The sequence below is a fragment of the Desmodus rotundus genome, chromosome 12, assembly GCF_022682495.2.
Source record: "Desmodus rotundus isolate HL8 chromosome 12, HLdesRot8A.1, whole genome shotgun sequence".
NCBI lineage: Eukaryota > Metazoa > Chordata > Mammalia > Chiroptera > Phyllostomidae > Desmodus > Desmodus rotundus.
Window position 1 is genome coordinate 50,896,089 of NC_071398.1, and position 138,923 is coordinate 51,035,011.

The 138,923-nt window shown below is 44.1% G+C and overlaps 4 protein-coding genes, 1 non-coding gene and 2 pseudogenes across 9 annotated transcripts in view; 5 read left to right on the top strand and 2 right to left on the bottom strand.

Annotated features, from left to right (window-relative positions):
- Positions 1-29,739: 29,739 nt before the first annotated feature.
- LOC128779779 (uncharacterized) lies at positions 29,740-39,974 on the bottom strand. Of its 2 annotated transcripts, XR_011650659.1 has the most exons (4): positions 39,857-39,974; positions 34,310-34,418; positions 33,858-34,003; positions 29,740-30,498 (listed from the first exon to the last, which is right to left on the bottom strand). It is a non-coding gene; the product is annotated as an uncharacterized protein (transcript). The 2 variants fall into 2 exon arrangements; XR_011650660.1 differs by lacking the exon at positions 33,858-34,003.
- LOC123480739 (large ribosomal subunit protein eL32-like) lies at positions 36,168-38,657 on the top strand (annotated as a pseudogene).
- A 3,211-nt stretch (positions 39,975-43,185) lies between the features above and the next one.
- On the top strand, positions 43,186-62,846 carry LOC112313470 (zinc finger protein 264). 2 transcript variants are annotated; one of them, XM_024570024.4, is made up of 4 exons: positions 43,186-43,508; positions 44,947-45,073; positions 53,390-53,485; positions 58,052-62,846. In XM_024570024.4, the coding sequence occupies exons 1-4, from the start codon at positions 43,479-43,481 to the stop codon at positions 59,680-59,682; spliced, it is 1,884 nt and encodes a 627-aa protein (XP_024425792.2). In that variant the 5' UTR covers positions 43,186-43,478; the 3' UTR covers positions 59,683-62,846. The 2 variants fall into 2 exon arrangements, with proteins under 2 accessions (XP_024425792.2, XP_053771968.1); XM_053915993.2 differs by having other exon boundaries at positions 43,186-43,502.
- Positions 62,847-68,724: 5,878 nt separating this feature from the next.
- Positions 68,725-75,500, top strand: AURKC (aurora kinase C). 3 transcript variants are annotated; one of them, XM_045203844.2, is made up of 7 exons: positions 68,725-68,956; positions 69,070-69,109; positions 69,340-69,531; positions 70,329-70,467; positions 71,234-71,382; positions 74,848-75,022; positions 75,204-75,500. In XM_045203844.2, the coding sequence occupies exons 1-7, from the start codon at positions 68,908-68,910 to the stop codon at positions 75,372-75,374; spliced, it is 915 nt and encodes a 304-aa protein (XP_045059779.1). In that variant the 5' UTR covers positions 68,725-68,907; the 3' UTR covers positions 75,375-75,500. The 3 variants fall into 3 exon arrangements, with proteins under 3 accessions (XP_045059779.1, XP_045059780.1, XP_053771994.1); XM_045203845.2 differs by having other exon boundaries at positions 69,073-69,109; XM_053916019.1 differs by lacking the exon at positions 69,070-69,109 and having other exon boundaries at positions 68,725-68,990; positions 69,325-69,531.
- Positions 75,501-77,840: 2,340 nt separating this feature from the next.
- Positions 77,841-121,580, top strand: LOC112313485 (zinc finger protein 805). Its single transcript, XM_071219977.1, is given in 6 exon segments — positions 77,841-78,121; positions 79,750-79,876; positions 83,921-84,016; positions 89,158-90,605; positions 113,143-114,483; positions 114,485-121,580. Coding segments are annotated over 6 exon segments (3,138 nt in total). The 5' UTR covers positions 77,841-78,091; the 3' UTR covers positions 114,581-121,580.
- LOC112314100 (U6 spliceosomal RNA) lies at positions 105,100-105,197 on the bottom strand (annotated as a pseudogene).
- Positions 121,581-133,344: 11,764 nt separating the features above from the next.
- Positions 133,345-138,923, top strand: part of ZNF304 (zinc finger protein 304) — an 8,076-nt gene continuing 2,497 nt past the window's right edge. Inside the window, exons 1-3 of the mRNA XM_024570019.3 lie at positions 133,345-133,757; positions 135,959-136,085; positions 137,920-138,923. The exon at positions 137,920-138,923 is cut by the window's right edge and continues 2,497 nt beyond it. Of these exons, the coding sequence (XP_024425787.2) occupies positions 133,725-133,757; positions 135,959-136,085; positions 137,920-138,923 (1,164 nt within the window). The 5' untranslated portion in view covers positions 133,345-133,724. The remainder of the gene's footprint in view (positions 133,758-135,958; positions 136,086-137,919) is intronic.

The window sequence follows — 138,923 nt, forward strand, 5'->3', positions numbered from 1 at the left end:
CCCTACCCAAGCCGAGCTCATCTCTCTCTCTCTCTCTCTCTCAAGTCCTTTTTGGGCCCACTAGAGTCCTTAGGCCATCCTGTATCTGTAGAGATTTGGGCTAGATGTGTCACCCTCACCCAGAAACCACCTTGCACCGGCCCCAGCAACGGGGAGAAATGTTTCCTGATGCTGCGGGGCCTGAGGAAGGTGGTGGGGAACTCTCGGGACACCAGAATGGGCAGAGTGCATCCTGAACAGGAGAGATGGACCCTCTGCCCACACCCATCTTCCCCAGGTGAGTGTGCGCTGGGGGGAGGGCTGAGAGAGAGCAGCTCTGAGTCTCCCTGAATTTCCCCTTCAGTGAGCCTGAGAGTTCAGAGAGACCCCACCTGCCACCACCAGACTCAGAGCTCTGGGAAGCTCTCACTTCATTCATTCACTCATTCATTCATTCAACTGCTATTGACTGTGCTGGGTGGGCCCTGGGAATGCAGTGGTAAACACGGCAGGAAAAATTCCCCGTTTTCATGGGATTTATCTTCCTGTCATCGAGAAGTCAATCAGCCGAGAAGCCAATAAATAAACAAGGAATTTCATTTTTTAAATTTAAACCATTTTTCAATTATTTTGTATTAGTTTCAGGTGTACAGCATGTGGAACGTAAAGAACAATAGAAACAAACAAAATTGAAACAGACTCACAGACACACGGGAGAGGCAATCACACATCGCTCTTTCTCTCCCTTTCTCCCTCCCTTCCCCTCTCTCTAAAAACAAATAAACACAATCTTTTTTTAAAAAGTTTAAAAAATAAAAATAAAGATCTTTACAGCATAGAAAATATAGTCAATAAGGAACAACTATAAAGGACACATGGACAAAACCAAGGTGGGGTGGAAACGGAAGGGAGGTGGGGAAGGCTGGGGTGGTGGGGAGGGGTGGGAGAAAAGGCAGAAAACTGGACTTGAACAATAAAAATCAAAAGTATTTAAAAAAGAAAATATAGTCAATAATATTACTATTGTCATGGCTACGGACGGTGTCAGGTGAGTGCTGGAAATGTTGGGGGGTCACTTTGTACTGTACATGAGGTCTAGCCACCATGCTGTACACCTGAAACTAACACAAAATATTATTGAAGGTCAACTCTAATGGGAAAAAGTTTCAAGTTAGATTAAAAAATAAAAATCTTTCCCATAAGATTCTAATAGATAAAAGGGCTGTATTAATTTTCTAGGGCCACCATAGCAAATTGCAGCGCGACGCTGGGGGCTGGCGGTTTGAGACGAAGGTGTCAGCAGGACTGTCCCTCCTGAGGCATCCCTCCCTGTGTCCCCACATGGTTGTCCCTCTGTGTGAGTCTGTGTCCTGATCCCCTTTTCTTATAAGGACACCAGTCATACTGGATCAGGGCCCACCCCAGTGATCTCATTTTAATTTAGTCACCTCTTCAAAGGCCCCCATCTCCAAATTCATTTCTGTTCTGATGTCCTGGGAGTTAGGGCTTCAACCTATAATTTTTTTTTAATTTTTAAAAAGTAGATTTTAGAGCCCTGGCTGGTGTAGGTCAGTGGATTGAGTGCCGGCCTGTAAACCAAAAGGTCACTGGTTTGATTACCAGTCAGGGCACACGCCTGGGTTGTGGGCCAGGTCCCCAGTGGGGGGTGTGAGAGAGGCCACCACACATTGATATTTCTCTCCCTCTCTTTCTCCCACCCTTCCTCTCTGTCTAAAAATAAATAAATAAAATCTTTTAAACAAATAGATTTTAGAGAGAGGAAGGGGAAGGGGAGAGAGGAAAAGGAAGGGAAGGAGAGAGAGCCATGGAATGGCTGTTCCACTTATTTATGCATTTTTGGGGTTGATTCTTGTATGTGCCCTGACCTCGAGATCGAACCCGCAAACTTGGTGTATCCGGAGGACACTAACCGACTGAGCTGCCCAGCCAGGCTCTGCTATGAATTTTTGAGGACAACCAGTTGAACCTCTAACAAGGGCAGAGTGTGAATTCTAACCTTTGGCAGGGACCCACACACCCTTCTGCAGACGTGAGCTCCAGGGTGAGCTGGGAAGAGGTGTGTGGCCCTGGGTGGAGGCATGGTAGGCTCCGGTTGTGGGTCCATCTGCACTGCCTTCCCATACTCCCCTTCCATCCCTGCACCCCATCATCTCACAGGAGTCCCACCTGGCATGGACCACAGAGGCTGTCACCATGGAAACCACAGCAAGATGAGGAAGAGAACGGAGGGAACTAAGAACAGAGGGATCTTCGAAGGGTGGAACTTTCCAGAATCTGGGGTTCAACCCCTACCCCCGGCACACAGGAGATGCTTAATAAGTGCTTGTTGAAAAAAGCTGTGGGTGTCTCTGGAGAGGTTTCTGGTCCAGTGCATCTGGACTGAAACAATGAACTCAGATACAGGACAAGGGTGTCCTCACGGCTTCCAGCTCGCTGGAATTTATTGGCAAAATCAGGACTTGGACGTCTCAGGACTCGGCAGACTCAGCGCTGACTTGGAGCCAGGCAGCTGTTAGAGACCCACGGGGATGGGTGTGTTTCTTTCTCACCCCAGCCACGGGTGTGTTCTGGGGCACCGGATGGGAAGGTTCTGGAAACTGTAAGCAGGGATCAGTGGATTAAGAACGTGAGATCTGCCTTGGTCCGTGTGACTCGGTTGGAGCCTTGTCCCGTAGCCCAAGGGTTGTTTGTTCCGCTCCCCGCCAGGGCACCCGCATGCCGAGGTTACGGGCTCAGGCCCTGGTCTGGATGTGTGCAGGAGGCAACCGATTCATTTTTCTTTCTCTCTCTTCCTTCTTTATAAAAGCAATGAAAAAAATATCCTTGAGTGAGAATAAAAAAAAGTTTAATAATAATAATAAAGTATGGGAGGAAACGTTGAGAGGCGATGCAGAAATCTGTGGGGATGATGGTTTCACATATTCCCAAACTCACCAAGTTGTGCTCAGTAAGTACAGACAGCTTTTTACACGTCAAAGGAAAGAAAATAAGAACACAGGTGACAGGCAGCCCACCCTCCTGGAGCTGCCCCTCATTGGCCACCTCCTTCCCCTGACCGCACTTCTCCGAGCCTATTTCCACCACCACAACCCCCAACAAAGCCAAGTGTCTCATCAAACAGGTTGTCAGGGTGAGAAAATGCATTCCTGTGTGTGACGTGCTTCGGTGCTTCGAGTGGTGGCAGATGCACTCATTAGGGTGTTGTATCAGAAAGTTCCTACTGCATCAAGTTTACAAGAACATACACTCATGTTTTCCAAAGAAGGGTCCCAACCTGGAGGCAGTCTTCCCTCCCCCAGCTGCTCAGCTCCCTCTGCAGTGAGGGAGAGTCAGGCCTGACATTCTAAACTGTTACTGAAAAAATTTAAACAGTTACGCCCTGGCTGGTGGGGCTCAGTGGCCTGCAAACCGAAAGGTTGCCAGTTCAATTCCTGGTCAGAGCACATGCCTGGGTTGCGGGCCAGGTCGATGTATCTCTCACACATCAATGTTTCTCTCCCTCTCTTTCTCCCTCCCTTTCCCTCTCTCTAAAAATAAATGAATAAAATCTTTTAAAAAGTGTAAACAGTTAAAAAATAGAGATCTTTCCCATAAGATTCTAATAGATAAAAGAGCTGTATTAATTTTCTAGGGCCCCCTCTTCCTCCAGGCTGTCCTCCCAGCTGCCACTTGGCCCAGAGCAGGGGGAGGTGTCTCATGTCATGTGAATTCTGCTCTGTGCACACTGGGATCCTTTGTGACCAAATATCACTCTCTAAGACCTGAGATCAGTGTGACCAAGGATTGGGTCTAAATTCTCCCCAGTCTGGGCTCCTCAGCAGAATTCAGACGTAACCACAGTGCTGTTGTCGCTGGTGTGCTGGAGCACAAGAGCTGTTTGGTACATGCTCGGGAATTTTGCAAATTAAGCACATCCTTTGATAAACATTAAATGACATACACTTAAAATCAAATAAGTGTAAGAACAAAATTAATACTCAAATGTATCCTTTCCTAATTATTCCTGGTCTCTGTGCTCCTGAGGTTAGGAACACCTACCGTGTCTGTACTCGGTGAGGTCACACACGGGCGCCACGAGGCATCGGACTCCGACTCCTGCAATTGTCTAGGTCACGTCTCCTCTCTGCCTCTAAAACACAAAGGCAATGTTTCAATAACCCTGTATTTTACAGAAAAATAATTGGCTGGCTCCTGCACTAGATTGTCAACCATCTTGAACAATCAGGCTCCTATCTCCGTTTCTGACCAAATCGCCACCCATTTTCTTCCTCTGTCTCCGCTGCAGCCATCCAGCCTCAGGGCTTTTCAAAGTGTCAATTCCTCTTCTGGATTGTTCTTCTCCTTTATAGCCCATGACTTGATCCTTCCTTCCATTCAGGTTTACATATCACCACCTCCAAGAAGCCCTCCTTGACCACCCAATCTAAATATGCTCTCTATACCTTTCAATCCTGATTTAGTTTCTACTTATCTCCTGCCAGCTGAAATCTTACTTTATATTCAACATGTGACCTTCCCTCCTCCCCCCCCCCCCCCCAGAATACGAGCTGTAGTGGACCAGAGCTTTGTCTGTTGGCTCTCGGATGGATCACCGCACTAAGTTCGGTGTCTGCCACAAAGCACACTCTCAGTAAATACTGTCTGAAGGGAAGGATGGATGACCGCATAAGCGAGAGTATGGAAAGCTGTCTCTTGGCTCCAGGAGGGTAGACATGGGCCTGTCTTTGCTTATTATTTTATTCTCCGTGTCAAGAGCATCTTCTCGTACACCGAGCAGGCTCAATCAATATTTGCGGTCAATCAATATTTGAGAGCATGACACTGGTGCTTGCAAGACACTCAGGATTTCTACCCACGTCCACAGAGGCTCCTGATGCCCCTCTTCCCCTCTGCGGGGCTGCCGGAGACACATTTCAACACGCATAAAATATGCACATGAACCTCTCCATCTCTCCATCTCTCTCCCTATTTGGTCCCCTTCACAGGGCCTCCCACCTTCTCCTGAAGGATGTGGAAACTCTGGCTGTTGCCATGGAAACCTGGAGGCGAGGGGCTAAAAATGGTGCGGAGAGCTGCAGAGAGAGGAATTTTCCAGGCTCACAGTAAGACTGTGGGTTCAATCCTGGGACCTCGTCTACTTCTCTACTGACCTCAGGTTCCTCTCTCTCTCTCTCATCATCTGTCCAGTTTTCTGTCATGTGTATCTCTTATGTATCTATCTATATAAATGTATCACTTATCACGTCTATCTATTCAACTTCACTATCGTGGTCTCTCATCTATCATTTATTTATCTGTATTTATTAATATCTATTTAAGTATTATCTGTCTATGTATCCTCTCTCTTCATCTGTCATCTATTTATCTCATCTATCATCTTTCTATGTATCATCTGTCATCTATTTATCTCTCTATTCCCCCCCCCCCCCCGCACTCTTTAGGCAAAATATCAACCCTGGATAATTCCAGCTCCCACTCCCCAAGTCCCTCATTTTTTTCCAATTTTTTTTATTGTTGTAGAATAGGCAAAAGATAAATTTACCCTCTTAACCATTTTAAGTGGGTAGTTGCGTGGTAGTAAATGCATTCATGTTGTGCTACCGTCGCCAATGTCACCTCCAGAACTTTTCCATCTTGTAAAACTGACACTCTGTCCCCATGAACCAAACAGTGGCTCCCCACCCCTCCCCCAGCCCCTGGCACCCACCATTCTCCTTTCTGCCCCTACGATTTGGAGACCTCCTGTCGGTGGAATCATACAGTGTTTTCCTCTCTGCGACTGGCTTAGGTCTTTTAACATCACGTCCTCAAGGTTTCTCCACATTGTAGCACAAGTCAGAATTTCAGTCTTTTTTTTAAAGATTTTATTTATTTATTTTTAGAGAGGGGAAGGGAGGGAGAAAGAGAAAGAGAGAAACATCCTTGTGTGGCTGCCTTTCCTGTGCTCCCTACTGGGGACCTGGCCCGCAACCCAGGCATGTGCCCCGACTGGGAATCAAACCAGCAACCCTTTGGTTCACAGGCTGGTGCTCAATCCACTGAGCCACACCAATCAGGGCAAATAGATCATTTTAAAAGGTGAAATTTAAAAATAGAAATAAAGCATTCTAGACCTTTTCCCACAGTGCCCCATTTTGGACACCGTCAGTCTAGTCAAGAGACGGTGGTGGCTTAGAAGCAGGTGGTGGCTACAGAGACTGAGAAATGCAGGAGGGCTTGAAGGCTGTACTGGAGAGAAATGGCCTGGTGCAGACACATCTCGGGGAATCGACCTGTTGCTGGAGGGCTGGATTTATGGATAGTACAATAAGTTCTGGACTTTCACTCTTTGTACCGAATGTCATCCAACGGAACATCCCATCAATAGGTGGATATGTGTTTCTGGAGCTCAGGAGGGAGGTCTGGGGGGGGTCAGGGGGTGGAGATATGAAAACAGGAGCCGACCACACAGGTGTTTGCACGCAAAGAGGAGACCATCCTTCAATTATCCTTATTCTCTTGTAGATAGATAGCATCTTCACTAGACAAAAAGCAAGGGAGACTTCTGGGATTCAGAATTAACCCTTGGAGAACAAAAAGAAGTCTCTATTTTATTTGTAGCATCTATCCTTCCATCTCTCCATCCTCCATCTTCCAGCCTGCCATCCATCCATCTACCCACCCATCCAGCAGGCATGCCTCTATCCATCCATCATCCCTTCTTCCTGCCTTCCATCCATCCACGAAAGGAAATACATCTCTAAGAAAAAAATTGTGAACCTCTTAATGACAAATTTAATTATATACTTATTCACTAAACATCAGTTAAAAGACACGGCATGATCTCTCCCCAGCTCCCTCTCTGAATTCACCTCCACCCACTTTCCTCCTTGCTCATGCCCCATCGGATGCCCTGGCCTCCTTGCTGCCCTCCAAGCAGGACCAACATGCTCCTCTTCCAGATGCACCCAGTTGCTACTCTCTCCATCCAGAATGGCTATTTTCCTAATAATATGAAGGTGTGTGCCCTTTCTTCCTTCATGTCTGCTCAAATACCACCTCCAGGAAGACCTCCTTGATCAGCTGATATCAAAGAACCCTCCCCTTCATTCTTTCTCCATCTCCTCACCCTTCTTGCACTTTATAAACTTGTCACCATCTGCTATTTAAGTTATATTTATTGACTGATATCTTCACATCAATAAATGACCCATGGGTGGAGAATTTGTCGGAGCTGACTCATAGTGGAACCTCGATAAATATTTGCAGACTACACCCATAATTTGGGGGTAAAGGAATGAACAAATTACCTACTAGAGGCCAGAAACTGGGTGGTTTAATTTCCCAGGGCAGGGATAGAACACACAAGCCAAAGTGTCTCAACGAGTGCCCACAGGTGTATGTGTCCATCCAATTATGTGCATTCACGTACAACTTCAATGTCACTAAGTCGGTGAATGTGAGAACGTAAACTGCTATGTCTCCACTGCTTAGAATGGATTCATAATTTCTCTCTGAATTGGTGGAGGCTGCAGCGGCTGCTTCCCCATTCCCACCTCCACGTCCTCTCTCTGCCAAGATGGTCCAAATGACACATTTCAACATGTGCAAAACACGCAACGGCGTGCATCTGTGTCCCCAGGACTCCGGCTCAGGAGACCCCGCTGCTGCAGTGAGGCTCTGGCTCTGGTTGTTGCCATAGAAACCAGGAGGGACTAAAGAAGGGGAAGGAAGAGAACACAGGCAGGGAGACCCATCAGGTGGTGGCGGCTGAGGCCAGGAAGATTGCCGAGAAGAGGGTGGAAACGGTCAAGGGGCAGAACCAGAGGCTCTTCACTCGGCAATCGCCTGCTGCCTAAGGAGATGTGGAGTCTGACCTTGGCTCTAGGACCCCCTAAGCTGCCCAGGCAGCAGGCCCCTCAGCAGCTCCCTCGAGTGAGCCCCACGATGAGCTCAACACCCAGCTGGAGACTCAGCTAACCCACTAAACCACAGCAGCAGCAGTAGTCCGTGTGGCTGTGGGTTCCTTCTCGGGTTGTGCATTCTGTGGGTAGGGACATATGTAATATGTATTTACAATTTCTCCATGTCTGCCCTGGCTGGTGGGGCTCAGTGGATCAAGCGCTGGCCTGAGAACCAAAGGGTCACCAGTTCGATTTCCAGGCAGGGCACATGCCTGGGTTTTGGGCCAGGCCTGTGGTTGGGGGTTTGTGGGCGTCAGCTGCACACTGGTGTTTCTCTCCCTTTCTTTCTCCCTCTCTTCCCCCCTCTCTAAAAATAAATAAATAAAATCGTTTTTAAAACTTACAAAAAAATAAATACTTCAGTTTTTTAGAGCTCCTTGTAGGTTCACAGCGAAACTGAGAGCAGGGTACAGAGATTTCCCACAAACCCCATGGCCCCTCACATGCACAGCCTCCCCCATTATCAACATCCGCAACTGGATGGGACATTTGTTCAAACAGATGAGCCTACACTGACACAGTGTTGTCAGCCAAAGCCCACCGCTCACGGCAGGCTTCGCTTTCAGCGTGTGTTACGTGGCTGTGCGCAGCTGTGTAACGACAGGTGTCCCTCCTCACGCACGCAGAGCAGTTCCACTGCTCTAAAGATCCTCTTTGTGGTCTATTCACCCATTACTGCCTCCCACCCCTGGGAACCACACACACACCCAACACACACTCAACTCACACAGACACACACACTCATGCACCCAGTGACGCAGGTGCACACACTCACATACACACTCACGCTCACACTCATACATTCACAGTCACAACCACACACAGATACACACACAGTCTCATTCACACACACAAATAGACACATACATGCAGTCACACACAGACACTCACACAGAGACACACAGTCACACAGTTACACACGGAGGCACACAGACACACGCCAGTCACTCTCACACCTGGAGACCCACAGCTCTCAGCACCTCCTGTTCCTCATGTAACGCTGGGAGGTGGGACCATCTTGTCCCTGTCTGAGGCCAGGAAAGGTCAGGGAGCATGCTGTGCTGTGAAGGCCTCACACGTGTCTCCGGCGGGGCACAGAACACTCTGGACAGAGACAGGGCGTTCCTGTGAACGGCGACTGTGGCCAATGACTGGGGAGGCGCTGGAAGGACACACAGAAGGCCACAGCCTGTTCCTAAAGGCTCCACGAGCCATGCTTGCCTGGCCAGAGTCTGCGGACTTCGGATTTTGTTACAACACAGTCTTTGTCCCACAGGAAGGACAGCTAGAGGCTTCACTGATGTCCCACGTCCTCTGTTCAGAAAAAAACAGCTGAGCCGTGTCCCCGATTTTAGGGAAGCCTGGGTGGGTGCTGCGAATCTACCGTGGTGGGTGCTATCGTTTGCTGCGGGACACGTTATGGACAGGTGTCTGTGATCTCGCAAACGAATTCCCTGCCTTTGCACGGAGTGCCTTTCCAATTAGACGACAGAGTGCCTGGCGACCCCCCAGCCCCAGCGTGGCTGCAGCTGCTGGGATCAAGACAGGCACGTCCCCGGCACAGGATGGTCAGCTCGAGGTGCCCGAGGCCCACGCAGCTGTTGGGGGGATTAGCTGTAGGAAAGCTGATCCTGTGACAGATGGTTCAGGTTTCTCCACCCCTGGGATGCGGGAGCACCTTAGAGAACTTGTCAGAAAAGATGGAGAACACTCTTGTTTCGTGAGCTCTCAGAGACTCCCGGTATGGACGCGATGTCGAGGGCACCCAGAGAAGTGGACCAGGACATGCAGACGACATTTTGGGCAGAAGAAGCGGCTTGAGGGTTTCTGTGCGGAGAGTCCCTTCGCTGAGTGACTCTGGACATGTTCTGCTTCTTGCTCAATTTCAAAGAGCTCTGCAGCCAAATGATGGCCTGGGGTGAGGGGGGTTGTGCTCCCCATGGAACGACCAGAGATGTCTTCGTAGGCAGGAAGAACTGGGGTGCACAGAGCACTTACTACATCAAACACCAAGAACACAGAGCAGTGACATTAGAAGAAAATTCCTTGGTCTTTTCTAAGATGAATCTCTTCCTACCCCCCCACCCCCCCGCCACCCCCACTTTTGCAGCACGGAAATCAGGCTGTGTCTTAAGTGGATGGCAGTCAAAATTCAGATGGCAGCCTTTTCTCCTTCCTGGGGATAAACAAAGAAACTCTTATTAGCAAGAACATTCCAAGGGCTCAGAGCAGGGGTGTCAAACTCATTTTCACTGGGGGCCACATCAGGGGCGGAAATCATTTTAGGACCCTATCAATGTAACTACTCCTTAACTGTTAAGGAGCTGGCTTAGAGGTTATACCCAAGATCTAGGGACAAAGGGACAAATCTTTCTGTGGGAAAGGTTAACTCTTTACTGCTCAGCCCTATGCAGGTGATATCAACTGAGAGACACTGCTTGGTCATCTTGGGGAGCATGTGGCGGTACCCTACTCAGGATGCCAAAGTATCAGGATGCTTTTAAATACACGTAATACCCATGGGGATGGATGTAAAGTGCAGTATAGAAAATACAACCAGTAATCTTGTAATAACTAGTGGTGGTGCCAGTTGGGTACTGGAAATATCTGGGTATTCACCTCTTAAGTTACATAAATATCTGATCACTATGCCGTACACCTGAAACTAACATAATATCGAATGTCAACTCTCATTGAAAAAAATTAAAAATTAAAAAAATATATATGAAATGCCCAGAGTGTGAACACATCAACATTGAGCTGGGGAGCTTCTCTCTCCCAGGAACCTCATTGCACCCAGCCGTCTTCACGGTTATTGATGACGTCATCATTTTTACTTGTCCAAGGTTGGATACAACCTAGGTATACATCCATGAGAATAATAATAATAATATTTCTGGGGCTTTCGATGGGCGTTAGTCAGGGGAGGGGCATGGGCAGACTGGTGTCCCAGCAGCATGGCCCTGGCTGCCAGCAGGGCTCTGGGGCTGGGCTGGAGGTGGGAGGAGGAACTGGACACTGCTGGGGCCAGTTGGGTGGACGGGCCTGGGCACAGAGGAGTGGGATTTGGATCTCAGTAGTCAGGCTTGGAAGTCCTTGCTGTCAACGGCTTCCATCTCCCTAGCAAGATGAGACACAAGACATGAGACGCAAAATGGAGAAGGGGTGAAGTCTGTGGTCGCGAGCCGCCTTCTTTCTCAGGCTCTGGCAATTGGATACATTTCTTTCCGGTTGGATGGGGTTTAAAGGTACTGCCTGCTGTTGTTACGACGCCCTCTGCTGGCCATTTCTTTCAGCATGTGACTCCAATATGGCAGGCCCAGCCACACCTAGTGGTTGAGCCCCGGAAATTTGCGAACTGACCTTGTGCTGCGAAGTATAAAATGCGCACTGGATTTCGGAGACGTTGTATGAAGGAAAGAATGTGAAACGTCTCGTTAATAGTGTTTCATATTGATGACATGTTAGTTACAGGATAATATATTTAATGTATGGGGTTCAAGAAGATGAAGTCTTCAAATTAATTTCACCACTTGCTTTTTTTACTTTTTTAATGAGGATAATAGGAAGTTTTCAATCACATTTGTGGCTCACATTATACATGTCTTTATTTCTCACTGGTCTGTGTAGATCACTCTTTGCTGTGAGGGGCTGTCCTATGCATTACAGGGTGTGGAGCAGCATCCCTGGCCTCCACCCACTGGATGCCAATTGTGACAACCCAAAATGTCTCCAGACGTTGACAAATTGTCTCCGAAGGGGCAAAATCACCTGGAGTTGAAAACTATTGATATTATATATATGTATTTTATATAAATAGATTTTTTAAACCCTCACTGAGGATATGTTTATTGATTATAGAAAGAAAGGAATGGGGAGAGAGATACATCGATGTAAGAGAGAAATACTGATCGGTCGCCTTCGCCTTCCACCTATGCCCCAACCAGAGATCAAATTTGCAACCTAGGTTTGCACTCTGACCAGGAATCGAACCCACAAACTTTTGATGTATGGGACGACACTCCAAACCAACTGAGCCACCTGGCCAGGGCGTAACAGATCATATATATATATATATATATATTCATATATTTTCATATATGGATATATATGAATATATATATATATGAAATAAAGAAAACACATGAAATGTAACTCAGTAGGACACAGCCTGAGCTTCCATTACGTACAAGCTCTGTGTTAAGAGATTACACACATTTTCCCTTTCGATCTCCACAATGTCCCACAGAATGGGCATAATCATTATTGTCCTCATTTTGCACATGAAAAAACTGAGGCACAGAGAGGCTGAGTGATTGGTCCAGGAGTGCACAGCTAATTAACCCAGATTCAAATCCAGGCATACCACTGGCGGAAGGCAGGTGAAAGTGTGCCCCACACACATGGGCTGACCTTTGAGAACCCGGATCTCCCACTAATGTACAGTAATGGGTGATAATTAGCAATACTGTATTGTATACTTGGAATTTGCTAGGAGGGTAGATGTTTAGTGTTCTCACCAAACATGAAAGAATTAAAGAAAGGACTTGACTGAGTAGCTCAGCTGGTTGGAGTATCAGCCCGATAAACCAAGGTTGCAGGTTTGACCCCCAGTCAGGGTATCAACTAATGAACGTATGGATAAGCAGAAAAACAAATCTCTCTCTCTCTCTCAAATTAATCAATAATTTTTTTAGCCCTAGCTGGTGTGGCTCCGTGGATTGAGTGCCGCTCTGCTAAGATTGCCAGTCAGGACACATGCCTGGGTTGCAGGCCAGGTCCCTAACAGGGGGCACACGAGAGGCAACCACACATGGATGTTTCTCTCCCTCTCTTTCTCCCTCCTTTCCCCCTGTCTAAAAATAAATAAATAAAATCTTTTAAAAATATTTTTTTAAAAAACAAGAAGGTAGAATGGTAACTGTGAGATGATGAATATCTTAATTAACTTGCTAGTAACGGTTATTTCACAATATGTACATTTATCCGATCATCACGTTGTACACCTTAAATGTATACCCTTTTAATTTGTAATTATACCTCCGTAAAGCTGGAACACAAAAAAATACAAGCTCTTCATCAGGTGTAACTGTGCCCCATCCTTGTCCTGGAATCTGACTCCTCCTGTTGGAGAAGAGTATGAAACAGGTGGGAACCAGGATTATACCACTTACCATCCTTGGAGGCCAGAAGAATTCAGAATATGCTCCATGGCAATCAATTCCTATGAGATTATGGTATAACAGGACAGGACAAATTCATCCACCCATATATCCATTCACCCACCCACCCATCCATCCATCTATCCATCCATTCATCCATCTATCCACTGATCCATTTATGCATCCATCACCCATTAATTAGTCCATCCATCCATCCATCCATCCATCCACCCATTAATCCATCACCCCACAAATCTGCACTTTTAGCAGAGTTCACTTTAGCTGGTGACACTGCAGGAGGGGGGTTAAGGCCCCGTTTGGGTAACACTGGCTGGAACCAGCCAGTCATGGGGCTATCTGCTGGGCAGCCAGATGAGTTCATTGTCACCAGGGCCCCATGAACTCTGACACTTCTCTGCATGCGGTGAGGGGTTCAGAGTAGGAGTAGGGGGAGAAGCCTCCTGCCACGGCCAGTGTCGCCAGTAATCCCCTCCACAAACAGCTAAGGAGGCCCTATTGGAGTCCAGGCTGGGAATTTGAACCCACATGTCCACACAGTCCTGGAAAATTCCAGGCTCTTGCATCCCTCTCTGCTCCTATTTCAGCCCTCTTCAGTTCCTGGCTAGCTGTGGTTTCCATAGCAACAGATGTTGCTGGATGACAGCTCTTGAGGCTGAAATATGCCCAGTAGCCTGGTGGGTGAATGGGGCAGACTGGGGCCAGGGTGCCCATTAGCAGTCTGCTCATGCTCACGGCTTTTATGCAATTCAAATGTATCCTCTCAAAGGGGGGTCTTTGCAGAAAGGGGGCAGTGAGGGAAGAAGGGTCTATGGGGGTGCCTTTGCTAGGAACCCAAAAGAGCCAGGGATGTAAACCCAAGCTGTTCTCCAATGTATCCGCTCATTCCTTAACTATTTATCTATTCCACAATTATTCATTTGATTAAATCAACAATGAACATCAATCATTGTACTAATATATTGGTTATCTACCTATTTGAAACTCCAGGCTGTGTCCCAGGTAGACCACGGGAGGTAGGGGGAGAGATGAAGAAAAAGTCCGCAGGGCCCCCTTTAATGCTGCTTCATACATCGTAGATGCAGTGGCTGAAACCCACAGAAATAAACGTCTAACTGGATGGCAGACAGGGATGAGTTCTGGGAAGACACAGCCACCAATATGGTTTTCAATTTTGTTTATTTTTCTTTTTTAAATGGTAGTACACTTTCAATGGTGGTTGCATTTTAATTCCATGAACGTAATCATCTTCTGGGAAATACCGTGCGCTGAAAATTCCACCTTCTTCGTCCCAAGCCACTCTGTCCCTTTCCTGGAAGTTACGTCGCTTACACTAATTACTCCAATTCTAAGTGTGTCACATTGTCAGTGCGCACTCCTCCAGCCTTTAAAAAACTTTTTTAAACCATCACCTGAGGATATGTTTACTGATTTTAGAGAGGGGAGAAAGGAGGTGGGGGGAGAGAGAGAGAGAGATTGAGAGAGAGAGAGAGAGAGAGAGACTGATGTGAGAGAAGCATCGATCATCAGTTGCCTCCCATACCTGCCCTGACTAGGATCGAACCAGTAACCTGATGGTGCAGGGGAAGACACTCCAAACATCTTAGCCACCCAGCCAGGGTTCCCTCTCCCTCTTTTTTTTTTTTTTTTAACACGATAGTAATTTTTGCACCCATTTTTCTACAACTTTCAATGTTCCACTGAGTATGAAGCGTGGATAAAACCCAATTGTCTAAATTTGACTCCCAGCTTCTCCACTAATTAACGTTGGGGCCCGCAGTTTCATCTCTTGGTGCCTCCATTTCCTCAGCTTTAAAATGGGATTAGCAAATAAATTAAATAAATAAATAGGAATTATCTTGAGGATTGCATGAGTTAATATTTACAAAGCACCTAGAATGGTGCCTGAGAAGATATATATACACAAAGCCCTAGCCAGGCAGCTCAGTTGATTGGAGCATTATCTAGTTATGCCAAGGTTTCGGGCTCAATCCCCGGTCAGGGCACACACAAGAAGTAACCAATCAATGAATAAATAAATGGAACGGCAAGTTGGTATTTCTCTCTTTCTCTGTCTCCCTTCCTCCCTCTCTTTAAAATCAATAAATACAACTTTTTTTTTGAAGTATGTATATTGGGGAAGACTTTAAAAAGGTAAAAGAACACACTGGTGGAATTCACCTTAATAGGTTTTACCGAACCCAACATATACAAAATACTACCATTTGAACCAATGATACCAAATATATTTTTTAAATGATCAATGAGATATTTAACTCTGTTTTTACTTCTAGGTTTTTGAAATCTGGTGTGGGTTTCTCAATGACAGCACATCTCAGCTGGGACTAGCCACGTTCCAAGCAGTCAGAGGCCAAGCAGTCAGTGTACAAGCGGAAAGCACAGATGGCAAGCGCAGATCTAAAACTGCCGCGCAGCCCTGGCCGGGTGGCGCAGTTGATTGGAGCCGCATCCTGTACACCAAAAGTTTGCAGGTTTGATCCCCAGTCGGGGTGCATACCTAGGTTGTGGGTTTGATCCCTGGTTGGGGAAGAGAGTAAGAAGTACAAACAAGCAGTTACAAAATAGCCACAGGGATGTAAAGTACAGCACAGGGAATATGGACGACGATACTGTAATAACTATGTGTGGTGCCAGGTGGGCACTAGACCTATTGGGGTGAACACTTCATAAATTATATCAATATCCAACCACTAAACTGTACACCTGAAACTAATATAAATTTGAATGTCAACTGGAATTGAATAATAAATTTAACATAAAACAGTCCTGGCTGGTATGGCTCAGTGCATTGAGTGTGGCCTGCGAACCAAAGGGTCCCAGGTTGGATTCCCAGTCAGGACGCATGCCTGGGTTGCGGGCCAGGTCCCCAAATGGGGGCGCGAGAGGCAACCACACATTGATGTTTCTCTCCCTCTCATTCTCCCTCCCTTTCCCTAAAAATACTAAATAAAATATTTTAAAAAATAAAATAAAACAAAGATGAGATAGCACCTTAGCCCTGGCTGCACTGGGTCTCCTGGGGACGGTACTCCGGGGAGGGGCCTTAGCCACAGGGCAGTCCGTGAGCAGAACAAGGAGCTCAGTGACCTCATAATGTGACCCCTGCCAGCGGCCACCCAAAAGGGCAGGCGCGCCTCCTTGGCCAGCACTCGGTTTAGAGGCCCGGGTCCCACATCTGGCGCACCTGTGACTGGAACGGCCCCTCCCATTCCCTTCAGCCTGACCTCCGTGAAGACGCCGCTTCTAGTGAGTCCCATGGCAGCCTCCCTTTGTCCATGTTTCAGGGACCCCGGCTCGGAGGTGAGTGTCCACGTGGCATGCCCACCCCCACACCCGCCTGGCAGTCCCCTGAGAGTCTTTCAGGTCTATACTGGGGCCCCGGGGTGTCCTGGACCCCCGGGATCAGTGGGGACTGGACAAGTGCCCGCAGGGAAGTGGACTCCGGTGTCCTGGGAACTCGGACCTGTGGTCAGAGCCCGCTGGGCCCTGGGTGAGGCTGTCCCCTCTCCACTTCAGTTTCCCTAGTGGGACAGGGATGTAGCTGGTGATCAGGGCCGGGCGGAAGCTAAGTCCTCCGCGACCTTCTGGACCTGGATTCCTGTCTCTTGTGCCTCCCCTCCCACCAGGTCACTGAGGCTGTCCCCCCTCTGCCGCTGAGCCCCAGGCCACCCCCTGTCCTGGGGAGGTGGCAAGGTGACAGCAAAGTTGGAGTCCTTGGGGATGAGGGGTCAGAACCCTTCCTGCCATGCCTCGGTGGCTCTGAGAGACGAGGTCCTTCCACGTGAAAACCCGACCAAAGTGGGGCCATTGTCAGGCTGTCGTTAGTGGTTTGTGGGCTGAGGTGGTCTCTGGGGGAGCAGACGTGTGGACTATGAAAGCCTTGATGTGTTTGACTGGTGGGGAAGCCGAGTCCATAGGCCTTCGCGCTGGACCCTGAACTGTCAGTGCCTGCTGGACCCCACGGTCAGGTGTCCCTCGCCAGGCCCAGGACTGGGCGCACAGTAGGAGCAGGACAGGCGAGTGTGGCCAGAGAGGAACGAACCCAAGGCTAAGTGCTGTGTCCGCACGCCCGCAGCTGTGCGCACATTTTCCACACCAGCGTGAGGCCCGGCCTGGTGATGGATTGTGAAGGTGGATGGAAACTTTGGACAAGGCATTTTGCTTCAAGAAGTCTGTAGTAGCCCAGGAATTTGCATTTCAACAAGCCTTCACCTGCCCAGGTGATGCTGACGCAGGGAATGCCCAGCGTCCACCTGGGCAGGAAGGCCTGGTTAGTCAGGGAGTAATTAATGGTTTCAACAGCCCTATTTGCATAAACGGAGACTTCAGAGAAGTGAAATCGATTACCAAAGACCCTGTATTTTCCTTTCTTCACAACTAACAAATACAGGTATTTACTGACCACCTGCTCTGGGCCTAGACTCGATCTTTGGGACCACACATTGTGTGACTAGAGAGCCTGGAAAATTCCAGTCTGGAGTTTCACCTGCACCTTCCTTACGCTTCCTGTCCCCCACTCCAGCTTCAGTCTCCATGGCAACAGTATCTGTTGCTGTTAGTTGAATACCCTTGAGAAGAAGGAGGAATAGTCACATCAGAACAGCCTTGAGGGGGAGATGGTTATGTCCTGGATTCCCTCCCCACCCCACATTGTTGGCCACCCAAGCCGCCTTAGTCCTTGTTTAAAGGTCTCCTTGGATGGGGTTTTTGCAGAAAGGCAAAAAAAGAAAAAGAAAAAGAAAGAAGAAAAGAAACTTGTCAATGCAAGCTCCTGCTGACTCTAAGAAATCCTAGGTCCCGGCGCAGCAGCTGCTGCAGGTGTAGGGACGCTGCTATGATCTATTCTCACCATTCAGCCGCGTCTCATTCGGCCTCCACCCGGGTTGATGGAGTGCCCAGCACTTTTCAGACCCTTGACTGTAATTGCGAGAAGCCCCTTACAAAGGAATAAAAACCAGCCTCAGAGCTTCAAGTATCTTTCTCTCCAAGAAACACAATAGCAGGCGCTCCAATTATCCTTGCTTCAAAAGACGTTGGGCGTGTTTTCTAGTAGCCATTAGCACCCAAGCACCCCAAGAAACGAACAATAACTTGAATGAAACCGAAGAATCAGCCAGGACTCTTGACCCAAATTACATTGCTTTTCGGACCGCAGAAGGAGTGTTTGCAAACGGGTATTAGTTTTGGCGGTGCAGTCAGAAACGGATTGCTCTTGGTTTGGAGAGGCTGCTGTATTTCATCACAATTCAAAAATCTCAGGGCAGGTGCTCCCCGGTGGAACTTTCAATGGCAGGGGACATTCCCAATAAGCAGAGGGCATGGGAACAAAGCCTTCACCACCTGCTCCAGCGAATGGTTGCTTGCTTTTTTCCCTGTGAAACTGTATAAGCCGCCTGTGTTTTCTTCCAACGATAACAGCCTTTTCATAGATTTTTTTTTTCAAAAGCATGGCCATCCTAGCTCTAAAATATCATAATTCTAAGTAGATGTGGCAGTTAAGAGAGGAGAGTTTATGCAGGGGTATACAGAGAATAAACTAAAAGTATTTATCTTTAGACTGATTTTATATAATGTTCCTAAGCAGAACGGACAGAGTGTGAAGTATTCAGAGATAATAACACACATCCATGCAGGTAGATATTTTGAAACACACTGAGTGTGGAACAGCCAAAATCAGCCAGGAACACGGCACCACGCTCATTACTTCTGGGTCATATACTAACTTAAATTTTTACCAACTCCGATTTCTATCGAACTATAGCTTGTAATAATAAGCTATTGGAAATAAACTTGATATTCTTCAAGAAGGGACTGGCTAGATAAATTCTGATGAGTGCATTCAATGGGATTTTATGCCTCAGGGTAAAATTCTAAGGTGTAAATTTCTTTAGGGACCAAAAGAGCCAAATGTACAGTGAAGTGTAGTAATGTGAATGGTTGCCGCCATTGTGTACAAAAGGGGGAAAGGAATATATGACATATAAATATTTGTAATGTAACACAGCACACCATTATTCTTTTTTATCCTCACCTAAGGACATGCTTATAGATTTTAGAGGGAGGGGAGAGGAAGAGAGACAGGAACAGGAACATCCATGAGAGAGAACATTGATTGGTTAGCCTCTTACACGCACCGTGACTGGGGACTGAACCCAAAACCTAGGGATGTGCCCTGACCAGGAATCAAATCCATAACCTTTTGGTGCACAGGACGATGTTCCAACCAACTGAGCCACATTGCATATTATATAATTATAAAATATGTAATATAATAACATATAAAATATATACATAATATGTATATGCATAGAATATCATTGTCACAGGATAAGAGAGACATGGGGTGGCTGTAGATTGAATATTTGCGATGCTGCCAAATGCCTATGTTGAAGTCTAATTAGTAATGTGATGATGGTATTGGAGGAGGAGCTTTGGGGAGGTCATGAGGGTGGAGCCTAGTGGATGGGGTGGGTGCTCTTATAAGAGATACCAAGGAGCACCCTGGCTGGTGGGGTTCAGTAGACTGAGTGCTGGCCTGCAAAGCAAAGGGTCGCCAGTTTGATTCCCGGTCAGGGTACATGTCTGAGTTCAGGGCCAGGTCCTGGGTTGGGGGCACTCAAGTGGTAACCACACACGGATGTCTCTCTCCCTCTTTCTCCCTTCCTTCCCTTCTGTCTAAAAATAAATACATAAAAATCTTTTTAAAAAGAGAGAGATCCTAAGGATCCCCTTGGTCCTTCCACCATCGGAGGTTATAGGGAGAAGAGGGACATCTACCCACCAGGAAACAGGTCCTTACTAGACACCAAATCTGCTATCTCCTTGCTCTTGAACTTTTAGCCTCTAGAACTTCGAGAAATGTTTCTGTTGTTTATGGTATGTTGTTTATGGTAACTGGAGTGGCCTGAGAAGGTTGGTTGCCTAGAAGCAGAGCCTGAAGCAGGGATTTGGTTCACATGACTCCCAAGGAGAGCTTTCTGGTAGAAACCTATGAGGCAGGACAGTGAAGGGAAGTTCCTAAGCAAGGCTATGGTCTGAGGTCAAGTCTAAGCTTAGAGGATATGGAACATAAATCGTAGCTCAAAGTTGCCTCATTGCAAGACAAGGGGGCCAGGATTTTGTACTCCCAACTGTCAGTCACTGGCGGCCTCCCGTTGGATGGAGGGACGATGTAACCTCTACGGTCTGTCTGGACGAGGCACGTCCTATCAGCCAGGGTCAATTCTCCAGAAGAAGTTGTTAGTTTCACGCACACCAACACTGTCCACTCAAGTAGGACAGAGACATTCCAGTGTGTGCTTTTATTTTTTTGTGCATTAAAAAAATTTTTTTTCCCATACCCTCACCCACCTCCCATCTGGCAACCATCAGTCTGTTCTCTGTATCTATGAGTTTGTTTGTGTTTTGTTTGGTTATTATGGGTTTTTTTAGATTCCATGTATACATGAAATCATACAATATTTGTCTTTCTCCGTCTGACTTACTTCACTGAACATAACACACTCTAAGTCCATACATGTTGCAAATGGTAAGATTTAATTGTTTTTTTGTAGCTCAGTAATATTCCATTGTATACATGTATCACACCTTCTTTATCAATTCATCTATTGATGGGCACTTGGGCTGCTTCCAAATCTTGACTATTGTAAATAATGCTGCAATGAACATTGAGGTGCACATATTCTTTTGAATTAGTGTTTTGGGTTTCTCCAGGTACATTCCCAGAAGTGGGATTGCTAGGTCAAAAGGCAGTTTCATTTTTATTTTGGAGGAAACTCCATACTGTTTTCCACAGTAGCTGCACCAATTTGCAATCCCACCAACAGTGCGCAAGGGTTCCCCTTTCCCCACATCCTCACCAACGCTTATTGTTTGTTGTTTTATTGATAGTAGCCATTCTGACCTGTGTGAGGTGGTATCTCACTGCAGCTTTAATTTGCATTTTCCTGATGAGTAGTGGTAGTGAGCATCTTTTCATAAGTACGTGCTTCTAGAATTTCAGTTTTTCTTCTCTGCGAACAGAGTACCATACTTCCTCAAATGGAAAATGCTGTTCACTGTGGATGCCTCATTACTTCGTACACTGTTAAGAACAGTAAAGTACGGTCAATTAAACCATGGCCTATCACTGATTGTAAGAGGCAACCTAATTCCTGAGATGTCATAATGAGTGAAAAAATGAGTTAAATAGGAAAAAATGAATAAAATGAGTTTAAAAATGAGCACATCTTAAAATTGAGAACAAAGCCCTGGCCGGGTAGCTAAGTGGGTTATAGTGTTGTGCCGATACACCAAGGTTGCAGGTTCCATCCCCAGTGACGGCACATACAAGAATCAACCAATGAATGTGTACGTGAGTGGAACAACAGATCAATGTTTCTCTCTCTCTCTCAAATCAATAAATTTTTTAAATTTTTAAAAATAAGCCCTGGCCGGTGTGGCTCAGTGGATCAAGTGCAGGTCTGCAAACCAAAGTGTTGCTGGTTCGATTCCCAGTCAGGGCACATGCCTGGGTTGCGGGCCAGGTCCCCAGTAGGGAGCATAGCAGAGGCAACCACACATTGATATTTGATATTTCTCTCCCTCTCTTTCTCCTTTACATTTCCACTCTCTAAAAATAAATAAATAAAATAAAAAATAAAATAAAATAAAATAGAAAATATACATTATGTGTTGTAAACAAATACAAGGTTCAATGTACTCTTCTGAACTATGCCCACAGCGGGCTACTTACTAAACGAATGATGGCAGACCCCCCTCCCAACACACAAAATCTACCCAATTGTGGATGTTGATTGTTCAAATGAGCTCTGTGGTATTCAAGTTGCCAGCCAGCAAGACTTCTTTCTGGGTGGGGTAATGAAATCCTTGATGCCAAGGTGATCACTGCATTTCACTGTTGACTTATCTTCTCACACATTCCATGTCCATGTCAAAGAGGAGTCCACTAGGCTCTGGCAGAGAAAAGTTCTGGGCAACTCTATTTAGAAACCAAGACCCCATCTCTGGAACTTCCACTTTGAGGTACAGCTTACAGCTTACCTGTGGGCAAAATAGGACAAAGAGGAAGATGCTGTGTTAGTCAGGTTTCTACTGGGGAAAAAAACAAAAATAGAAAATCGACATAATATAAAGAATTAGCTCACAGGATGGAGGCTGAGTCCAGATTCAGGAGAGTCAATGGTGTAACCTCGGAGTCCAAGTTCCAAGGCAGGAGAAGACTGACATCCCAGCTCAAAGACAGCCGAGTAGGAAGAATTCTTTCTTGGTCTTTTATTCTAGTCAAACCTTCAACTGATAAGGTAAGGCCCACCCATGTTAGGGAGAGCAATCTGCTTTACTCAGTCTGCCCACTCAAATGTTGCTCTCACCCAGAAACACTATTACAGATGCTTTTAAGTACATTTTGTTACCTTAATAAATATCCTTTTGATAAACTTAAGAAATAGGATGAGTTAGAGACAGCAGTGAAGATGGAGCCTAAGGAGATATTCAAGGCCAGATATAATTTTTTTGTCAGGTGATATAACCTTTTATTTTAAATAATTTCAAACTGACAGAAGAGTTATAAGAATGGTGCAAAAACTCCCAGTTGACCGTCACCCAGGTTCAATTGTTTACCTGTTGCCACATTTGAGCTCTCTCTCTCTCTCATTCTTTCTCCTACTTTCGTGTAAATTGCAGATATCACGCCTCTTTGTGCCTAAATATTGCAGTGTACATGTTCTAAGAATAAGGACATTTTCTTCATAGTCACAGTGCAATTATTACATTTGGGAAACTTAATGTTTACACATGAGGATTATCTAACGTAGAGCCCACATTCACACACAATTGTTATTCCACCAATTTCCTTGATAGAATTTTGTTTTTCCTGGATCCTGAATCAAATCCAGGACTATCCACTCTGTTTATGTATCTCGTCTCCAGTCTCTTTTCATCTAAATCATTCCCTCAGCCATTCTTCATCACTCATGTCCTTGACATTTTTGAGAAATATGGAACGCGTTCTGCAGAATGTTCCTCCGTTTGTTTGTCTGATGTTCCCTCGTAATGACTTTTAAGATTTGCATTTTGCTGCACAAGGGACTTTGGCTTCTTCTCAGTGCGTTCTGTCAGGGTGCTCACGGTATCCGCTTGTCCTAATGGTGACCCTGTTCGCTTTTGTTTGTTTACAGTGGTGTCTGCCCTGCAATGTTATCGTTGTCCCTTTCTAATTAATAATCTGCGGGAGACCCTTTGAGACTATATAAATATCCCGTTTCTTCTCATACTTTCACTCACCAGCTATTTATAGTAGCCTTTGAGGATTCTTGCCCAGAATGATGAGTTTCTAACTCTACCCCTCATTCTATATTTATTTGTTGGCATACTTCTGTAAAGTTATGTTTTCCTTTCTCCCATATTTATCACTTTGTTGTTGATTTATGAATTCTAACTTTAGTTTATGGGTTATAATGTCTTACTATTAGAATGTACTTTTCCCTGGAATTGTTCCAAGTTTGGTCATGGGAACCTTTTCCGGCTGGCTTCTGTGTCTTTTTGACATTAAAAGAAAAAAAAAAAAAAGACTTTGGAGCCCATTTTTTCAGGCACAATATTCCAGGCTCATCTTCTGCCTCCCCTGCCCAGCCCTGCACTGGGCCGTTTCCCCAAGCAGCCCTGGCTCCCTGGAGTGGAGAATGGTAACTGCAAACCAGAACTTAAATGCTAGGTGTGCTCTCTCATAAGCCATGTTTTGGGAAAGTACTTTTTCTTCCGGAGACACTACGGTTTTGACTGGGGAGAGCGATATGGTCCTACTTGCATTTTAGAAAGGCCGCTGGAGCTATGAGTGTGGCAAACGGATTGGTGTTTCCCAAAGTACAGCTTTTCACGTACAACCGTGATGAATGTTGCCATATGGGCGTCTTTGCTGTATTATTTAATACTTTGTAAAAGAGTATTCTCAGTTATATCTAAAATAAATATTGTCTTTAAAGGGAATTTAAATTACTATTGTTATGGGAAACACCTGTAGTTACCATAAATGGAAAATAAAATAAACTGAGGAACAAAATAGAACCAGAGGCATGGACACGTGGAACAGATGGACAGCTGTCAGAGGGGAGGGGGGTGGGGGAACCGGGTGAAAGAAGGCGAAGGGATCAGCCAAAGATCATACATCTTGACCACAGACACAGACTACAGAGTGGCGATGGCCAGAGGGAAGGGGTGAGAGGGCTGGGTGGAGGTGGGCAAAGGGGGGGAAATGGGAAGACCTGTAATAGTGTCAACAATAAAAATAAAGTTTAAAAAAAGAGATGCAAGGAAAATACACCAAAAAATGTTGTTTAGTACTAATTAGATGCTATTACCATACTACCAGCCACGGTTCTAACCTAATAGTGGCTTTTTTGTTGCTGCTGTTCGAAGGAGATGTTAAAATTGCTAAAGGCATTTGAACCAAACTACAACATTATCCTTTATGCAATACAGTGACTCAAAGATAAGGGATTTCTTTTCTTTTCTTTTAAAGATTTAATTTATTTATTTTTAGAGAGAGGGAGAGAAGCATCAGTGTGAAAGAGAAACATCGCCCAGTTGCCTCTCCAGCCGGGGACCTGGCCCACAACCCAGGCATGTGCCCTGACCAGGAATGGAACCAGCGACCTTTCAGTTCACAGGCTGGTGCCCAACCCGCTTAGCCACACCAGCCAGGGCTTCTTTTTTTTTCTTTGAATATTATTTAATGCATCTGTCTAGCATTTTAGTTAATCTCTCAAGAACATCAACAAGGACATGTCCCACACCAGGCAAAACATCAGTCAGGGGATTGAACAGTGGTGAGGACTGACTCCTGCAGACATTTTAGAGAGAGTTGCAGACAGCAGAAGCTGAAGTTCAAGTCCAAGGACCTGGGGTTAGGGTTAGGGAAGAGGGCCATGTGAGGAGAGCTTGGGATCTGAGTCATCTGGTTGGTGGCGGTGACATTCTGAGGCAGGCAAGATGGGAAAGCTGGAGGTGGGGGCCTGGGAGATTGTCTTTGTCATTTGAGTGAATATAACGGTACCTGGACCACAGTGCAGGCAGATGGCAGGTGAGCGCACAGATTTTTTTTAGCAGAAGGAGATAACATGATACAGGTTGAGGTTGATAAAGGGAGAAAGATTAGAAATCCACTCCTGAATCCAGAGAACTCCAGGTAAGTTATCAAAATTAATCAGACGTGTTGACAAGGTTGAAGGATAAAGGGGCAAATGGGAGATTTAGCAGATGCAATTAGGGTGAACGAAGGTGCTGCTTGTTAGGTGTGGGTGGGCCGGAAGGCTGGGACACGCACCACCAATTGCAAGGGAGATGTGTCGATTGACTGATCGACTGACTCATTCATTCTGTATTCATTGAGAGCTTACCGCGTGCCAGGCGCTGTGATGGGACTCGACAGTGAACACGACCGGCTGCCTTCGTGGAACTTGCATTCTTAGTGGGGGGACTGTTGAACCGGGTTCAGATCTTGGTTTTGTCCCTTGGTAGTAGTATCACCGTGGGAAAGATACACAATCGCTGTCTGCCACAGTCTCCTTTGGTACCGACCTCACAAAGTGGTTGTGGGCTGCAGAAGTCTATTTGTTCGATCGAACGCTTTGGTGCTACTCATTTTGACCCTTTTTGACTTAGAGATTGCCATAGAGGGTTCAACCGCATGTGGAAAAAGCTTCAGTTGTGCCCAGCACTATGTGTTTTGCCGCTCTGATTGTTTTTATTGTTAAAGACTTCGATAAATTCATGGGTAATAAGTCAGTGGTTTGGAGAAAGTAAAACCCGATGATGCCGTTTGTGTGCTGCTAGACCGCCTCAAATGGGGAGGGGTAATTAGGGTGACCACCTGGAGGAGGTGACATAGGAACTGAGACTTGAGTAACTAGAGAACCTCCCCTGGAGGAGGTCGGGGAGGTTCTTCCCAGGTGTAAGGAAGCCGTGCACAAGGGAACAGTAGAGTTCTGGAACCCGGAGACTGACTGTAAAGGGCTGCAGAGTGAATATTTTGGGTTTTGCTGGTTAAGATGCAAAATTCAGGGTACTACCTAAGTATCTATATAACAAGAAAAAACATATCCACAGATTTTTTATTGACTAAATAAAAATACAATGATAATTGAGTATAACACTTTGTAATACAGATGTACTAATGAGAAGAATGGGATTCTTCTTTTGGAAGGGATAATAACATTTAGCTCAATCACAGTTCAAAATTAGTGTTGCCTATCATCAGATTTATTACAAATATTCATTTCTACAAACCATCCTTAGCCCACGGGCCATACAAATACAGACAGTAGGCTAGAGATGGCCCTTGGGTCTTTGTAGTGAGTGGGTTGGAGCTGAGGGCTGAGCCCCACGATGTGGGGCCATTTAGGCTGCACTGTGGACATGGGCTCTTAGTGTCAGCAAAAGGGGAAGATGGTTTGAGATTGAACGAGGATTACTTTTAGATGGAAATAAATAATATAAAAGAATTAAATTAAGTAGTGAGAAACTACACAGTGAGAGAGTTAATTCCTTTTTCCTTCTCTTTCTGTCCTGATCAAGCTCATGAGAAAGTCTCAGCTTGGTGGCAGCCTGACGTCAACACCGCTTGCTCGCTCACTTTTTTTTTTAAACAAAGAACACATCTCAAGTTTAGAGGCTTTGGTAGGCAACAGTAGCTGGAATTGAATAAGGCCATGTTTTCACTGGGCTTCTTTTTACATTTGTAGTTATGGCAAGTGGTACTGACTTTTCATCAGTGCTGTGAAGTTTCTTTCAAAAATCCATGTAAGTAAAAGTAAATGACTTGATTAAAATATAAAATGATAATCTACGTGAGGAGTCCTCAGCACTAGGTTGAGGACTTCTTGCTGAGGAATAGCACTGCCAGCGTGCATCCCTCACCTTTTAATACTTTCATTTATATTGTTCTATCCTGTTTTTCTCAAAGAAAATAAATGGTTGTTGTTCGATCTTGGGAATTTGAATAGAAATACTTAACTGGTATAGGGACTGGAAAAAAATGAGGTCCTTGTCAGAGATCTCAAAACAATAAAGTAGGATAGGATGGAAAAAAAAAGTACAGATGGGAAGACACAGAATCGTCACAGGGAGGTAAAGTACAGATAGGAAATCTAATCAATAAAGTTGTAATAACTATGTATGGTGGGTACTAGAATTATTGGGGGAATCACTTGGTAAGTTACATAAATGTCTAATCACTATGCTGTACACCTGAAACTAATATAATGTTGAAAGTCACTGTCATTAAACATTTTTAATAATAAAAAATTATAAATCTGAGACATGCTTATGATTTAGCAAGAGTTACTAAGGCAAACGCCCACAGGCAGGGTCCATATAATGGGACAGGGCCTCACTAGGATTGCTTAGTGCCCTACGGGTTGTTAAATATTTGGGGGGTCAGGGACATGGATGAAGGTCCCATGGATGAGCAAAGTTGGCAGAGGTAAGACAGCTGAATGGGGCGAAGTGTGGAGGTAAATTCCATAGTAAAGAGTGGGGTTTCTCAACCTGGGCACTACTGGCATTTGGAAATGGATCACTTTTCTTTTTTTAATGCTCACTGGAGGATATGTTTATTGATTTGAGAGAGAGAGAGAGAGAAACATACATCTGAGAAACATCAATTTCGCAGGTGCCCTTCCAGGATGGAACTCACAACCTACGCGTATGCCCTGACCAGGGATTGAACCTGCAACCTTTTGGTGCACAGGCCGACAGTCCAAACAACTGAGCCCCCTGTTCAAGGCTGGAACTGGATAATTCTTTGTCACAGGAGGATGTCCTGCATCCTGACCTCTACCTACTAGATACCCTAGCACCAACCCACCATATTTTTTGTGACAAAAAAAAATGTCTCAGGATGCACCCCAAATGCCCACTAGATGGTAGCATCGCCCATGGTATAAAACCACAGCCCTAAATCCGGGTAACTCACAGCTGAGCTACAGACGGGAATTGAGTGGTTTCAATGGGTTGGGTGTTTCTTGGAAAGCAAAAGGTTGCCAGTTTGATTCCCGGTTAGGACACGTGCCTGGCTTGTGGTTTTTGTCCCTGGTCTGCGTGTGTACAAGAGAGCTGATCTGTGTTTTTCTCCCTCCCTCCCCCTCTCTAAAATAAATAAAATCTAAGAAGGGAAGGGAAAGAGAAAGAGAGGGAGAGAAACATCAATGTGTGGTTGTCTCTTGGGGGCCCCTCACCAGGGACCTGGCCTGCAACCCAGGCACGTGACCTGACTGAGAATCAAACTGGCGATGCTTTGGTTTTCAGGCCCGCGCTCAATCCCCTGAGCTACACCAGCTAGGTTAACATTACTCTTTAGTAAATAAAAGGTAGCTTAAGTTTATTGCTTTATTATCTAACCAATTATTTATTATTGGTTAGATAATAAACCCATATCTTAATTATCTATTCAGTTTCTTAAGTTTTTTAAAGATATGAATGTTTATTATCATGTTCCTCTCTAAAATAAATAAAATCTAAGATTGAGATTCATCAGAATTCTGTGATGATGGGGGGGTGAGGGGAGGTTAGGGGTGTAAATAATGCTGGGCCCCCTCCAGAGTTTCTGGCTTAGGTGGTCTGGGAACATTACCCAAACAAACCCCTGCTCTAAATAACCCAAATTTCTTTTTCTTCTTTCCTTTCTTCATCTTTGCTCTTTTTAATTTTTTTATTTTTAGAAAGAGGAAGAGACACTGATTTGTTGTTCCACTTATTCATGCATTCATTGGTTGAGTCTTATAAGTGCCCTGACTGGGGATCGAACTCTCAACCTTGGTGTGAAGACCATGCTCTAACCAACTCAGCTCTCTAGCCTGGGCTTTTAAAATTTTTTAAAAACTTCTTTTCGTTGTACCAGGAAGTATTGAAATCATCAGCATAAAGAGGAGTTAAGAACCCCTTGGGACATTTTTCTACCTTTAATGTCTATTTAGCGTATGGGAAAACAATGACTCTACATTCCTGGGTACAAACGCCTCCTTTGAATATATTTTATCTTGCTCTACAGTTTGAATCTGCGTCTGTGGATTTTTGTGGCAGTTCCTCATGCTACCACTAGATGGCAGTGGAAGCCATCTAATAAAAGGCTCTTTGTAAGGAAATTCCAGCAGGTAGACTCATTTACCTAACCCAGGATTCTTCCCTATTAAATTGAGTCCCCACAAGTTAGACATTCTTCTGATTCCTTAATCGTTGCTTTCATCCTAATTGGTGTTTTTAAAAATTTGACTTGATATTGTTTCATGCATTTGAATATATGTATACAGTTATGTATACATATATTACATATGTATACATATGTAATATGTAAACCACCAGCACAATCAATATAGTGGGCACATCCATCACCCCCAAACGTTTCTTCACGCTGTATTTTTGTTTGCTTTTTTTTAAGAGAGGAAGAGAGACATCAATTTGTTGTTCCACTTATTTATGTATTCATTGGTTGATTCTTGTGTGTGCCCTGACCTGAGATTGAACCCACAATCTTGGCATATTGGGACAGACAACTCTAACCAACTGAGCTACCTGGCCAGGCTTTTTTTATGGCTAAAAAGTCTGTGTCTGTGTTTGTGTGTAACGTATATATGTTGTAAATATGAGATAATTTTCTACTTCCGGATGGCATTGTTAAAATTAAAGGCAAGTGCTTGTAAGAATTGAGAATTCCAAAATTCTCAGAAATATAAACTAATTCAAATGTTTTTAAAGTTAGCATGATCTAAGATTATTTTTTCTTTTTAAAAAGATTTTATTTATTTTTAGAGAGAGGGGAAGGGAAAGAGAAAGAGAAGGAGAGAAACATCAATGTGTGGTTGTCTCTTGGGGGCCCCTCACCAGGGACCTGGCCTCAACACAGGCATGTGCCCTGACTGACAATCAAACTGGTGATACTTTGGTTTGCAGGCCTGCGCTCAACCCCGTGAGCTTCACCAGCTAGGTTAACATTACTCTTTAGTAAATAAAAGGTAGCTTAAGTTTATTGGTTTAAGTTTAAAAAAAAAGATATGAATAAGTTTATTATCATGTTCCTTGACATCTGCCAAAGTGTGGAGCCAGGTTCCGTTGGTAGGGCCACATGGTGCCTTGGTCTGTCTGCCTCCTAAAGTCCCTGTTACCATCTCCAGAAGGCTCAGCCTCCAGAGAAGCTGAAGATATGTTTAGAAGGGCATGTTCCCTGGAAGAATGAGAGAGATTTGGAGCCCCAGCTGATAACATCAAATACACTGATGTGTCTCTCAGTCCATCCTGTTCTGGCTTCAGAGACATAAGACAGTTGCTAGTGAGAGGGGTGCCATTGTGAGTAGTTTCTGTACCTGAGGAGGAAAAGATAAGGGGAAAGAAAAGTCAAAGAAGCCAGTTTATATATACAACATGGAAGTCAACCCTTTCCCACCTTTTTGGTCTAACATGGAAGCTACTACCTCCAGCAGAACACACCTGAGGATTCATTTCTCTAACTGAATTGTACCTTCCACGAAAGTTTACTGCCCTGGCCAGCTGGCTTAGTTAGTTGGAGCATCATCCCATGTACCAAAGAGTTGTGGGTTTGATTTCCATCAGGAAACATACCTAGGTTGTGGGTTCAATTGCATATGGGAGGCAACTGATTGATGTTTCTCTCTCTCTCTACTCCTTCCTGTCTCTCTAAAAGCAATAAACATATCCTCAGGTGAGGATTTAAAAAAATTATTATTTACTATGTACCAGGCACTGGGAAGATACCAGTGAACAAAAAATTTACATTCTAGCCCTGGCTGGTGTGGCTCAGGGGATTGAGTACCAGCCTGCGAACTGAAAGGTCACTGGTTCGATTCCCAGTCAGAGCACATGCCTGGGTTGCAGACTAGGCCCCTTTTGGGAGCAAGCAAGAGACAACTGTTTATCTCCCTCTTTCTCTCTCCCTCTCTCTCTCTCTAAAAGTAAATAAATTAAAGATAAAAAATAAATTTAAAAAATTCACATTCTTATGGGGTCTCTGGACTGGAAGTGGGGCTGGAAGTGGGCAGAGGGAGGCCTTGGGCAGAAGAGTCTTCAGGAACTGTGGCCGATTCCTGGTCTTGTTCACCCGTGGCTGATTCCTGATCCTGTTCTCCCGTGGCCAATTCCTGGTCTTGTTCCTGTTCTAAAGGTTCATTAGGTTCTTTACTTCTCTGGACATGCAACCTGGAGCTTCGATTTTGAAACCAAATCTAAGTGGGTAAAACAAGAATTCATTAAAGCAACTGAGGTCATGCAAACCTCACCATGTTTTTTATTTTTTCAAAAAGCCAAGGGGAGATAGAGGTGGTTCATTTTAGGCTTAATTCCAAAATCACTGACATTCTATGTAACATCTAAGAAAATCTAACAGGTCTGAAGATAAAGTTCAAACTTCTGGCCACAGCCAGCATGGCTCAGTTTGTTGAGGTGTCATCCCACAAGATGAAGTGTCACAGGTTCAATTCCTGGTTGAGGCACATGCCTGGGTTATGGGTTTGATCCCTGGTCAGGGCATGTAGGCAACTGATAGATGTTCCTATCCCTCTCTTTCTCCCTCCCCTCTCTCTCTAAAAAATAAAATCTTTTTTAAAAAATTCAATCTCACCCCTTGTACCTTCACAACCTAATGGTGGGTTTCATATCCTGAAAGTCCCCATATCCCCTCGTTACAAGTGCTGGTCTAGCCCTGGCTGGTGTGGCTCAGTGGATTGAGTGCCAGCCTGCAGACTGAAAGATCACTGGTGCAATCCCCATTCCCGGTCAGGGCACAAGCCTGGGTTGTGGGCCAGGTCCCCAGTAGGGGACATGCAAGAGGCAACCGATCATTGTTTCTCTCCCTCTCTTTCTCCCTCCTTTCCCCTCCCTCTAAAAATAAATAAGTAAAATCTTTTAAAAAACCAAATACAAGTGCTGGTCTACCCATAAAGTACCATGTCTATATTTCAGCTCTTCCCTCTACCTGGAATTTTTCCATCTTCCTGTCAAAAATGACTATTTTTCTAGGAAGATATTTTTTTATCTCATAAGACATACTCATTGCTGCTTCTTGCTTGCACCCATAAATTACAAGTACACATGCATGTTAGATATATATATTATATATACTCATACATAATATTACTTTATAAACACTTAGGCATACATTTCGCACACACACACCCTCCACACCACTGACAGAATTATACTCAATTTTACGATTCAGCAGCAATGATCCTTAGGCAGGCTGCTATGTTTCTGAGCTAAATCTTTTTTGTTGTTGTTTTTCTTTCATTTTTTTAAAAAGATTTTATTTATTTTTAGAGAGATAGAAAGGAAGGGAAAAAGAGAGGGAGAGAAACATCAATGTGCAGTTGCCTCTCACATACCCCAACCAGGGACCTGGCCCACAACCCAGGCATGTGCCCTGACCAGGAATCAAACCAGTGACCCTTTGGTTCACAGGCTGGTGCTCATTCCACTGAGCCACACCAGTCAGGGCTTTCTTTTATTTTTTTTAGATAGTTTTAAATTCAACTTAACTTTTTAAATCCATTTTTAATTATAGTTGACATACAATATTCTATTAGTTTCAGGTGTACAGCATAGTGATTCAACATTTATACCTTACAAAGTGATCACTTTAATAAGTCTAGAACCCGCCTATCATCATACATAGGTATTACAATGTTATTGACTATATTCCCTGTACTGTACTTTACATCCCTGTGACTACTTTGTAAATGAAGGTTTGTACTTAATCCTCTTCTCTTTTTCTGCCCTTCCTCCACCCCACCCCCAACCCCCAGCAACCATCAGTTTGTTCTCTATATCTATGAATTTCTGTTCATTTGCCATTTTTAAAAAAGATTTTATTTATTTTTAGAGAGAGGGGAAAGGAGGGAGAAAGAGAGGGAGAGAAACATCAATCAGTTGCCTCTTGCATGTCTGCAGCTGGAGACCTGACCTGCAACCCAGGCATGTGCCCTGACCCGGAATCAAACTGGTGACCTTTTGGTTCACAGGCTGGTGCTCAATCCACTGAGCCACACCAGCCAGGGCCATCTGCCATATTTTAGGTGTGAACTAAATGTTAAATCTCTAAAGCAGACATAGGAATAATTATAAAAGTTATTTGATAGAAAGAATTTGATAGAAAGATCTCACCCAAGTACCTGGCTCATAGTGTAAAGTAACACTCCATCCTTCATTCATTCGCCAATTCTTTTTTTTTTAAATCCTGATGATATATTCATTGATCACAGAGAGAGAGGAAGGGAGGGAGGGACAGAGAATGAGAGAGAAACATCCATGTGAGAGAGAAATATCCATCACTTGCCTCCCGTATGCACCCCTTCCCATATGCAGGAATCGAACCTGCAACCGAGGCATGTGCCCTGACCAGGAACTGAACCCACAACCTTTTGATGTACAGGACGACAACCAACTGAGCCACCTGGCCAGGGCTCAACCAACTCTTAATAAGTGTCACTGTTCAGAGCACAGGGAATACAACATTATGACGGAAAAGGACTGAAAGGAGGGTAAGAGGGTGAGCCAGTGGGTTTCTGGAGGTAGAACCTACTAGGAACCCAGCAGAAAGAAAGGTCATAAAAGGCCCTGGAGTGGGAATGCGCCTGGCTCAGAGTGCTGTGGCCCCCCTTCCCATACATCCCCATCCCCAGTAGATGGGGTCATAAAATTCCCCATCACTCACATAGACTCTTGACTCTGGAACCCTAATTTCCTTAGCGAGTTGCTCTCTGGAATCAATCCCAGGATAAGGGTTGTTCACAAATGCCGAGATGAGGGTGTGTAACTGGGCGGAAGTGTAGCTGGTTCAAGGCTGTCTATCTTCTCTACCTAGGGTCCAGGTAAGACTGCAGAGATCAGTGTACAGATGCAGACAAGGAGCCCAAACCTGTCCCACTATCTCCATTTAATTTGGAACCCGCTGTCTCTCCTTGAGAAGACCCATTCCAGGAGGAAGGTGTCAGAGGAGACGCAGTGTATGGTTGGGTTGCTAAAAAGAAGACATGGACCAGGAGGCCCCGAGAGAGAGAACATTCTTTCCCCACTCAAAGAGTACTAGTTGGCTCCACTACTAGACAGAGGAACTATGACACTCTCGGGGCTCTGCTGCAGACGGGGCCGGCACAGGATATTTACCTTGACTCTTCTCCACAGGGTGATCTTCGTTCTGGCTTCCTTCTAAGTCCTGCTCAGGTTCTGATTTTTTCTGGGTTCGGTACCTAGATATTCGATTCTGAAACCAACACTAAGTGAGGAAAAGAGAATTAAATGTTTATGTCATCTCGGCCCCATCACTGCCTTAATCTTTTTTAAAAATTTTATTTACTGATTTGAGAGAGAGAGAGAGAAGGGAGGGATGGGGGAGAGGGAGAGAGAGAGAGAGAAGCATTGATTTGTTGTTCCACTCATTGGTTGATTGTTGTATGTGCCCTGACCAGGGATCCCATCTACAACCTTGGCATATAGGGAAGATGTTCTAACCCACTGAGCTATCCAGCCAGGGCCATCACTGTCTTTCTCTTTAAAGATTTTTATTTAGTTAGTTTTAGACAGGGGGAAGGGAGGGAGAAAGAGAGGGAGAGAAACATCAGTGTGTGGTACCCCCAACTGGGGACCTGGCCCGCAACTCAGGCATGTGCCCTGACCTGGAATTGAACCAGCGACCCTTTGGTTTGTAGGCTGGCCTTCAATCCACTGAGCCATACCAGCCAGGGCCAAAGGGAGTCATTCTTAAGCTCAGGATTACTACTGATATCTGTCCCATTCAACTAAGTCTCAGGTCAAGGCTTGGTATTTAGCACATTCACAATCTGATCCTGGCATAATTTGCTAGAATAACCTTTTAAGCTAATATGTAGATGCTGTGATTATTATTCATTAAAGAACCAACTCAAAGAATTTATTGGATATAAAACAGAAAGCAACAAATGAACAAACTCACAGACACAAACAACAGTATGGACTTCTGGTCCAGATGAAGGCATAGGTATACATGCCTCACCCCACTCACACAGCTACAGCAAAAATCACAACTAGACTACAAAACAAACATCACTCAAAAACATCAGAAAAATCAAGCTGTATGGAAGTCCGACAACCAAGGATTTAAAGAAGCCATTCATCCAGACAGGCAGGAGGGGTGGAGACATGGAGACGCGTTGAGAAACATGGAGAGGTGGAGAGGCACAGGGATGCATGGAGACATGGAACAGGCAGTCCCTCATCCACATGTAGTGGATAAAAATCAGAAGGGATACCTTGGGAGTGAGGCATCCCAGTCCCAGACCAGACCACCCAGCTCAGGGCTCTAGTGCCAGGACTTATTTAAGTCCCCATAACTTCTGGCTATAAAAACCAGTGGGGGTTGGGGAAGTGGAAGAAACTGAGGGATTCATAGGAGACTCCTCTTAAAGGGCCCACAATGAACTTAGGACTTAGGACTTAACGCAGCCTCACTCCCTCTGGGATTCAGCACCAGGGCAACAGCTGGTAGGCATACAGGGAGAAACTGAGGTGACTGACACCAGGGCGAGTGCCGGGAAATGGCATCCTCCTGGGCAAAGCTCCAGAGGCCAGCTATTGGCACTGTCCCATCTCCAGGTTCTCCCCGACACAGAGCTACAGAGTGGTGACTCGGGTTTCCCTGCCCTGGTAATTACCAAAGGCTCCACTCCACACTATGTACAGGTGTGCTTTTTTTTTATTTTATTTATTTTATTTTTTTTTATTGTTATTCAATTACAGTTGTATGCCTTTTCTCCCCATACAGGTGTGCTTTTATACAACAGGCCACACTACTAAGACAGGGAGTCAAAGCAGCTGTACTTATTACACAGAAACAAACACAGAGAAACTGCCAAAATGAAGAAACAAAGAAATATGGCCCAGCTGATCTGAATGCCTTCACTGAGGAATCAAGGTCTTCTGTTTTCAAAAACCATGAAAAATTGATGTGTTCTGTTCATATGGATCAGGAACAACATGAGTCAAGAAAATGTGTGCAAACTCTAGCTGGGTAGCTCAGTTAATTGGAGCTTCATCTGGATACGCCAAGGTAGCAGGTTCAATCCCCAGTCAGGGCACATAAAGAATATACCAACAAATGTGTAAATAAGTGGAGCAACAAATCAATGTTTCCCCCCATCTCTAAAATTAATAAACTTATCCTCAAGTGAGGATTAAAAAAGGCTGCCCTGGCTGGTGTGGCTTAGTGGATTGAGTGCTGGCCTGCAAACCGAAGGGTCACCAGTTCAATTCCCAGTCAGGGCACATGCCTGGGTTGCAGGCCTGGTCTCCAGCTGGGGGTGCATGAGAGAGGCAAGATGTACGTCTCGCACATCAATGTTTCGCACTCTTTCTCCCGCCCTTCCCCTCTCTCTCAAATCAATAAAAACCTTCAAAAAAATTAGAGGAAAAGAAGTTATTCAATGAAGTTCAATTAATCTAAATAAAATACAGCAAAAAATTGCTATGTATTATGTCAACTGTAAATGAAAAAGAATCATTTAAAAAATAAAATAAATAAAATGATTGGAATCCCTCTCCGCCCCCAAAATTGCTGTACCTTTTTTTTTTTTTTTTAAATTTAGAAAGTCATAGAGGTAGAAATGAGCCATAAGAAATGGGCTTGGGAAACGAGTTGCAGCAAAAGAGGGGCTCTTATAGGTTAGAAGAGAGGCAAAGAAAACATGCCTGGGGCAGTGGGGCGGGGAAAGGTGCAGGTGTGCTCTGTAGAGAGAGCTGCTACAAAATTGCTGTGTCTTAATTAAGGGCACACATACACCTAAATAGACATACACACCCAAAGGATACATCATTCACTAGCATGGATGGATGCCTGGGGATAAGGTGGAAACCAATAGGCGTGGACCAAGATAAAACCTATATAAATCAGATTGGCTTTGTTCAGTCTTAATGAGTATAATTAACTCAAATGTGTGTGACTGAGGACCAGATAACAAAAAGAAAAAACCTGAAAATTGTTTCACATTTTTTTTCTCTAGAAAATATCCCTAGATCACTAATTCTCAATTGTTTGGCATCAACACCCACTTAGAATATCTTAAAATGTAGTAAGTACCAAAAAAACTTTGGTTTTTACCTTATTAAAAATTAAAACTGAGAGCATTTATTAACCGACTTCAAAATGTCAATACACCTGTCGTTTTAATAATAATAACATTTTAATATTAGAAATGACTACGGTCTGAAACAAAAACAATTGCTGAGATAAGAGGCACTGTTTCACATTTATGGATAACTTTGACGTCTGGCTTAGTAGAAGAGGCCTGGATTCTTACCTCTGAATGTATATATTAAGGATGAGTTCTCCAAATGGTTCTGGGGTTTCTGGAATGGGCTCTCTAATATGGTAAGATTTATGAGACTGAAGGCTGCCTGATGGGCTAAGAGGGCAGCTTTAATCTGAAAAGGTTTAAGGATGTTAATGGCTCTATTTCCAGTAGTAAAGAGATCAATTCTATGGTGTGCACCATTTATAGAGATACAGTATCTCCCTTGGACCTAATGAACCCAATCTAATCAACCACTTACAACAAGCAAAGAGCTGAATGACTGTGTACATGATACTTTCAAACAAAGGAATATAGTGGCTTTGGTGATTGCTCTTGTTGCTGGTAAAGTGATAAAAGGAAGGATGAGCTCAGGGATTCCAATTCCCAGCTCACACACCCAATAAATGACCTAAGAGTTCCTACTGTGCCCTAAAGGAGACCCTTATCTCCAGTGAACACTGGCTGAAATTGCTGAAAATCAAATACAAAACCTCATCCTGTGATTGGTTGAATTACAACACCAGCTCCACAGGGTGTTGACTATTGATGTGAGAGCAATGACTTGGAAAGAATGAAATCCTGTAAATTGGGATAGGGATGTGTGGGAATATCTTGATGAAAATGGGAGCATTGAGACCCTATATATGTGTGTGTTGTTGTTGTTTTTAATAAAAGAAAGCTTATTTAGAAAGTCAAAGAGGTAGAAAAAGTGAGCTATAGGAGGAATGGGCTCTCTTCCTGCACACTGCCTACATAGGTGGCAGCTGTCTTCTTCTTGGCACCACAGCTGCCCTCAGACACCTCGTGAAACCCAAGATTGTCAAAAAGAGGACCAAGAAGTTTATCTGGCACCAGTCAGACCGGTAAGTCAAAAATAAGCAGAACTGGTGGAAACCCAGAGGCACTAACAATAGGGTGCGCAGAAGATTCAAAGGCCAGATCTTGATGCCCAATGTTGGTTATGGAAGGGACAAGAAAACAAAGCACATGCTGCCCAGTGGCTTTTGGAAGTTCCTGGTCCACACTGACAAGGAGCTTGAAGTGCTGCTGATGTGCAACAAATCTTATGTGCTGGGATTGCTCACCACATCTCCTCAAAGAACCGAAAAGCCATTGTGGAAAGAACAGCCCAGCTGGCCATCAGAGTCACCAATCCCAATGCCAGGCTGCGCAGCAAAGAAAATGAATAGAAACTGCTTCTCAGCCTTTTGGCTAAGATCAAGTGTAAAAATGAATAGACAGTTTGTGTACACATCGTATTTATGTTAATTAAAAAAAAATGGGCTCAGAAAAAAAGTTACAGCAAAAGAAGGGCCCTTGAATCTCAGGGGAGAGAGAAACAGGCAGACAGAAACATTGATTTGTAATTCCACTTATTTATGCATTCACTGGTTGATTCTCCTATGTGCTCTAACCAGAAATTGAACCCACAACCTTAGTGTATCCGGATGATGCTCCAACCAACTGAGCTACCCAGCCAGGGCCGAGGCCCTACACTGTGATGAATCTTTTTGTGCCAGTGGTCAAGGTCTTTCTTCCCACAGTGGAAGCCACCCTTCCAGGCCCATTGGTATCCACCTTTCCACATCTGAGGGAGTTAACACTGCACTGTCTGAGGAAACAGTAATGGCATTCCAGTGCCCTGAGGCAGTTGCCAAGCAAGATAATGCTGATCCTCCTTAGGACCCACCCCCCAGGCCCCTCCTTGATTTTAGCTATAACTAGACCCTAGTCCCAGCAGGCCCCTAAAGGTGAGGTACTAAGTGTGATCATGAGGAGATGCATTAAACTCCAAAAGAACTACTCAGGTTTTCTGGAGAACAGATACATTAGGATGTGAGATGATGGTGAAAGGAATATAAAGTTGGGTCAGGCTGAACCAATTGATATGTGCTCACAAAGCAGAGATTCTGCATCTAAAGAGTTAGCTCAAGGAGTTAGAAAGGACTCTTAACAGTTTGTTTGGTTGGCTGAATCACAGACCAAAAGATGGCCCACTGTGAGCACATCAGAAATACTCAACCTTCCATGGTTTAATGTAGAGGAAGGGATTCAAAAACTTATGGAGATTTGAGTGTTAGAGTGGATTTGTCACTTAAGACCCACTCACAGAGGGCTGGGTGAAAAAGGTGAAGGGATGAAGCAAAGAAAAAAAAAATCTGATGGACACAGACAACAGTATAGTGATTACCCAAGGAAATAGAGGATGAGGGGAGGTAGAACAGGGTAAAGAGGGAATAACTGTTGACAGAAGGACACTTGACTTGGGGTGGCAAACACATAATACAATATACAGATGATGTATTATAGAATTGTACATTGGAAACCTATATAATTTTATTAACCAACGTCACCCCAATAAACCCAATTTGAAAAAAAACCTACTTACCCACACCAGGTGATTCCATAAGACATGCCCTTCACCAATACTTTGACATAAACTTGTGAGGGAAGCCCCAACACACTTGAAGAGCTCCATGATCCTTCTCCTCTGTAAGCCAGACCTGATATGAGACTTGGAAAACCTAAATGCAATAGGAGTACTTGGATCCTAAGGTGGCAGGTGCCAAGGGCAGCACTCAACTGCCAAAGGCAAGGTGGGTGTGGTTGTCTGAGGGTCAACAGTCAAAGCAGCAATCACAATAGTCTAAGGGTACCCTGGCCTAGTAGTTCAAGTTGGTTAGAGCATCATCCTGATACACCAAGATTGTGGGTTCGCTCCTGGGTTAGGGTGCATATAACAATCAACCAAACATGGGGAGAAAAGGCACACAACTGTAATTGAATAACAATAAAAAATTAAAATTAAAAAAATTTTTAAAAAATCAACCAAAGAATGCATCCATAATTGGAACAACAAATTGATGTTTCTTTCTCTCTCTAAAAGTAATAAATAAAAATTTAGAAATTAGAAAATTATGTGTATTTTTTAAGCAATGCAATTGATTTTGGAGGGGATTTCTTAAGATATTATTTATTTAATTTTAGAGGGGCAGGGAGGGAAAAAAAGAGGAAAATATCGAAGTGAGAAACACCTATCGGTTGCTTTCTGCAAGCTGACAGAACCAATAAGCCAGGAATGTGCCTTGACTGAGGAGGACTGAATTGGCAACCTTTTGCTTTGTGGGACAACGCCCATGATTTTTTAAATTAAAATTTTTTCAATAGGAAAGCATGTATATGGCACAGAAACAAAATATTGTGATAAGTAGTGGGAAGCTTTATTCCTACTTATTCCCCGACTCACAAGTAACCTGAGCAACTTTTTTTTAAGCAAAGACAATGTACCTTAAAAAATTTTCCCTTTTTTTAGTCAAAAGGTAGCATAAGTTATTTAGTCTTAAACTTTAGGCATTTTTACTTAACATTATCTGGTACAGATATTTTCATACCAGTACATGGTATGTGTACATGACAAGTGTCCTCCCACATTGCTCTTACAAGCTGTAGGGCCCTTTAAACTTCTGCAAGATAAGAAATAGAAACTATTTGCTGTTTCCCTGCAGCTGCAAGGAAAGCAGGTGTAGTCAGTCATCAAGCCTTACAGAAGCAAACGCATAGGGAGGAGTTATATAGACTATGAAGTGGAAAAATAACCCCTAACCTCTGAAAGGTCTGTTGTTCTGATTGATTTTCCTACATAATATGTGTGGTTATATAATAATATTTAATTTTTTCTTTTCTCAAAGATATAAAGCCCTAATCAAATTTCTGTTAGCCACAAGTACAATCACTGCATTCCAACATGAAATATTAGATTAATAGATCCAAGTGGATCATACTACACTCATCATATGTAATATGATTCATCATAACAATGGATCAATGCCAGATTTGATCTGGTTAAACAAAAGTATATCTTTTTCACTATCTTATTTTTGGAGATGAAGTACCGTTTAAGGATCTGTGTATGGGTGCCAACTTCACAAGGAGTGGAGTTAGGTATAAACTTGGCTAGGCTATATACTACATAGCTATTGGATCAAACACTAACTTAGGTGTTGCTGTGAAGGTATTTTGTAGATATGCTTAACATCTGAAATGTTGACTTTAAGCAATGGATTTTATTTTGACAACATAGGTGGGCTTTATCCAATTAGTTGAAAGGCCTGAAGAGAAACAGTAAGGGTACCCTGAGGAAGAAATGCAGCCTCCAGACTGAACCATTAGCTCTGACTGAAGTTCCCAGCCTGCCCTCTACCCTATGGATTTGGACTCGCCAGACCCACAAACTTAAGACGATTCCTTGAAATAACTCTCTCACATATACACTAGACATAGACATATGTGTGTATACATGCCCATATATGTGCACATATGCATATACATGCACGTACATATATATTAATAAAATATATATTCTACTAGTTCTTGCAAAACTCTGCTTGGTACTCTTCATTTCTTGACCTAGTTAACATTGTCAACACACCTCTCTCACATCTTAAAAAAAAAATAAACTCTTGCCCTGGCCAGGTGACTCACTTGGCTGCAGCTTCATCCTGTACACCAAAAAGGTTGTGGGTTCCATCCCTGGTCAGGAAACATACCTGGGTTGCAGGTTCATTCCCCCACTGGGGCACATACATAAGGGATGGGGGGGGGATGTTTCTCTCTCACATGGATGTCTCTCTCGTTCTCTCTCTAAAAATCAATAAACGCATCCTCAGGTGAGGATTTGAAATAAAAAAAAAAAAGAAAAAGAAAGTCTCTTAAGGGCATTTTCTGCACTCCCGATTCCATTTCTCAATCCATATGTACCTTTAAATCATGAGAGATGCGGTTCGTTCTCTTCGCTCCACAATTAGTTAAGAAAAAGAACCCACCAACGGTGACTTCTAAGATTGTTAAATATATTCTGGGCGGATGTTAGAATCCCTAACTTGAGTTTGTTGGTTTCTTGTCATCAGCCACTTAACTGAAGGGCGGTTGCTCCAGGGTTCAAGTTCTGTCCATTCTCTCCAGTCTACACTCACCCCCTTGACAGTCTTATCTAGAGTCATTAATTGAAATAACAGTTTTAGATAACTCCCAAATTTAGATATCCAGGCTCCAACTCTCTCCCCACGGTGTCATAGGTTGACATGCTCACATGACAGACACTTTGTGGATTCAGACATTTCAAATTGACCATGCTGGAGACGGGAGTCCTGAATTTTCCGCCAGGCCGCCTCCACGTGGGCCTCCCCACCTCAGGGGATGGTAAATCCAGTCTTCGGGTGATTCAGGCCCAACTGCATGGCCCCTAAGTTCATGCACCACATGAAGGAAGTTCTGATCCAAACAAGTCCCAGGAGAGCACAGTACGTGAGTGAACGACGTATGGGGGCGGGAATTCCGGCGCCGTCGTCTGGAGGATTTTTGAACTACTTTTTGTTCTTAAAAAAATCTGGGAAGGGGGTAACACGAGTGGGTAAGTCACCAGGCGGGCTCGGGCCCCAACCTCGCGCCTTTACACTTGCCCTGAAGTGGGCGAACTTCTCTGCCTCCAGGGCCTCGATTTCCCCTCAATTTCGTTAGCTCGTGCGGTTTTTACGCGAAGAACGACTTCCTGGTTTACACGCCCCTCGCGGCTTTGGATATAGTGTTGTGGAGAACTACGTTACCCAGAAGGCTGTGCTTCGTGCGACTGAGGAGGGAATAGGTCAAAGACACTCCGGGATCCGGGCTTTTCCGGCGGCCCGTGTACGTGGGCGGGACTTCCGGGATTTCCGCAGCCGACGCCATTTGCCTCTGCGGTTCCGTCCCAGGCGGCCCTGGCTAGCAGAGCTCGAGGCTGGCCGCTGTCATCAGGCCTTTCGTCTGCTCCTCTTCCCGAGCAGGGGAGGCGGGTCGGCCTTACCTCCGAGAGTGTGTCCGGACCGTGACTCCGCTGGCCGCCCGTCAGACTGCGGCCTCCCCGGGGCCTGTGCGCTCGCCCTTCATCCCCGCCGTCGCCGAGGGCCTTGCCCTGTCCTCGGAGGACACTGCGGTCCGGAGTGCGACGGTCAGCCGAGGTCACCCGGGGTCGCACGATGGCGGCGTCCCCGACCCGCCAGGTGCAGGTGATTGACGGTGATTTCGGAGCTGCAGGGTTGGGAGCAGGGACACCCGCCGGCTTTGACATAGCCCGTGGACCTGGGTTGTCACTTAATTTGTCTCAGTCCTACACAGTGTTGGGCCTCTGACACCGTTGAATCACTGAGTTGCTTTAAGAATGGGTGATGCCTTGTCTAGGGATCCCATCGTCAATCCCAACCCTCACTGCATCCTGCAGGGGTCTGCCCTGGGTTACCTGTTCTCCAACAGGTGATCTTGGACAAAGGAGCAGGAGAAGACGTGGGGGTTTCCAGGCGGAAGTGCACGGACAAAGGCCAGGTGTATGGGTTGTTTAAGGAGGGCCTGGTTGGGGGGTGGCCCTGGTTCCCTCAGCTGCTGAGACAGGTTTGGGAGGGAGACAGTGCAGGGTGTCAACCATCCTCAGCCGTGACAGTCACTGATCAGTCCAAGGCTCCTCTTGTCACAGTCGCAGCCTGTGTGCAGGGGGTCACCTATCTTCAGCCAGGTCAGACATTGGCAAGGCTCTTCCTATGGTCGCTGTTTGTGCTCCCTGGTCCTGAAATGTCCTGGCCTCAGGGATAAGTTCATTCAGGATTCAGGAAGAGAAAGAAGCAAATGATTTTTTGTGGAATCTCTCTGGGAGACGGGAGACCCATGGGGCGTGGGGAGCTGGCCCAGGTCTGGACTTACCCAGGTAGGTGCTGCCCCTTCAGGTGTTTCTCCTGTGAAGTCTGTGGTGAAGCTCTGCTTCTCTGTCCATGCTCACAGATATATTTTTAGGGGTGACAGAAACAGATTTCACAGCAAAAGTTGGTGTAAATGACCGTGGCCAGGTGGCTCAATTGGTTAGACCATGGTCCCAGTACTCCAAGGTTGCAGGTTCAATCCTGGGTCAGGGCACATACAAGAATCAACCAGTGAATGCATAAATAAGTGGAACAACAGACAATGTTTCTCTCTCTCTCGCCCCCCTTCTCTGTAAAATCAATAAATTTTAAAAAGTTTGGCTACAAACCACAGGAGACAGAACTGGGGAGTTTCAGTCCCTTTAACCAGGAAGTGGAGCTCTCAGCATGGGGCAGGCAGTTGCAGAATCAGTGAGGCTCAGGCACATTTGTTATTACCGTTACTGATGTTATTATCATCATACCTCATTCTTCTGATTCCCTCCAGCCCTTGTTGTCTGCATCTCACAATCTACATGTCATTTTCATTAGCTTGTCTCAGTTAACAATGGCTCCTGCAGAGGCTTTTCTCCTACACTGTTGTATTATGTCCAAAGCACTGTCCACCTCCCCCTGAGCCCAGCACAGAGCTCAGCCCTCAGGAGGTGCTTGCAGCTCTGGGCCTTGATATCTTCATCTTTACCATGACGCAGAGACGGTGGCTGATCCAATCCAGCAGCTCCAAGGCCAACTCGATTTCCTCTGTTTGACTTACCAGGTATCTGTGACGTTCAGTGATGTGGCTGTGACCTTCACCCAGGAGGAGTGGGGGCAGCTGGACTCAGTCCAGAGGACTCTGTACCAGGAGGTGATGGTGGAGATCTGCAGGCTCCTGGTGTCTCTGGGTGAGTCCTCCCCAGCTCTGCCATGTGGGGGTCACCTGCCACTTCCTTATTCCACCCTCTGGCTCCAGACCCGGTGGTCAGGAAGGTCTCAGGGGCCCTCTTTCCTCCTCCCCACAGCCTCAGTCATTTCCTAAACACCTCTTCTTGCCTGGTCTCTTGGGCAAGAAACAGAGTTTCCCTTTTGATTCCAGAAAGTGATGGAAGGAAAAGTGGTGGTGTACAGGACCCAAAGGTGGTGTTGTACATAACCCCGTTGTGCAGAACCCACCAGGGCCCTTGCGGGACTGCTGCAGGAACTGGGAACCACCGGATTCTGCCCAGGCTCCTGGGTCTCTTGTCCTGGCTTCTCTCTGGGTCTGCTCATGTCACACTATTCAGAATGGCTTTTTCTGCTTAGGGAGTTTGTGACAGTATTGGCTACCTCAGTCTCTGCTCCTTGTGGCCCCCAGATTCTTTGTCCCTACTTTTTTGCTTCTTTATATTGTTTTACATTCTTTCTTTGCTGCTGGCTCTTGGGGGGTCTTTGAGGCAGCAATGGCCACTGAGCCTGTTTTCCCTTGGACTTCTCACCCCCAGTGCCCAGCACAGACTGGCCTCTGTTGGAGGTTCCTAATTTTGTACTCCAGAGAGGGGTCTGATTGAGTGAGCCTGGTTGGCCCCAGTGTCTCCTACAGGGCAGTTGTGAGGGATCTGAGTGATGGGATGTTCTCCCAGAACAGGGTGAGTCAGACAGGTCCCCAGGAGGCCTTTGCCCTCGTTGCCACCAGGTATTGTTCTTAACGCAGGTCTTGGTCTTGGGCCTTCTTTATGCTCTTGTATTTTCATGAAGGTGTCTCAGTACCTTAACTTTCCTTAACTGGTGCTTCTAAACAGTTGCCAGTTTTGTCCCCCAAGAGACATTTGGCAATGTCTGTGGCCAGTTTTGATTGTCACTGCTGGGTTGTGGTTGGTACTGGCATCCAGTGGCCAGAGTCCAGAGATACTGCTACATCCTATAATGGACAAGACAGCCGCCCTCAACAAAGAATCATCCAACCCAAATGTCAATAAGAGTGCCAGGGTTGAGAACACTACCTTAGGTGGTCCTGTGCTTGAAGATAATCACGTGGACCACTCAGCTCGAGGAAAGGGAGGGCCGAGAATTCAGGGCTTAGGGTAAGGCACACCTGTTTTTACTGGAAGAAGTAGAAGAATGTTTTGTCAATAATAAATAAAGCAAAATTAGGAAAGCTTGGTAGATTAAACATTTTCTAATGAAAAATTTTTTTAATTTATTTTTCTTTCCTTTCTTAAAGTTGTTTTTTATTGTATTTTTTCCCCATTACCATTTATCCCCCTTATACCCTCTTCCATCTCCACTCACCTCTCCCCTTCCCCCACAAAACATTTTAAAATAAAGGGTCTCTTGTCTGGCCCTGCTTCACATGCTTTCCCCAAGCTCTCCGCTCCAGCTGGGCTCCAGCTCGTCCTCCCCGGGCACACTCGATGTGCACTTGCTGTCTGTCTGCCTGGGAGTGTTGGCACTACAGCCTCTCATACAGCCCCCCTTCTCACAGTCCCCGCCTCCTCAGTGCTGTGTCCTGACCCAGACCTGGTGGAGGGTCTCCCCCATCCCACTCACTTTCTCCTCATTCTGTTTATTCCCTTCTCTACCAGTGCTCTTCACCCTAGGATCTGCTCCCCAGACAAACTCAGCACTGTCTGGAGATGTTTCTGATTGTTATATTTGGGGTGCGGATACCCCTTCATTTAGTGGGCAGGACAGATACCTGCCCATCTCCTGGCAGAGCGTTTTCTACAGTGAAATAGTCCTGCCAGGCTGGCAAACTTGTTTGAGATGATGGACATCCGGCCCTGAGAGTGCCCTAAGGAGGCCGCACCTTTGTGTCTTCTCCGCCCTGCCCCCTAATTTTTTGATGGCAAATCTGGGCTTGTTGCTGAATCTTAACACACCTTCTTCACTTTCCCCATTTCCACAGGCCGAGTAGCCTCAGGCTGGCAGCCCTGTGGAGCAGCTTGAGCTCACTGGGACTTAATAACATTGTTCTGATTTTCGTTGCTGAATTTTCACAGTGACCTGCCATCAAGGGAAGTAACTCTGGGTTTCCCATTTGCCAGAGCCATGCAAGATTCCTTTCTTGAAGAAATCTAAGAAAATGAAAAAATAGGTTGCTTTTGAGAAAAGCAGTTAAGCCTTGGCTGGTGTGGCTCAGTGGGTTGAGTGCTGGTTCTGAAACGTCGCCAGTTTGATTGCTAGTCAGGGCACGTACCTGAGTTGCAAGCCAGGTCCTCAATTTCAGATGTGCGTAAGGCAGCCAATCAGTGTTTCTCTCCCTTTCTTTCTTTCTCCCTTCCCCTCTCTAAAAATAAATAAAGTCTTTTTTAAAACATTTATTTATTGATTTTTTAAAAGAGAGAGTGAGGAAGGGAAAAAGTTAGAGAAACAGTGATTAGTTGTCCCACTTATTCATGCACTCATCGACTCATTCTTGTACATGCCCTGACCAAGGACCAAACCAGCAACCAGGATGACGCTCTCACTGAGTTACCTGGCCAGGGCATAATTTTTAAAAAAGAAAAGAAAAGAAAAAAGCAACTAACCATCAGAGCACAGGTCCCCTGAGCACTGTTCACGTTCCACTTATTTAATTCCCACAGCATCTTCACTGTGTTAATTTGTACTTGCAGGATTTCAGTTTATGGAGGTGACAGGTGACACAGAGAAGTTAATGCTATTCAAAGGACAATTTATCACAGCCCTTGAGAGAATGGGATACAACGCATCTCCCAGAGCCACGTAGTGGGAGGCACACTATTGGTCTGGAGGAAGCTGTGATTGTGGGGAAGCAGAGCCCACAGCAATTATGGGGGTTTCTATGGGAACAGGAAGACGGGGGTAGGTCAACAGGTCAGGGCAGGCTGATTGGGCCATTTCCAGCCTGCTTTGGGGCAGTCAGGGCCATCCCTGGAAGCTGGGTCTTAGTTGACTCAGGGCAGAGGAAATGCTGGCTGGGTGTGGGACGGTTGTGGCTTTGGATTGTTTGCATATGAAAGGCGTGCTGCCCAGTAAGTTGTGCTAGGCATTAGCACAGGGTAAGACTCTGAAGATGTCAGAACACTGTAAAACTGAGAATTTCTTTAAAAGAATGATTAAGTAATTGGTCCTCTGATGTTTTCACATCATACTAAGGAAACTTTGGGGTGATGATAGTGGAGATTTTTACAAAGTATGGTGTAAGTTGCCCTAAAGAATATAGAGAAACGTTTTATTCTGAGAGTGAAAAGGAGGAAAACAAGTAGATACAGTACAAGAAGTCCCTGCAGGAGGCCCACAGCTAAGTTTCCCATTTATATAGCATTAGCCAAGAAAACTAATCTGAAATTTTAGGGGGTGTCTTAATATCTCAGTGAAGTTAGTTGTGAGGTGTGAGAAAAGGAGGGGTGTGTGTGTGTAAAAAGGAAGAAATCTCTTTTTCTACTTAATACTTCTGACATTAAGTACCTGGAATTTAAAAGGCAGGGGCTCAGTCTCATAAGGTATCTTTTCTGACTCCTGCCCACCCACTTCAGATGCCAGTCATAGTCCATTGTCACTCATCCTGAACAGCTGGCTATAAATTGGAGGTTTCCATGACCGTACTCACGTTTGATAATTTTCTATAACAGTTCTCGGAAGCCAGGAAGTGCCTTACTTAGTGTTACCTGGTTATTATGAAGGATATATAGCTCAGACACAGCCGCAGGGAAGAGAGGCAGGCTTCTCATCCTCCCCTCACCTCAGTGTGTTCACCAACCGGTCCTACTCTGAACCACTTCAGTTAGGGTTGTCTGTGGAAGCTGACATCCTCTGGCAGGGGACCAGATGTACTCTGGCATCTAGTCCCCTGTTCTTAGGGACTTTACAAAAATCACCTCATTAACATGAACATGAATTTAGCTGTGGTAGAAATGGACCTTGTTATAAGTAACAAAAGATGCTCCTTTCATTTTAATGGCAGGGACTAAGCAGTGGGGAGGCCACACCACCTGCAGGTGAGGCCGGGTTGGGTTCCACCCTGTGTCTGTGTCGGGGCCTCAGGGGCTGTGCCATGCTGGTGACAGGAGGCATCGTGGGTCCTGGGTGTGGAGGCTCACCGCTGTGGGTCTGTGAGAGCCTGTTCAGGAAAGCTTGGTGTGTTGGTAGTCATGGTTACGTTCGTGTATAGCAGGAGGCCAAGGGGGGCGGTTTCTCCCATCAAAGCCCTTGGACCACCTGGGGCACTCGAAGGTGACAGAGACTCCAGGAGGCAGAAGAGCCAGTCGGTGCCTCTGAAGTGAAGGAGGCACTGAGGCCGCTAATGGAGGTGACAGTATTTTGAACCGATTTTAGAGCCTTTACTGCAGGGAGCCCCACTTAAGGGGAGCTGGTTTATAAGTCTCGTTATCTGTGAAATGCAGTAAAATTTACAAATAAGGAATATATTGCCACAAGACCTAAAATAGCATTTAATAGTACTGTTATCTAAAACTAGTTTCCTTGGACAAGGTCGTCATCCATGTAACGTACCTGTGCTCCAGAAAGGAGGTCTGGTCTGCCAGGGCTGTGCTCAGTGGCAGAGCTGTTGAGCTGCCCCAGGGTAGCCTGGGAAAGGAAGGTTGTTCCCTTCAGACGTGGAGGAAAACTGGCTGAGCGGCTGTGGAAATAGGTGCTGACCAGGATCTGTCAGCCAAATCTAGAAGCGCAAATAATTGCTGGTTGCTGATTGGGTGATGTTACTAATTTTACTGGTGTCAGATATTGCGTTTGTGGACTGCATTAGTCAGCTCAGGCAGCCGTTTCCGTGTGGCTTAAACAACCAACATTTATGTTCACGCAGTTCTGAGGGTGACAGTCCCAGACCAGCTGCCTCTAATGACCTATCCTGCTGGCTGCCATCCTGCTGTGTCTTCACATGGCCTACCCTCTGTGGCTGGAAGAAGCCCCCTCTCTCTCTCTCTCCTAGGGCCACCAGTCCTATCAGGTTAGGGCCCCACCCTGTGACCTCATTTAACCTTAACTACCTCCTCAAAGGCCCTGTCTCCAAATACTATCACATTGGGGGTTAGGGCTTAACATGAAATTTAGGGGGACACAATTCAGTCCATACTGGGAACCTCGGTGGATGGGACCACAGTATTCCAGTTGTAGCAACCCACCATGTGGTGCCCTTCGTTTTTCCTGGGCACAGCTGGGCTGTCAAACAGGGCAGTGAGCATAATCTTCCCTTTATTTGGTTTTACATAGTTTTACTCCCCAAATGCTCTTGTTCAACTTTTGGACCATATTAACTATTTATAGCAGGGCCTATGGGGTCTCACGTTTCCAGCCAGTGTGTAAGTGCCAAACTCTCATTTTGTTGATGTGTTGTACCAGAGCGTCTGTGCTCAATATGGGGTGTTTGGGGCAGTGGCACTGTAACCGGGAGATTTATGCAGGGCTGTAGTTAAAGTGAGGCGTACCTTGTTCTCCTATTTAGTTGCTTTTTAAGATTGAAGAGTACAGTGTTTAAATTGTACCCCAATTATAACTATGATTTGAGCCCTAGTATTAAGTTCATGAAGTTTGTCAATTTTAAATTTAGAACCTGTGTCATAGGCTCAAAAGCCAATCAGTGCCTTGTTTTGTTTTTGTAATAACATTTTTAGCATATAAATTTTTAATACTTATGCTGTACATAACTATCATATATAATTGGCTATATAAACTATATAAACAATATAAATTTTGGGTTTCCAGTTGGGTCAAGTTATAGACAGTGTTAATTTAGTTACATAATGTATTGTGTTTTATTTATCTTTTATCCCTCCCTCCCCATCCTACCCCCATATCCAGGGTTTTGGTTTTTGTTACTATTTTTAAATCAGTGAATAGTCTAGAACTAGTTTTATGTTTGCTAGACCTGGCATTTGCTTGGTAGATAAGGTTTAAAGCCCCCACCCGCCTTTTTCCCTCTTGGACTTTTAGTCCAGGTTTTTAGTTTGTCTCCTGATTTTTTTTTTTTTTTTTTTTTTAATGGCTGGATGGGAAGGGCCTGGGGCCTCCAGGCAGCAGCCTCTTCCTGGGATGACCCTAGTCAGCAGCACAAGTAGTCCCTTCGTCCATCTCCCCCCCCTTTTTTCTCCTAAATAAAATCTTTTGGGGGGCTGGGGAGGGGGTCATCTCTGTGATTGTGATCATTGTTCTTTCTTTTGTTTGAATGCTCACCTGATGAGCTCCTGGCAGCCCCAGGTGGCCCCTGTTGTGAATGGCATCCCCTGTTTCTGGGGCATCTTCGGTATCAGGGGGGCTAGGCTTCCACCCAGGCAGCAGTGGCGGCACCCCGGGCACCTGGGGTCTGACTGAGATCACCAACAGACAGCTGTAGTCACTCACACATGCCAGACACGTCAGCTAGGATGGATGACCGCGAATGAAGTGAGAGACCTTCCGTTGTCTTGAGGGGGAGTAAGAACAAAATATTCCTTACTTTTTTCTTTTTTTTCTTTTTTTAATAATACATTGAACCACCAGTTTTCACGAATGGGTCTATTATACCTTAATGGGTTGGGGGACAAATGGCAACAGCATTAAGACAGGCAACAGTGACAAGATTTCCCCATGAAGCAGTTTAAGCTTCTGTGCGGGGCACATCTGTGAGGGGGCACCCCATACCACGATGCCAGTGAATACCTGTACCCACTCTCACCCTTCCTGGGGACCATTGTATGTCCTCGTCACCAGGGATGTCAGCCTTCTGCAGAATGGGAGGAGGTGACTCAGCTGATCTCGAGTGTGGTTGGCTCAGGCAATCCTTCTTGTGCAAGAGGCAGGTACCCAGTTATCCCAGTTGCCCCCAGGTCACTTGCACAGAGACTTGGTGTGTGGACCACAAATGCAATTGGTCTCTTCCAAACACGGTGGCAGCTAGGGACTCAGAGTCCTTGCATACCTGGGTCATTGCAGCTGGAAACTGCAGATGGCCTAAGGCTTACACCTTCAAAACTCTGCTTAAGGTCAAAAAGATGGGGATCACTGAAGGCACGCACCTGGTCTGATATTATTCCACAGAGTTATTTCCATTTTAACTGGCATGATGCATTTATATTGCTCGGCACAGTCCTTGGAGTATGGTTATGCCATATGGATGTTAGGAAGCATGTGGTCCCAGGAGCCACAGTTCAACAAAATTCAGGAAGTGATGCTTGAGCTAAGACACGAAGTGTTACAGCAGGAAGGAATGAGGTGGGCCGAGAACAGCCTTCTGGGTAAAAGGCTAATATGTTCAAAGGTCCTGCGGTCACAGGGAGAAAACCCTTAACAGAGCCAAAGGAAGGTCTTGTTCACCTGTCCCCTGCCCCATCACCGAGCCTGGGCATGTGGCAGAGTCGAGTGAACATTTACTTGGTGGTGACTGATGGATTCTGGGCTGTAGTTTGGCATCTGCCGGAGCCTTCCGTGGGTTATGGTGCATCTCACTGACTTGTCTGCAAACAAGTCAGTGAGCCTTCTTCCCTGCATCTGTGCTCAGCTGCATGGGACAGACCAGCTCAGTCTTCACTCTGCAAGGGATTTATTACTGTATTATCTCACCTAACAAGAACCTCAGAGGTGGGGCTGGCTCCTGACTTGGTGGATGCTAACCCAGTGTCTTTGTCTTTGCTTTCTCCTTGGTCCTGAGGCAGTCACCTCACAGAAGTCCCAGGATGCCACAGGACAAGCACGGTGGCAGGTCTCCTCAGTCAGCCGTCCGGGGATAAAGCTCTCTCCCCAGAGTGGCCAATGTAGGTCACCTGCCTGCCTCAACCCATTAGCCCTTTGCAAGCTGGTGGAGACCAGGGTTTTTCAACCCTCTGTTGATACCTGAATCGTCTGGGGAGGTTTTCACGTCTCCTGAGATCTAGTCCTCTGCTGCAGGGATTTGGTTTCAGTTGCATATGAACCAGGCATCCCAGGGGTTGTGATGTAGGTGCGGGTGGGTGGTCAAGACCCACTTACTGGTCTTAATTAGAAAACACCTTCTGGAAGGAGGGGGGTGTTTCCTGGGATCTCACAAATACAACTGAACAGACTTGAAATTTCATGTGATTGAATTGAAGGGAATAGTGCTGTCTACACAGCCAGCATTACTGCCTACAGCGTTTGGATCCCGCTGATGGTGTTTGTGTCCTAGGATTCCAGGTCACATGTCATTTTTTGTTTGTGTGGATGGGAGCAGCTTCATTCTGAGGTTTTGTCCACATCCTCAAGGCCCAGACTAGAGTGAGAGATGTTATTTCCTTTCACAAAAATCCTTATGCCCTCTCTTTCTCCATGAACAGGGTGTCCTGTTCCCAGTCCTGAGCTGGTCCACCAGCTGGAGCACGGGCAGGAGCTGTGGATGGTGAAGAAAGACCTCTCCCAAAGCGCTTGTCCAGGTAGGAGCCAAGATGGGGACAAATGGAAGACCCTGAAGCTTGGAGACCTTCAGGAGACCCTGGCCATGGGTCCCTGGGGAGACTCTTGTTGTGGCCTGTCTGACAGTTTGGAAGCCATGGAACCTTTGACTGTGGGCCCTTTGATCTTGTGGAAAATAGAGGTGTATGAGCTAAGATCTGTGGGCTCAACCCCTGGCTTGCCCGTCACCGGCTCTGTAGCCATAATGAAGTTGCACAATCTCGTGTCTTTGTATAAGTGAAAACTAGCTTCCAGGTCAGACTCCAGAATCGCAATGTTCAGCATATGAAAGCTCTTTTTCTCAATCACAGCAGGGACCAGGAGGTCCTCCCAGAGTTCTGAACCACATAGTTAGTTACTCAGGGACCCGTGTCTGTTCTGTCATCAGCCTCTGGCTTTCAGGTTGTCCTGATACCCTGCAGCTGGCAGAGGAGAATGGAGAGAGGAAGGGAGGGTGTCACGCCCGCTCCCACACACACAAGTGCCCCTCACACCCCACTGATGGGCACCCCTGGGTGTGTGGGGCTGGAAAGTGTGCCAAAGCCATTTGAGAGCAGCGGGTTTGATGAGTGTAGCCTGCTACACCTGGCCTGTTGCTGGAAGATGATAGTAGTAATGGGGTCTTTGTCATCAGGTTGTCTAGGGATGTGATGACGTACTGCTTTAATGCATAAAACTGCTTAGCACAATATCTGAGCCATCGTGAATGGCTTGTGAAAGGCAAGCTGTGGGCGTTACTTGTGTTTTATCATAATGAGCAATGAGTCTCACATTTCCCGCTGAACTCTGAGGAAAAGGGCCATTCTTCCTGTGTGGTTGCTCTCTCCAGTTGTGCTCTGCCTGCCATCGTCCCACCTTCTCCATCCATTCATTCCTAAGTGTCCATCAGAAACACAGGCACTCCCTTGTTCCTATGCCTCCTGTGTAGTGAAGCCACAAGGTGACATTGATCTCTGCCCCACACGTGAGCTGTGGAGGACACTGGGACATCCCGTGTGGAGATGGGTGTGCTGCAGTCGTTTCTGTCTCTTGGTCCCTTGGGCTGCTCAGCCAGCCTGTCAGTGTCCACAGCCCCTCAGAGTTTCTTCCCAGCCTTTTGCCCTCTCCTCAGTCCCATGTCTCCACTTGAAAGTCTCAAAGGTCCCAAAAGTCAGCATGCCTGGCAAGGACCCCATGATGTTACTCACTCCTCCCACTGCCCCATTGTCAGCAAATGGGCCTGTCATTAAAGTGACTTAGACTGGATGCAACCTCAGAGAAGGACTCACCACCCCACCGCCGTCAGTCCCTGCACCCAGCCATCCCCAGTCATTTTCCTTTTCCATCACTGCCATCTTCTAAATCCGTCGCTCCAGCATCTATCTGACCTGTCTCCACACACACAGTTCAAGCTCTCTGAATCTTTCCCCCCCTCCCCAGGTCGGGGAGGATGCTAACCATGTCCTAACTGCTCTGTACATTAGTTAGCTTGTCCCTCGGGTCAGCTCTGTGTCCTACATGAGCTGCCCCCATGTTGTCCCAGACAGTGATCCCTTCCCCAGCCACAGCTGTCTCAGCCAAGGGCCACTAACAAGTCAGCAAGGTTTTCTGTGGAAGGTCAGGTCCACCTCCTTCCATCACTTGCTCCTCACCCCTCCACACACATGCAGACTCTCGCGGACTCTCGTGGACTCTTCTGTCTGTGGCATCTCCTTTCACTGGTGGAAGAGGTCTTCCCCTACCATAGCTGGTGCCTGAACTAGGGTCTGCATCACAGCTTTACAAGGAAATTCTCCCTTCGCTTGTATTCTTCACTTACATGCTTTTTTTGTGTAACTTCATCCTTTCTCTGTTCAACATAAAAATATACTCAAGGTCCTCACAGTTGACGAAAATAAATTAAAATTGCTCCTGTTTCACATTTTATTCATCCACTCTCTGGGGCATTTCATTTCTTTATATCTTTTCACTCACAGTTAGTGCTGCCAGGAACAGTCATGTGGACTAGGCATCCTGCCCTGGTTAGCGGAGTTTTTGCTTTTCTTGGTTTGGGGTGGTTAGATGATAGGCTATGCAGACTTCAAGCTTCCACAATAATGACCATTGTTTTCTAAAAAAGCCTAGATCAGTCTACACTTCTCCCAAGAGACAGTGCTATTTATTCCCTTGGTCATGTGCTGTCCTGTATTTGCTATTCTGAAGCACCTCAATTTTTGCTTATCAAGTGGACACAAATTGTGTCTCATTTTCTTTAGCATTTGATCATATGATTGTTGGCCAACTTGTGTTTTCATCTTTAAAATGTCATTTTCATGACAAATGCATGTTTTTCTATTAACTTGTTTGCTTTTTGATTTGTAGGGATTCTTTGTATATTCAGATACTATTATCAGTTATAGATGCTACAGATAAAGTTTTCTGTTTTTTAGTTTTGTCTTTTCACTGTCTTTAAAGTTACTTTGTTGAATAGAGGATCTTTATTTTAGTGTAGTCTAATATAATGACATTCTTTACATGATTAATGATTTTTTTGTCTTGCATAAAAATCTTGCTTTACCCCCAACATCAGAGGATATTCTTGTTTAAGTTTTAAAATTTGGCGTTTGACATTTAACTCTTTGATCTGAGGCAGCATTTGAGTACAGTATGAGACAGGTCATTCCTCACATCACCAGTTTTTGCAGCCCCATTCATTCTATATTCTGTGCTTCACCACCAAGCTACTTTGCCTCCTAATGTCTGCCAGCTCTCTGTATGTGTGAGTGTATTTCCTGAGCTCTCCGTTCTTCTTCCAGTGCCTATATGTCTGTTCTCTGTGCCAGTACTACCAGGCCTTAAAATCTGGTGTTATCTGGTAAGGTCCTTCTCGTTATACTCCTTTTTCTCCCCTCTGGTTGTTCATGCAGGTCTACAGTCAGACTGTCACGTTCCATGGTAACCAGTTGGCACTTTACAGGGAATGGTATTGAATTTATATATTCACTTGGGTAGAATTGTTGGCTTTGTATTATTAAATCCTTCACAGATAAACCTCGTCTTGATAGATTAATTGATTTTAGAGAAGGAGAGAGGGAAAGAAAGAGACATCAATTTGTTGTTCCACTCATTTATGTACTTACAAGTTTGATTCTTGTATGTGCTATGGCTAGGGATCAAACCCACAACCTCAGCATTTCAGGATGAAGTTCTAACCAGCTGAGGTACCAGACCAGGGCTGTCCTCACCTCTAATGTTACCATTTTCTCCATGTAGATTGAGCGTATTTTGCCAGTCTTCACCAAACCATTCCTTAGGTGTACCAGACTCAATATGTTCACCCCAGTCCTACTTACCTTATGAGCCCTGTCCTGGCAGTCCTCACTGTCCCCATCTGTCCATCCGAGATTCTCCTCTGCACTGTCCTCTCACTCTGTGCAGTGCCCTTGTACCTTCTGTCTCCTGTGGCTGCTGTGCCCTTCCCCCTTTCTCTTTGTGGTAGCTCTTATGGTGCCAGTGCAACTCACATCATGGGCACCTCTCATTGGAAAGCCCTGATTTTTCCTACACAGTGTTAGCCAAACTAAAGGTGAAGGTAAAAGAATCCAAGACTGCCCAGGCCTTCTGACACTAGCTTCAAGTTCAGGGATTTCCCAAAACCATCCTCGGGTTCAATGATTTGCTAGAAAAATTCAGAAAACTCCCTAAAACCCCCTATACTCACTATCATATTTATTACGGACAGAAGATCCGAATTAGAAGAGATGTGGAACGTAGGGCTAGAAGTGTTCCAAACATGAAGGTTCTGTATCCTCAGTGACTTATCTCCCCCTGGCATTGACATGTAGAAGTATGAGCATGCGGCATCACACACCCAGGAAGCTCCCTGAAGCCTCAGTGTCCAGATTTTCCTTGAGACTTCATTTCACTGAATCTTTGCTAGTGGAACTCAGTCTCTAGGCCTCCTTTCCAGAGGCTCCACTAATACCTGTGGCTCAAAGCCCCACCTTTCTAATTCCATGGTTGGTCTTTCCGATATGGCCAGACCTTACTCAGAGTCATCTCCTTACCATAAACTATGTAGGGGCCCACAGTGAGTTATCTGTTGTCATAAACCATCAGGTGTGTTTCCTGGGGCCCTCCCTGAAGAACCCAGACATGTCTGTCATTCTGGAAATACCCAGAATTTAGAGGTTACTTCCTTGGAATTGGGAAAAAGATTATACTTCTCTTTGGGGGAATTAACTTTGCATTATACACTTCCCGTCTTCCATCTGGGCTGCATTAGATATCCTTCCCAAGTTTTCATGTAGTAATGTGGGATGCACTTGCTCAGAGGAAACTCAGAACACACAGAGTCATTATTGTGGACAGCCATGCCCAGTCTGGAATTGTGGCACTGTGTCCACTCTAGATATTCTGCCTTGTCACCCAGCCACTCCCCTGGGTGTCAACAGTCCGGGAACCAGGACAGAAAGAGATTGCAATCTTGGGATTCAGAGGTAGCAAAACACAGTATACAGTGTAATGCTGATTGTTTCTTCTATGTTGGCATTACTAACACGACTTTTTGTGTATTGGATTTCTTTCAGGTGACAAAATAAAACTCAGGACCACAGAACCTACCACCTGTGAGCCTGCCCTGCCTGAGAGATTCTCACCCCAGGAACAAGTAACACAAAAAGTTGCAGGGGACTCCCAAGTAGGCCAGACCAACGATTGGGATGGACCATCAGAACTGTCTATGCAGGAAGAATACTTGAGAGCAGGGATAGGCCTCCCAATGGAGAAGCTCCCAGGGAGCCCTGAACATGGAGGCTTAGGGGCAGCTAGCGGTGTGCATTCGGGGAATGCGCGGGAGCCAGTTCCTTCGGGAGCTGCTCTCCTTGACCATGACTCACATGAATTTGATAAACATCCCATGGTTCAGGAAGAGGAAAATATCTTTAAATGCGGTGAATGTGGGAAAGTGTTTAACAAGAAACACCTTCTTGCTGGACATGAAAAGATTCACTCTGGAGTGAAGCCCTACGAATGCACAGAGTGTGGGAAAACATTCATTAAGAGCACACACCTCCTTCAGCACCACATGATCCATACAGGGGAGAGGCCCTATGAGTGCCTGGAATGTGGGAAGGCCTTCAACCGGAAGTCGTACCTTACCCAGCACCAGCGGATTCACAGTGGAGAGAAGCCCTATAAGTGCACTGAATGTGGAAAGGCCTTCACCCATCGCTCCAATTTTGTGTTGCATAAGAGGAGGCACACTGGAGAAAAATCCTTTGTCTGCAAAGAATGTGGGCAAGTATTTCGACACAGGCCAGGATTTCTTCGGCATCACATTATCCACAGTGGTGAGAATCCCTATGAGTGCTTCGAGTGTGGCAAGGTCTTCAAACACAGGTCATACCTCATGTGGCACCAGCAGACTCACACAGGGGAGAAGCCCTATGAGTGCAGTGAGTGTGGGAAGGCTTTCTGTGAGAGTGCAGCCCTCATTCACCACTATGTCATCCATACTGGGGAGAAGCCCTTTGAGTGCCTGGAATGTGGGAAGGCCTTCAACCACAGGTCATACCTCAAGAGGCACCAGCGGATCCACACTGGAGAGAAGCCCTTTGTGTGCATGGAATGTGGTAGGGCCTTCACCCACTGCTCCACTTTTATCTTGCATAAGAGGGCCCACTCTGGAGAGAAACCTTTTGAGTGTAAAGAATGTGGGAAAGCCTTCAGCACCAGGAAAGACCTTATACGACACTTCAGCATCCACACTGGAGAGAAGCCCTATGAGTGCAGTGAGTGTGGAAAGGCCTTTAACCGCAGGTCAGGCCTCACGCGGCACCAGCGGATTCACAGTGGAGAGAAGCCCTATGAGTGCATGGAGTGTGGGAAATCCTTCTGCTGGAGTACTAACCTCATTCGACATGCCATCATCCACACTGGAGAGAAGCCCTACAAGTGCAGTGAATGTGGAAAGGCCTTTAGTCGTAGCTCATCCCTTAGTCAGCATCAAAGGATGCATTCTGGCAGAAACCCTGTCAGTGTAACAGAAGTGGGAAGACCCTTCACAAGCGGGCAGACTTCACTCTCTCTCCGAGAACTCCTGTTAGGGAAAGATTTTTTGAATGTAAACACTGAGAGAAATCTTTTGCCAGAGAAAACATCTACCACAGTATCTGATAGTACATACCAAAGAGAAACCCCACAAGAATCTTCGCTGTGAGAAAACCTTGTTGTTCATCATCACTTGCCACAGGAAGACGCATTTTAGAAACTGACACAGCCTAGAGCCTTATTCTGCATCTGAGAATTCACCTATAAGGGATGATCAGCCTTACTGTGCACCAAGGAAAACCTCCCCCTCCAGTTTTTTACTTAGTTTGCAGTGTGGTGTATCTCAGGAATTTTTATTTTATTTTACTTTATTTTATTTTTTAAGAAATAAGAGACTTAGAAAAGAAAATGCAATGAGACTTCTCTGTTAAGCCTGTAGCACTTTGTCATGGATTACCTAGTTTACTTGGGGCAAGAATAATGTTGTTTTAGGGGCAGAGGGCCTTGATCCTTTATGTATTTTGTATACATTCATAGCTATCCAATGTTAAGAGAGTTAAACAGTTGAGGGTGGGTATTTAAGATGATAAGGATACATGTATAAATGGGCATATTTTATTGTTACCAGTTAAGACTATTAAGGCTTTGACTTTTAAAAAAAAACCATTTCTCTTTGTAGTTTTAAAACCTAAAACTTTCTTAATCCCAATTTATTTTTTTATTTCTGTAGCTAGAGTGGAAATCTTAACATTGAGTAAAGTGATTCCTCTCTTATTTAAAATTGACTTAGCTTTCCTAATTCCTTTAACTTTTCATATAAATCTTAAGATCATCTATTCTTACAAAAAAATTCTTACTCTCATTTTATAGAAATTTATTTACACTGTAGGTCAGTTTGAGAATTGGCATCATGAACAAGTACATGATATGACTACATTTATTTAAGTCATCCTCGACTTTTTTGTTAGCATTTTATAATTTTCAATATCTAAGTTCTGAAAATTTTTGTTAGGATATTTAGGCTTTTGTTTTTGAGTGATAGTGGCATTGATTTTAAATTTTTATTTTCCACATCCTCTTTGGTAGTACACAGAAGTGTAATTGTTTTTGGGGTGTTTTGGTATCCTGCAACCTTGCTGAACTCACTCATTATTAGCCAGTTCTTTGGATAGAACCTTTGGGATATTCTACCTAGAAATGTCAGCAGCAAATACAGTTTTATTTCTTCCTTTCCAATTTATATACCTATTTTTTCCTTTTCTTGTCTTATTGCACTAGCTAGGCCTTCCAGTGTGAAGTTGAATAGTAGTATAGTAAGAAGGGACATTCTTCACTGGTTCCTGGTACTAGGGGGGAACATTCAGTTATTCATCATTAAGTATGATAATAGTTGCAAGTTGTTAGTTTTCTTACCGGGTCTAGAAAGGTTCCCTCTATTCTTAATTTACTGAGATTGTTTTGTTATTATGAATAAGTATTGGATTCTATCAAATGCTTTATCTTCATCAGTTGATTGATGATCTGATTGTTTTCTCTACCCTATTGATATTACAGTATTGCAATGAATTTTGAATATTGAACCAGCCTTGCATTCTTGCAATAAATCTCACTTGGTTGTGGAGTATAATTCTTTTTTTATAGCACATTAATATACCATATTAAAGCATTCCATTTGATTGTATTTTGTTGAAGTTTTCTTCTAATTTCTTGACTAATGATAGTAGTTTTATTATTTTTTTTTAACTTATTGTCTGGTTTTGGTAAGTATGGAAGTATTGGGAATATATATTTCACACTGGATATTGGATAGTTTGTCCTTCCAACAAATTGTTACATTTCATCTAAATTTTCTATTTTGTTTGTAGCCCTATTTGAAGTAATTTTTTTTTTTTTAAGATTTACTTATTTTCAGAGAGAGGGGAGGAAGAAAGAAAGGAAAACAAACAGATGTACGAGAGTCACATCTGTCAGTTACCTCTTATACATCCCCAACCAGGGACCTGTCCCACAACTGAGGCATGTGCCCTGACAGGGAATCAAACCAGTGGCCTTTCACTTTGCAGGACAGTGCCCAACCCACTCAGCCACGCTGATCAGGGCTGAAGTAATCTTTTATTATCTCTTTAATGGCCGGAGGATCTGTACTTACATCTCACTTTATTCCTCATTTTGGAAATGTGTCATCTTAGACATTTATCAATTTTATTGGTCATGTGAAGAATGAGAACTTTATAGCATTGGTTTTTCCCTATTATTCTGTTTTTAATTTCACTAGTTTTATGATCTTTATTATATTCTTTATTTTGCTTTAGTTGTATTTTGCTATTAGTATTTTTTGAGGTGGGTGTTGAGATTATTGATTTGAAACGTTTTTCTTTCCTAATGTAAGCATTAAGTATTGTGTTCCTTGAACAATGTGGGGCTCAAGGGCATCAACTCTCCCCTCTTCCCCCTACACAGTTGAAAATCAGCATATAACTTAGCCCTCCACATACACCAATTCCCAATTGCAGATCGAAAATCTGTACAGTTGGCTCTTGAACAAGGTAGATACTACATGCGAGCGGACCCATACATTCCAAACAGGCATTGTTCAGGAGTTACCTGTACTAGAAATTTCCTTCAAAGCACTGTTCTAGCTTTGTTCCATAAGGTTTCATACGTTTATTACAACTTACTCAGTTCTAAATATTTCTTGATTCCTTTACTAGAGACTTCTCTGTGATCCATGGATTATTTAGAAGTACAATGTTTTATTTCCCAGTGTCGGGGGAATTTCATGCTATGTTTTTGCTTCTGATTTCTAGTTTGTTTCCCATTTGGCCTCACTGTTTAAATTAGTTCAGGGTTTTTTTGTTTGTTTGTTTTTTATGACCCAGGATATGGCTTGCCTTCTTGAATGTTCTGTATGGTGCTTGAAAAGAATATTTGTTCGGCAGACATTGGATGGGGTTTCCATAAATGCCTGCCCAATCCTGTTGGAAGTATCATTCAGATTTTCAATATCCTTGCTGATTGTTTTTTTTGGGGGGTGGGGGTCTAGTATTTCTGTCAGTCACTGAAAGAGGGGTATTGAAGTCCTGCAGTATAATTGTGGAATTGTCTTTCCTCCTTTAAGTTCTATCAGTTTTAACTTCATGTATTTCAAAGTTCTGTTGTTCAGTACATACACATTCAAGATCACTATGTCATCTTGGTGTGATGACCCTCTTACCATTATGTAATAATTCATTTTACTTCTGTTCGTTTCCTTGCCTTTGAAGCATGCTTTATCTGTTATTAATATAGACAGGTCTGTATATTTTGATAAATGCTTGCATGGTATATATATATATTTTTTTTTTAAGATTTTATTTTTAGAGAGAGGGGAAGGGAAGGAGAAAGGGAGAGAAACAATATGTGGTTGCCTCTTGCATGCCCCCTACTGGGGACCTGGCCTGCAACCCAGGCATGTGCCCTGACTGGGAATCAAACTGGTGACTCTTTGCTTCACAAGCCCACACTCAATCCACTGGGCTACACCAGCCAGGGTGGTTTATATTTTTTTATAGTTTTCTTTTCAATATTATCTATGTTACTAATTTGAAGTTTCCTATAATAACATATAGTCAGGGCATGCTTTTTATTCACCTGGCTGCTTTCTGTCTTTTAACTGGTATAGATTAAGATATTTTAAATTTAAAGTGATTATTAATATGTTAGGGATTAAGTGTAACATTTTATGATTTCACTTTTTTGGTGTTGTGTATTGTTCCTCTGTTGTTTTCTGATTGTTGTTTTTTTGTGTTTTTTTCTTGTTATTTTTGTCTTCCTGTGGGTTTCTTAAACATATTTTAGAACTCCATTTGATATAGCCATAATGTTTTTTGAGTTGGTGTCTTGTTTTTAGTGATTACTCTAGGTACTGTATTGTACAGTATAACACTACAATCTAATTTTATCATCAACGTAGCCCTTTGATATGTAGAAACCTTAATTCCATTAGGTTCCTTTACATTCCCTATTCTTACCTTCAATAATATAATTGTTCTAAGTATTCCCTCTCTGTACACTGAGCGCCATAGTGGATATTGTTATAATCTTGTCTTAACTGTCAAATGCTTTTTATAAAACTCACTATTAATTTTACTAAAATAGATCAAATCATGCTAATTTATCTGCTAATTGCTTTTCTCATTTCACAGTACATGTTGGACATCCCTATGGGTTGAGTGCAGTAAACCAAATTTTAACCTCACACAAGGACATACTCATTGACATTTTTAGAGAGGCAGGGAAGGAGGGAGGCAGAGGGAGAGAAACATCGATGTTAGAAACATTGATTGGTTATCTGTCATGCACAAGCCCACAACCTGGGTGTGTTCTCTGACTGGGAATCAAACCCCCAACCTCCCAGTTTATGGGACGACGCTCCAGTCAACTGAGCCACACTGGTCAGGACTCAGAGTCACTCTTTAATGGCTGTATAATATGTGTGGAAAATACAGAGAGTGTCTGGGTGGGAGGTAGGGAGGTTAGGGAAGGGATAAGACGGGCATCTGTCTTTAGGTGATTTTGAGGTACCTGAAGAACATCTCAGTGAATCTCACTATCTTCTGTTCAAGCCACATGTCACAGCCATTTTTCTTTCATCATCCTGCCTCCAGCCACTGTCTCATTTTGTTCATGTTACCTTTTCATTTTCCAATATGTGTGTTTTTGAATGGCCACACACAGCAGTGCGTTTTTATTCTCATGTTGGATCCCTCCCAGAGTGCTGACAAATAACTGTGTGTATAGTCAGCACAGAACATGACACGTTGACCTCCAAGAGTCTACATGGGCTTTTATGGACAGATCTAATTAAGATTTTATTTATTTGTATAAGATTTTAGGAAGATTATAAGTCACAATGAATGATTGTGTCAGAGGTCCTCAAGCCAGTATTTAATTTAGTGATGACAAAGTACAGAGGGAATTGGTGAGAAAGGACCTTGCCTCATCCTAATACTGATACACAGACCTATGTGTATGTGTGTGTTGTATACATACCACTTAGGACCATATATATGTACTATATAAACATGTATATACCTAATACAGGGTGGGGCAAAAGGTTTACAGTTGTATGGGAAATAATAGAATAAACTTTCACGTACAATTGTAAACCTTCTTTTGCCCCACTTTATATGTAGTGCAGTTTTTTACATGTGCGTAGATAGCATCCTCATCACTGGTAGCTGTCGTCTTCAGCATTACTGCTTACTACTGCCGCTTTCTCGTTCATCCCATGTCCCTGCTCTCAGGTACAAGTCCTCATACACTTGAAGTGCTCCCTTCTCCCTCTGTCTCCTTGAATCCTGACTTGCCTCATCTGTCATCTTGGCTGCCTGCAAGCCTATTTCTCATCTGCATGTTCCCTTGTCCCTCACCCTTACTGACTTGTCCTCACACTGGCCTGTGTGTCAGACATCATCGCCACTGTGACCTTCCCTATATCTCAGCTTCTTCAACTGCCACTTAGGTCTTTCCTCCCTCCCTGCCTTTAAGGAGCTCTTGGGACTGTCATCCCCTTTGTGTGGTATTTCCACTTTACCATTTCCTTGTACTCTCCCTCTCCACTTCCCAAACCTCCCTCCCTGGTGAACCTCCTCTCTGCAATGCCACCTTCCACTCTGGCAAGCACAACAGTGACTCCTAAGTTTATACATTTTAAGCCCTTGTTCTCATGCTCAAGACTGAACCTGATCCCGTCGACCACTTCATTGAAATACACACTTCTACCTTGGTTCTGTGACATCACTCTCTTCAATCCTCTGCCTTCTTATGTTTACCCTTCCTTGATGACTCATCCACCTCTAGCCACCCATTCAATTTTGAAATTTCTAAAGACTTTCCCAGCCCTTTAATCTCACTATGTGGTCCCTCCTCAAGCCCCATCTGCATTCTTAGCTTCAGTTATCTTTACTTTGAACAAATGGAAATTTATTTCTTCAGTCTTGACTTCTCAGAGCTCTAGACCTGAATTGGATTGTCTTACTGTTCCCACTTGGGTATTTCATAGGCACCTCAGTCTCCACGTGACTTGGATTCATAAAATAGCTCTCCTCCCTGGTTCTGATCCACTCGGTCTCCCCTCAGCACTACATGATGTGTTTACTTACTGAGGATCCCTGACTCGGCATGGTTCCCTCCATTTCTCAACCCTCAGGTACCTCTTTTCTGGGCCCCTCTCGAAGCCACCATTTCCTTTTTAAATGTTTAAAAAATTGATTTTAGAAGGAGAGAAACATCGATTTGTTGTTGCACTTAACTTATGCATTCATTGGTTGCTTCTTGTATGTGCCCTGACTGAGGATTGAACCTGCAACAATGTCATATCTGGATGATACTGTAACAAATTGAGCTGCCCTGCCAGGGCCACAGACTTGTTTAAATTGAGGCATGCAATACTTAGAAGACTGACTATGGCCCTGGCTGGTGGGACTCAGTGGATTGAGTGCCAGCCTGTGAACCAAAGGTTCGCTGGTTCCATTCCCAGTCAGGGCACATCCCTGGGTTGTAGGCCAGGCCCCCGGTAGGGAGTGCTCGAGAGGCAACCACACACTGATGTTTACAGGATGAACTCATCCTGTAAAGCTATTACATCTGCATCCATATTTTTGTACTAATTTGATTACTCATTGTGTTCTTTGATTAACTGGTATTTGTACTTTGTGATAAACCACCTCCTCTCCCACTGCATTGGTTTAAGTCATTACCCTCTCCATCCGGAAGGAGTGAGAACTTCCTAACAGATCTTCCTCCTCTCTTGCCTGTCCTATACTCTAATTTTCTAATTTCTGTGGACCCAGACCAACTCTTTAGTATACAATCAAATTACCTATACTGTTCAGCTCAGAACCGCACAATGGCTACCTATTTCACACTAATAACTATATATTTTTTTATTTTCTGTAATCTTGTCTTGGCACTTGGGACCTTATCTACTGGGGAGATACTGCCCCTCCCAGAGCTAGCCAGTTCTTACACACATCCAACAACCTACACTGAGCCTCACCCTTCTTATGCAAACTAACCACCTCCCTCTAGCTCTTGAACTCAAGGAGTCATATTTTCAGTGCCCTAAAAAGCTCCAGGGCCAGGTATCGGGCAAGCAACACCTCCTATGCTCCGAAGTTCTACAATACTTTTCAAACCAGCCAATCCTAAGGTGTTTACCTGCCCTGCCCTCTCCTGCAGAAAACACAACAAAGGGGCTGGGCCATGTTTTCTCCTTGGGGCTTCTGCCCCCTGAACCACCCTGGTGCTTCCCCCACCTGGCCCTGGGTGGCAAGCCCTGACTCCTGCTCCACAGAGATCTGTGAGCATAAACTTCCAAGACTGCATGTCTTACCTGGTTAAGCAAATACCAGGTACACTTAGAAACATTGCAGGTTTCAACCTCTTTACAATAGACAAGGTTCTACAAAAATTGTCTCCATTTATCTAATTGTCTCCACTTATCTTGTACCACTCTGACCCCTACAGATACAGCTCTAGCCACACTAGCCTGTGTACTGGCATTGCTTTTCCTCAAACACCCCAAAACTCTCCCAACTCAGAAATGTCATTCTCAAAGACCTAGGAGCAATCTCAGAAATGAAATCCCGTGAAAGGGAAGGAGCCTAACTTCGGTGGGCACCCTGCTCCAAGTTGCAAAACTACATTGTGTTCTAAAGAATGAGAAGTTTGTTTTATAGAAAACCAACATAAGGGCAGGTAGTCCTCCAATTACTAGGTAAATTTTGGGTGAACTCTGTGTAACAAATGTTGCTACCACATTTCCTTACTTCAGGACTAATTATTTTGAAAACATGTAGCAGGCTTTGTCTGCTTTGCTCCATGAAAGGCTGAGATTCTGTCTTCAGTGTTAGTGAATATCTGATGCACATCACATTCTGGTTTAATGTTTATCCAATAATAAACTCTTTCACTTCTCTACTAATTTTGTGGCGAGTTTTTCTGGGTTGGATTTTTTTTTAATTATTATTTCTCCACCCTGGCCAGGTAGCTTAGTTTGTTAGAACATCATCCCAATACGTGAAGGTTGCAGGTTTGATCCCCGTTCAGGGCACATACAATAAACAGGCAATGAATGCATAAATAAGTGGAACAATAAATGGACGTTTCTCTTTTCCCCTCTCTAAAATCAATAAGTAATAGAATTTAAAAATACATCCATGGTTAAAAAGTAAGTAAATTCTATTTCCCCAACAATTTATCTGTTGCCTCTCTAAAGGAATTCAAATTCAAATGTTGAAACTTCTGTAATATGCCAAAATAAAATAAATAGGTGTGCGGGTGGGCTTGGCGAGTTCGTGAGCACAGGATATGGGGGGACAGAAGCCCAAACTTTGGGAAGCCCTCACTATATGTGTGATTGATGGGGCCCTGGGAACCGTTTGAACTTGACATGGCCTTCAAGCATTTGGGAGCGCTTTTTGGAGCTTTCCAAATGAATAAGGTACCCCAGCAAAACCAGCAACTTCCTGGGGTTGCTTTATATTGACTCACATAGTCCTTTCACTTAGTTCTTGAATTATGTCCACTCATTCATACATTTACATACACATGTACTCTGGAGCCTGTGCCATGTGGCTTATTGTTTTGTGTTTTCCTTAGCGGAACATCGATTTGTTGTTTTAGTTATAAGGGAGAGAGAGAGAGAAAGAAACATCAATGAGTGGTTTCCTCTCACGCGCCCCCTACTGGGCACTGGGGACCTGGCTGGCAACCCAGGCATCTGCCCTGACTGGGAATCGAACCTGCGACCTTTTGGTTTACAGGCCAGCACTCAATCCACTGAGCCACACCAGGCAGGTCTGTGTTGCCCCACTTATAGATGCAGACATTTGGCTGATTTTTATATTGTCCCTGACCCAGGATCCAACCCGCAACCTTGGAGTACAGGGAGGGACGACGCTCTAACCAACTGAGCCACCCGCCAGGACTCAGGGCCGTTTCCTGCACCTTTTCTGGCGTTTCCTCCGCTAGTTCGTTTTCCGCTTTCAGCGCTTCCGGCAGCCACCCCAGGTCCCGCCTCCTTCCAGTTTCCGTACTGCTGTCTCATTGGCTCAGCGTCCTCAAGTACTGGCCTTAGAAATTTCAACCAATGGAAACCGGTCAAGAACTGCCGTCTCAGCCAATGGTGAGAACTGTAGAAGGCCCCTTGTTCAGCTTCGCCCGGCCAGTTCCTGAACCGCTTGTGAGGCGCTGAAGGACCTACTGGCAGCGTCCCGACGACGCGTACCGGGACTGGAAGAGTCTCGACCCGTGTTCTGTGTTCCCTCCTGTGGCCCCTTTCTGGGATCAGCCGGACCTGCACAGCCCGCTCCACAGGGCTCAGGAGAGCATCATCTCGCCACAACTTCTCATGAGTGCCCCACAGCCTGGGGTGGAGTTGGGCAATGCTCAGCCCGCAGGTGACAGGGAGAAGAACCAGGACCAGAAAAAGAGGGTTGAGAGGAACTGCCCGCGGTCGGTTTGGGGGGTGGGGGCGCGCAAAAAAGAAAGCGTTGATAGCTCTCTTTTTCAGCAGCTGCAGAGGGTCCAACGTTGCCCAGCGTGCCCGCCGCGTGAGTGCCTTTGGCTTTGTATCTGCAAGAGGAAGGGAAGTGGGACGGAGGCATGAAAAATGAGTGTGCCTCTGAAGTGTTGACTCGTGGGACTGAGAGCTGCTGCCCACACCCCTGGCAGGGCCCTGGAGAAGCGAAGGGGGCTGAGGGAGGGTGCATGGAAGAAGATGGCGAGCCCTTGAGGTCCACTGAACTCCCAAACTGAGGCTCTTTGTTTCCTCTCCTGTCAGCCGGAGCCTCACCATTGATGATTTTGACATCGGGCGTCCTCTGGGCAAGGGAAAATTTGGGAATGTGTACCTGGCTCGGCTCAAGGAAAGCCATTTCATTGTGGCTCTGAAAGTCCTCTTCAAGTCCCAGCTCGAGAAGGAGGGAATGGAACACCAGCTGCGCAGAGAAATCGAAATTCAGGCACATCTACAGTAAGGACTGTTTCGGCATGATAGTTCCGCCCTGCTTCTTACCCTTGTTCTTCTGTGTCATCTTTTTTATTTTTTTAATTGATTTTTTTTTGAGAGAGAGAAACAATGATTTGTTGTTACGCTTATTTGTGCATTCATTGGTTGCTTCTTTTTCTTTTTCTCTTTTAAATCCTCAACCAAGGATATGTTCATTGATTTTAGAGAGAGAAAGTGAGAGAAACACCAATCTACAGGCTTCCTTATGTGGCCCAACCAGGGACTGAACTGGCAACCTTTTGGTATAGATGACGCTCTATCTAACCAACTGAGCCATCCCGCCAGGACACTTTTTTTTTTTAATCTGTTTTAATTGATTGATTGGAGAGAGAGAAACATCGATTTGTTGTTCCACTTATTTATGCATTAATTGATTGATTCTTGTATGTGCCCTGACCAAACTCGCAATCTTGGCGTATCTGGAGGACTCTCCAACCAACTGAGCTACCCAGTCAGGGCATTCTGTGTCCCCTTTTATCTCTGACATCTGAACCCAGCTTTTCCCCCAAAACTACCCCCAAATAGGCCCTTGCTTTCACCTGGCATATTTTTTATTAGCAATTCATTACAATTACACCATATAGGCTCCGTGTATCACACACCTAATGCCCATTCCCTGTTCTCCCCTCATGCTCTCCCAGATCAGTCTGTTACTGTTCGGGTCCCAGTACATTTTGCTTATTGTGTGACCAGTCACTTGTGATAGCATCATGAGTTTGGCCTCAGGGAGGAGTCTGACCCTTCTGGCATCTCTCCTCCAGACACCCCAATATCCTACGCCTATACAACTACTTCCATGATGCACGTCGTGTGTACCTGATTCTGGAATACGCTCCAAGGGGTGAGCTCTACAAGGAGCTTCAAAAGAGCCACACTTTAGATGAGCGCCGTACAGCCACGGTGAGGTGGGGGTCATGGGGGCTTTGGGGTCCATGAATTTACTGTGGGCTGGTGAGTGGGAGGGTCACTGCTTGTGGCTGTCATGAATGTCCAGATTTTGCTTTTTTATTTACTGCAGAATTCTATAAATTTTGTATAATGACATGTAGCCTACAGTTTCACATTTAGATACCCAAATTATCCCAAATATGAACAAGTTGTGTGTATAAGTTTGGGTTTTTTGGTTGTAAGCAACAGAATCTAACTCACTACCTTATGCGGTGAAACATTGGTAGGCTGGCTATAAGGGAGTTTGCTGATTAGTGAGTGGAACCTGGCTTAGAAGTAGGAAACGATATTTTTTTTTAGATTTTATTTATTTATTTTTTAGAGGGGAGGGGAGGAGAAAGAGAGGGAGAGAAACATCAATGTGTGGTTGCCTCAGGCATGTGCCCTGACTGAATCAAACCAGCAACCCTTTGGTTCACAGCCCACGCTCAATCCGCTGAGCTACACCAGCCAGGGCCAGACTCTTTTTCTTTCTTTTTTAAAAAATATTTTAAAAATATTTTGTTTATTTATTTTTAGAGGGGAAGGGATGGAGAAAGAGAGGGAGAGAAACATTGATTGGTTGCCTCTCGCACTCTCGCAACCCGGGACCTGACCCACAATCCAGGCATGCGTCCTGACCAGGAATCAAACCTGCAACCTTTTGGTTTGCAGGCCAACGCCCAATCCACTCAGCCACACCTGTCAGGGCCAGACCTCTTTTTCTTTGCTCACACAGATAATGGAGGAGTTGGCAGATGCCCTGACCTACTGCCATGAGAATAAGGTGATTCACAGGGATATTAAGCCAGAGAACCTGTTGCTGGGGTTCAGGGGTGAAGTGAAGATCGCAGACTTTGGGTGGTCTGTGCACACCCCCTCACTGAGGTAAGTCAAGGTGGTGGTGTGCTGGGACCTGGGTACTAGTTAGGAATGCCCTGACTGGTGTGGCTCATTTGTTTGGGCCTCATCCTGCAAAACAAAAGGTTGCCAGTTCAGTTCCTGGTAATGGCACGTGCCTGGGTTGCAGGTTCAGTCCTTGGTCAGGGTGTGTACAAGAAACAACCAATCGATGTTTCTCTTGCATTAATGTTTCTGTCCCACTCTTTCTCCCTCTTTCTAAAAATAAGTAACTTTTTAAAAGGAATGATCCAGTTTAATACATTTTGCATGTAAGACCCAGATACAAACCTGGGTTTGTATTTGAATGCAGGCGTGCACCGCATAACAATGTTTTCTTTGCTCACTGATGGACTGCACATACAATGGAGGTCCCATGAGATTATGACGGAGCTAAAAACTCCTATTGCCTAATGACATAGCTGACATACTCACATGTTCATGGTGATGCTGATGTAAACAAGCCTGCTGCATTTCCAGTTGTATAAAAGTATAGTACATACAATTATATGTCATATGTGATGATTGATAATGATAGTAAATGACTGTGTTACTGGGTTGTATAATTATTATACTATACTGCTACAATTCTGGAAGGATCACAACATCTATAACTGCAACAAGAACCTTGCTTGGGCTTGGGATGATGTCACCAAGGAGTGATTGAGCAGCATCTGGAAGCAGACACTCAAGAGGTTTGTCCAGGACTTCAAAGGATTTGCCAGGATGAGGAAGTTGCAAAAATCAGTAGGGCTGTGGTTGAGATGGCAAACAACTTTAACCTGGGTGTGGATGAGGACCACATTGAGGAGCTCCTGGACGTGGTTTCTGAGGAACTGACTAATGAGGAGTTGTTGGAACACAAGTTGAGGAACACATAGAAGAAACACCTGAAGAAAAAGCAAGAGAAAAGGAAACTGCAGTAGAAGAAGAACCCTCAAGAAAATTTATAGAGAAGTGTTGAGCAGAAGCTTTTGTACACTTCAATAAGCTCCTTAAAAAGTTTGAAAACATGGACCCCAATAGAACATTCATGATGCATTATTCGCTTAAAAGCAAATCTATGATGGAAAAAAAGGAAAAAAAAATCCAAGTAAACCACAGTGCATATAGTTCTGAAAAGAGTGACCTTAACAAGAACCTCGGGCAGGTCCTTTAGGGAGTATTTCAGAAGAGGGCATTGTTACCATAAAGAGGTGACAGTTCCATTTGTGTTACTGCAGCTGAAGACCTTGTGGTGTGACAAGATGTGGAGGTGGAAGACAGTCACAGTGCTGATCCTGACCCTGTCTAGGCCTAGGCTAATGTGTGTGTTTGTCTCTTAGTTGTTTTGTTTTGTTTTTTAAGATTTTATTTATTTTACATTTAGAGAGGGGAAGGGAAGGAGAAAGAGGGTGAGAAACATCAATGTGTGGTTACCTCTTGCACACCTCTTACTGGGGACCTGGCCCGAAATCCCGGCATGTGCCCTGACTGCCAGTCAACTCGCGACCCTTTGCTTCGTAGGCCACGCTCAATCCACTGAGCTACACCAGCCAGGGCTTGTCTCTTAATTTTTAACAAAAATGTAAAGGCAGGGGGGAATTTTAAATACAAAAAAAGTATAGAATGAAGATATAAAGGAAGAAAATATTTTTGTACAGCTGTACGATGTGTTTGTGTTTTAAGCCAAATTATTACAAGAAAGTCAAAAAGTTTTAAAAAATAAAGTAAAGCCCTGGCCAGTGTGGCTCAGCTGGTTGGAGTGTTGTCCCGTAGACCAGATGGTTGTGAGTTCCATTCCTGGCCAGGGCACATACCCAGGCTGTGGGTTTGATCCCCATTTGAGGCACATATGAGAAGGCAACCAATCGTTTTTTTCTCACACTGATGTCTCTCTCTTTCTCCCCTCAGTTCACCCTCTCCCTCTCCCTCCTCTCTGAAAGCAATGAAAAAATGTAAGGGGGGCAATTTTTTTTAAGTTTATAAAGTAAAAATTTACAGTAACCTAAGATTGATTAGTTATTGAAGAAAAACATTTAAAAAATAAATTTAGTGTAGCCTAAGTGTACAGTATTTTAACGTAGACTACAATATAATTTTACTTTTTCTTCAAAGTCACAGAGGTGACATCCATATGATAATAATAAAGCCTACTCTACATTTTCAAGTTCTCAATCCAAACATACAGATTAAGGCAGGTCATTCATGGAAGGACCAGGTTCCTCATTAAAAAGACAAAGTACATTTGATTGGGAGCTGGACATTGCCCTACTCACACATCAGCAGAATTATGTGAGATAAAAGGCAATTCTTTTCCTTTTCCTTTTTAAAATATCAGGGGAACAATAGAAGATTGGCTGACTGGTGAGTGGTCCGCTAAGCATAAAGTATTTATGAAATCAATGTTAGTGTACAGTAGTGTCCTAGGCTTTCACATTCCCTCACTAGTGACTCACTGACTCACCCAGAGCAACTTACAGTCCTGCAAACTCCATTCATGGTAAGTCTCCTACAGAGTGCACCGCTTTATCTTTAATACTGTATTTTTACTGTACCTTTTCTATGTTTAGATGCACAAATACCATTATGTTATAATTGCCTACAGATTTCAGTATATTAAGATGCTGTGCAGGCTTGTAGCCTAGGAGCAATAGGCTATATCATGCTGCCCAGGTATGCAGTAGGCTAGGCTATCTAGGCATGTGTAAGTGCCTCCGTGATGTTCCCACGATGATGTGGTCACCTAATGGTGCATTTCTCAGGTACGTCTCTCCCTGTCGTTAAGTGGCACATAGCTCTACTGCCTTTTCAAATGTGTATATTATGTATTTGGAGACAAAGAATGTGGTTTAATTGTATCTTTTTTTTTTAATCTCTGTTAACATATAACTGTACCACTAAGTTTCCATGTAAATAAATAACCATTGATGCATAATTTCAGGAAGCTTACTGGATAAATAAACCATAATTCACTTTTGATCTCTCTTAATGCACTAGCAGTTTGTTCCAAGTCTTTATTTTTTTCTTTTGTTTTTATTTTTTTATTTAATTTTTTTCCATCACCACCATTTATCCCTCTCCACCTCCATCCAACCACCTCCCCGCCAACAATCACCATGCTGTCATCTCTGTTCATAAGTTCTTCCTCTTTTTTTTTCCCTTTTTGCTAAATTCCTCCACCCCCCCCAGCTGTCAGCCCCATATCTTTCTCTTTTTCTTTTCTTTTTCTTTCTTCCTTTCCTTTCCTTCCTTCCTTTTTTTTAAAGATTTTATTATGAGTAATTCCAAAATATGGAATCAGCGGGCCCAGTACTTGCCTTCTCTGAACCTTAGTCCATATTAAAACTTGTTTCCAAACTCCCATGCGGGGGAGGGGACTTCCTAGGGTCTCCCATCTCACTGGGAGCCAAGGAAGGAAGGTTTCCTTGTTCTGGGCCTTTGGGCAGCGCTCTCTTCCTTGCCTTCTCCTAGGAGAAAGACAGTGTGCGGAACTCTGGACTACTTGCCCCCAGAAATGATCGAGCAGAAAACATACAATGAGAAGGTGGATCTGTGGTGCATTGGGGTGCTCTGCTATGAGTTGCTGGTGGGAAATCCACCTTTTGAGAGCACCTCCTATTCTGAGACCTACAGACGCATCCTCAAGGTGAGATGGCCTCATTGTGATCATTCATAGGGAAGCCAGTCAGTGGTGGCTGTTGGGTGTGCACAGTCTGGGACACACACCAAGCTCGTCTCTTTAGATCCAGTGCATTGCAGGAACTCAGAACAGATAGAACATGGACCAAAAAAATTAACCATACTTGTTTCTTTTCTGGCCTCATCAGGTTGACTTCAGGATTCCTCCATCAATACCTTTGGGAGCCCAGGACTTGATCAACAAGCTTCTCAGATACCAGCCTTCGGAGCGCCTGCCATTGGCCCAGGTCCTGCAGCACCCCTGGGTGCGGGCCCACTCTCGGAGGGTGATGCCTCCATCTGCTCAGATGGCTTCCTGAGCCCTGTCCACCCCTATTCCTGTGTGTTTGTTCAAGGAGTTCTCCTGACCCCACTATCTCCTCAGCCTTCAGTTTCTTCTTTTTTAAAATACAAGATGTTAATAAAAGGTTAATCATTTTGTACCAGGTCTTTATGGTTGCATAAGTAAGGGGGTCAAAATGATGCCCCACCTGAGCCCCAGAGATGGTGAATTAACCACTCTCCTTGAAAATTAGTGACTGTTGCCCTGGTTGGTGTGGCTCAGTGGATTGAGTGCCTTCCTATAAACCAAAGGGTCGCCAGTTTGATCCCCAGTCAGGGCACATGTCTGGGTTGCGGGCCAGGTCCCCAGTGGGGGGCATGCAAGAAGCAACCACACATTGATATTTCCCATTCTCCCTCCCTTCCTCTCTAAAAATAAATACAAATCTTTTTAATAAAAAAGTTAGTGACTGCTTTCTACAGATAAACACTCTAGTGGTGTATAACTTACCACTTATAACTGATTCCTAGACTCAACTAACCCCCACATTTTCAGGACTAGTCAACACAGGTTCACTCTCTTCATACTGACATGCAGCGTGATACCATCTTCACAATAAAATGTCTCGCTGCACACCAGCACCACCCAGTTCTCAAATGAATTTACTAGCACCTCCAGGGTGTATTGTTTTCTAATTATTTCAGAATAAATTATCCCTAATGATAAATGTAACATCCTCTCTTCTGAAACCACACCCTCCACTTCCAGCAATTTAGAGTGTTTTTCCAAATTTTCCATATTCCTCTGTAACAGTTTCATGTAGCAGTTCTCTTTATCCACAATAAGGTGATCTCACCAGAGTAAACATCTAGACTCCTCAGCTGGGAGATCAAATCTGCATTCTGTTCGTTGCAGAGATCATTGTAATCGCTGTGTCTCCTGACCAAACACACTGCTTATGGAGTTTGCCTTGGTAATGTTACTCCCAGCACCGCGTTGTATGCATTCTCTGCCATGTGAAATGTCCAGCAGGTGCAGGATACAGCCCTGTGATGAGCAGACCCTTCATTAAACACAAACAATTCAGCCACTCCACTCTCAGATTAACAGCTCCACTATTGCAGATCTATCATGTAAATGCTCCCAGATATTAGCTCCTGGTTTTTCACCCCCACCTTCAGTGCTTACCTCTGTACTTTCTAGCCTCATCCTCTCTATCAGTTTTCTTGACTTAATATTTCAATTAAACACTTGGTAATTCCTAATAAATTAGCTGGTCTATAGTTAGGGATCCTGCAGTATTACTCATTTCTGGTGCTGGATAAATTTATATCACTGGGCACATTTTGAAGAGTTAATTAGGATGGAAAAACCAACTACAGCCTCCATATTGACTACCAGGTGTGTTTCAATAATGGGAACTCTGCCACACTTTACAGTAGGGATTTCTAAGTTCCCCAATAGCTTTCCTCACCAATGATTTCAGACATTCTGTCTCCCATCATAGCCCAATATCATTTAATTCAACAGTAAGGGTCAACCTCATTTGAAAAGGAGAATTATGTCTCAGCACAGGCAAGTTACTATCGCTGGTGATGGATAACAGTTTTTGAGTGCTAATTAAGTCACATTTCTCCATAACCTTTTATAATTTTTATTTATTTTATTTTATATATATTTTTCTTACATTTTTTCCATTACCATTTCGTCCCTTTATACTCCCCCTCCCCCCCAGCAATCACCACACTGTTGTCCCTGTCCATGATGTTTATTGATTTTAGCGAGAGGAAAAGAGAGACGTTGATTTGTTGTTCCATTTATTTAAGCATTCATTGGTTGATTCATTTTTTTCCTTTATTGAATTTATTGGGGTGACCCTGGCTATCCATATTATACAGGTTTCAGGGGAACAATTCTACAACACATAATCTATAATACTGTATTGGGTTTTCACCACCCCAAGTCAAGTCTCCATCATTGGTTAATTTTTTTTAATTTTTATTCGAGATTTTATTTATTTACTTTTAGAGAGAGGGGAAAGGAGGGAGGAAGACAGGGAGAGAAACATCCTTTGGTTGCCTCTCCTACGCACCGGGCAGGGATGGAACCAGCAACCCATGCACATGTCCTGAGGAGGATTCGAACCTGCAATCCTTCGCCCTGCGGGACAACGCCCAACCAACTGAGCCTCACCCGCCAGGGCACTGGTTGATTCTTGTGTGTGCCCTGACAAACCGCAACCTTAGCCTACCTGGATGACAGTCTAATCAACCTTGTCGCCCAGCCAGGGTGGGTGGGGTAAGTCCTAAACACCCGACAACCCGCTCCAGCTCCAGCGGTCGATCCCCTCCAAGTGGCTTGTAGAAAAAAACTACATTACCCAGAAAACTGTGCACCGAGTGTGCGCTCGGTCGGCCTCTAGACCAATGATAGTCCAATGTTTCCTCTGATAGGGCGGGCCTTCTGGGCGTGGTGCTTACGTCATTTACGTGCGACCGTTCTGTCCACGCCAGCTGTGGGGAGGCGGTCGCTGCTTGTGGTCGGTCCTAGCGGGGCGCTTCGAAAACGATCAAAAGGGAGGCTGAGACGCACCTCTGCCCTTTTGGACGAGCGGCGAGCCTCCCCGTGGGCGGGGAGTGCGACAGTCAGCCGAGGTCACCCCGAGGGCAAGGAAAAGGTGACGGTCGCGTGAGCCCGCGGGACCCGCCTCGGTCGTCGCCTCTCCGGGCCCCTCTCGCTGTACAGAGTCCCGTGATGGCGGCGGCCTGCGTGGACCCGGCGCAGGTGAGTGGACCGCGGTTTGGGCATTGTGTCTTCTTTGCCGGTTCGGAGACGGCTCCTGGGGTAGGGTGGAGGCCAGGTCGGCCATTGAATTCTTCGTTGTTCTTGTCGTTTATTTAAAGTGGAGCTGGCTTGTCACTTTAATCTGTCTTTGAACGCGAGAAGCTGAATATACGAATGGACAGTAGACAGACCAGACAGGAAAATAGAACTTTGACCCACAACCTGCAGCCGCCAGCCCAGGAAACTAGGCCCTTACATACAGTGAACAACGCAGGAAGCCAGATCACTGTCTTTAAAGAGTGACTTCGTTAACTGTCAGCCCCAGGTGGCCAGGATTTGATTGATAACCCCTTTTTCTAATTTTTTTGCCTACTTCCAACTTAAGACTAACCAAAGAAAGTTGTATATTTACCCTAAACAATCATACAGGATGCTATGTGATTGCATGTCAGAGACTTCATATTATTTAAACATATATCATCTGGTAGTCCATGTGGAGGTTCTGTTTGGTTTTTCTCTTCTCATCTACTTGTCCAAAATGTATTCAGTGATGTCAGTTCATCCAGCACCAGAAATGAGTACTATTGCAGGATCCCTGTGTACAGACCAGTTCATCTATTAGGAATTGCCAAGAGTTTAATTGAAATATCAAATCAAAACTGATAGGGAGGAGGGTGAAGCTAGAAAGCACAGAGAGGCAAGCACTGAAGGTGGAGGTGAAAAACCATGAGCCATTGTCTGGGAGCATTTATTTATGTATTGTTTTTGCTTTAATAGTTCTGTTGTATTTTTTCCTGTTACCAGTTACCTTCCTTATGTAGGTAGCACTTAAATGATGGCTCTGCAGTAGTAAGGCTGTGGGTCTGAGAGTGGAGTGGCAGAATTAATTGTGTTTAGTGAGGGGGTCTGGTCATCACAGAGCTGTGGTCCTATACCTGCTGGACATTTCATGTGGAGGAGAATGTGTAGAATGTGGCGGCGGGAGTAACATGAGCAAGGCAAACTCCATATGCAGTGTGTTTGGTCGGGAGTCAATGGTGAATATGATGACTTGAGAGCTGGGGACTTGTCATGTGGTTTTGGAATATTTGATTTTCCCTTTTATGGATAGTCTTATAAAACAAATTTATTCATTATAGATAAAAAAAGAACTGGGGACTTTTAGTTACTTTAAGACATGATGCAACTAATATAAAATAAAATTGCTGTAATTGGGGGGAAGAAAAGACATGATGTGAAGCTCTCAGCATGGGGCAGTCGCCTAGCAGGACCAGTGAGACTCAGGCACATCTGTTATTACCATTACTGGTATTATTACTGTCATTACTTCCTCATTCTTCTGACGTGGTGGAGTCCTTCTTACTGTCTGCATCTCACAATCCACATGCCACTTCCATTGTCTTGTCTCAGTTACAATGGCTCCTGCATAGGAAGTTTTTCTCCTACACTGTTGTATTATGTCCAAAGCATTGTCGACCTCCCCCTGAGCCCTGCGCAGAGCTCAGCCCTCAGGAGGTGCTTGCAGCTCTGGGCCTTGATGTCTGCACCTTTACCGTGATGCAGAGACGATTGCTGGTTCCATCCAGCAACCCCAAGGCCAACTCCACTTCCTCTGTTTGACTTTCCAGGTGTCTGTGACCTTTGATGATGTGGCCGTGACCTTCACCCAGGAGGAGTGGGGGCAGCTGGACCCAGCCCAGAGGACTCTGTACCAGGAGGTGATGGTGGAGACCTGCAGGCTCCTGGTGTCTCTGGGTGAGTCCTCCCCAGCTCTGCCATGTGGGGGTCACCTGCCATTTCCTGATTCCATCCTCTGGCTCCAGACCCGGTGGTCAGGAAGGTCTCAGGAGCCCTCTCTCCTCCTCCCCACAGCCTCAGTCATTTCCTAAACTCGCCTCTTCTTGCCAGGTTTCCATGTGCCTCTTGGGCAAGAAACATAGTTTCCCTTTTGATTCCAGAAAGTGGTGGAAGGAAAGGTGGTTGCGTGCAGAACCCAAAGGCAGGATATCCAGTCGGGCCCTTTCAGGACTGGTACAGGAACTGGGAACTACCGGATTCTACCCAGGCTCCTGGGTCTCTTGTCCTGGCTTCTCTCTCTGGGTCTGCTCGTGTCACGCTATTCAGAATGGCTTTTTCTGCTTAGGGAGTTTGTGACAGTATTGGCCACCTCAGTCTCTGCTCTTTGTGGCCGCTTGTCAAGAGTGCCAGGGTTGAGAAACTCCAGCTTATGTGGTCTTGTGCTTGAAAATAATCTCAGGACCACTCAGCGCAAGAGAAAAGAGGGCTGAGAATCCAAGGCACGCCTGTTTTTACAGAACTGGAAGTATGATTTGTGTCAATGAGAAGAGATTAAACAAAATGAGGAAATGTTTGAGACATTTAGGTATTTTATAACAAAATTTAAAAAATTAAAAGTCTGCATCTGTCTCCGCCGACTTCATCACTCACCTTTGCTCACTGTGCTGCAGTTAAGCGGGCTCTTTGCTGCTCCCCATGCACATGACTATGCCTGCCCCACCCCACCTCCCGCTCTGCACTGCTGTTCGGTCTGCCTGGGGAGTGTCTTGGGAGGTTCAGCCTTTTATAAGGTTGCACCATGTTGGCCCACTCACATCCTCCTCACCTGTTACCTGCCCTGACACCTTGCTTTCTCTGCCACCCTGTTTATATCTTTCTAAGCCAGTGGTTGTCATCGAAGACAATGTTCCCCAGGGGAACTCGTCAGTGTCTGCAGCCATTTATGGTCACAACTAGGATGAGGTTTCTTTGGCCACCTAGTGGGTGGAGCCCTGCAGGGCTGCTAAGCATCCTTATCATGTACAGACACACACTCACTCCCCACCTCCCCAAAGCACGATTGCCTGGACCTTGATGTCGGTTGTGCAGAGGGTGAGAAACCCTGTTGCGAGGGCGCATGGGCATTTCCTCAGGGGCATAGAGACACCCTGCGGAAGCTGCTTCTTCATTTTATCTCTTTCCTGCCTCCTGATGGTTGTTGAGAGAAAGTCTGGGTTCAGAGCTGAATCTTATCCCTCGCCTCCCACCTGTTCTAATTTTCCTTTTTCAAAGAAAGAGCATGCATTGCTGATTTCACTGCTGCACTTACAGGTTGACTTGCCATCAAGGAAGGTGACTCTGTGTTTCCCATTTACCAGCGTGACACAGGAGTCCCTTTTAAAAGCAATGTAAGAGCAAAAAAAGAGGGCCACTTTTAAGAAAAGTGGTTAATAACAGTCACAGCTTGCTCAGGTCCTTGGGGCACTGGCTGCAGGTCAGGCCTGTTCCCGGTACTTCCTGCTCCAGCCACTTAATTCTCAGAGTGCCCCAGGCCTCGGCAAAGTCAAGAAGACTTGGTGGCTGCAGTGAGTCCTTCATACAGTTGAACTCACTCAGTGTAAAGCACACATCTTTATTTTTTGAAGCTGTCCTCTGTATTACTTTTTGTAGTAATCCTTTTTTGTGAAATGTTGAAGATGAGACTTGATGTTTCTGTAAATTTCTGTATGTGACCATATCACTTAGTTGGATTCTCAATTTTATTATTTTTTAGTAGTTCATGAGTTGCTGAAGTCTCCCATCACTGAGTCTGCCCCTCCCCCAGCTCCTGTTCCCCAAGGATGAAACTCCTTGCTCAGGTCCCTGCCTCACCACCACTTCGTTTCAGGCTGCTGCCCCAACACAAAGGTGTTTCCTGTTTCTTCCTTAGTGGAGTGTTTGGAAGACGAGTGTCTGGAGCCAGAGTCCTAGTATTCAGTCCAACTCTGCTCCTTAAAACTGTGTGGCATTCATTGGGCAAGTTACTAAATCTGTGTGTGCCTTCGTGTACTCGTTGGTAAAATGGGGTAATGTGGCATCTACTCCCTAATAGTGTGGCAAGGCTAGATGGGTGTCTTACGGAAAAGGCTCAGAACAATGCCTGGTGTTAGCAGGTTATATGCAGGTTAGCAGTTAAAGACCCTGCTGCTATCACTAGTGTTGTACACTTACCAGAATTCTCATCCGTCCCCATGTCTGGACTCAGCACCTTCTGGAGTGGAGTCCTGTAGTGGAGTTTAATCAAGCTTTATTTTTATACGGATTTGTTATATGACATCGAAGGAACAGGTCCATGGCATGATTTTTCAAGCAGGAAAAGTCTATACAGAAATACCAAGAAAATGCACAGGAAGTTCTACAGATTTAATCATGCTAAACAAAGGTTGCTTTGACCAGGAGGGCTATCAATCAGACAACCACAATTAACTACATGTACAAAGTTTCAAATGGCTATTGATCATTTGATGTCTTAACAAAGTTTACAGAATTTGGCATAGGTCAAAAAGATACATTAGACTAGTCAGCTGTTATATGTGAACTATTAAAGGGCCTATGTGGTTAGGCTTTCTAACTCAGCCGTCTGTCTTCCTGTCTAGGTTCTCTCTTTATGCAGTTTGCAGGGAATGATCTTTGTATTTGTTCCCTCGTGCTTAAACCATAATAGTTCACCTATTTTCCTTGCTTTTTTACCCATCTAGTTCCGTCAATTATTACTCCTGTCCAAGGTATAGAGGGGATTGTATTAAGGGTGATATCTAGTAAAACTTTTCTCCATTTTTCGGGCAGCTGGTCTGCCCATTGCCTAATATTAATCCTCCAATATGTAGGGGAAGTAGGCTGCGGAAGGGTTATAAGGGACTTTTGGTCTATGGCCAAGAAATCATTCGGTACAACTTCATTAGAATTCTGCGGATCACTAGGCCTGACATACAGGTGTCTAAAAATCCCACCACCTATTAACAGCAAAAACAAACATGCAAGAAGAAATAGACGGGAAATCCAGCCACAGTTGCCTCTGCTGTGCAGATGCATCTCATCCGTCCCGACTGTGTCAAGGGTCGGCTGTTGGTCTGCTCCCGACAGGTTTCCATATTGGTTCTGCTGTTCACCACTTCTCTTCTCTTTGGCAAATCATATTATCTGGTGGAAGCTTGGGTTCTTCATCTATAAAATGGTGCTGATTACAGTACGTACTGCTGGGGATGCAATAAGGAAATCCTGAGAGAGAATCCTCATTTTGCCCCTGGTCTATAGCAGAATCATAGTAAACTTAGGGTCTAAAAAAGACCTAGATCAATGAAGGCACATACGTTGTTTTATTTATTTTTTGTTTTTGCTTACTTTTTCATTGTATTTTTTCCATTACCATTTATCCCCTCTATCCACCTCCACCCACCCCCTCCCCCTGCATATACCTTGTTGTGAATGAAAAGAGTCAAGCCCTTACAGGTGTGGCTTAGTTGGTTGAGCCTCATCCAGCAAAGTGAAAGGTCGCTGGTTCGATTCCAGTCAGGGCATATGCCTGGGTTGTAGGTCTGACACATGGTTGGGATGCATGTGAGAGGCAACTGACCACTGTTTCTCTCCCTGTCCTCTCCCTTTCTTCTTCTCTCTCTAATAATAAATAAATTAAATCTTTTGTTTTTTGAAAGAAGAAAGCCAATATTTTAAATGTCATTGCTTGAATTACTCCATAAATTCATTTTACTTTTGGAACAATATAATGCATTTCAGTTGCCTGTCACAGTCCTTTGACTATGATTATACTCTCTACATACTAAGTTTTTGACTTAGTATTAGGAATTAAAAACTCCATATAAATATGACGTATTTTGATTCCAGGTCATGTGCCATGTTTTGTTTGTGCAGATGGGAGCAGCTTCATTCTGAGGCCTTGTCTACATCCTCAAGTCCCAGACTAGACTGAGAGATTTTGTTTCTTTTCACAAAAATCCTTATGTCCTCATTTTTCTCCATGAACAGGGTGTCCTGTTCCCAGACATGAGCTGATCCACCAGCTGGAACATGGCCAGGAGCTGCGGATGGTGAAGAAGGATCTGTCCCAAAGCACCTATCCAGGTAGGAGCCAAGATGGGGGCAAACAGAAGACCCTGCAGCCTGGAGACCTTCAGGAGACACTGGCCATGGATTTGGGAAGACTCTTTATGCTACAGGATTCAGTTTGCTGTTGTATAGTTGAGGATTTTTGTATCAGTGTTCACGAGGGATATTGGCCTGTAGCTTTGTTTTCTTGTAGTGATTTGGCTTTGGTATGATAATGCTGGCCTGTGAATGAGTGTAGAAGTGTTTTTATGCTTCAATTTTGGAAGGATTTGAGAAGAATTGGTATTCTTTAAAAAGATTTGGTATAATTTGCAAGTGAAGCCATCAGGTCCAAGGTTTTCTATTGTTGGGAGACTTTTAAAAAGATTTTATTTATTAATTTTTAGAAAGAGGGGAAGGAGCCCTGGCTGGTGTGGCTCAGTGGATTGAGTGCTGGCCTGCAAACCAAAGGGTTGCTGGATCGACTCCTAGAAAGACGGGAAGGAAGGAAGAAAGAGAGGGAGAGAAACATCAGTGTGTGGTTGCCTCTCATACACCCCCAAACTGGGGACCTGGCCTGCAACCCAGGCTTTTGCCCTGACTGGGAATCAAACTGGTGATCCTTGGGTTCATAGGCTGGCGCTCAATCCATCGAGCCACACCAGCCAGGGCAAGAGATTTTTGATTAATAATTCAATCTCCTTTCGAATTATAGGTCTATTCAGATTCTGTATTTCTTCATGATTTAGTCTGAATAGGTTTTATGTTTCTAGGAATTTTTCCATGTAATCTAGGTTTTCTAGTTTGTTGATGTACACTTGTTCATAGTATTCTGTTACATTCTTTATTATTATCATTATTATTATTATTTCTGAGGAAGTAGAATTGACAGGACTGTCTCTACTTCCATTTCTCATTTTAGTAATTTGATTATTTTTTCTTTTTCTTTTTGTTAGTTAATCTGTTTAAAATTTTGTCCATTTGTTGATCTGTTCAAAGACCAACTTTTTGGTTTTTAAAACAATATTTTAATTGATTTGTTTATTTTAGAGAGAGAAACACCGATCTCATGTTCCACTTACTTATGCATTCATTGGTTGATTCTTGTGTGCAACCTGAGCAGGGATGGAACCCGCAACCTTGGTGTATCAGGACGACCCTCTAAACAACTGAGCTATGAATAGGGCCTGTTTTTGAATTTTCTCTATTTTTCTATTCTCCATATCATTTATATTTAATATTCATTATTGCCTTCCTTCTGCTAGTGAGCTTAGTTTGTTGTTCTTTTCCTACTTCCCTAAATTGTGAAGTTAGATTGTTGATTTGAGTTCTTGTTCCTTTTTAATGTAAGTATTTGTAGTGATAAATTTTCCTCTTAACACTATTTTCACCACATCCTGTAAGTTTTGGTGTGTTAAGTTTTTGTTTTCATTAGAAACAGATTATACTTGCATATCTTTTTCAATTTATTGAAGACTGGGAAGTGGGGCCTTGGTGGAAGGGGGAAAATGAGGCACATCTATAATAGTGTCAACAATTAAAAATAAATAACAGAAATTTGTCGAGACTTAATTTGTGGTATAAGATGTGGTCCACCCTGAAAAATGTCCCGTGAATGCTGTTGTTGTTAGGTAGAATGTTATATGTCTGTCTGCTTAAGTTGGTTTACTATGGTAAGTCCTTTATTTTTTTTCTTTTGTCCAGTTCCATTACTGAGAATGGGGTATTGAAGTCTTCATCTATTATTGTGGAAGTCTCTTTCTCCCTTCCATTCTGTCACTTTAATTTATATATTTTAATTGGCTTTCCTTAAGTATGTATTTACAATTATGTCTTTTTGTTGTATTATACCTTTTATTAATACATTCATGCTCCACATAACATTTTGGTCAATGGTGGACTGTACATGCAGTGGTGGTCCCATAAGACTGTAATCTCAGTTTAATCATTTATGCTGTATTTATACTGTACCTTTTTTACTTTGAGATATGTTTAGGTACATACTTACCATTATATTAAAATTGCCTACAGTATTCAGTATAGTAACATGCTGTATAGGCTTGAAGCCTAGGAGTAATCTGCTATACCATGTAGCCCAGGTGCGAATATAGTACGCTATAACTTCTAGCTTTGTGTAAGTACACTTTGTGATGTTTGCACAATGCTAAACGGCCTAATGATGCATTTCTCAGAACAAATCCTTTTGGGTATAGAATCTCCTTCATTGGCTCCTGTTATCTCTTTTGACTTATCATCTATTTTTGACTGATGTTAATACAGCCACCACTGCTCTCTGTTGGTTAGTGGAATATCTTTTTTATATCCTCTTACTTTCACTCTCTTTGTGTCTTTGGATATAAAGTGAGTCTCTTGTAGATGGCATCTACTTTGATCATGAGTTTTTATCAGTTCTGCCAATCTCTGTCTTTCAGTTGGAAAGTTTAACTGATTTACATTTAAAGTAGTTACTGATATGAAGAGACTTCTGTCATCTTGATACTTGTTTTCTGCATGCATGATAGCTTTTTTGTCCCTCATTTCCTAAATTACTGTCTTCTCTTGTGCTTAGTTGTTTTTTTTTTTTGTAGTAAAATATTTAAATTCTTTTCTCATTTCCTTTTGCTTATAGTCTCCTATTGCTATTTTCTTTGTAGGATTACATTTAATGTCTCAAAGTTGCAACACTGATTTGTTTTTATACCAACTAAACTTCAGTAACATAAAACAATACTCTTTTACAGCTTTGTTCTCACTCATTTCAGTTGTTCAAGTCACAAAATTACATCTTTATTGTATGCCAAAAATCAAACTAATAACTCTTTTAAATGCATTAGTCTCTTTTTGTAGGAAACTAGATATGGGGTTATAATGTTACAACAATACTAGCTTTTAGATTTAAAAATGTTAAAAAAAAATCATCTTCTAAATCACATAGAAAACAAGAAGTGGAATTAAAAATCATTTTTACAATACTAGCTTTTATAACTGCCTATGTACTTATCTGTATTAAAACCGTTATCACTTTGTATGGCTTTGAGTTCCTGTTTAGTGGCCTTTCATTTTCACCCACAAGTCTTCCTTGAGAATTTCTTGCAAGGCAGTTCTAGTGGTAACAATCACTCTCAGCTTTTTAAAAAAATATATGTTTATTGATTTTAGAAAGAGAGGACAGGGGAAAAAGAGTGACAGAAACATCGGTGTGAGAGAGAAACACTGATTGGTTGCCTCCCATACACACCCCGACTGGACATTGAACCTGCAACGTAGGCATGTGCCTGACCTGGAATCAACAACCCTAACCTTTTGGTGTACGGGATAACATGCCAACTAAACTACACCAGCTTGGGCTCCCTCAGCTTTTATCTATGGGAATGTTTTAATTTTTCCCTCACTCTTACAGGACAGTTTTGCCAGATACATGATTCTTGGTTGACAGTATTTTCTTTTACTCTTGAATATATTCACCCACTCCCTTCTGGCCTCTCAAGTTTCTAGTGAGAACTTTGCTGATAAATTTATTGACAATTTCTTCTATGTGAGGAGTTGTTTCATGAATGCTATCAAGATACTCTATTTTTGGTATTCAAACATTTGATTAGGTTTTCTTAGAGTGAGACTATTTGAATTTATTTTCCTTGGAGTTCATTGAGATTCGTAGGTGTTTATATTGATACCTTCATTAAAATTTTGAAAGTTTTAAGCCCTTTCTTCAAGTATTCTCTCTTAACCTTTCTCTTCTTCTGGGAATCCCATCATGAGTATATTAGTTCCCTTGGTGGTGTATCACAGGTCTGTTAGGTTCTGGTCACTTCAATCTCTTTTTTGGTTGTCATTGTTAAAGATTTTGTTCTTAGAGCAAAAGGGAGGGAGAAAGAGAGGGAGAAAAACATTGATGTACGAGAGACATTGATCAGTGGCCTCTCACATGCATGCCCCAGGTGGGGACCTGGCCCGCAACCCAGGCTTGTGACCTGACTGGGAATTGAACCTGCAACCTTTCGGTCTGTGGGATGACCTTCAACCCTCTAAGCCACACCAGTCAGGCCTCTTCAATCTCTTTTCTGTTCCTCAGATGCAATAATTTTCATTCTCCTGTCTTCAAGTTTGCTGATATCTTCTTCTTCTTACTCAAATCTTTCTTTGTGTCCCTCTTCTAATTTTTTTCATTTCACTTATTTTACTTTTTCAGAAATTATTTTTTTAAGGTTTTCTAGCTCTTTATTGATATTTCCATTTTGTTTATACATAATTATTTTTACTTCATATCTTCCTTCAGCTCTTTGAACTTCCTTAAGATGGTTTTAAAAAAAATCTTTGTCCAGTAGATCTGCATCAGATGTTTTTCAGAGTTTTTGGAGGACTTCCAAACGTGAGTTGCCATGTCCTCGGGGACTCATTAAACTTCTTACATTGATGTTGACGATACATGCATGAAGTATTTCCAGTCTAAGAATTTTACCTGGCATCAGTGTTCAGAGTTTTGTTGATCCCTATTTCATAAACACTGTTGATTGACTAATTACCTACACGACTACTCAGTCTCCTGCCATCCTTCCATTTTTTCCAGAAGCCCGGTCATCATATAGCTCAGTGCCCCAACACTCTAATTATACAGTTAGTCTTTCAACTGTGGCTAGGTCTTGAACATAGTCATCTCTCCAGCATAAACTATGTAGGGGATCAAATGAGTTACCTGTTTGCATAAATATCCAATCTGAAATTGACTGTGTCTCCCCTCCAGCACTTCTTCTATTAATCCAGCTACTTCTCTATGTTTCCCATTCAAGGTGTCAATGGTCCCAGGACTAGAAAAGAAAGAAATTTCACCCTGGCTGGTGTGGCTCAGTGGATGGCATGCAAACCAAATGGTTGCTGGTTTGATTCCCAGTCAGGGCACATGACTGGGTTATGGACTAGGTCCCCAGTAGAGGGTGTGCAAGAGGCAACCAAACATTGATGTTTCTCACCCTCTCTTCCCCTCTGTCTAAAAATAAATAAAATCTTTTTTTTTTTTTTTTAAGAAAAAGGAAGATATTTTAATCTTGGTATTCAGAGGTAACAAAATGTAGCAGACACAGAAGCAGTACTTTTGCCTTTTTTTTTTTAATCACTGAAATGCATTTTTTTTTCAATTTGGCATTACTAACAGGCCCTGTTGTGTATTGGATTTCTTTAAGGTGAGAAGGGAAAACCCAAGACCACAGAACCTACTACTTGTGAAACTGCCATATCTGAGAGAGCCTCACTTCAGGAACTAGCACAAGGAGCTGAATCCCCAGAAGACTTCCAGGTGGATCATGACAAGGATCAGAATGGGCCATTGGAATTGGAAGAAGGACAGTTGAAATCAGATACAGACCCGCAGAAGGAGAAGCTTCCTAGGAAACCAAGCTCTGAACATGGTGGCTTAGGGACAGCTAATGACGTGTGTTCAGGAATTGTGCAGCAGGCAGTTCCTTCAGGAGGTGCTCTTCTTGACCATGACTCACATGAATTTGATAAACATCCCATGATTCAGGAAGAGGAAAATATCTTTAAATGTGGTGAATGTGGGAAAGTTTTTAACAAGAAACGCCTCCTTGCTCGACATGAGAGGATTCACTCTGGAGTGAAGCCGTATGAATGCACAGAATGTGGGAAAACCTTTAGTAAGAGCACTTACCTCCTTCAACACCACATGGTCCACACAGGGGAGAAGCCATATAAGTGTATGGAGTGTGGCAAGGCCTTTAACCGCAAGTCGCACCTTACCCAACACCAGCGGATTCACAGTGGAGAGAAGCCCTATAAATGCACTGAATGTGGAAAGGCCTTCACCCATCGCTCCACTTTTGTCTTGCATAACAGGAGCCATACTGGAGAAAAACCCTTTGTTTGCAAAGAATGTGGTAAAGCCTTCCGAGATAGGCCAGGTTTCATTCGACACTACATCATCCACAGTGGTGAGAATCCCTATGAGTGCTTCGAGTGTGGCAAGGTCTTCAAACACAGGTCATACCTCATGTGGCACCAGCAGACTCACACAGGGGAGAAGCCCTATGAGTGCAGTGAGTGTGGGAAGGCTTTCTGTGAGAGTGCAGCCCTCATTCACCACTATGTCATCCATACTGGGGAGAAGCCCTTTGAGTGCCTGGAGTGTGGGAAGGCCTTCAACCACAGGTCGTACCTCAAGAGGCACCAGCGGATCCACACTGGAGAGAAGCCTTATGTTTGTGGTGAGTGTGGAAAGGCCTTCACCCACTGCTCCACTTTTATCTTGCATAAGAGGGCCCACACTGGAGAGAAACCTTTTGAGTGTAAAGAATGTGGGAAAGCCTTCAGCAATCGGGCAGACCTCATTCGACACTTCAGCATCCACACTGGAGAGAAGCCCTATGAGTGCAGTGAGTGTGGGAAGGCCTTTAACCGCAGGTCAGGCCTCACGCGGCACCAGCGGATTCACAGTGGAGAGAAGCCCTATGAGTGCATGGAGTGTGGGAAAACCTTCTGCTGGAGCACTAACCTCATTCGACACTCCATCATCCACACTGGAGAGAAGCCCTATGAATGCAGTGAGTGTGGAAAGGCCTTTAGTCGTAGCTCATCCCTCAGTCAGCATCAAAGGGTTCATACTGGGAGAAACCCTGTCAGTGTAACAGAAGTGAGAAGACCCTTCACAAGTGCACAATCCTCAGTCAATCTCCAAGAACTCCTGTTGGGGAAAGACTTTTTGAATGTAAACACTGTGGAGAATGTTTTGACAGAAGAAACATCTTACTCAGAATCTAATCATTCATACCAAAGAGAAGGCCCACAATTTTCTTCTCTGTGAGAAAACTTATTACAAAATACCAGTTGTCATCTAATGAGTCATATTGAAAAATGACCCTGCCTAGAGCCTTATTCTGCATCTGAGAATTCATCCAGGAGGGAGACCCAGTGGTTATTAGGCACTTAGAAAACCTTCAGCTGTATCTTCTTAGTTTACACTGCAGTGTTATCTCAGGAATTTTTTTCTCTGAAAAGAAGGGAGCGACTTAGAAGAGAAAATGAACTACAACCAGTTCTTTCAAACCCCTTGCCATACCTATGACACTTTGTCATGGGTTTCTTAGTTTGGTTGCCAGGAGGAGAATTTTGTGTCCAAGGTAAAGGACCTAGGTTCTTTATGTGTCTTATACATATATTCATTGCTGTCTAGTGTCCAGAGTGTTTGACAATGAGGGCAGGTCTGGAAACTTTCATTGAACATATTTGTTCTAAAACATTGTCTCTACTCTTAAGGAGCTTAATTTTTGTGAGAAATATGAAGGCTTGAACCATCAAATACCCTTCTATGTGAGATAAGAGTACACATATGTATGGTCACATTTTATTGCACCAGTTGGCACTGTTTAAGGCTTTGATTTTTAAAAAACAAGTCTTTTCTTCGTGTGGTTTTAAAGACCTAGTACTTTGACATATTCTTGGTCCTGTACTGTTGGTTTACTTGATTGCTGTAGTTATATGTAAATTTTTAATTGGGTAAAGTGGTTATTCTGTCCATATTTTTTAATTTAAAATTTATTTATCATTCTGAGTTACTTTGAATTTTTTAGATATGCTTGACTTTTTTTTTTAACCAAACAAATCTTTATCAAATTTTGACAGAAATTGAGTTAAATTGGCAAATCAATTTGTTGAGAATAGGCATCTTCATTTTGTTGGGTCTTCCATTTATATAAGATGGTATGCCTCTACATTTAAGTATTATTTCATTTTTATAAATTTCAATAACTGTTCTTGTACAATTTTTGTAAATTTTTGGTAGTATACAAATATAATGATTTTTGGATGTTATTTTTGGCATCCTACAAATTTGCTGAACTATAACCATTTATTTTGATAGAATGCTGGGATTTTTCTGTAGAAGTATAATTTGCAAATAGAGATAGTTTTATTTCTTTTGATCTGTATATCTGTTTTTTTGTTGTTGTTGTCTAATTGCACTAGTTAGGATTTCCAATATAATGTTGAATAGGAGTAGCCAGACAGATATCCTTGCCTGGTTCCTGATATTAGGGGAAAAACATTCAGTTTTTCATCATTAAATACAGTGTTAGTCTTAAGGTTTTCTTCATAAAGGTTTCTTACCAAGTTTAGAAGATTTCCCATATTCCTAATTTGCTAAGTTTTTTTGTTATTTTGAATTGGTGTTGAATTTTATCAAATGCTTTTTCTCTATCAGTCAATACAACCTTTTTATTTTTCTGTAGCCTATTGATATGATGTTTTAATGTTGTTTGTATGCTTGGAATTAGCTCCACTTGATCATGGAGTGTAATTATATATTACAGTATTCAATACGTTAGTATTTTTATTGAGGAAGTTCTCCTTTATTTTCATGAAAGATAATATTTAGGGTTTTTTTCTCTTAATTTCATTCTTGTGTTTTGTTTGCTGGTTTTGTACTGTCATTGTCAGGTTTTGATGTCTGTCTGATACTGGCCTCTCCCAACATGTGTTGAGAGTTGTTTCTTCTATTGTTTAGAAGACAATATGTAGAATTGGTTTTGTTCTTTTAATGTTTGGTAGCATTCTCCAGTGAACCATTTAGTCCTGGAGGTATTCTTTTGGATGTTTTTAACTGTGTATTTATTTTATTTAATATGGATAGAACTATTGAGAGTATCTATTTCATATTGGATGAATTTTCATTGTTTGTTTTTTCCTAGGAATTATACCATTTCACCTAAATTTTCTCATTTGCTTCAAGTATTCCTTTAGTATTCTTTTGATGGCAGCAGAATTTGTTTATATACCCTATTTTATCCCTGATACTGGAAATGTTTTAACTTTTTATCTTTGTCAATCTTGTTAGTAATTATCAATGCTTTGATCATTTTGAAGAACTAGCACTTTTATCAGTTTTTGCTCCCATTGTCTTTCTGTTCGTAATTTCACTGGTTTTCTGATCTTTATTACATTCTTTCTTTTTCTACTTGCTTTAGTTGTATTTTCCTCTGTAGTTTCTAGAGGAGGGTGCTCAGATTATTGACTTGAGATTTTCTTTTCTAACACAAGCATTAAATTGTATAATTGTTCCTCAAGCAAGGCACTGTTTTAACTTCATCTCACAAGTTTTGATGTGTTTTAATTACATTTCATTCAGTTCTAAATATTTCTTCACTCAAGACTTCCTCTCTAAACCAGTTTGGCATATTTCATGCTCTCTTTTTGTTATTGACTTCTAGTTTGTTGTATGTTTCATCTGGATGTTTAAATTTGTTGTGGTTTGTTTTATTATCCATGACATAGTCTGTCTCAATGAATCTTGTATAAGGCTGCTTAAAAAAAAATATTTTTTACTGTTGTTGAATGGGGTTTCTGTAGATGTTAACACAATGCTGTTGGTTGATGATGATATTCAGATTTTCTACACCCTTGTTGATTTTCTATGTTGTATTTCTATCAATAGCTGAAAGATGGCTGTTGACGTCCTGCCGTATGCAATTGTGGAATTGTCTGTTCCTCCTTTAAGTTCTGTCAGTTTTTGCTTCATGTATTTCAAAGCTCTGTTGTTTGGTGCATACACGTTTAGGATCACTATGCCATCTTGGTCTACTGACCCTTTCGTCATTATTTAATGTCACTTTTTGCCCTGTAAATTTTCTTTGCTTTGAATTATACTTTATCTGATGTTAATATAGTCACTATTGCATTTTTTTTGGTTATTGTTAGCATGGTTTATATTTTTCCATAACTTCATTTTCAATCTTATTATACATTACATTTGAAATAAGTTTCTGTGAATAACATATATACTTGAGTCATGCTTTCTTTTTATCCATTTTACCAATTTCTGGTTTTAAATTGTTACATTTAGACCACTTAGAATTATTTATGATACGTTAGGACTTAAGTCTGCCATTTTATGATTTTTGTTTTTGTTCCCTGTTTATTGTTCCCGTTTCTGTTTTGGCTTCCTGTGGGTTACTTTAGATTTTAGTATTCCATTTGTTATATCTATGATGTTTTTGTGTATATCTCTTTGTATTTTAGTGATCACTCTAGGTATTATATTATACATACATAACTTATCACAACCTATATCAACATTTTAGAAACCTTACTTTCATTGGGTCCCTTTACGTTCTCCATTCTTTAACATAATTATTTTCTGTTCACATGCTATGCACTGTATTTGGTGATTTGATTTTTTTTGCTTCACCTTTTGAACAATTTTTACAAAACTCATGAGAAGTTGTAGTCTGTTCACCTTTACTTTTATGCATTCCATTGTTTGTTCTTTCTTCCTGAAGTCCCAAGGTTTCTCCCCTTAACATTTCCTTTCTTTTTCACTAATTCCTATACTCTTCTAGGGTAGGTCTCTCTGGTAACAAATGTTTTTGTTTCTCACTTAAAAATGTCTTCATGCCCCTTCATTCTTTTTTTTTTAGTCCCCTTCATTCTTAAAGGATATTCTTGTGGGATATAGGATTCGGGATTAGCCTTCCTGGGTTTCATAGGAAAAATCTGCTGCCATTCGATCCTTTGTTTCCTGTCAGCGGTGCATCCTGTCAGGCTGCTTTCAGAGTGTTGTTTTCTTTGTATACAGAGTTCAGAAGTTTGAGTAGGGTGTAACCTGGCACGAAAGTTAGAGGAGGTTAATCCTGTTTAGTTAACTTTTTGAATCTGTTGGTTTAGGCCCTTTGCCAAATTTGAGAACGTTTTAATTATTAATTCTTCAAATAGTTTATTCAACCGCACACTTTCTCCTCCCTTTCAGGGACTTTAGTAACATGAGGTAGATCCCTTGGTTTTGTTTCTCAGGTCCATCAGGCTCCCAGCTGTATTTTCCCTCCAATCTATTTTTTCTGTTGCACAGATTAATTGATTTCATTTTGTCTTTGTGATGAGCTCACTGATTTCTCTCTCATATCTAATCTGTTGAGATCACCCAGTGAGTTTGCAGTTTGGGTTTTGAATTTTTCCATTGTTTGATTTCCCTTGGGTTCTTTTATACATCTTCGATTTCTTTACCTACTTTAATGCCAAAGGAGGACTCAGAGAAAACAGGCAAAACCATACTAGTCCAAAGTCATGGTTCTCTGGAGGAATGGGAGGCCTACAGTCTCCTATGTTGGTATCTACAAGTATTTCTAAGAACAAATATTGTAACTGGGGGTGATCTTCAGATTGTCCAGAGTTGTGTTCTCCAGGGAAGGTTTCTGTGTGAAATTCCCTAGCTCTGTAAACCCTGTTACTGCCACACAGGAGAAGGGGTCAGCCCTCTTCCAGGATTAGTTTTCATCTTTGGGGTTGAACACATACTCCCACTCCCCACCTTGTCTAGGATCTCTGTCTTTGTTTTATGCCAGTACTGCTTGGTCTCTAACTTTTCCCTCTTAATTCCCTTCTCTCCTCATAATCAATACCTTTGTTCAAGATTCTGGTTTCACCCCCAGGCACTTTCTGCCCCACACACCCATTGAGCTCTGCCCTTCTCTTTCCTCTCACAGACACATTCTGTGTCACTGATGTATCTACTTCTCTCCCTTTCCCCCCATTGACAACTAAAGAATGGTCTGTACCACTGTCACCTGACTTAAGCAGGTCTCACAAAGTTCTCTGCTCCTTTCCCTCCCCTACTCCCTACCTCTGATATTGGACGTTTTTACTGTTGCTTCCCTCTCTGACTTGAAGGTCCTTGCCTGGTTTCTATGAGTTCCTTCCCTTCTCTTTCAGAGGATCTGTGTCTTCCATCTATTGAACCATTGTGCTTCTTAGGACTCATCCATGGTCATTGCTTTCTCAATTATGATGTGTTCCACAGGTGAGTTAATTCCCTCAAGGTATTTTACTCACAATGATCCACAATTCCCCCAAATCCGTATCTCCAGGTTGAATGATTCTCATGTCTGTTACCTACTGGTCATCCTTCCACACCTTCTGCATATCCACATACACTGAGTTTATGTGTGTGTCATGTGGCCATGGCGCTGGGTGCATCATCTAATCATAAGAACAAGCAAAGATGTGGTATTACTTTGTATCAACCACTGCTCTGAATGTTTTACACACATTACCTTTTAACAATTTCAACAAGTCTATGTGGTAGGTAATGTCCCCATTTTACAGATGAGAAAACTTAAGGAACAAAAATTGAGGAATTTGCCCAAAGTTGTACAATCAATGAGGAAGCATGAGATTAGGGAATGGAGGCCAGTTAGCCACAGAATCCATGCCCTTATCACTTTCTTGTATTCCTTCTCACAGGGTGAGTCTTTGTTTTCCTGGTCACCAGTCATTTCTACTGAAACAGACAAAATAATGCCCATATAGCTGTAACCTCCTTTTCTCATTTGACATACATCTTGGCCATTCCTTCATGTTGAGTGAGGTATACCAAACTCACTCTTCAGTGGCTGCATAATCTGTTCTTCTATCTCTAGAAAATACAGATGTCTGGGTTTGAGGTTGGAGGAAGGCAGGGGAGGGTCAAGTCATGTGTTTGGTTTTAGATACTGTGTTTGAGGTACCTGAAAACCATATCAGTGAATCCTATTATCTTATGTCTTGTCCAAGCCAGACAGACACCACAGCCATTTTTTCCCATCACCCTGCATCCAGCCACTGACGCATTTTGTTCATTTTACCCTCTTATTTTCCTTAGTAGATACTCAATATGTGTGTTTTAGCGAATGGCCACACACAGCACTACGGTTTTTTTGTAATGCTTGGGTTCCTCACAGAGTGCTCATTATACAAAGCTGTGTGTATAGTCAGCGCACCATATGATATGATGAACTCTAAGAGAAACTACACTGGCTTTTATGGCCAGATCTATAAGACTTTACAAGTCATAATGAATAATTATGTTGGAGGGCCTCAAGACTACTCCAGGTTTGATGATTTACTGCAAAGACTTCAAGGACTCGACATACTATCTTACTCAGCAGATATGATTTACTACAGCAAAAAAATAAAAAGCAAACAGCCAAGGGAAAAGTCTCAAGGACTGAAGTCCAGAGGAAATCAGGGACAAGCTTTAGGAGTTCTGAGTACTTAATTTAAGCTTCATCAATGAATTATGACACTATGTGTGAATTGTCTACTAGGGAAGCTCATTAGAAACTGAGAGCCCCAGGATTTTATTGGGCAATCTTTGTTTAGCACATAGCCAAGATTCCAGACCTCCACAAGATAGCAGGTCCCCAGCATACACCACATTGTTTACCCAAACAATAGGCACACTGAGCCATTCATCCTTTCTGGGGATGGTGGGAAACCTAAGGTTCCAAACTCCACCCAGGGCAAACTGAAACTCAAAGGATAGCAGTCTGGGGCCTGCTATGTTAACTCCTTACAGAGACTAGAATGGTACTAAAATGTTGTATAAATTTAGATGTCTAATAAGTATTAAATGCAGTTTGCTCAAACAAAAAATAAGTCATAGCTTTGAGGCAAAGGTTTATATACATGTAAACCATTATAGCTAAAACAATCAGTGAAGTCACAGTGGAAGTTCTTACCAAGCAGTTAGGATTTAATTTAGTGATGACAAAGTACAGAGAATGATGAGGAAGGACCTTGTTTCTCATGTCTGCAAGTGATTCGACTTGCAAATATCCCCTTTGTTTGCCATTATTTCTGCAAAGATGTAATGGCCAGGTTAATGCTATGTTTCCATTGCAAAGACGTTAACGATTTCTAATTTACTTTGTTCCTGCTGTTGAAACTTGTAGCCTTTGCAAGAAAGAAAAAATTGAAGAATATGGGGTCATAACAATTCCTGTATCATTAAATGTGCATAAATGGAGATTAAAGAGTGTGTTGTTGCAGGCTTAGTCACATTCACGGACATTCGTGTGAGTTTCACTAGGAGGGTCTTCCACAGAGACATGGTGCTAGAGACCTACGGGAACCTAGTCTCTGGGTTCTGTCTCCATTGTGGGAAACCAGCGTGCCTCCAGAGTGCTCATTGATGTCATCCTTATGTTTTGAGGGGTAAAGACATACAATGTTTGCTCAGGTATATGTTCCAAATCTTGTAATTGAATAGTCTCAGCTAAATTGTAAATGGGCAGTGACAAGAGCCTGGGCCCTCCAGTCAGACTACCTGGTTATACATCCTAGCCTTGTTCTTGTTTTGGTATCTGGCACCTTGCTCATACTGGACAGACTGCTCTTTATAGGCTAGATGATTGCTAGAGGTAGGAAAGACTCTCCTATGAGCATGTCTTTTACATGCAAACCAACAATCCAGAGCCCACAGCCCTCACCTACCTCTTTTCACGGTCTCACACGTGGAGCCACTGTCTCCTTACCCTAATCAATCCAGGGTCATGTACCAAGCAACTAAGGGACTCAGATGGTCTTCCTTGGGCTGGTCAAGGGCCAGTTTTTCCTTGGAATGTGTAGCATCTGAGCAACTGAGGCCTGTTCAGTTAATACTTTAGTGCACAGTCCAACCCCCTGGCCCTTAGCCTAGACTCTGTTACAGCAAAACAATCATTTATCGAAGCATTTCTGTAACACATACACCATAGTATTATCCGGAATATGCCTCACAATTGAAGGAGGCAGTGTAGGAATGGATAGATTTGAAGAAACAACCAGTTCATTCTATAAAGCCATTACGTCCATATCTGTATTTATGTACTAATTCGATCACTAGTTGTGTTCTTTGATCAACTATTATTTTTACTTTGTGATATACCACCCCTATCACTCCATTGGTTTAGGGCGGCATCCTCACATATCCCGAAAGCAGTGAGGACTTCCTAACAGATCTTCCCCTTCTCCTGCCCCCTCCATGGGCTTAAATTACATGCAGCACCCAGAGTGCTCTTTTTAAAACAAATCAGATGACACTACCACTCAGCTCAAAGCCCTTCGACGGCTACTTGTTTCACATTTTCGCAACTTTAAATAATTTGTCCTGGCTGGTGTAGCTCAGTGGATTGAGCGTGGGCCTGAGAACCAAAGGGTCGCGAGTTGATATCCCATCGCCTGGGTTGCGGGCCAGGTCCCCAGTAGGGGGCGCGCCACAGGCAACTACCCACTGATGATTCTTTTTCCCTTCTCTCTGTAAAAATAAAATCTAAAATTATCTTCAATTACAGTTGACATCCAATATCGTATGTTTTAGTTGTACAGTATGAGCTATATTTTCTTACCTATGTTCTCAATTCTCTGAATTCAGGGCCTTGCTCGCTGGAGGGGGAGGGGGGCGGGGGATACTGCTCTTCGCAGGGTAGTCAATTTTTTAGAGATAACCAACTACGGAGGGGCTGTATCTATATGCAAATTAATCCAAAGTCCCTAACTGGAACCACTTCCTGCTTCTGGCTCTAAACACTTAAAAGAGACAATATTCTTCGGTCTGGCCATTCCAGGGCCTGGTACCAGACAGATAGGGAAGACCCTATTCCTCAAAAGTCGGCGACAGTATTCAACTAGCTAGTTCTGTTTCCCCGGCACTATTTTGCCTTTCTCGGGGGGAAAACCCAACAAAGGTTCTGGACCAAGAGTTTGAGGTCTGCTTGTTTGGTAAAGTGTCAGGGCGGGACTTCCGGCGTCCTTTTGGCTGTTACGTTCCCTCTAAGAGGATCGGGAGCCCAGGGTTGATTTCGGGGCTCTGCACCCGCCTTGGCTCCGGGAGAAGGTTTTTGCCTCCTGAGTCTCGATTGCCCTTCCCTTTGTTCCCCCAGAGAGCCCACCGCGAAGAGGAGGGCCTGACGCGGCGCTCCGGGCTTCGCGGGAGATGTGCTTAGACAGTTACCGACACACGGTGGTAAGTCAAAACTACATAACCCAGGAGGCTGCGCGGTGCGTGTCTGCGCGGGCGCTGGGCCAATCACGGCCCAAGAAGAGGCCGTTTCCTGCGGACCGCGCCGGTAGGGGAGGGACTTCTGGTTCCTCTGATAAACGTCATCTTCCTGTGCCCAGTTGCTCTACCCCGGCTGTGAGATCTGGAGCGATGGGTCCAGTGGTTTTCTTGGGCTGGAACCGGGAAGGCGCGACCCGTGAGCGCCCGCCGGGGCCCCGACTTCGGTCTCTGCAGCCCTGAGCCGACGCCGTGGGCCTCATGTGCGTCTTATACGGGGAAACAACTCTTGAGTGCGACCGTCAGCCGCGGTCACCCGCTCTAGACGGTTGCCTGAGGCGGTGGGACGTACGTCGGTCGCCGCCTCTCCGGACCCCTCTTCGTCCACAGGGTCCCGTCATGGCGGCTGCGTGCGTAGACCCGGCTCAGGTGCGTGGGCGATGGTTTGAACCTTGCAGGTTCTCAGGGGGCTCCTGGGCAGGGTGGACCCTTAAGTCAGCCATTGGATTCCTCTTTGATCTCTTCGTTTATTTGCAACAGTGTCGCGTCTGTGACACGTTTTCAGTCAGTGCGCAAAGGACGGAATGATATTTCTTTTCCAGGGCTCCCATCACACCGGTAAATCCTGCCGCCACTTTGATCTGCAGGTCCCCATACCCCGCCCCAGCCGACCTGTGACCTTCCGGGTCACTGTTGTGCAGGCACACGAGCCTCACCGTGCCCCGTTATTTTCCCTTCCCAGCCTATGCCCGTGCACTGGCCTTTGCCGGGAGACTGTCCCAATGTCTCTGCAGGGCCTCCTTGTCGAATTCTGGCTTCTGCCCAGATGTCACCTATTTTGAGAAGGCCCGTTCTGGCCAGATGGCCTCAGTTGGTTAAAGCTTTGTGGGAGCAAAGAGAAAACAACCAAAAAGCACTGAGTCCTTGCTGTGGGATGACAGGCAGGCATAATATATCATCTCATTTCATTTTCAACTCCTCAGAGCTGAGTTCTGTTATTATCACTGCTTCGGACAAGAACTACCTGAGGCCCAAATTCACCGTGGTCCTTAAGTGGCTGAAACTAGTAACTAGTATGTGACTGCGGTAGTCTGTATTTTTACCCTCTTTAGGAACAGTGTATAGGGAGGCCTGCGGCCAACACATTAAGTAAACTTTGCAAACCCAGCTAAATTCCTTCCCATAGATGCTCTTGAGCATGAATGGGAGACATGGCATTTCTGCAGGTGGAAGTGAGTGGACGGAAAGAAGGTATATTGGTAGTTTAAGGAGTCCCCAGAGGACCCGTGAGGGTGCCATGGTCCCTGCGTGCTCTCCTCTTCACCATCTGCTCAGACATGTCCTAGGAGTGCCAGACTGTGTGGTCATTTGCTGAATATTCCATGCTCAGCCAGAGCAGACATCATCCTGTTCTGATTTCCTGGCTTCAGTGCACAGTTTGCATTGTCTTCAGCAGTTCCTGTCCCTCGTTCTAAAGTATTCTTTCCTCAAGAATACGAGCTGTCAGGACTCAGATATAATGAAGAAATGATGGCTTGTTGAGGATGCTCCCTGGGATTCTGCAAGGTGCAGAATGGGAGCTGTTCCTGCCACTTCCTAATCAGGTGCCACCACTTCAGGTAACTCTCCTGTGAGGTGGGTGGTTGGTCATGAGTCTGCTCTTCTGCCCATGTCCACAGAAATATTTTTCACGGTGGCTGAGAAGAATGAAACTGAGCAATTTATTTGAAGTGCTTCCCATCTTCAACTGTGGTTTTGCTTTGGTAATGGAGGAGGAGTGTCCGGGTTATGATATTAGACTATGGACTAGAAGGATATGTGTTCAAATTTTGCCTCTGCTCATGACACATGTAAACTTTGGGTGAATGGTAGAGCTCCCTGGACTGCAGGTCTCTGATGGGCGTGAAGACGATGATGGTATTGACTTCATGGGCTGTGGCAAGTCACCCCAGTTTTTCTTTTACAAATATATATATGTTTTTTTTAACCTTTTTTTTTTAAGATTTTATTTATTTTTAGAGAGGGGGAAGGGAGGGAGAAAGAGAGGGAGAGAAACATAGATGTGTGAGAGATACATCAATCTGTTGCCTCTCACATGCCCTGGCCTGCAGCGCAGGCATGTGCCCTGACTAGGAAGTGAACTAGTGTCCTTTTGGTTCACAGGCCAGGACTCAATCCCCTGAGCCACGCCAACCAGGGTTATATTTTGATTCTTATAATTTGTTGCTCAGTGAGAATTGTTGTGTTGAACCGAGAAATCGAGGTTCCCCGAAATGAAGGGAGGTCCCATGTTCACACTGGAGGCAAGTGTTGATTTTAAAAATTTTACATTTACATCTCACCATAATTTCAGAGTTAGGGACTTCCAGTTACTTTAACACACCAGAGAGAAAGCCCTCAGCACAAGGCAGGCACACAGTAAGTACCAGTGTGTGTTAAGTGCAGTCGCTGTAATTATTACCGGTATTGTTTTGATTATCATTAATATCCATTTCCATTCCTTTGACATCTCAGAGTCCTCACCATTCTGTGCCTCACAGTCCACATAGGATGTCCTGATCCAGCATCCTTTCCATTGGCTCCACATAGTAGGCTTCTGTCACCTACCCAGCTGTCATCAATGCAAAGCAGTGTCTGCCTCCCGGAGCCTAGCACAGAGCTCTGCCCTCAGGAGGTGTTTGGTCTCTCTGTACCTTTTACATTGAGAGGTACATCTCTGATCCCATCCAGTAGTCCCAAGACTAATACTGCCTGTTTGACTTTCCAGGTGTCTGTGACCTTCGAGGATGTGGCCGTGACCTTCACCCGTGAGGAATGGGGGCAGCTGGACCTGGACCAGAGGACCCTGTACCAGGAGGTGATGGTGGAGACCTGCAGGCTCCTGGTGTCTCTGGGTGAGTCCTCCCCAGCTCTGCCAAGTAGAGGACCTGTCACCTCCTTCATTTTGCCCTCTGTCTCCAAGCCTGGCTGGTCAAGAAGGCATCTAGTCTGCCTACCCTCCAACCCTGAGCTTCAGTCATATTGGGCAAAAAATATAATTTGCCTTTGGTCACAGCCAAAGGATAAGGATGTGTTGGGAGGAAGTGGGGGGTGCCTCACAGAATGCAAAGACAGGTGTGTTCCAGCTGGGCTTATTGAGGGACTGGCATAGGAACTTAGAGAAGCATGATCTTGTCCTGGCTTCTTTCTGTGGGTCGGCTCCTGTCAATGTCTTTCCACAGTGGCTTTTCCTGACCTAGCTGTTTCGTAGAAGGAAGTAGTCACCCAGACACATTTCTCGTCTCTGCTTCTTTCTGTATGTTTTTACTGTTTCTCTCCACTCATTTAATTCTCCCAGCATGCTCCTCGGAAAGAAAGGAAAATAGGGCCATTGGAGTGAGTCTATTATAAAGCTTAGTCCATTCAATTTAAGGGGTACATCTTCACTGTGAAAAGTTCTGTATTTTTTGATATACAGTCTTTTTGTGTGTGTGAAATGTTGATGATAGATGATATTTGACATTTGTGCAAATGTCTCAATTTGACCAAACTATGTGTAATTCCCAATTTTTATGTATGTATGTATGTATTTTTAATCCTCACCCGAGGATATGGCCACTGATTTTAGAGATAGAGGAAAGGAGGGAGAGAAACATTGATGTGAGAGAGAAACATCGATCGGTTGCCTCCTGTATGTGCCATGACGGGGATCGAACCTACAAGCTAACCTTTTGGTGCGTGGGACAATGCTCCAACCAACTGAGTCACTTGGCCAGAACCCCAATTTTTATTTTTAATGGTTCTTGAAATGCTGAATTCTGGCCTCCCCAAGTCTGCCCCTTCCTCTGTCCCCTGTTCCCTGAGAATTCAATTCTCTTGCTCACACTCCCCTCTTACCACCGAAGCCTACTTGGTCTGAGCCTGCTGTCCCTGTACAGGACTGTTCGCCATTTCCTCCTTAGCGTAGCACTTTGAAGATGAGGGTCTGGTGCCCAACCCTTGTTGTCCAGTCCTGCATTGCTACTTTTGAGCTGTGTGTTCCTGGGCAAGATACTGAAGCCCTCTGGGCCTCAGTTTCTCCTAGGTTAAATGAGATAATACAGTATTACTTCACAGGGCTGTTTTGAAGGTAAATGTTTTAGAACAATACATGGTGACACCTTGCTGTGTGCAGGGTTAGCAATTGTGACCCCTGCTGCTCAGTACTCTTAATGATCCGTCATTGTCCTCATTGTCATGATCATCATCCTCACTTGGATTCAGCATTTTCTAGAACAATGTTGTGTGGCTTTGTAGTTAAGTAGGCCAGATGCCACAGATGGCTAGACCCTGGTTTCCATCTCAGCTGAGGCATTTATCATTTCATGATTTCAACAAATCACTTTATTTGCCTGAGCCTTGGTTTCTTCATGTATAAAATGGTGCTGAGCACAGTATGTACTTCATGTGGATGCTGTATAGAAATCCTAAAATGGAACTTTTCATGGAAGGAAGAATAATATAACACTTTGCTCAGGACCTGAAAAAATACTTAGATCAATGAAGACTCCTTGTTTCTGAATGAAAAGACTGGATATTTTAAATGTCATTTTTTTTCCTAAATTAGTGCCTATATTAAATTCAGTTTAAAAAAAAATTTTTTTTTAATTGCTTGGCACAGACACTGGGATACATTATATCCTATACATAGTAGTTGTTTTTTAAAGGCTGTTTTTACAACTGTTTTACATTAACATTAAAATTGAGAGGAAGGTACAGAGATTGCTCATAAACACTCTGCCTCCCCACGCTATCAACATTCCCACCAGAGTGGTACATTTGTTAAAGTTGATGAACCTACATTGATACATCATAATCAGGGTTCACTCTTGCTATTTTACATTCTATGGGTTTGGACAAATGTATAATGAGTGACATATATCTATCCTTATAATATCATACACAGTATTTTTGCTGCACTAAATCCCGTTTGCCCTGTACATTCATACCTGCCCCTGGCAACAGCTGGCAACCAGTGATCTTTTTAGTGACTTCATTTGTGTTTTCCAGATTGTAATATAGTCAGATTGGCTTCCTTCACTAAGTAATATGTATTTAAGTTTCCTCCATGTCTTTTCATGGCTTGATAGCTCATTTCTTTTTAGCTTTGAGTAATATTCCATTGTGTGGATGTACTATATAGTTTATCCATTTACCTACTGAAGAACATCTCTGTTGCTTCCAAGTTTTACCAGTTAGGAATAAAGCTGCTATAAATGTCCATGTGCAGGTTTTTATGTGCTTGGTAATGTGTTTTAAATTTTAAATTCCACTTGTTTATTACTGGTACCTAGGAAAGCAGTTGGCTTTAAAAAATGTGGAACACTTCATGAATTTGTGTGTCGTCCTTGCACAGGGGCAATGCCAACCTTCTCTGTGTCATTCCAGCAATTGACTCGTGTGTTAATCTTGTATCCTGCGACTTTGCGATAATTGTTTATTAGTTCTAGAAGTTTTTTGTTGATTATTTTGCATTTTCTGTATATGTGATTTTGTCATCTGCCAACAAAGACCGTTTGATTTCTTACTTTCCAATCTGAATACCTTTTATTTCATGTTCTTGTCTTACTGCATTAGCTGGTACTTTCAGTACAATGTTGAAAACCTGTGGTGATTAAAGACATCCTTGCCTTGTTCCCGATCTTAGTGGGACAGCTTCAAGTTTCTCACCTTTAAGTGGGATATTGGCTGTAGGGGTTTCTGTAGATGTTCTTTATCAATTTAAGGAATTTCTCCTCTATTCCTAGTTTGCTGAGAGTTGGGGTTTTTTTCTTTTTTAATTGAATGGATGTTGGATTCTATCAAATACTTTTCTGCATCTATTTATATGTTTGTATGATTTTTCTTTTTTTAACCTGTTGGTGTGATGGATTACATTAACTGATTTTTTAATGTCGAGCCAAGTTTGTATCCCTGGGATAAATCCTACTTGGTTGTGGTGTATAATGTTTTTATACATTGTTGGGTTTGAATTGCTAATATTTTTGTGGAGGATTTTTTGCATCTGTATTCATGAGGGATATTGTAGTTTTCTTGAATGTCTTTATCTGGTTTTGGTATTAGAGTAATGCTGGTTTCCTAGATTGAGTTAGGAAATATCCCTTCTGCTTCTATCTCTGGAATAGATTCTAAGAAATTGGTATAATTTCTTTCTTTAGTGTATTGTAGAATTCACCAGTGAACCCATCCAAGCCTGGTGCTTTTTCTTTTGGAAGGTTTTAATTATTCCATTTCCTTAACAGATATAGCCCTATTAAGATTGTCTGTTTATTCTTGTGTGAGTTTTAGCAGATTGTGTCATTCACGTCATTGGTTTCATTTCATATCGGTTATCAAATTTGTAAGCATAGAATTGTTAATAGTGTTTTAATATCCTTTTAATGTCCATAGGACCTGTGGTGACACCCCCTCTTTCACTTCTGGTATTAGTAATTTGTGTTCTCTTTCTTTTTTTTTCTTGGTCTCTCTAGAAGCTTACCAATGCTATTGATCTTTTCAGGGAACCAGCTTCTGGTTTCATTGATTTTTTTCTATTGATTTCCTGTTTTCAATTTCATTGATTTCTGCTCTAATTCTTACTTTTCTGTAAGATTTACAAAGTAAACAAACTGTTTACTTTGGATTTAATTTGTTCTTGCTTTTCTAAGGTAGAAATATATATAATTGACTTTAGATTTTTCTTCTTTCTTAAAAAAATATGCATTCAGTGCTATAAATTTTCCTCTAAGTATTGCTTTCAGTGCAACTCAAAAATTTTTGCTAAGTTATATTTTCATTTAGTTCAAAATATTTTTTACTTCCTTGAGATTGCTTTGTAGACTCATTTGTTATTTAGAAGCATGTTGCTTAATCTCCATGTATTTGGGGAATTTCAAGTTATCTTTCTGTTATTGATTTCTAATTAATTCGTTTGTGGTCCAAGAGCAGACATTGTGTGATTTCTATTCTTTTTAAAATTTGTTAAGATGTGTTTTATGGACCAGAATATGATCTGTCATGGTAAATATTCCATGTGAGCTTGACAAGAATGTATATTCTGCTGTTGGGTAAAGTAGTCTGCAGGTGTCAGTTATATCCAATTAATTGATGGTATTGATTTCAACTGTGTCATTACTGATTTCATGTCTATAGTATCTGTCCATTTCTGACAAGTACTATGGTCTACAACTGTGATGTGTAGATTCATTTGTTTCTCCTTGTTATTCTATTAGTTTTTGCCTCATATAATTTGCTACTGTGGTTAGTGTTTAGGCACATAAACATTAAGGATGTTTTTGCCTTTTGGAAAATTTACCCCTTTGTCATTATGTAATACCCTTCTTTATCTCTGATCACTTTCCTTGTTTTAAGCCTGCTCTGTCTGAAATTAATATAGCTACTACTGCATTCTTTTGATTAGTAGTAGCATGATATGTTCTCCACCCGTTAACTTTTGATCTATATGTGTCTTTATGTTTACAGCGGGTTTCTTGTAGAAAACATACAGTTGGTTCTTGTTTTGTGATTGGAGCATTAGATCTTTGATATTCCAAGTGATTATTGATAGTTAAATTAATATCCACCAGATTTGTTACTGTTTCCTATTTGTTATCCATGTTCTTTGTTCCTGTTTTTCTCTTCTCTTTCTCTGCCTTTTGTGGTTTCAGTTGAGTATTTTATATTATTCCATTTTTTCTTCTTTCCTAGTATATGATTTATACTTTTTATTTTTTTTTACTTTTTTTAGTAGTTGCCCTAGAGTTCGCAATATACGTTTAAGTAATCTAAGTCCATTTTCAAATAACAGTATACCACTTCACAGGTGGCTTGAGTCCTTATAATAAATATAATCCTAATTCCACTCTGACTGGTGTAGCTCAGTTGGTTGGGCATCATCCTCCAAAAGGAAGGGTTGCCAGTTCGATTCTCAGGGCACATGCCTGTGTTGCAGGTTCAGTCCCCAGTCAGGGCTCATATGAGACTTAACTGATCAATGATTGTCTCTCACATCAATGTTTCTTTCCCTCTGTTTCTTTCTCATTTCCCTTCTCTCTAAAAATAAATAAATAAAATCTTTAAAAGAAAATCCTAATTCCTCCCTCCTGTTTTTTGCATTATTGCTGTCATTTATTTTACTTATATTTAAGCATATATATGTGTATACACATACACATGATATATGCATAAAGATACATAATCCAATACATTGTTGCTATTATTTTGAACACACTATTTTGTTTGCTTAGTTAAGACAAGTAAACATTTTTATTTTACCTTCCTGTCCTCAGTCCTAAGACTCAGGCTGGTTCCCTAGCAGGAGTTTTGAGGACAACAGGGGCTGCAGGTGCCTCCCTTGGCCCTTTCTGGCATAGAGCTTTCTCTGCCCAGGGTGGCTAGTATAGGTCATGTGCTATCTCAGACTACCCATGATCAGGGGTGCCATTTGTGAGATGATGGAGACCTCCCAGGTGGGCCGCCTCCACCTAGCAAGTGTGCAGCATCTACTAGTGCCCAAGCCTTGCTCCAAAGATATATTTTTTAAAGATTTTATTGATTTATAAGAGAGATGGGAAGGAAGGGAGTAAGAGGGAGAGAAACAATGGTGCAAGAGATGTCAATTGGTTGCCTCTTGCACAACCCTGGCTGGGGACCTGGCCCACAACCCAGGCATGTGCCCTGACTGCGAATCAAACCAGCTACTATTTGGTTCACAGGCCAGTACTCAAACCACTGAGCCACACCAACCAGGGCAAGATTTTGTTTGAATTGGTCTGTGTGGTGGCAACCAGGTGCCCCCAAGTTTGCTGATGCACAGGGAGGCTGAGGCCCCTGACTTGAATTAACTAAAAAGGATCTTCAGGAGATATGTCTGAATGGTGTTGGGGTACCGTTTAGACGTAGGATAGAAATCAAAGGGAACAGGTGCTGTCTACGTAGCCAGCCCTGATGTGTGGGCCCTAACAGTGGTGGTTTTGCAGTTGGTTTCCAGGCTGCAACATTTTGTTTGCATGGATGGGGGCAGCTTCGTTCCAAGGTCTCCTCCACATCCTGAAGTCCCAGACTAGACTGAGAGGTTTTCTTTATTCTTACCCAAATCACCATTTCCTCTTTGTTTCCTGTGAACAGGCTGTCCTTTGTCTAAACTGGAACTGATCCACCTGTTGGAACGCAGCCTGGAGTTACAGATGTTGAAGAGAGGACTCTCCCCAAGCTCCTTCCCAGGTGGGTACCAACAGCTGGGCAGGTCGGGGATCATTGCCACTTGCAGACAGTGAGGTGACCATTGCCTCTCTATTTGTGATGATTCTCTTGTGGCCTCTGTGGAGGCTTTGGATCCATGGAGCCTTTAACCTGCTGTCCTTCTGTCTCCTACTCTCCAGCCCTGTCACACTCTTTACCACTCCTGGGGGAAGTCCTGGGGTGTATGAGGTACCTTTGTTTTCTCAGCTCCAGCTGCCTGGCCTAAAGCAAGCTGTGACACATAGTAGCCTTGTGGCCCCAAGGAAGTTGTGTGATCTTGTTGTGTCATTGCTGTCTCAGCAGTTTCATGTCGAAAATGGAGTCTTAACCCTGGCTGGTGTGGCTCAGTGGGTTGAGCACTGGCCTGTGAACTGAAAGGTCGCTGATTTGATTCCCAGTCAGAGCACATGCCTGGGCTGTAGTCCAGGTCCCCAGTTGGGGGTGTGCAAGAAGCAGCTGGTCAGTGTTTCTCTCACACATTGATGTTTCTCTCCCTCTTTTTCCTTCTCTTCTCTTCTCTCTAAAAATGAATAAATAAAATCTTTTAAAAAGAGAAGAGGAACGTAAAACAGAGTCTTCATCCTGTGTTGCCTCTAAATCTAAATGTCTCTTCTATGTAACTTTTCTTCTTACCTACCTGGGAAGGTTTCACTCTGATCACGGCCAGTTCCTACACCAGAGTCTAGATCACACCTTCTCCAGGAAGCTCCCTCTTCACTTCTTTTCTCCCTCTTCTGTAACTTTACCTATTCTCTACACAGCATAAAAATATGCTCGGGGCCTCACACTTGAGGAACGTCAATAAAAGGTGCTGATGCCTCTCTGATGGCTTGACACTGGCATCAACTCTCCTTTCCCAGGATAATCGCTCTTCTTGCACAAGTTGTCTGTTCTTACAAGAGATGTCTACACTTTCATGTCATGCCTCCCATTTACTATGATTTCTTGTACTTTTTTTTTTTTTTTTTTTTTTTAAGATTTGTTTTTAGAGGGGAAGGAAAGGAGAAAGAGAAATATCAATGTGTGATTGCCTCTCACATGCCCCTGCTGGGGACCTGGCCTACAACCTAGGCATGTGCCCTGACTGGGAATTGAACTGGCGACCCTTTGGTTCACAGGCTGGTACTCAATCCACTGAGCCACACCAGCCAGAGCAATTTCTCGCATTTTTTTAAAGGTTTTATTTATTTATTTTATTTTAGAGAGGGGAAGGGAGGGAAAGAAACATCAGTGTGTGGTTGCCTCTCACACACCCCCTACCAGGGACCTGGCCTGCAACCCAGGCATGTGCCCTAGATTGTGAATCAAATCAGTAACGCTTTCATTTTCAGGCCAGCACTCAGTCCACTGAGCCACACCAGGTAGGGCTCTTGTACTTTTTAAAGGAGGTTTAACTCCTATGCTGCATTGTGCAAAAATCTGAAGAGGTCAGTGTGATAAACTTTTGCATATGTATGAACCCTTGTAACCACCACCTAGGTCAGTACAGTGTCTCCAGTACCTCATTGGACTCATGACCTCTGTAGCCTCTTCTGCTGACTAACCCCTGCCTAGAGGTAGACAAACATTGATACGAGAAAGAAACATACATCAGTTCTTTCTTTCATGTGCCCTGACTGGGGACCAAACCCACAACCCCAGCATGTGCTCTGACTAGGAATGGAACCTATGACCTATTGGTTTACAGGACAATGCTCCAACCAACTGAGCCACACACCAGCCAGGGCCAGAGAATATTCTTATCATGTTTTTTGGTACATGTAAGCACTGATTTCTATGAGGGGTACAGGTTATGAGGTAGGAGTGCAGTCAGCTTTCATAGAAACTCACAGACTGTTGGGCAGAGTGGCTACTCCCTCATATTTCCACAACTTGCAGGTGAGAACATCTATCGCTCCCCATCTTCACCAGCACTGGTAAATTCATTACCTTTGCTCTTTAAGGCCCCAAGCGGGGATCCTCTGCACCAACCACAGCTTGGAAGCTGCTCCTTACACGGTCACTCCTCTGCTCCTAATTCTCAAATACAGCCTGGCTCATAGCTTATTGAGCTCCTGCAGCATCTGTCATTGTGCCAAGAGCTTACAGGCATCTTCTCCCTAGATCCTCATGACAGCCTGGGAGGCAGAGACGGAGAATCTCCTGTCTTCCAGGAAAGGAAGTTGGGATGAGAACAGCTAAGGAATCTGTCCAGTAGCAGCTAACTCTGTACAGGCAGAATTAGAGCTGAGGTGTTCTAATTAGACCTCCATGCCCATGAGCTCACAACACAGCACAGACTCCAGGCGGAATTATGCTCAAGCTTTTGGACCCCTTGGATTCCCTGACCCTGTTCTCACTGGACCTTCATTCTCCTCTCACTCTGGTGACCACTCTAACACTGGCTCATCAAACATGTCATACTGTCCAACGTTAGTTCACACATTCTTACATGTTTCCCAGCTAGGTCCAGAAGTGCATTATGTGGCTAACCCATAATAAAAAATTAAAGTTAACATGCATTGATTTTTTTTTTGCTTGATGTCTGGCAATGTACCGAGCATGGTATATGTAGTGTATAAAACTCCTCCAGCCCACAGTTCTACAAGGCAGGCTCTATTTTTAGCTCTATTATTTAAAAGAGAAAATGAAGGCTTATGGAATTAGAGTACCTTACCAGGTGCCACAAAGCTAATAGTGAGGTTTTTTTGGAACTTGACCCTAGAGTTTTTATGGTCAGAGACCATAATCTTAACCACAGTACCCATGTGCTGTCCACCTTCTGTTGAGTGAAACTCAGGTTTATTGCTCAAGTAATCATAAACCTTGGTTTACGACACATTGCCATCCCTGATTCATGAAGGACCTTGACTGATTGATTATTAACTAAATTGTTTATTTGCTGATTCATTTTTTTTTTTAAATAATGCACTTAACATCACCAGACTCAAGAGTGAGAACATTACTCACACCCTACTATCTTAGTCTGTCTGGGCTGTTATAACAAGAATGCCACAGACAGTTCTGGAGGCTGGATAGTCCAAGATCAAGGTGCTGGCAGACCTGGTAAGGGCCCACTTCCTGATTTGCAGGTGGTCATATTCTTGTTGTGTCCTCATGTGGCAGAGAGAGGAAGCAAGCTGTTCTGTGTCTCCTCTTGTAAGGACACTAATCCTGTCGGGGGCTCCACTTTCACCAAACCTGTCCCCTTAGGCACTGTTTTTCCCTGATTCTGGGAAGACTGTGGTTTTTTTGTTTTGTTTTTTTTTCATTCTGTGTCCTAAGGCTGAGGTGGGCTTTCCACTCTCTCTGGCACTTCTATCACTCTCGTAGAACTCAGCTCATAAGGCACACACGCCATCTAGGAAGCCTTCCTGGCCTTCCTGACTCCCAAGGGGCTGTATAAGGCCCCTTGTAGCACCTTGAGATGTTCTTGCTTTCAGCAAGCTCACCACACACAGTGTCTTCATTAGTCTGCACCTGCCCCTGGTCTCCAGACACTCTGTCCCCGAACTGTCCTTTCCCTCTGGGTCTCCCCTCTAAAGGTTTCAAGAGTCAGAACCAAAAAAAGGAATTGCAAACCTGAGTTTCAGATGTGAAAACACAGCAGCTTCAAGCCACCATTTTCATCTCCTTGTTCTCACTGAAATGGTGATTTTGTTTCTTCCGCAATTCCATCACTAATAAGCCCTTTTGTGTGTTGAATTCCAAATTCCCTTCAGGTGACAGCACAAAACCCAAGACCACAGAGCCCCACCCTTCCCACCAGGCCTTGTCTGAGGACATCTCACTCCAGGAGCAACTAACTCAGCGAGACTCAGGGGACACTCAAGTGGGGCAAGGCAAAGACCAAGATGGACCATCAGAAGTTCAGGAAGGCCACCTGAGACCAGGGACAGATCTCCCGAGGGAGAAGTTCCCTGGGAAACTGAGCTCTGAATGTGGCAGGTTGGGGAGAGGTGGTGGTCTGCACTCCCTGACCATGCAGGAGCCTATGTCTCCAGGAGATGCTCTGTCTGAACAAGACTCACACAGAACAGTGAAAGGTCCCTTAATTCATGAAGGAAAACAGCCCTACACATGTGAGGAATGCGGGAAAGTGTTTAACAAGAAATGCTTTCTGGTCCGACATACTCAAGTTCACACTGGAATGAAGGCCTATGGATGCACAGAGTGTGGGAAAACCTTTAGCAAGAGCACCCACCTCCTGCAGCACCACTTGATCCACACAGGGGAGAGGCCCTTTGAGTGCCTGGAGTGCGGGAAGGCCTTCAACCGCCGGTCACACCTCACCAGGCACCAGCGGATCCACACTGGAGAGAGGCCCTATATGTGCAGTGAGTGTGGAAAGGCCTTCACCCATCGCTCGAATTTGGTCCTGCATAATAGGGGCCACACAGGAGAAAAACCCTTTGTGTGCAAAGAATGTGGGAAAGCCTTCCGCGATAAGACTGGTTTTCTTCGACACTACATCATCCACACAGGAGAAAAGCCCTTTGTGTGTGTGGAGTGTGGGAAGGCCTTCAACCGCAGGTCACACCTCACGTGGCACCAGCAGACTCATAGTGGACTGAGACCCTTTGAGTGCAAGGAGTGTGGAAAAGCCTTTTGTGACAGCACAGACCTCATTCAGCACTATGTTATCCACACTGGAGAGAAACCGTACAAGTGCCTCGAGTGTGGCAAGGCCTTCTACCGCAGATCACACCTCAAGCAGCACCAGCGGAGTCACACTGGGGAAAAACCGTATGTGTGTGGTGAGTGTGGAAAGGCCTTCACCCACTGCTCCACTTTTATCTTACATAAGAGGGCCCACACTGGAGAGAAACCCTATGAGTGCAAAGAGTGTGGGAAAGCCTTCAGCAATCGCTCAGACCTCATTCGACACTTCAGCATCCACACCGAAGAGAAACCCTATGAGTGCAGTGAGTGTGGGAAGGCCTTTAATCGCAGGTCATATCTCACTCGGCATCAGCGGATTCATAGTGGAGAGAAACCTTACGAGTGCACGGAGTGTGGGAAAACCTTTTGCCAGAGGGCAAACCTCATTCGACACTCCATCATCCACACTGGGGAGAAACCTTTCGTGTGCAATGAATGTGGTAAGGCCTTCACCTACTGCTATACTTTCATCTTGCATAAGAGGGCCCATATTGGAGAGAAACCTTTTGAGTGTAAAGAATGTGAGAAAGCCTTCAGCACTAGAAAAGATCTCATTCGACACATCAGCATCCACGCTGGAGAGAAGCCCTATGAGTGCAGTGAGTGTGGGAAGGCCTTTAATCGCAGGTCAGGCCTCACACGGCACCAGCGGATTCACAGTGGAGAGAAGCCCTATGAGTGCATGGAGTGTGGGAAATCCTTCTGCTGGAGCACAAGCCTCATTCGACACTCCATCATCCACACTGGAGAGAAGCCCTATGAATGCAGTGAGTGTGGAAAGGCCTTTGGTCGCAGCACATCTCTCAGTCAGCATCAAAGGGTTCATACTGGGAGAAAACCTGCCAAGTAGAATAGAAATAGGAAGACCCTTCACAAGTGCACAATCCTCAGTCAATCTCCAAGAACTCCTGCTGGGGAAAGATTTTTTTTGAATGTAAAGATTTTCCACTTTAAACAACAGTTGTTTAAACTGGAAAATCTTTTGCCAGAATGTGACTATTTATACCAAAGGGAACCCTTCCCCCTCCCACCACCACCCCAGTTTTCTTCCTTTTGTGGAAACCTGTTGCAGGATGTCATTTGTCTTCTAGTGAGTCATGTTAGAAATTGACCCAGCCTAGAATCTTATTCTGCATCTGAGAATTCATCCAGAACTTTGATCCAGCAAAACCTCAGCCACATCTTTCTTAGTTTACACTGCAAAATTATCTCAGGGGTATTTAAACAAAGAAAGAGGAGACATAGAAGTAAGAAGACAAATGCAACCGCAGCTTCTTTCACAGATCAGAGGGCCTGGTTCCCTTATTTGTTCTGTGTATATGTTCACTTCTGTCGAAAATCAGGAGATTAGGCTTTTGAGGATGTTTGAAAACACTAATCGAAAGCCTTTGTTCCACAACATTGTCTCTACCTATGAGCAGCATGAGTCTGAGAAATATGAAGGTTTAAATTACAAAATGCTTTTATATTCAGATAAAGATGTACATATACAGAAGAAGGCACTTGGACTATTAAATTTTTTTTTTTGGAAGTGACAAACATTAAAAAAGCATGAATTCAGATTTTTAAAAATATGTTTTTCATGTCTTTGACCATCCAAAACTCAGTGTTAATCTTGAACTACTTGTTCATTTTTTCTCTTTTTTTTCTGTGGGGTGAGGATGACAGTGTCACTGTGTAACCTCCCCAGATGAATCCTGATTATACCCTCTGACTGTGATTTCTAAGCTTCAGTCTTCCTTAGAGTGCCATTCACTTCAGCATTTTCCTAGGGGTTGAATTAGAGCCAAAACAAAATAAAATGTGGCTGAATTAAAAGAATAAGATAAAGTAAGAAAAACACAGAGAATGCATCTCATTTTTTTATCCTTACCCAAAGACATGCTCATTGATTCTAGAGAGAGGTGATGGGAGGGAGAGAGGGAGAGAAACATCGATGTAAGAGAGAAACATCAATGGGTTGCCTCTTGTATGTTCCCTGACCAGGACTGAACTCACAATTTAGGCATGTGCCCTGACCAGGAATCTAACCCGTGACCTTTCAGTTTATAGGACAACAGTCCACTGAACTGAGCCACACTGGCCAGGGAACATCTCATTTTTAATCTTAAAAAAGATGATGTGAAGATTCACTGTCAAATTAATTTGAATTTTAACACAAAGTAGGCATATGTACATGTGGATATGTGTGAGTTTCACTATTGTCACCATGGGGTTAGTCCCAGTATAAAAACTAATGACTAGTATCTTTCCTCAGGGTATTTTGGAATTTCTCCTTTGCCTTTTTTTTTTTTTTTTAAAAAAGCTATATGTGATACTATTACCTCACAGAAATATACTGTACAAAAAATATATCCACTGTACAGAAAGATGGTCATGTCTTCACTTTGAACCCTCCTCAGGGCTTTTTAAATGACTGTAGATCTGTATTGCCACTGTAGGCAAAGCCATTTCTGATGTATTAATTAATGGTACTGTTGTTAAGGCACCTCTTCATCCTCTTCAGCAGCCTCTGGGTCCCGAATATTTTCTCCTAAAAGTTTTATACTTTTAACTTTTACATTTAAATCTCTGGTCCATGTTGGATTAATTTTTGTATTACCCTATGAGGTTTAGGTTGAGTTTCTTTCTTGTAATTTTGCCTAAGTATATGCTGTTGTTCTGGCTCCATTTCTTGAAAAGAATATTTGTCCTCCATTGAATTGCATTTACTCCTTTGTCAAAAATCATTTGGGCATATCTGTGATGGTCAGTTTATGAGTTCTCTATATTATCTCATTGATCCGTGGTAGTATAGGTATCACACTATCTTGATTACTGTAGCCATCATTAGATCTTAAAATTGCGTAACATGATTTCTCTACCTTTATTCTTTATCAAAAATTGCTTTAGCTTTCCATACCGTTTTTACCTTTGGCTTTCCATTAAAAATTTATTATGTTCTTGTCTATATTTACAAAACCACTTGCTGAGATTTTGCTGGAAAGTAATCTATAGGTCATTTTGGTGAGATTTGGAGTCTTTATTTTGTTGGTCTTTTAGTCAATGAACATGGTATGTATTTCCATTTATTTAGATTTTCTTTGATTTATTCCATTAGTGTTTTGTAACTTTCAGCCTGTGGATCCTGAACATATTGTTAGATTTTTTGTAGGCACCTTTTTTGTGTTACTGCATGTGGTATTGAGTTTTTAATTTGTTGGAACATGATCATTACTGTTATAGGGAAATACTAATTTTTAAAAAATTTTTATTGTTATTCAATTACAGTTGTATCCCTTTTCTCCCCATCCCTCCACCCCACCCCAGCCGAACCCACCTCCCTCCCCCACTTCCACCCTCCCCTTTGATTTTGTCCATGTGTCCTTTATAGTAGTTCCTGGAGAAATAATTAATTTTTATATGTTAACCTTGTATCCTGTGACTTTTTCGAATTTGCTTAATAGTTACAGCAGCTATATGGGGGTTAGATTGTTTCATGATTTTCTTCATCTTACCAGCAAATAGCAAACATCTTATAATTTTCCTAACCTGTAGACTTTTCATATCCTTTTTACTGTCTTTATTGTACTGCTAGAACTTCAGGTGTAGTGTTGAATAGAAGTAGTGGAAAAGGACATGCTTGCCTTGTTCTTAATGTTAGGGAGAAAGCATTCGGTATTGATCATTAAATATGATGATGGCTGTGGGTTTTCATATAGATGTTCTTTAGTTTGGGAAGTTTCCTAGTTTTCTAAGAGCTTTCATTATGGAGGAGTGTTGAATTTTGTCAAATGCTTTTTTCCTTCAATTGATGTGATTATGTCACTTTTCAGATGTAGCCTATTGATATGGTGTCTTGCTTTGAATGATTTTTGAATTTTGAACCAGCCTTGCATTCCTGCAATAAACCCCACCAAGTCATGGAATACAATTATTTTATTATATCTGTATTACAGCATTCATTGTTTGTTTGTTTGTTTAAAGATTTTATTTATTTTTAGAGAGAGGTGAAGGGAAGGAGAAAGAGAGGGAGAGAAACATTAATGTGTGGTTACCTCTTGCATGCCCCCTACTGGGGACCTAGCCGCCAACCCTTTGGTTCACAGGTCCACCCTCAGTCCGCTGGGCTACATCAGCCAGGGCTGTATTATAGCATTCTGTTTGCTAGAATTTTGTTGAGTTTTGTTTCTGAAATCATGAACAATTTGGTATATAGTTTAATTTTTTTGTACTGATGTTGGTGTCTGAGTAATACTGTCCTTCCAAAATGAACTGGGAAATGTTTCTCCTCTTTTTTTCCTTTTCTTCAGGACAAGATTTTGTAGACTTGGTGTTATTTCATCTATTTCTGTAACATTATGTCTTAGAAGTGTGACTTATAAACTGCATATTGCTATATATTTTTCAACCTACCAAAGTTACTACTAATTCAAACATTTATTTCATGTTCTAGGTGGTATATTTGCATTTAATTGCATCTTTTTGTTTTGTGCTTATCTTTGCTCCAGTTCTGTTTCTTGTATTTTTCTTTTAAAAATTTGTACAGATTGTTTACATTCTGAACTTTGCTTTTATTTGGGAGTTTATAGACTCCTATTTTATTAATGTTTAAGTTAACATTATAACACTTTAACATAAATGAACATAGAGTTCATACCTTTACCAACGTCTTGGACAATGTAAGGGATATTATTGAGGATTGCATAATTCTGTTGTACTCAAAAAGGTAATATGCTTTGTGCAGACAATGAGCAGTTGTATTAATGCACAGCTGTATCCTTATCTTGGATCTTTATTACTGCTATAGATGCAGACCTTTCACCTGGATCACTTTCCTTTGACCTTAAATGAATAACCTTTAGCATTCATTTCCTGTGAGTTAGTGTTCTATTACATTTTTCATTTTTGCCTACACATGTTCTTTCTTGAAAAACTCTGTTGTTGAGAATAGAAATCTATGTTGGAGATGATTTCTTCAGCATCTCAATATGTCTTGACTTACCGCTCAACCCCTATATATTGGGTATTGGTGGAGACAATTTATTTTGTCTTGATAATTGCCTGGTGGTAAGGAATGGTATTTGAACCTGATACAAAGGACTACACACCCTCAAGATTGTTCACAGTGAGATGAGCTCAGTAATTACAGGGGTTTTGAGTTATTGGGTGACAGTGTCGAATGCATAGGGGAAATAATAAAATATATATATATATGGTGAGCAAATTGATGGATTGTGACAAACTGGCTGGATGTTTACCAATCCCATTTTCTCTTTGTGGACATCTGTTAAGCTATCATGTCTCAGCTTTCCTCACACTTAATTTGGAACCATTTAAATGTATTGCAGACAATCAAATGTTGGTAGAAATGACTGTGAATTGTGTCTTAATTGTTCTCGCATTTGTGCACTACCCTGGGGATATCCTCAGTGGTTCTAGATTTTACACCTCCCCAGGATTTAGTACTTTCTTGGGGGCTACAGGTTCAGGTGATAGACAGGTGTTGATGGTGCATTGATGAGGACAGGGCCTGATGACCTGAAGCCTCAGTTGGGCCCTCCCATGATCACACGTTTGTACCACAGTCTCCTTGCCCGGATGGTCAGAAGGGGAGGACAGGAAGGGGGGAGGAAGGTCCTGGTTACTGTGAACTAGATGATACCCCATGTCACAACTTGATACCATGTAATGTAGGCCTGAGGGCAGTTAACCCCAATATTCCCAAGATCCAAATTGTGTGGCCTGCAATAAATGTCTCTTGGGCAGCATGCCTACCCGTAATTTAAGAAACCCTTCTGCTCTGTCGTTTTAAGAAATAACTAAAGAAGCCAAATAGTACAAATGTGTCCTCTTTACGTGAAATTTCTAATCAAAACCTAGAAGGCTACTTGCTGAATTAGGAAGTCATTTTTTTAAATAGAATATGCCAAGTATTCTGCAAAGAAGCATCCCCATTTTCACTCCCACAGCAGTGTATATGAAAGTATTGTGATGTTAACGCTAATGTCAGTAATAATCAGTATTCCCCCCCTTATGGAATACTTCCAAGATCCCTTTGGATGCCTGAAATCAAGGATAGCTTTGAATCCTATACAGTGTATGTTTTTTCCTACACACGCGCGTATGTAGTGGACATACTGGAAAAAAATGATTCATGTGCCAGGTGAGCTGGAGCAGGGCAGGGCATGCTTTCATCGTGAAATTTGTGAATTGTTTCTGGGCTTTTGCATTTAATATTTTTAGACGGTGGATGACCAGGGGGAACAAACCGCGGAAAGCAAAACAGCCCATTAAGTGTAGTTCTTATTTATTGAGCACTAACCATATGATAAGCATTCTGAGGGCCTTCATATTTCCCACTGTAGTCGGGGCAGCCCCTGAGGTTCTCAAACGAGTGAGCATCACAGGATTCCTTAAAGCAGAATGCCGCGACGTACCGAAAGTTTCTGGTATCACTAATTCCAGGTGGGGCCACAGAGCTTGCATTTCCAAACGTTCCTAAGTCCCGCGGGTAATTTTTATTGGAGCGCAGGGAATAATTTTTAGAGAAAGTGAAACCTCGCCTCCGTCTTTGCAAATCCGTCTTTATTTCCGGTCTGTTTTTAGCAGGGCCAATGGGTTGCCATGGAAAAGGGAAACAGCGCATGCGCTCCGAGTAGAACTAGATTGCATTACGGGAAAGCGGCTGCTTGTGCTTTTGCCTAGTGCTGGGCCAATGGCTGCTTAAGGGAGGGGCGTTTCCTGCCGAATGGGGCGGAACTTCCTGCGCATTCCAAGAGCACTTCCATCTGCGTGCAGTTGCTGGTCAGAAGGCGACCACGTGGCTTCAGCACGAGCGTGGGTGTCTCTGTGGGGCTGAGCAAGGAAGGCGAGTGACGTGGCCGGAATGTCCTGCGCCTGTGCGATTCTGACACCATCTCTGGCCCCGTCTCCAGCGCCTCAGCCGTCAAAGGCTGCAGCCTGGATCTAGGGAGGTTTTTACGCCATTTTATAGCAACGTTCGGAGTGCAGCACGTAGCAGGTGTCCCTCCCGAGTCGCTCTCCCAGCAGCGCTGATGAATCCTGCGCAGGTGAGTGGAGAGTCCTTCAGGGTCTCAGCCTGTCACACCTTTATGGTCATCACTCCTCCTTGGACTAATGGTGGTATCCTGGGCTCTACCTTTTTTTATCCTTGTTCTCGGTCGTAGAGTCTGGGTGGGGGTCACTTTGGCCCAGGGTCCTGAAGCTAGACCATGGATTATATGCACGAAATGACGCTGGGAAGGGTGTCCCAGTCACGGGAATAGGCATTTGCAAAGACTTGGAGGTGGGACTGAATTGGAAGTGATCAGGATCTCAGTCTGTCTTAAGGGAACGTGAAGCAGCCGGCGGAAGTTGGGGCTGGATCTGCAGCCTAAAGAGCTAAGCTTTCCTTCTGGAAGTTTGGAGCAGAGATCGGGGTGATTTAACACACATTTCATTCAATGGGTTTTCTCTTGCCGCAGAGTGGAGACTAGGAGGGAGAGCCAGGAGGAGTGTGAACTGACAGCATTAAGGCCCTGGCACTGCAGCTTATATGGAAGGCTGGGCCCAAGTACGGAGGTGTTTGGAAGCCTGGTCTGAACGACAGCAGGAGAACTGGCTGGCGGGGGACTGTTTGGGGCACTTCCTGCCAGACCCGTAGTTTACATAGTACCTGTTGACCCACCTGCCGGGGTCTGCTCAGGGCTAGACTCAGTGATCAAGGGATGTAAGGAGAAGGCAGGCTCTAGCAGTCCAAGGCCTGGTACTCTTGCGTTGAGAGGCTTGGGGGACAGGGAGGGACCCAGGAGTGCTCGTGTGAGCGGTGAGATGTGGTGAGAGGTGCTGTGCTGCCTTTGGGCTCAACTGTCCCCTTCACGGCAGGGCTGTGTGACCTTCGAGGATGTGTTCGTGTACTTCTCCAGGGAGGAGTGGGGGCTCCTTGATGAGTCTCAGAGATGCCTGTACCGTGATGTGATGCTGGAGAACTTTGCCCTTGTGTCTTCACTGGGTAAGTCACTGGTTTAGTTATCTGTTGCTATGTGGCAAACTGCCCAAAGCTAGTAGGTTGAAAACACGTTTATTATTTCACAACTTCTATGGGCCAAGAATTAGGCATATCGCCCTGGCCAGTGTGGTTTAGTTGATTGGGTGTTGTCCTTCAAACTGAAGGTTTGCCAGTTCTATTCCCAGTCAGGGCACATGCCTGGTCCAGGTCAGGTTGTGTATAAGAGGCAACCAGTAGATGCTTCTCTCTCATATGGATCTTTTTGTCCCTTCCTTCCCTCTTTTTTAAAAATAAGTAAATAAAAATCTTTAAAAGAACAAAAACAAAAGGGCAAAAATGAATCAGGCATATCCTACTTGGGTACGTATAGCTCAAGGCCTTTTGTGACCTTGCTGTCACACTGTCGGGGGGTTGCTATCTCACCTCCAGGCATGACCTTAAAAAGGAGGTGAATCTCCTTTCAAGGTCATGCATACAAGCAGGAGGCTCTTTGGTTAATCTGTCCTTGCTGGCAAGTGATCAGAGCTCTTCCTCGGTTTCTTACCATGTTGTCTTCTCAAGCAGGCGACAAGGCAGTTGATTTCCATGAACTTGAGCAAGAGACAAGGTCCAAGACAGAATTTGGTATTTTTGTAACCTATTCTCAGAAGTGATGTCCCATCATTTTTGCCATATTTTGTTGATTAAAAAAGCATTTAGGTCCAGCCCACACTCAGTTGGAGGTGCTTAACAAGGGCATGGGTGCCAGGGGGGTTGTGATTCCTAGTGTCCTGGGCTGGGTTTTTTTTCTCCCCGTTTTTTTTCCCAAGGGGCAGCTCTCTCATCTAATGGTTCTATCAAGGCACTTCTCCCTGGAGTACATAGTGTGGGTGCCAATGCCGGGTAATTGGCACTGTGTCCTCCTCTCTCAGAAGAGCCCCAACAGCTACTGCCCAAAGCTTTGAAAGAAAGGATTTGGGTGTCATGACCCTTGTGGTCTTCCCCATAGATACAAATGGCCTGGCTACCCCTTGGGGGGTGACTATCCATATCCCTGGCCTCTCTGTTCCTAGAGCGTTCCGCCTTCCTCTAACTGACATTTCCTGGGGCCTGACTGTTCCAGGAATTGTAGGCCTTAAAGTAAGCATTTCTTTTGAAGAACAGTGAGCTGTTCCCGCAAGGCCTTCTGCCAAGATCTTTTTTTAATATTTAATTTTCTCTGTGGAGAGGGTCGCCGTGGGGCACTGCTGACCACTTACCAGCTCTGCTTTCCCTTTAGGACTTGCAGTCTCCAGGTCCCATGTGGTTACACACCGGGAACCAGAGGGGCGTCAGGGTTCCTGAGAAGGCAGCTCCACATGCAGAAAGAAGACGAGAAGGGGGCCTGGCCCTGGTGAGAAGCTGTTTGAATGGTGACATCAGGACTGGCTTCACATTACCTGAGCATTCTGTGCTGTGGCTACTCGCAGTTTTCTGCCATGGTGGCTAATTTAGTCCACTTTTTTTGATGCTTTGCTCTCTAGTCATTTCTACGCTGACCTTAGTACCTGTTAGTCCCCCACCCTTTCAATCCTGCGTCTCTTCTGTTGGTACTCAGTCCTCTGCCCTATGACATCTCCTCCGTTCTGTGGCCTTTGAGGCCCACAGCCCTTCCTCATCCTGATTCTGGTGTGCGTGTTCTGTCCACAGTGCCATGGACCAATCCCTGGTTGCATCAGACCATGTTTGTTATGAGATGGCACTTGCCACCCGTTAAAACATGTACTTCACCAGCATTTATCTCCGTGTGGCTGGTGTGAGGCGGAGGATGAGCCTGCGTGTTCTGAGCAGGGTGTTCTGTAAGAGTGTCACAGATGAGAGCTCCCAAGACAGGTCCTTTCACCCAACAGCCTCACTCCTGTGACATGCATGGTCCAGCCTTGAAAGACATCTTTGCACATGGCTGAGCTATAGGGAACACCATCTGGTCAGCAGCCATGCAGTGACATGTGTCACATAAGGGAGACTTCTGGTTCAGTGTAAACCTTGATCAGATGCAGAAGCAGCAGTATGGAAAGAAATTCTTTAGAAGTGAAGGGACCAGGCCTCATTTGTGAAGAGCTGCAGATCCTGTGTGGTAGAGAAGGCCTGCATTTGCAGGGAGGGTCAGAAGAACTTCTGGCCAGCTCTGGGCTTGTCCATCACCAGGCCTCTCAGTGGGGAGGAGCCACACAGCACAGTATGGGGAGGCCTTCTGTGCAGAAATCACTAATAAGTCTGTATGTGTCTAAGATTCCTGTTAGGCAAGAAAGCATAGCCTGGGGTGATAAAGCCTTCCTTTTCTCAGCCACCCCTACTGGAGGGAGCTTCACTCTAGGGTCAGTTGACTTGGGCAGTGTCAAAGGGCTCCCAGTGTAGGGAGCCAGGGAACAGTGAGGAACATTAGAAATGTAGGAAGTCCAGGGACAGTTTCCCAGCAGAGTCTCCCCAGGAAGATGACCTCTGAACACAATTGTGAGGGGTCAGGTAATAACCTGCACTCCATAGTCCATACTGGGAAGGATCTCCAAAGTGGAAGGAACACAGGAAAAGGCTCAACAGACGCTGGCATGTTTACACCATCAGCAGCTCATGCTTGAGTGCAGCCCTGTGACTACAGTGAATGTGAGAAAGCCTTTCTCAGGAAGGGCAGAGGTCAGTCAGCCTGTGAGGATTTGTACTCAGAGGCTATGTGGGTTCTTCTGGTGAGGGAGGGCCAGCAGCCAGAGCCAGACCTCATGCAGTACCAGCAGGGTCTCACGGGGGAGAAGCCTCGTGAATGCAGAGAATGTGAGTCTCTTGTGACTGTTTCCCACTGTGGACAAATTCTGTTTGAGTGCAGAGTATGTGGGTGAGCCTTTTGTGACAGCTGTTTTCTCCCTCATCACATGAGGGTTCTCCCAGGAGAGAAGCCCTGAGTGCACTAATGTGGAAAGGCCTTCCTGTGCTTTTTAGGGGTTTCTTTGTGGGATAACAGGATCTACACTGGAGAAAAATCCTTTAGTGTAAAGAGTATTGCAGAGCCTTTTGTGACAGCTTTTCCCTAAGTCAACACATGAGGAGTCACACTAGGGAGAAACCTACTAATGTAGTGAATGTGGACTCGCCTTCTGCTTTTGTTCATTTCTCACTAGCCTTGAAGTTTTCACATTGGGGGGGAACCCTATGAGTGGACAGACGTGGGAAAGCCTTTTGCAAGTGGACTTACCTTAGTAAATTCAGAGAACTCATACTGGGGAAAGACTTTTCCAATGTAACTCCTGAGGAAAATCTTTTGGCCAGAAGAGATGTCTTACTGAGCATCTGAAAAGTTTTACCTAAGAGAAACCCCGAAATTGTCATCACTGGGAGAAAATCTTCTGACACCGATCATCACCTATTGTCATCTAAAGAGTTACTGGAAATTGACCCAATGTAGGACCTTACTCTACATCTGAGAATTTGGTTATTGTGTAATTACAAGAACCTTCAGCTGTAGTTTTACCCTTAGTACTGAAAAGCAGTTACAGGAATGTTTATAAAACAAAAAAACAGATAAAGGAGGAGGAAGAAAAGTAAATGTAACAAAAAGAAATTTGTTCCTACTTTTTTCGGGTTTCCCTGACAAACCCATGATTATTTGTTCTTGGTTGTTTTTGTTGTTGGGTGAAGGGGAGCAGCAGGGTTTGAGAAATGGCCCTGTCCCCATCACCTGTCAGGAGCACTGCCCACTTGAGTGCAGCTCTGCAAGTATTTATTGAAACCCTTTATTGCAAGACATCGTCTCAGTCATTGAGAAGCATTAGTCTTTGTGATGAATGTGAAGGCTTCCTTTATGAAGCACTTAAAACTCAGTGAGAATACTAAAAAATTGTTGCCTAAAATTATTATATTTTTAAGGAAGTAAGTATTCACCTGAGTGGGTATGTTTTATTGTACCATTTGACCATTCAAGGCCTCAGATTAATTTATTGTTTTCAAGATATAATTGACATAAAATTGCATAAGTTTAGGTGTACAATATTATTGATCTAATACATTTATATTGCACAGTGATTTCCATCCTGGCATTAGCCAACACCTCTATCACATTTCAGATTTGTCACTTCTAGTGGTGAGAATAAATACGATCTAGTCTCTTACCAAGTTGGATGTTTACAGTAATTCTGTTTGTGACCTCGAAATTGTATATTAGATCTCCAGGAACTGTTTACGTACTAGTTGCAAGTATGTACCCTTAACAGTCTTTCCTATTCCCCGCACCCACCAGCCTTTGGTAACCATCAGTTGCATTCTTTATTTTTATAACTTACTTTGTTTTTGTTTTCAGATTCCACATATAAGGGATATCATAGAGTGTGTGTCTTTCTCTGACCTGCCTTGGCATAATGTCATGGTCCATCCACGTTGTTGTAGATGGCAGTATTTCCGTTGTGTGTTTGTGTATCACGTTTTTTTTTCTTTATGGCCTGACCAGGGATCAAACCCACAACCTTTTGACTTATGGGATGACTCTCCAACCAACTGAGCCACACCGGCCAGGGCCATCACATGTTTTTTCATCTATTGGTCCATTGGTGGCATTTGGCTGTTGTGAATAATACTGTAATAAACATGAAGTGCACATATCCCTTCAACAACCGGTTCTCTCTTTTTTTATTGTTGGAAAAATACGGATATTTATATTTGGAAGTGGAATCACTGGGTCATAAGGTAGTTGTATTTTTAATTTTTTGAAGAGCCTACATACTGTTCTCCAAAGTGACTGGACCAGGTAAAATCCCACGAACAGTATACAGGATTCTCTTCTTTCCATTTTTTTGTCAACACTATTATCTCTTCTCGATGGTAGCAGTTTTTACAGATGTGAGGTGATATGTTATTGTGGTTTTGATTTGCATTTCTCTGATGATTAGCCATGTTAAGCACCTTTTCATGTACATGTTGGCTATTTTTATTTTTTACTGGTACATTTATTAAAAATGTAGATTAATGGTCCTGTGCTTAAATGTTGTGGCTGTGTGCTGGCTTCCAAAAAATGTAACTAATCATGAGGAGCTCTTCAACAAATGTACTCCAGACAAGTAAAAACGTCAACAGAAATGACAGACAAGACAGGGCATAAGGGCATACTATGACCACAAAACATCCTTTCATATTTCCCAAATAGTTTTCAGTTTTAGTTCTGAAGATCAGTTACCACAACCAAACTTGTTTTTAACAAGTAGAAGGTTTACGTTCATTGAATTAAAGAGTCTATTATATCTTTCTGAGCCTGTTTGTAGAGTAGAAACTGTTGCCAAGTTCTTATGCATTCACATGAGATGTCCAGTCTTCATATACTGTCCAATTTTTTTTTTAAGATAAAAGGAGTGACTTGCCACAGGGCCATGTAGATGAGGAAGGTCTGTGTGGGGGAGAGCACATCCCCGTGCGTCTTGCATTTCGTCTCAGGCTCCTAGATACAGAACACTGGCTCTGCCTCACCAGTTTCCAGCTCCTGAACCCTTTGGCCATTTTTTAATGGATTGTTTTGGTTTTGTTATTCAGATGTTTCAGTTCTCTATACATTTTGTATATTAACCCCTGAGCTGATACGTGGTTTGCAAATACTGTTTTCTATTTCATAGGTTGCCCTTTTGTTAATTATGTCTTTTGCAGTGCAGAAGATTTTAAGTTTTGTATAGTCCCACTTGTTGATTTTTTCTTTGGTTGTTTGTGCTTTTGGTATCATATCCCCAAAATACTGCCAAGACCAGCGTCAAGGAGTTTTTTTCCCCTGTGCTTGCTTCTAGTTTTATGGTATCAGGGCTTATGTTTAAGTCTTTGATTCATTTCAAGTTAATTTTGTGAGTGGTGTAAGAGAGGTTCAATCTTGTTTTTCTGCATGTGGTTCTCCTGTTTTCCGACCACCATTTATTGAAGAGACTATTTCCCCATTGGATGGATGTTCTTGGCACCCTTGTTGAATATTAGTTGACCGTATATGTGAGCATTGAATTCTGGGCTCTCTGTTCTGTCCCAGTGTCCTATCTGTCTATTTTTATACCAGCGCCATACTGTTTTAATTACTATAGCTTTGTAAGATAGTTTGAAATCAGTAAGTGTGATGCTTCTCATTTTGTTCTTTCTCATGATTGCTTTGGCTATTTGGGGTCTTTTGTGGTTTTATGCAAACTTTAGGATTGTTTCTCTATTCCTTTGGAAAATGCTGTTGGAATTTTGATAGGTATCGGGTTCAATCTATAGATGGGTTTAGGTAGCATGGACATTTTAACAATACTAATTTCTTCCAATTCATGAACATGGGTTGGCCTTCCATTAATTTGTGTTTGATTTCTTTAAACAAAATCTTTTTTTTATTATTGATTATGCTATTACAGTTGTCCCATTTCCGCCCCTTTACTCAACTCCATCCTGCCCACCCCCTCCCTCCCACATTCCCCCCCTATAGTTCATGTCCATGGGTCATACTTATAAGTTCTTTGGCTTCTACATTTCCTACACTATTCTTACCCTCCCCCTGTCTATTTTCCACCTATCATTTATGCTACTTATTCTCTGTACCTTTCCCCCCTCTCTCCCCCTCCCAATCCCCTATTGATAACCCTCCATGTGATCTCCATTTCTGTGGTTCCGTTTCTGTTCTAGTTGTTTGAAACAAAATCTTGTAGTTTTCAGTGTACAGGTCTTTCACTTCCTTAGTTAAATTTATTACTAGGTATTTTATTGGTTTTGATGCTGTCTGAATGGGATAGTGTTCTTTACATATTTCTTTTTCAGATGTTTCATGATTAGTGCATAGTAATGTCATTGATTTATGTGTATTGATTTTATATCCTGCAACTTTACTGAAATCATTGGTTAGATTCAACAGCTTTTGAGTCTTTGGGATTTTAAACATGTAAGATCATATGATCTGTAATTAAAGACAGCTTTACTTTTTTTCTTTCCAATATCAATGTATTTTATTTCTTTGTCTTGACTGATTGCTGTGGCTAGGACTTCTAGTATTATGTTAAATAAGAGTGGTGAGAGAGGGCTTTAATTTAAAAAAAAACACCAGTATACATGAAGCAAATATAATACTGTATATCAAATGTAATTCTAAAATGAATAAAATTTTAAGACACTGTTAAGAGAAACAAAACAAGCCTTTTTGTGTGTCATTTTAACTATCCAGCATGCTCACTTTTTCTTGGTCCCCATCTACACATTTGTTCTTCTTTCTTTTCTCTGAGACACGATGTCATCATCATGTACCTGTGCAATTTCCAGGTGAATCCTCAGTCTTTCCTCTGGCTGGGTTTTTTCACTTTTTAAAAATCTCTCGAGGTTCTTTTCCAAGTGAGTTCACCTCAGTAAGTAGTCTTGTAGGGGTTGCATTAGGACTAAAAAACAAAAACTGTAAACCACACTCATGTTAAATAAATTCATGATGAACTTAAAAAAAAACATGAGTTAGGAATCTCATTATTTAATCTTTTGAGAATGTTTCAAGTATTACTATTAAAGAAAAAGTGATCGGAACTTACCAAAGGAATGAAGACGTGTGCGTACACGTGGGCTTCACATTTACCCCTGTGGACATATTTTATTGTTTGGTACTCATCAGGTGGGCATTTTGGAGTAAATGTTGACTACATGAAGTGGGCATTGCTAACTCATGTTAAAAAAAATACTGTTTTTTAATATGAAAATAATCGCAACCTTGCTCTGAGCCCCCCTCAGAGCTTGGTCTACCTGCTCAGGTATAGTTTCGCATCACCATTGTGGGCCGGAACCATTCTGTGGAGCTTTACCACATTTCATTGTGTGTACTTCTGAAAGAGTTGCCATACTTGCACGTTTTTAATGATGGCATGTATAATTTTCTAACTAGGAAAGAGTTGCCTCTCAAGGGCCTCTTTCTTTCCTACCCTGGCATGTATAGTGGCTATGACTAGATCAGAGCTCTTGGCTCCACAGATTCACACCCTCTCCTGCAGAGGGCGTTTCCACACCTAAAAGCTCATCATCATCATGCAGTGCATTCAGAGATGTGGGCCAGTATTTGTCCCAAAGCAGTTCTGACCTGTCCTCCAGAGGATGAAGGGCTCGGGTTGGTTCTCTCAACTCCCATTTCTCACCATTTATTCTTCACTTCTGTTGTGTTCAGTTGGAGGGGCTGGATATGACCTGCTTCTTTTGGGCAAGAGTGGTGCGACCCTATCCATGTGGCACCGTGGAGATGGGGCACATGGCTGGCTAGATGGAAACCCTGCCCATGAGCTCTCACAGGGAGAGCACATTAAATGAAGCAGGTGCAAAAGGTAGCTATTGCTTTGACGAATGTTTGGGGACCCCAGAAGCGCAAGAGAAAGGATTGACATGGGGTGGAGGGAGCAGAGCAACCTCAAAGCTAAGAGTTTGCAGTTGGGATTCCAGTCCGTTCCCTGTGCCTGTCCCCAGCCATATGACCTTGGTCACATCCCTTATCTTTGGAGCTTGGTGTTCTCGTGTGTAAATTGGGAAGACGGACATTACACTAAAGCACAGGAAGAAGAGATAGAAGCTAGAGGTTAATACAGAGACTCGTGAAGGATATGATAGGGGATCCCCAGGCAGGGTGGGAGGAGAACATCTCCAGCAAAGGTAACAGACAAGATTATGGTTTGTGGCAGGAGTCAGAGAAGGCCACTGTGGTGATAGTGGGCCGCATGGTGGGCAGTGAGATCCAGTGGGGTGGAGGACATGAACTGGGTGTGGTTTTTTAAATACTGATTTATTTTTAGAGAGGAGAAAGGGAGAGAAATATTGATATTTGATATTGATACTGTGAGACAAACATCAATCAGTCGACTGGTGCACACCCCAGCTGTAGACCTGGCCCTCAACCCAGGTACATGCCAGGAACTGGGAACCCAACTGGAAACCCAGCAGTCCGAAGGCAGGCGTTGAATTCACTGAGCCACACCAGCCAGGACAGGAACTGGGTTTTGTACTCGGTGAGTTTGAGACGTCCATCAGACATCTAGGGAAACGGATGAGCGAGTTGAGTTGAGGGGTTTCTGGGTCTGCAGAGAGGTGGTGCCGGCGCCTTCCAGCACCAGCAACGCTGGACACTTGTGGTGGAGCAGTGGGGCTTATGGGTGCCCTGTGATACCGCTCACGGTGGGAAATGCGGGGCGCTCAGTAAGGGGATGTTAGGAGGGGCGTTTTCCAGGCCCTGGGATTGTGTTCAGTGATTTGGAGGAGACTAAGGAAATAGAGCATGGGTCAGAATTGGACACCATCAGGACACATGGTTGACTGTAATCAGATACTGTGAAATTTGTTACCCACGAGGCAGGAGAGGGAGGCGGCACTGGAGCAGCAGCCAGTACCCACAACAAGGGAGCTATCTGGTCTTTTCTGTTCGTACAGGGTTCTTGTTTTTTTCTGTTTAAACAACGATGATAGGGCCATTTTTTCTTTGTCTCGCTCCATCATGGTCACTGAGGGGCCTTAACTGAGGTTGGTGGTCTGTGAACTTGTTTATATTCAAGAGGACCCCAGAGTTCAGAGGTAAGTGCCAGACCCAGAAGACCTACACTCCCAGCAGTGACAAACCCCGACAGAAACCTCTCTGCCCAGCCCTGACCTACCACCATCTTAGGAACTAAGCCCCGCCTTCTCCATGACCGGTTGTCAATAACGGCTACTATGCTTTGCAGGTCCCCAATTTCCAATGACAGGCAATCAAGGTACACTTTACTCTTAAAGCCTCCATTCAAGACAACTTACATTTGCTAGCCCCACCCCTCCTGATGGACAGCCAATCAAAGGTTTTGGATTCTGCTTCTCCATCTCTGAGTCCCACCCCCCGCTATAAACAACCAAACGTTGTTTGGCTGAGGTGGGAGTATCAGCCAATCACAGCTGTACAACACTACCAACCACCTGGCAGTCTTTGAGCCCGCGCCCCAGCCTGTTCTGGGCAAACTGCCCATCATGTTCACCAAAGCAGGGCTGCAGCCAAAGAGAGACAAACTGCTAAAAACTACTTCTGGGCACTGTCAACTTTAAGTAGCCAGATGTTGCTGCATAGCAGCAACCAATCAGAATTCCTAAAGGAAACCTGATCGATTATCAGTTGTCTGCTCACGAGGCAGGCCATCTGGTCAAATGCTGATCAGCTTGTCCAGGCTGAAAGGGTTGGGAGCCTTGTGCCAGCAGGAAGTTGTGGGCCAGAGGAATCAGACAGACAAAGACATACTGCCCATACAAACTCAGGTGCCTTCCCTGCCCTGGCCCCTCACCCTTTCTACAGAAACTTCCTTGGTCTGGATCTTCCCTCCACCAATATTTATTGGTCTATCAATTTCACTCACCTAAAGGAGTAAATCGTGTTTAATAATAAACACGAAGGCCTGGCCTCCAGATTCCCCAGAGCTCCTCTTTAACCCTTCCAGTCACAACACCCACTGTGGCACATAATTTAAACCTGTGATGTAGATGGGACTTAGCCCCACGGGGGACATTCTGTGAAAAGGTGTGCATACGGGAGAGATCTTGGGCATTTGAGAAAACTTGAAACCAAGGGTCCTTATGACTTTGATTAAATTTAGTTTTAAATAAACTCCACTTCTAGAATTCATCTCTCCTTCCCTCTCCTGTCTCTCAGAGACCTGGCCTTTCTCCCCTAGCCTATTCTCGGGGATTGAGATAATCAGCAACCCCCAAGGCCACAGAAGACAGTAGCCTGGAACTCACTAATGGTTACACAGTTTGCCCCTCTGGCTGGCTAAAGGTAACATCTTAACCTAAGTTACATTTCAGTTCCTGAGCCCTGAAGTGGAAGGACCAGCCGGCTACTTTTCCACAAGACCGGACAGAGGGACGCAGGGGCAGACATCAGAAATACCCTCGAGACCTGAAGAAATGACTCATTGCCCTTACCTCGCCTCTGACCAATTAACTCCCAGTACAACCCTGAACCCCTTCCTGGTGTCCTGTGATTTTGCCCTTTGCCATCAGGGAGTTGGGGCTTTTGAGCATTAGTTTCCCGTCCCTTTGGCGGCACGATACATGGATAAAAAAGTCAGTATTTCTCCACTACCATTCTTGGTGTTCAGTGTTTAGCTCTGCTAGTGCCCGGTGGACGAACTCTTGTAACAGTCCAGTGTGGGGGGTTCTGAGGTCACGGCCTGGGAACGTGGTGGCCCACCTGAGGGGCTGGTCACAGAACTCACCGAGGAGGTGCACTCTGAGTTCACGAGAGATGCTGACGCTGCCACAGCAGGGACCCAAATTGGGGAACCAACAGATTTGAGGTATATTTAACGTTACTACAGGGTAAAGGCCCCAGGAGCGAGGTATATTCGTTGTTCTATTTAAGTGCAGTCCCCAAAGATGAAGCAGCTTTTCCAGGATGAAAATGGATTACCAACTGGAGACCCGAAGGACGTGGCACTGTCCCAGGCGACCAGGGAAATCGGGGCGCGTCCCCTTTAAGACGCGCTGTGGCCCTTTAGGACGCTATTTCCCCATCTTTTCCCCACTACTGTCCTTCGCGCCGACGTCGCCAGAATCTGGAAAGTGCCCTTTGCCCGGTTGAATGCAACGAACAAACTACATTAACCCGAAGTCCGCGCCTTCCGCGTCGTCATTGCGATGCACCGCCCAGAAGGTGGGCGTTTCCCGCGGCAGGTCAGGGAGAGACGGGACTTCCGGTGCCGCCGTCATGACGTATTTATTCTGCGCCAGGACTGTCAGACGGTCTACTCTGGCCGCAGAGGTTCTGAACTCGGGGAGGGATCTGCTTGCAGCGCGGTTCTTCGGAATCGAGCCGGGAAAGACGGTTAAAAGGAAAGGACGTCCTCCTTTCTTTGTTACGAGCCATGATTCCCGTCGGGGGACGGGCGGCCCAGCGCCGAGGTGTCCGTCGGGGCGGCGCTGTTTCTGCAGCCTTGGCGCCCGCCCCCTGTCCTCGAAGGCCCCCGGAGGCGGCTCCCTGAGGCCTTGTGCGCGTTTTTACCTGGGGCTGGTAGGAGAGGGACGGGCTCGCCGTGTGACAGTCAGCCCGAGGACACCCGGCCCGGTGGAGGTGTGGAGTCCGGCTGAACCCCGGAGTCTGCTCTCGGGATCCCATGGCGGTCGCGGCGCTGATGGACCGGGCTGGGGTGAGTGGCAGGGACCCCCAAGCCCTCAGCGACTCGGATCTAGGGGCTGCCGCTTTCCTCTTGTCTTTCCCTCCTCTTGAGTCTAAAGGCCATGGAGGGCAGTCGCTCCCGCAGGATATAAGGCGTGGTTCCCTTTCCCCGTGTCCATGGCTTGAGGTATGCAAGGGTTTCCAAGGCCTGAGAGCTACCTAGTACAAAGCCTTGGAGGTGGGACTGAGTCAGGAGAGGTGCAGGAGCCGCGGGTCTCTGTTACGTCTTGAGAGAACAGAGAGCAGGAGGTCAGGGCTCAGGCCAGGACAGGCATCCTGAAGAGCTGGGCCTCTGTCCTGATGATGGTGGGAGCCACAGAAGGTCTAGAACAGGGGAGGGAGGTGATCTGACTTGGGCGTCAAAAGGCTCCTCAGGCTGCAGAGTGGGAAGCTTGGGCAGGGGACCAGGATGGTGTCCAAGTGCGTGTTGACGGTGGGAGGACCACAGAGGTGACAATGGAGGTGAGAGAAGCAAATGGGTTTTGTATATGTTTTTAAAGTAGGGCTGACCAGATTTTTATTTTTATTTTTATTTTTTAATCCTTACCTAAGGATATGTTTTCATTTTGAGAGAAGGAGTAACACTGATGTGAGAGAAAAACATCAGTTGCCTCCAGTATGTTCCCTGATCAGGGATTGAACTTGCTACCTAGGCATGTGTGGGACTGGGAATCAAACCCACAGCCTTTTGGTATATGGGACAATGCTCCAACTAGCTGAGCCACCCTGCCAGTGCAGGACTGGCCAGATTTTCTGATGAGACATAGTAATATTCTGGAACTCTTCACTTGTTCCTTTCTCTGCACTTGACTCTGGGGGCCCAGCATTCTGAATCTGGGTCAGAAGTTATATGGAAAGATTTCTACTTTTTCTACCAATAGGATGAGGACTAGAAGGGTGTATTAGGCGTAGTAATAGCAAATGGAGGTAAGAATGAATTAGGAGTCCTTAGAGAATCACAGGTCTTCATTATGTCTGTTGGGAACAGGGCCAGGAGTCAGGCAGGAATGGCAGGTTCAGGGGCTGGGTCTCTGTTCTGAGAGTGGTGACACTTGAAAGCGTTGGAGCAGAAGGGAGAGATGATCTGACTCAGATCTTAACAGGCTCCCTTTGGCTGCTGTCTGGTTGAGAACAGAGCGTTGGCCTGAGGAGGGAGCTAGTGCAGCATTCCACAGGAGTGTTCACAGTGGCTGGCCCAGAGGGGTAGCTGGGGAAATGAGAGAAGTTGGTGGATTTTGGATCTGTTTTTTAAGTAGGTTGACTGGGTTTTCTGATGTGAAGGGTGAATGAGAAAAAGCAAAAAGTCATGGGTGACCCCAGGGGGGTTTTGCTTTAGCAGGTGCCGACAGTTAAGATAGAGAAGTTGGTGGCAGGAGTAATTTTCAGTGGCTATATGGGGGTTAGGCTTTTGTCATGTTTGGTTTAAGAAGCCCCAGAGACCCCTTAGTGGAGGCATCAAGCTAGATACAAGTTACTCCTGTTGAAGAAGTTCAAAATGTGGCAGCCAGTGGGGAATGGTGTGGAATGGGTTAAATTTCCAAGGGAGTATCTTCAGGTCATGGTGGCTGTGCTGATGATAATCAGAAACTCAAAACTTGGCACTGAGGACTGCGTGTCTTGCTTAGGTACCTGGGTGGCAGTGGTGGCTGTCATAAAGACATGGGAGCATTTGCTGGACCTTTTGTGCAGAGTGGGATGGGGGTTCCCTTGGGGGTGCAAATGGTGTGGACCAGAGGTTGTCAGTGGTAGTGGAATGTGTTACCAGATGTGAGGCCAGTGTGGTTCAAAGAGTGGTGTTCATGTTGGGAGGAGTATGGACTGAGGGCCTTACTCCTCAGTCCTCCTTACTCCTTACTCCTTACTTCTTAAGGTCGTATCTGGAAGGCCTGGTCTGGACGACACCAGAACTGGCTGGCAGGGGACTGTTTGGGGTCCTTCCTGCCAGACCTGTAGTTTATATAGTACCTGTTGCCCCACCTGCCTGGGTCTGCTCAGGGCTAGACTCAGTGACCCCAGGGATGTAAGGAGACAGCAGGCACTAAATGGTCCAAGGCCTGGTACCCCTGCATTGAGAGGCTTGGGGGACAGGGATCCAGGAATGCTCATGTGTGCGGTGAGATGTGGGGAGAGGTGCTGTGCTGCCTGTGAGCTCAACTGTCCCCTTCACGGCAGGGCTGTGTGACCTTCGAGGATGTGTTCGTGTACTTCTCCCGGGAGGAGTGGGGGCTCCTTGATGTGGCACAGAGATGCCTGTACCGTGATGTGATGCTGGAGAACTTTGCGCTTGTGTCCTCACTGGGTAAGTCCCTGGTTTAGTTATCTGTTAGTACATGGCAAATTTTCCCCAAATGTTTTGGCTTAACCCAGTAAAAATTCATTATCTCAGTTTTGGTGCATCAGGAATCTGGTCACAGCTTACCTGGTACATTTGCTCATGCTGTCCCTTGAGGTTTCAGTCAACCTGTCAGCCAGAGCCTTGCTCTCCTTTGCACGCTACGCTCAGGAAGACTCCACTTACAAACTCACTTATATCACTGTTCACAAGATTCACTTTCTTGCAGCTTGTTGAATTGTGAGTGTTGGCTTCTTGCTGGCTGTTGGCCAAAGGCCTTCCTCAGTTCTGTGCCATGGTGGCCTTCCTGTGGCCTACTTCATATCAGGGAAGCTGCCTTCTCTCTGAGCCCGAGCAAGAGAGAATGCCCAGGATGCAAGCTGGTCTTTTTCTGGCCTTACCTTGAGAGTGACATCCCATCATTTTTGCCTCATTCTATTCCTTAGAAACAGATTAGTCCCATTTACAATGAAAGCTTATGTAAGGGCAAGAATACCGGGAAGGAGGCCTTTCTGGGGGCCCTCTTCAAGGCTGCCTTCCACGTGCACTTGCACCTATTCCAGGGTCCTTGGGGTTTGCATATTCCCCATTCCGTAGCAGCTCTTTCTGTCAAGCCAGATCAGTGACTCTTATCCTTTCCTTCTCTGGTTCCCAGAGTAGGGGTTGTGGGTGCCAGGGCTGGGTCCTGTGCAGGGTAACCCCCCTGGCTTGTTGAGCAGTTCCCATACCTGCTGCCCAAAGCCTTGAAGGAATGGGTTAGAGGCTTGGGGCATCTTCAGTCAGCTCAACAGATTCTGCCTGGCATGGCACTCCCTGGCCATTTGCTGTCCAGCTCCATGGCATGTCTGCATCCCACGTTCTGCCCTCATCCTCTAGTTGACATCTCCTGGGGCCTGGCTGTGCCAAGAACTGCAGGTATTGACATCATAACTGCTTGCGGAGGTCACAGGACTATTCTGACAAATCCTCCTTTGAGGTTCTTTTTTAACCTTTTGTTTTCTCTCTGTGGGTGGGTCTGCCTGGGCTGCTGATCTGCCCTGTGTTTTCCTTATAACCTCCATCTGCCAGATCCCATGGAGTTGCCCAGGTGGAGACAAGCAGAAAGCCCTGGGGAGTCCCAACTGCAGCCACAGTGAGAGGAGTCAGAGGGGGGCTGGCCCTGCAGGGCAGGAGCTGGGAGAGTGTGTCATGTTAGCACTGGGTTCACCCCATCCCTTCAACCTGCTTTGTGTGCACAAGAGTGTCGTCTTATCCTGGCCATTGCTTGCTCCCTCTCCTTCTCCACTCCTGGCACTGTGCCCACTTGTCATCTCTCTTTTGTCTCCATCCCTTGGCTGTGTCCCCACTTCTCTGGCTTCTGCATTTCCCTCACGCTTCTCTACTCCCTCTGAAGTGCTCTGCAGTATTGTGCACACATTTTTAAATAGTCCTTAACAACCAGCGGTTTCCTTGCAGTCAGACTTTCCTGGGCCGGGACACAGCGTTTTGCACAGAGCTCACCAGACACCAGCAGCCAGGGCCCTGCTGAAGCCCTTTTGTAGAGCCTGAGTTGGAGACCTCGCTTCTCCTCCCTCTCCTGGGTGCCATTGTTGTGTCTTTACCCATCATTATGGTTCCTCCGTTCTGTGACCTGTGGAGTCTCAGCACTGACAGTGGGCCCTTCTTCACCCCTCTCCTGGCTCCCTCGTCCTGCCAGCAAGTCAGTGGACTTGTTTCTGGTGTGTCACACACTCATATCTGATGGGGTTGCTGCCTCCCACCAAAGTCAACATGTACTTCACCAGCATTTGTCTGCTTTCAGGTTGCTGGCGTGAAGTAGACCATGAGGAGGCCCCTTCTGAGCAGAGTGCTTCTGCAGAAGTGTTACCGGTCAGGACTCCTGAGTCAGGTCCATTTATCCAGAAATCCCACCTGTGTGAGTTGCGTGACCCACTCTTGAGAGACGTTTTGCCCCTGGCTGGACACGAGGGGCCATCCCCCATGCAGAAACCATGCACATGTGGCCCATGTGGGAGAGGATTGGCATTCAGGGCAAACTTTGACCAGTATGAGGAAGAAAATGGTGGAGAGAAGCCCATCAGCAGGGACACTGGTGGGGCCTCATTGGTGAAGAGCTTTGCCGTCCACACGTTGGGCAGACCCTTTCCTTGCAGGGAAGGCGGAATGGACTTGCTGGACAACTCTGGCCTCCTCCAGCTCCAGGCCCTTCACTGTGAGTCGAGTCCATGCAAGAGGACCAGGTTCACGGAGTCTTTCCCACCCAGCACCAACCTCAGGAAACTCCACAGGGATCAGGATGCACTGATGCTTTTCAGTTGCAGTGACGATGGGAGAGCCTTCCTGAGCACCTTTTCTCTGCTTGACAAACAGATGGCTTACACTGAAGAGAAGCCCATGAGTTGCCTGCCATGTGGAAATGTGTCCAAGGAGAAATCGGCTCTTATTCACCACAGAAAAGTTCACAATGGAGAAACATCCCATGTGTGTAAAGAGTGTGGGAAGGCCTTCATTCACCTGTCCCACCTAAAAGTGCACCAGAAACTTCACACTGGGAGGAGACATTATACATGCAGCGAGTGTGGCAAGGCCTTCAGTCGCAAAGACACACTTGTCCAGCACCGGAGAGTCCACACTGGAGAGAGGTCTTATGACTGCAGCGAGTGTGGGAAAGCCTACAGCAGAAGCTCCCACCTTGTCCAGCACCAGAGAATCCACACTGGAGAGAGGCCTTACCAGTGCAATGAGTGTGGAAAAGCCTTCAGCCGCAAAGACACACTCGTTCAGCACCAGAGATTTCATACTGGA

Excerpts from the sequence above, each read along its gene's own strand:
- LOC112313470 (XM_024570024.4), top strand. The coding sequence starts at position 43,479 with ATGGCGGCGTCCCCGACCCGCCAGGTGCAG. Across the intron at positions 43,509-44,946 it reads CCCCGACCCGCCAGGTGCAG|GTATCTGTGACGTTCAGTGA; the intron begins GTGATTGACGGT and ends TTGACTTACCAG. Across the intron at positions 53,486-58,051 it reads CTCCCAAAGCGCTTGTCCAG|GTGACAAAATAAAACTCAGG; the intron begins GTAGGAGCCAAG and ends GATTTCTTTCAG.
- AURKC (XM_053916019.1), top strand. The coding sequence starts at position 68,908 with ATGAGTGCCCCACAGCCTGGGGTGGAGTTGGGCAATGCTCAGCCCGCA. Across the intron at positions 68,991-69,324 it reads AACCAGGACCAGAAAAAGAG|TTCCTCTCCTGTCAGCCGGA; the intron begins GGTTGAGAGGAA and ends GAGGCTCTTTGT. Across the intron at positions 69,532-70,328 it reads GAAATTCAGGCACATCTACA|ACACCCCAATATCCTACGCC; the intron begins GTAAGGACTGTT and ends TCTCTCCTCCAG.